Source organism: Siphateles boraxobius, unplaced genomic scaffold (assembly GCF_051911475.1).
Source record: "Siphateles boraxobius isolate OS27281-9 unplaced genomic scaffold, OSU_SipBor_1 16, whole genome shotgun sequence".
Classification (NCBI taxonomy): domain Eukaryota; kingdom Metazoa; phylum Chordata; class Actinopteri; order Cypriniformes; family Leuciscidae; genus Siphateles; species Siphateles boraxobius.
Window position 1 is genome coordinate 8825450 of NW_027508766.1, and position 144179 is coordinate 8969628.

General features: G+C 43.7%; 1 protein-coding gene across 1 annotated transcript; it reads left to right on the plus strand.

Moving 5' to 3' along the window:
- The first annotated feature begins 17828 nt into the window (after positions 1–17828).
- Positions 17829–79964, plus strand: LOC143739208 (nitric oxide synthase, inducible-like). Its single transcript, XM_077231519.1, has 26 exons — positions 17829–17954; positions 18151–18214; positions 18296–18397; positions 18635–18783; positions 19242–19404; positions 21967–22058; positions 47095–47236; positions 47887–48026; positions 48164–48338; positions 48431–48532; positions 48702–48896; positions 57727–57809; positions 57913–58057; positions 58183–58287; positions 60330–60379; positions 60473–60647; positions 60758–60878; positions 64733–64811; positions 66936–67126; positions 67233–67399; positions 67509–67719; positions 67831–67918; positions 73332–73453; positions 74080–74228; positions 79056–79250; positions 79339–79964. Exons 2-26 carry the CDS (start codon positions 18155–18157, stop codon positions 79375–79377), a joined length of 3240 nt encoding a protein of 1079 aa, XP_077087634.1. The 5' UTR covers positions 17829–17954; positions 18151–18154; the 3' UTR covers positions 79378–79964.
- Positions 79965–144179: the final 64215 nt, after the last annotated feature.

A 144179-nucleotide genomic window follows, 5' to 3' on the forward strand; every position in this document is an offset into this window, starting at 1 on the left:
TGAATGTAGAGACAACATAAAGACAGTATATTTTAAATACTTGTTTAATGGCATCTTTTTATGAATGAAGGTCAGTAGACCTATGAATGATACTAATACAGCTATTGATGTCTGGATAAAAAAACATTTTTCCCCCCTAATTTTAAACATTAATTATGGCCATCCAACATGACAGTGTAATTGAAAGCCGGTAATTGAAAACTACAAACAATCATCAAATAAACCCATAATAAATGTCATATTTACTTTTGCCCTTTCTGTAGGATGTAACGTTATAACTTATACATTATCCTCACCTTGCATCACTTCACATAACAGCTGCTGCTGTAGCGGCATGTATCCCTAACAGAAGGCGTAAAAAAGTTTGTCATTTTTGGCAGCGTTGCCAAATACATATAGGCGTCTTTTTTCTTTTATTTGAGCCGCTTGGGTAACTTCGTTTTATTTTCGCGTTTAGACTCGTCTTGCTTCGTTGTGTACTTCCAAGTCCTCCTGTCATTGTGTGTTTATCTTTCGCCGTTTCGCGCCTCAGTGCTCACCGTTACAGACTAGTCCATTCCATTGAGAAATTAAGGGGTGTTATGTGTAGGGACAGATAACCTTGAACTGGACATTTTAACTACTACAACATTTCAATGTATTTCTTAAGAACATTAATAACATTTACTATGCTTTTGAAGTGTTCACGATGCTTTTTCTTTTTTTTTTTTTTTAGGTTGGTTGGGGGCCCCCCTACTACGACCGCTGTAAGGGGGCCCCAAGCAGCCGCCTACCTATGCCTCTATGTTAAGACCGCCACTGGTCACCCTGACGATTTATGTATGACACCACTGCCATGTTGTCCGTCCGGTAGAGATGCACGGATGGGCTATTATTTCATCCGTAACCGCATCACAAAACTCATCATCCGTCCGCCATCCATCCGCACCAACGTTCCATCCGCAATCCGCTGATTGGGCGATACAAGGCGCTGCTGATAACAGCTGCGAGACTAGAAAGCTCTCAGAATATCAGCAGTGAACTCCGTCTCCGATCGGCGCAGGGACAAAGATAACAATATTTAAAAATGTATACATATATTTTTCATTTAATTGGTTCAACCGCCCACCACCCGCCCAAATTTAATTAAAATATTTTTTTTCGTCAAATCTCCTGCCCGATCTGCGGTTTATCTGCGGAGTCCGCGGCTGTAACCGCCAACCTTGCCTCTCTACCGTCCGGACCAAGATGTGGTGTCCCGCCAGGTGCGGGAGGAAGGTTTTCAGGGCTAGAAAGACTGCTCTCATTTCGAGGCAGTTGATATGTAGGCGCTTCTCCGGCCTGCCCTCGTACAGAGCTAGGTTAGCCCCAACCTAGGTCAGAGGCATCTGTTAAAATTACCTTCATCCTCGAGACTAGACCCATGCTGGTACTAGCTGGTGGTTTTCCAAGAGGCCAGGGCTTTGATACAGCTGGGGTCCACCCTGATGTGCAGGCGGAGTGCTGGGTCTATGCATTTCGTAAACGTACGAGGTGCCAGTGACAGCCCGTATGGTAGGACTGTGTACTGGTAAGTCTGCCTCTCGAAGGCGAATCTCAAGAATGGCCTGTGATGGGGAGTTATCTGGATATGAAAGTAAGCATCTTTCATATCCACTGACAAAAAAAAATCTCCTGGGCGAAATTGCGAGAGGATTTGTTTGGTTGTTAGCATCCTAAATGGCCATCTCATGAGGGCCTTGTTCAGGTGTCTGAGATATAGAATGGACCTGAGGCCATCACCCTTTTTCATGAGGAAGTAATGGCTGTAAAAGCCTGACTCGCTTAGTGATGGGGGAACTGTCTCGACAGCTCCCTCTGCTAGAAGATTTGATACTTCAGTGCGGAGAACGTGAGCCATGTTGCTCCTTACTGATGTCTCGACTACGACATGAAAGCACAGAGGTCTGTGAGCGAATTGGTGCGAGTAACCTCGTTTAATTACATTCAGCACCCATTTTGACTCATCGGGCACCATTGACTGCAGTTTGAACATTTTCAGCTGCCTGAGCTAAAGAGGGGGCTGGGGAAGGTGCACAAGCTCTTTTTGAAGGTGGTTTGGCCGTGGCGGGACTTAACCCTTCTCTTTTCCTTCCTGTCATCCGACAAGGAAGGCTTCCGATGCTCAGGTTCCAACACAATCTTGGGTCGGGGGGCCTGGCGTTCCGGGAACAGGTAGCGCCTGGCTGGCTTAGGGGGCCGATGGGTTTCAACGCTGGGCGGGGCTGAGAAACCTAGCTGGCTGAGAGGGCAGATTTTTCTTGGGGTGGCCCGAAGCCGAACTGGAACGTTTTGGCAAGAAGTGTTGCATGGTCAGCGAAGACTTCTGTGCTTCGGAGAAGCGCTCAGAGAAGACCGAAGAGGCCGGTGTTGGAGATTGGAGAGTCCAGGAAAGCAGTCCTGTCTGCATCCTTAATCTCAGTCAGGTTGAGCCAGAGGTGGAACTCTAACACAACTGGACTGGCCATACTCCTTCCAGTCGCCAGGCTGGTGGTCTTAGTGGTGCGCAGAGCTAGATCGGTGGCTCTGTGCAGGTCCCTAAAGGCATCAGGGTCCGGTTCAGACTCATCCATGGAGCGGAGGAATTTGGCCTGGAACACCTGGAGGACCGTCATGGTGTGCAGGGCCGATGCAGCTTGGCCAGCGGAGGTGTAAGCTCAGCCAGCGATAGCTGAGGTGGTTCTGCAGGGTTTTAGATGGGTGAGCCGCCTTGGATCTTCATCCAATAGCGGTGGGTGGGCAGAGGTGCGCGGCCAGATAGGGGGGGCAGGGTCAACGACTGAGCCCGACCACTCCTCGCCCTCGAATGCAGCCAAAGAAAGGCTCTCATCGCCTTCCTCCGATCCACCGAATGAGACGAGGCCGGCCGCTTGCAGAGAGGGGCACTGGTCCGTCTGTGTGAATAACACCGGTGAAGGGGTCTCTTGAGGAGAGAGCGAGGCACGTGGGGTGGGGGCCGGCGTGGACTTGCTTGTCTCAACTCGCTCAGGCATCCTCTGGCCCCCAATGAGGGCGGGAAACGGGAGGGTGCGAGAGGCGGGGCCGCCCTCTGATTTGAAGAAGGCCAGCCGCGAGCACAGGGTGGAGAGCGACATACTCTCGTAGTACAGGTTCCGCATCCCTGGATCCCAGGCATGAAACACATTCACTGTGTCCATCCGTGTCATGCAGAGGGGCTCTGCATGAAGCACAGTTTGGACGCGGCATTGCCGTTGAAATTTGTTCTTTTAACAGAGTGTCGCAGCGGCGAGCACACTGTGCATTTTAAAGGATATACAGGCTTTTCGCCGGATGCGAGCAGGAGAACGGCGAATCAGAAGAGGCGGCGTCAACTCGAGAAGCTTTGAACAGGAGGTCGCCATCCGCTGAACTGCTATGCAGAGTCGCTCATTCTGCTGCTCGGGCTCGTTGGCAAAGGCTTCAGCAGGAGAATCAGTGAAGAGAGTTCGCTGAAGGAGATTAAATATGATTCCTATGGCGAAATGGGCCACTTATATAGTCAGTTTTCACACCCATTCCGGCGCATGTGAGACGCGAAGCATCCTGATAGGATCGCGCTGCTTTGTTATAGGTTTGTGCAGTTCCTGCAGCCCAGCCAATTAGCGAGCTAGTCAGCTGTGTGCTGTACAGCTGCACTGTGTTTTAAAATAAAGGCTTCAATATTCTCGAGAAAAGGAGTTTTCCCATAGCGTATAGCTACGCAATACGAAGTGAACGTTCTCTGAGGCAGGTTCCCTTTCAGTCAGTCACGTTCTACGCTACGTAAGAATGACTGACACATTGGGATCTTGCCTGAGAGCCCAATCACCTTTCAGTGTAAACTAAACAAGCCAATTCACATTAGCGTGCGAGATTTGCATTGTGCACCCTGCCACCATAGAGGGTAGTGAGGATGGAAGAAGCACCAGCTCGGTTTCGGGCAGAAACAGGCTGCCTCTGCCCTGCACACAATGGCCCTACTGCAAGTATACCAGGCCAAGGCACTTAAAGACTTGCATAAGGTGTAGTTCTGACCCAGGTTTTATGCAGGAAGTGCACACAGTGACGGGCGTCGCCCTATGTGCGATGAAAGTCACTGCACGGTCCTTGGGCCAAGCGATGTCAACTATGGTGGTCCAAGAACTTAATCCATAGCTGAACTTGGCGTATATGAGGGAGATCGACAAATATAACTTTCTGGACTCCCCGATCTCCCAGGCTGGCCGCTTCGGCAACGAGGTAGAGAACTTTGTCCAACAGTTTTCGGCCGCACAGAAGCACATGCAGATGATCAGACACATCATGCCCAGGCGGCCTGCTGCTGTCATTCCCCATGCGTTTTCCACCTCCACTCCCGCACAGCATCAGCCTTCACCCAGGCCCCAGTGTGGAGCTGGCTGCCGGAAAGCGGCACAGCCCGTCCCTGCAATACCCATCAAGCGTTAGAGCAAGTGGCCCTGAGACAGGCGTCCCAGAGATGGAGGAATCAGCTCTTCGGGAGATGGTGACCCTAGAGGAGGGCCGGGTGGAGAATCTTTTGTTCAGTTCTGCCGCTGGCTTTACGCACAACTTAAAAAAAAGAGCAGTTTCCTTTATCACTGGATCCCAAGAGGGTGCAGATAGCAGTGTATGACGCAATGCCTTGCCACTCTCATACCCCTCTCCTATCGCCCAGCGGTCAGCGTGTGTGCTTGATGCAGAAGACGTGATGCCTTCTCACACACCCCCTGCCCAACCATGGAGCCAGGTAAGTGTTGCGCCGCACACTCAGACCCCACTCTGGGACGCTATGCCTTCTGGTTCGGGTTCCCTCCTCTCCACCTCGCTGCCCCACTTCGGGCACTTCTGTGGTCTCTCTGAACTTGCTTGTACGGTCTCTGGAGGCCTGGCTAGCCTGTCTAACCTTCAGCGGCATTCGGTTCACCTCAGTTCTGGGCAAAGATGCTCATGTCTTACGGTCAGCAATCGCAGTCCTACTAGCCAAGGACGCGATAGAGCCGGTCCCTCCAGCCGATATGAAGGCAAGATTTTACAGCCCTTACTTCATTGTACCCAAGAAAGGAGGGGGGTTAGGACCTATCTTGAATCTGCATGTTTTGAATCCGGCCCTTCACAAGCTCCCTTTTCTAAATGCTGACGCAGAGATGCATTTTTGAATGAATTAACCCTCTGGGGTCGGAAAACGCACCGGCGCTCGATTTTTGTTTTGTTTTGCCCTTGACATTTAGAATATTTAAGACAATACACAGACAAAAATAGTAACAAAAGCACATTTTATTTTTAATATATAATTAATGCAAAAAAGTACATCAAACATGAAAACATTTCTGTCAGGACCACTATCATCAAATACAATTGACAATTGGCGGTCTGATTCTGTTCTGGGCAGCCTAGCATGGATAAGAGCAGGGAGAGCAGCAGTAACCCCCTTAGGGTAAACAGAACAGAACCAACATGAATGTATAGCAGATATAATTCATTTAATATTTTAATGTACAACATAATTCGAGAATTTAGTCTTGATTCAAAGGGTAATCAGAATTACCCTCAGGTATATTTATAAGGGTAATCCATCCCCAGAGGGTCCAGCTGATTTGGAGAACCTCTGGGGCAATACAGGTAGACCTTTTTGCCGCTCCAGACACAACCCATTGCCAGTTGTTTTACTCCCTGACTGAGGGGACCCTCTGTACAGGTGCACTGTAACACAGCTGGCCTCAAGGCCTATGCAAGTATGCGTTTCCCACAGTGAGCCATCTCGCACAAACACTGTGTAATGTAAGGGAGGACGAGGAGCAGGCATTGATTGTTGTGCCCTACTGGCCCAACCGGACCTGGTTTCCAGAACTTCCTGAGGGGAGCGTGGAGGTTAAATCCACCCTGCCCTCACCTTGTACCCTCTTGGGAGCTCTGCTTGGTCCTCCATTTCCTCTTTCAGGGAACAGGGCTTACAATAGTAACCTAGACGTTCTGCAAGGTATTGGTGAAAAATCTGAGAAACAGCTTTGAGTAAGTATGGAGCTGTCACGGATTCTACCAAAATTCCTTCAGACCAAGGTCCTTCAAATTCACCCATCCACTCACAATCACCCGAATTCTAACCAGTCGCACGTCACCACATCTGTCACGACTACAAATACTCACCAGCCACACTCACCTGTTGTTGTCCGGTCTCGTTGATCTCCACATGAGAACGCTCATGGCTGACTCCTACTTACCTGCATTTTCACCTTCTTCCTGCTACATGCTTTCTTGGACCGAAGTTCCCCAACTCATCCATGTGCTTCATCATAACCTGTGAAAAGAGAGGAAGATCAGTGAACTGCATGTGACTGTCTGCAACCTGTCTCTAAATTACTAATTTACCTGATTTTATCATGACAACTCTCAGGAGATTGGTATGGTAATAGAGATTGGCATGGTAATGGATATGACAATGTTAATGTATTTGGTCTTGGCGGAATAGATCGGCTACGCTGCTGCTGCAGAGCAAGTACAGAGACTTGCTACTGCGAATACATTCACAGACATTGCTGTGAGCATGCAAGACATGCTTGTGCTGGTGCTGCACATGTAACATACATTAATTAACCCCGTAGCAGATCTATACAGGTGGTGCTGGGGAAGGAGGAAGACTCTAAAAGCGCATTGCAAACGGTTAACAGCAAACAATGCCAAGTTTGAGCAGCAAGCTCATTGGCCACAGATGCAACAGCAACCAATCAGCTGTGCTAAGTAGATAACAACATGATTGCTACCAATAAGCTTAAGACCCATCAACCTGCACCATTCAGAGTTTCATGCCAGAACTACTGTATGTAATTATCTGCTGTTCATTCATTCCTCAATCTGTTTAATAAAGCTCAAATCCTGCTCAATGATGCCTTTGTTCCTCCTCATGATTATCTGTGACTGGAGTATAATGAAAAGAATCATGTATATGTAACCCGTGTCGTGGCAAGTGTGTTACCCTCACTCTCCTCAGTAAAAGACACAGAGGGAAGTGAAAGAAGACACTGCTTCAATCTATGGACCAGCGATCAGAAGACCAGAATTCGCTCAAGAGACTGTGTTAGCAGCAAAGAAGCACAGGGACACACTGTTTGAGTTAGAAAAACAGGTACGATATATTTAAAAGGAATAACAAGCAATTAAGACAAAAAAAAAAAAGAAAATGTTCAAAAAGACAATAAAATTAAATTATTACCACATCACATAAAAGAAAATAAACCAGAAATAAATAAACTCTTATTTGAATCCTAATTGTAACCTTTTATTCTTTCTATTTATCTACTATAATTTATACTTTCTATTTAGTTTTAAATCTAATTTCACCTAATTAGCTTTTATTTTGGTATAAGTAAGATATAAGGTTTCTTTAGTTATTTGAATTATTCCTAATTTGACTTATTTATATTAAGAATACTTTTCTCCTCTGGTCTGATTTAAATGTACCTTTTCAATTTCAACCTTTCAAATTACCTTTCAGTTCACTCTTATTACCCAAAAATAGAAATTATGAACACTTAATAGACAAATCAAAAGAAATAAATCACAATAGAATTGAAACAAAATAACAATAAAGAAAATAAATCACCGTCCAATTATCTCAGTGTTCACAGAAATCTCAATGTGATATGAGATTTTATCTCAGTTCTCAGCTCCAGTTCAGTGTTCCTTCACGAGATCCTTCTTCCGCAACTCAAGTTAACTCACAGTTCAATAGCAACAGGAAGAGAAAACCTGTACTCAATCCTACCACAATATTCACAGTTCGATTCGCAGTTCGATCCTTATTTGGGCATGGCTCGCCAGTTCCTGCTTGCACCAACTCTCGAACTTTCGCTGTGAAGCAGGGACATCTCACGTGCAGCTTTCTCGATTCTCGTTCAGCATCCAAACTCAACAAATAGAAAATATCAGACAAACCAAAAGAAAATACAGAAAGGATATAAAAAGAAATGGAAAGCCCAAGGGGGGGGGGGGGGGGGGGAGAAAAAAAACCCAACCTTGAAAAAACAAGGCCAAAAGTACAATTAGGCACTTTTCTCAAAAATACACACATTACCACACTTAATATCAATATATTCAACTATTAACATTTCAAACTTCACTTTTCATATAATGTTATTGTTAACACATTAACTTCTCATTTATATTAAAAAAACAGGATTTCAAATGACGCGCTAGGCCACATCTGCTCAATTTTCACGTGCGTCACACTCATCCGTTAGCTCAAACTCAGTTATTCGACGAAAACTACAAATTTACATTTCACAAATCATCAAAAATAACTTCTCCCTTTATAATATCACTTTTTTAACACATTTATGAAGAAATCTTCTATTATTTTTCCCTTTTTTTACAGAAGGTTGACTCTTACATAAATTTAGCTAAATATAACACACATATTTGGCATTTGAACACATTTTATCGGATATTTATACATAAGAACCTTGGTAATAACAATAAAACGAAAACTTCACTTACCAAGAGTACTTCTAATATTAATTAGAAAAAGTTCGCGGCAGCTCTCTCAGCTTTAGGCCCGTACTTCAATGCACGTACAAAAGCTAGTTTCACTTTTACTCAAAATCAATCAATCACAGCATCAAGTTCTGTTTCTATTTCTCAAAATCTTTATGTTCTATATCTCTAGCAGTAAATCTCTCTAAACAAACTACTAGCTCGCTCAGTCTAATTCTTTCTCTTCTCAGATCGCGCTCAGTGCTTCTTTCTCGGTGCTTCTCTCGGGAAAAAAATGATCATTGCATCATCTCTCGACTCCGATGACTCCACCCACTAAGGCGGCCAACTCTGATTCGTCTATTAGGACCAATCATTGTCTCATTTAATCAAATCACTCTTCTCTAATTTATGTATTCTTGTTTTCTCTTTTCTTTACAGATATTTAATAAAATAACTGTTTATTCACATAAGTGTCAGTTTCTTTCTTTTCTATTTCAAAAAATAAAACATCTTTAGTAACCTGGGTTACATATATATTATGGTTAGATGCATGATTCACTTAATCTGAAGGTCTTACAATCTGACAACACAGCAAGCAGATTGTTTAAGTTTATGAACTGGTGGAGATCTAAGGCGTCACATGACAGTAGTGACCCACAGCTCAGTTCAATGAGTGAGCAACTTCGCCTCTTGAGCGACTGAAAAGGCAGCAGAGGCCACAGGTAAGCAAAATAAATTAAAATAGGATTATTTTAGGAATAACATTTCTTGTATTTCTTGTTACTTCATTTACTACAGTTAAAGACCTACAGTATAGTGTTATGCTTGAGCAATAAAAAATCCCAGGATGTCCTTTGAAAAAACAGTAACCATGCCATCCTGGCCAAATTTGCCCATTGACTTCTTTCCATCATGGCTTCCTAATCATCCCCATATACTGATTGGCTTCATCACTCTCTCTCCTCTCCACCAATAAGCTTGTGTGTGGTGGGTGTTGTGGCGCAATCTAGTTTTTAGTTTTCAAAGACACCCGACTCAGGCCAGGGAGCCATCCGGCCTGCAGCAGATTTAACAGCCTTTTTAGTTAAATCAGTCAGCGGGCTGGCAAGGTCCGAATAGTTAGGTACAAACCTTCTGTAATATCCCGCCAGCCCCAGGAACTGTCTAACCTCCTTTTTGGTGTTGGGTCTCGGACAGGTTGCAACTGCTGCCGTCTTGTCAATTTGGGGATCCACCTCTCCGTGAACCAAAAATGTGCTGCTTACATACAGGTAAAAAAAAAAAAAAAAAACTTAAATGATGGTTAAATTCCAATGTATTGCACCTAAAAGTGCAATAAAAACTGTACTGGACTTAAAATATTATGTAAAAAAAAGTACTGTACTTAATAAAAAAAAGTTAACTCAGGCTGTGTATTATTTAACCATTTTACACGTACATTTAAAATATTCTGGCTGACCCCCGTGAGTTTATCAAGGCGACCCTTACTTAACTTATCACTTTATTGTTTCCATGGTGACGCGCATTGCTTGTCACCTGACACGGCAGCGCTGAGTGACTATGATCTGCTTTTATTTTATTTTTTATTTAAAATAATCAGAAATGTGTTAGCTATGGCATGAAATATCTGATATTCCTATTGTCAAATATATGCAAGTAGAAGTGTTTAGTTGTTTAAACACCTTTATAATGATCGCGTTAGTTGAGCTATATGGGCGCCACCATGTTAGTTTGTGCCACTGTTCAGAGAATCGGATCTGTTGGATTTACAACACGCGAATTCATCCACTTCTCCTGAAATATATGAAAGTAAGTGGGCTGTGAACTGGTAGAAGAATAGATTAAACTTGAAAGTTACATACACAATGTGTATATCTGATATGAATAAAACATGTCGTTTAATTATAATTGAAATTATTATTATTGCCGCTTCCATAGACTTCTGTGTGTATTTTACAAATTCTAAATGTATTGTTTTTATAGTTCTTGTGTATTTAAATTTCTGAAATCTTAAATAAACATTATGTGGTTGAAAACACTGAATAGATGTGATATATGACTGCACTGAACGCGTCCGTCTCTGGCTCAGCGCCAGCCAACGCACAAAAGCACATTTGAATTTAGCAGTTGATTAGGTGATGCACTGACCGTTCCACTCACACCGGTTTGATTGTACATGTTCAGTGATTCCTCTGCGTACCACTAGAGGGAGCCTGCGTACCACTAGTGGTACGCGTACCACACTTTGATAATATCATCTATATAGGCAACGGCATACGCAGCAAGCAGCTAGAGAATTTTGTCCATGAAACGCTGAAAGGTGGCTGGAGCCCTGAACAACCCGAAAGGAAGTCCAGTCCAGAACATCCTGGTATAAGACGGAGGTGCATTAGGAGGCTGCATTTTTACCGCCTGAAGCCATTCTTCTGACTCCTCCACTTTCACTACCCTCGATGGGGAGCCATTATCCTGGCTCGCGGGTATGTCTGTTGTCCCTGCGGTGCCATTCGTAACGAGCTTGAGAGCCTGGCTGATTCTACCCAGTCCGTCCTGCAGGCTCATCTCATAAATGTAATAATTTTATTGGACTACTCTAAACCCTCCTACATATTCAATTAAAACATTGCACAGGGAAATGAGAAAAGGGTAAATGTCGAAAAAAGCCTAATCTGCTTTATAATTGTATTATTGTAGTTCCTTTAGTAATTAAACACAATATTATTCTATTTAAATATTTACTATATATCGGTTTTACAGAATGACCAAGGCTGGTTATGCCAAATGACTATGTCTGTTGCGCTTGACATTTAGAATATCTAAGACAATACACAGACAAAAATAGTAACAAAAGCACATTTTATTTTTAATATATAATTAATGCAAAAAAATTACATCAAACATGAAAACATTTCTGTCAGGACCACTATCATCAAATACGATTGACAATTGGCGGTCTGGTTCTGTTCTGGGCAGCCTAGCATGGATAAGAGCAGGGAGAGCAGCAGTAACCCCCTTAGGGTAAACAGAACAGAACCAACATGAATGTATAGCAGATATAATTCATTTAATATTTTAATGTACAACATAATTCGAGAATTTAGTCTTGATTCAAAGGGTAATCAGAATGTCAAATCCTGACTGGAGACAGGAGGAGCTGTGGATGGAGGTGGGTAATTAGTTCCTGAGAAACGTGATAGCTGTTGATAATACTGAAGGAGCTTATATGATGGCTGTGATAGGCGTCGTATTCCTATAGATAGATGTGGATCAGCTGAGAGTCAGTTGATGCGAGCTTGACTAACGCGACCTGCCAGGACGCTACGCTTGATTTCATTGTTATTGGAACGAACATATTTGCATACAACTCATATTGTTAATGATATTAAAGTAATTAAAACATTGAAGCAATTAATTGTTCAATTAAACAAATGTTTTAATATATTCATGAAAGTCATCCAGTCTTTGAAGCATAATCTTGAGGACCGTGAATTTAGAGGTTCTGGCTGCCTAATTGTTGTATGCACGTCATCTTTAAAGTAGAAGATTTCTTCTGATTCTGATGCCAAATGTGGTTCCTGTGGTACCTCATCCACTGGGATGTCAGGTGTCACATTTAAAGACTCTGGGTTCAGGTTCAGTATATTGTTTATGGTCCTCAACTTCTCTCTCTACCTCCGTTTTGGCTCCGATCCACAGAGACTGTCCCAGAGTTTGCTGCTGTCCCAGAGAATTGTCTGCCCTGTGTCCACTACCCTGGCCGTGCTTTCTTGGGAGCAGTCATCTTTGTGGGTTTACCCTTCCTCACCCTATGCCCTATCCTGCCAGAGCCTGACAAGTCTGGGAAGACTATCTGTGCTGGCTGCCCTGCCATGACTTGTCTGCCTCCCTTTCCCTGCCGGTTATCTTTCTGTCTAGGATCTCCCTCCTGGATCCATCGGTGCCTCCTTGGTCTGTCCTGTCCTGGTCCTCAGCTTGGACTCCAGTCATGCCAGAGCCTGCCTGGTCTGTCCCTCCTGCACCACCCTGGCCCTCTGCCAGGACTCCAGATCCGCCGGAGTTCACCTGGTTTGTCCCCCTGGCTCCGCCCTGGCCCTCAGCCAGGACTCCAGATATGCCAGAGCCTCCCTGGTCCATTCCTCCGGTCCCTCCCTGGACGTCTGCTGGGGTTCCTGATTGGCCGGAGCCCCCCTGGTCTGTCTCTCCAGTTCCACCCTGGTATTCTGCCAGGACTCCAGACCCACCCGAGTCTCCCTGGCTCAACCCTTTAGAGGAGGGGTAGTGTCAGGGTTCTGTCACTTTGGTCTAGTCTATTTCTTGGTTTTGTGACAGAGCCCCGACACTCCTGTTTTGTCGTGTACTGTATAGCACACAGCTTGTGTTTAACACTAGCTGTGTGCTTTCATGTTGTCATGCTTTGTGTGAACACGTGGCTTATGAGTGTTCTCATTGGCTGTGTGTTCATGTCTCGTTTTGTGTGAGAACATGGCTTGTGATTTGTTTTACTGGCCATGTGTTTGTGTTTTTGTCATGTTTGGTGTGAGCACGTCATGTGTTTCCATGTGCTCTCCTGTCGATTGTCTAGCCCCTCCCATCTTGTTACCTGATTATTGATTAATTTACCCCACCTTTCCTCCCTCGTTACCCTTTGTTTGCTCTCCCTATTTATTCTCCTTGTGTTTTCAGTCCTGTGCTGGTTCGTCGTCGTATCTACACTGTGTGTCTCCCTGCTGTCAAGTCAAGTCTGTATTGTTTTCCCCCTCGGGGTAGTTTTTGTTTGTATTTTGTTTTATTTTATTATCATTAAAAACCCATTGTCCTGCACTTGAGTCCTTGCTACTTCCACCTACCTGAAACCCTGACAGTAGCAAGCTCCTTTTTTCCATATTTGATAAAGGCATCTGCAAAAGTAAAATTCAGTCAAAATGATGTAATAATATACTCTGCACATTTCTCATTAATAAAATGTCGTATTTATTTATTCCAGATATGTACAAATCTGACCTACATACATTGCTGCAATTTGGTACAACCAGTAGGTCATTCAGTATAACAAAATTTTCGTTATTACCGAATGACAATATTTTCAAACAATGCAAACAGGCTGATATCTAGCTAGCTAGCAAGTTAGCTAGCTAGCAAAAAAGACAATCAGACATTTTATATTTAGTACAAGTTTTTAAAATATTACAACATTTTCCATGTTTTATGGCGGTTGCACCAAATTACATTATATTTCGGGACATGCGTATAAGCAAGTGAAAACATGAATTTTTCAAATAGTTACGAGTGAATTACTTACTTTGCTTCACGACCATGCGGTCCTTTGCAGATGTCTGAATGATATCACATCCTGTCACATGATATTGACCGCATTACTTTATCCAAAATTGTGCCTTTATATTGGTTACTCCGAATGACATCATTGAAATTAATTTTTCCGGACATTCTTTATCATAACAAAGCAATGACTACTTAGTTTTGTGACAGAGCCCTGACAATCCTGTTTTGTCGTGTACTGTATAGCACACAGCTTGTGTTTAACACTAGCTGTGGGCTTTCATGTTGTCATGTTTTGTGTGAACACGTGGCTTATGAGTGTCCTCATTGGCTGCGTGTTCATGTGTGTGAGCAGATGGCTTGTGAGTTTACCAAAAGGGCACACAGCAGCTTGCCAGCATCGGTGTCTCCAACACTCGTAACACAGTTCAGTGGCTATGGCGCTTTCCATAGGGACCCCATGACGTCAGTGGTACCCCTCTAGTGGAAAGGAGAGGAATCACTGAATTTCGCACGTACGATCAAACCGGTTTGATCAGCCTTGGCTGTCTGGTCCCTGGAGCGTACGATCACACCGATGTGAGTGGAACGGTTAGTGCATCACGTAATAAACTGCTAAAAACTAGTTACTAATTACTTCAGATCATATATAGGCATATATACAGTGTTCAATAACGTTATTATTAGATATTTAATTTTAATAGGCATTTAATTTAAATGATTATTACTATAAACTATGATTATAGTTACTACATAACTCGATAGGCTATCTTTGCAACAAACACAGAACAGACAAGCAATATTTCTGGCATCTGTAGCCCGAAAATCATTGCATGTCCTTTGGTTTGTATAATAATAACTTGTACTAGATTAGTAGACAATGTCAAAATAATTTGAATCTGCAGAGTTTTGCGTTCAAAAAAATGCATGTAAAGAGAACTACTGAAAAGGAGAAAAAAGAGTTAAAACTCTTCACATGTGCTCGTGCTTATTACCGCTACTGAACATCTGAACCCAAACAAAGCATCAAATGCACCTTGTCGGATCTTCTTCCATCTGTTCTCCAAAATGTAATCATATACTCTGCAGGTGAGTGTAAACTGATTAACTATATCTAAGCAAAGTGGTTTGTTTTCAAGACGAACAGTAGCGGCGACCTCTTCGTTTTTAAGATGAGCAGGTCGCCGCCACTGTGCAATACTCACAAATTACCGCAGGATGGCAGGTGTTCATTTCATACTCTGTGAACAATGGTAGCTTATTTAATGTATAAATTAAGGTATATGTCTGAAAAATGTATTACCTGTATGAAATGAAATTGAATGTAGCTCGTTTCACAGACAGCATGCAGATGTTCAACTAATACTAGGATTAGGAACTAGGATTTTCATCGCTGGCAAACAATAGGATGCTTTTGCAGATTTGCTTTTAATTGACTGTATAGGTCTACGGCCACATTTCTTTCAAAGCTTAAATTTCCTGTTATGACTCAGAGTGAGAAACCGCAGAATATTCAGTGCATGCAGGGAACTGAACGAATAATTCAAACTGATTTACGAACCAATTTAGACAGTTTTGCCAACTTGTTTGATGAAGTCTTTTAACAGAATTGACTCAAAAGAGTGATTTATTTTTGAACGAAGCATCGCTCATGCCCAAGAAAAAAAAAGAGACAGTGCGCTTGGAATTTAAACTGAATTTCTTTACATTGTAATACTATTGTCACGAATTGCTCCAAGACAAGAAGGTTGAGGATCCAAATGCAGTATTTATTGAACAGGGTAATCCACGGAACAGGCAAGAAATCCAAAACCAAGGAGAATGCTCGGAACTGCTGCGTAACACTAAACAAGACTTTGCAGATAATGAATGAGAAAACCATGAAGCTAAACAAGGTAATGACATACAGGTCGATGTGATGAGTGCTGATGAGTCCAGGCAGATAATTATGGGAGATGTAGTTTGTGAGGGAATGACAATAGTCTGATGTGGAGAGCCCTCTGATGGCTCTCAAGGGCACTCCAGCTGGTGACCGTTACAACTATGGAGCACCTAAGGGGATGTGGTGTTGGAAATAATTTGGGATGGGAGAAAAAAATATTTTTCAAAACTTTTGTCTTCCCTCGCACCTGTTGTGAGCTTGGACAAACACTTCATGTTTAATGTCCTGCTAGCAATGTTTCAGACAGCTCCCTACGTTAACAGTGGAGTGGTTCATAGAGTTTGAATTTGGACTCAAATATAAAGAAATGTGGTCTGTGAGTGCTTAGTTCAAGGAGTTCAGTAAAGTTGGCAATATATTCACAGATTTGAACATCCCCGTTCAATGACTCGTGAGATAAACGTTCTTAAAACACAAACGGCACCTATTTACAATCATAGTAACATAGACAACGAGCTACAACCAAATTTTTCCTCAAAACGTGCTTTATAATATACATGGATCTATATGAGCAGGGGGCTGAGAGACAAGCCAGAAGGGACTGTCTGCAAAGTGCAAATGACAAATGAAAAATACACACATGAAATACTGGACATGAGCCCATGGTTTTTAATTATATAGTTTTACTAAGACAAAAATTGCTTTCAGCAGTGACCTTCATGTTTTAGTTATCTTTAATGACTATTTGCAGTGACATATGATTGATTTCAGAGCTACATTACTTATTGGTTTATATGTCAAGCCATTTCAAAAGCTTTTGTTTAGGTTCGCAAGTTCACATTTACAAATAATCAGGTACATAGGAAAGACTATGCGTATTTGGTGCGCTGTCCGAATGGAGGGCTCCGAGCCCGGAATTTGCTGTGACCTCGCAGACACAAAATCGCCAATTCTGATCCTAGACAGAGGATGCAGGGTTAACCTTTAACCATAACAAAAAGTGTATAGTTTAGTCACGTTCATACAACTTGCTAAGTCAGTGATAGACAGTTATCAAAAGGTCCCAGATGATGTGCCCCATATTCCTTTCCTTTATGAGCTTTCAGTATTTCATGGACACAATGTTTGTGGTAACACCAGACTTCACTTTAATCTACTAGACATATAAACAACAAATCCAGAATTAACATTTATTTTGCCAGGCAGAATAAAGGAGAAAGATTACTTGTAAATAAGTTACATAATTGATCAGCATGAAATGGGGCATGTCTATTTAAAGAACTATTGTCTATCAGTCTGCGGGCGTGAATGGAACCAGGTGTTCCAATCTGAAGTTAGGGAGGGAGCTTCAAGATTGGTGATAAACAGATTAGATTGCGGAAACATCAGAAATCTTTGTCAGATGGTAGTTGACTAATGGACAAACGTCATCGGTTTTCTTTTGAAAACTGGGAATGGCACTGCGAAACTGAACATTGCATAACTACATATTACATACATTTCTATTATTCCACAATGTCCTGTAATTGTCACAGTCACATCATAATATTTTCATTTCTGCCTGTTTATATTCAATTTAATTTCTAATATGTTTATTTTCCAGTAAAAGGTTTTATGTTGCTGCAAACCTGGAAATCTGTAGAAAAATCCTATGATTCATATATATATATACATTTTTTTTTTACATAGTCACCAATTTTTGGGGTTTTAAAGCAGAGGTATAATTGGGCAACTTGGTTAGGAATAATGATCATGTACTATTTATATTACAGAGGAAAAAGTAAAGCAATCTTAATTAAAATATGGTGCTTTCCATCACGGAAGTTTTTTAACTTTGTGTGGTCCTTCCCTTTTCACATTAAGGAATGCAGTTACAGGTGATTTTGATTGTTACAGGTTCCAAGTAGGACAGGAACTACATTCCTGTCCAAAAATGTTGTCTTAAGCCTATCCCTAGTTCTAGACATAAAACTACCTATAACTCATAATCAGAGGTAAATAGTAGGTGAATAAAAAAAATAAAAAAACTCACCCTGGTTGTAGGCCTAAATTTGACATAAACTGTAAACTTGTCCTTAGGAATCTGATAGGTTGATTAAATGTTTTAAATGTTGTTGTAGGATCAACAAAGATGTTGATCCAGGAACATGTTGTACTTGGTGAAATTACGGTCACCTTTACAGCTCACACCCTACAGTCATGGGAGGCAAGGATCCGCCCAGAGTGACATCCTTAACTGGACTATATAATAGGATGTTAAAACAGAAGACCAGAATGTGAAACAGATTACTACTGCTGTTTAGGTACCCTAACCTTACACTTGAAAAAGGTAAATACTCCATTTGTGTTTCTTTCTTTCATTAATTTAATGACAACTTTCATTAACTTGTATTCACTGTGTCTTTCCTCCTTGACATAAGTATTCTGCATCTTTTTTGATGTCCGGTGATAGCAACACTGTAACTGAAAATTATTCAGTAAAACTCATAGACATTATTAAGATTTGGCTGCAATAATATTTTCAGCAGGATGGGAAAACAAGTCCAAACCACAACCATTGTAAAAGACAATCCGACTGTGCAGTCTAAGGTTAGTAACGCATCTCATATTTCACAAAATATTTATTGTGTCTTCTGTTTGAATAATATGTAAATTTTTTCACACTAACAGTTATCAGTCGATCGCCCAGTTCGATGCCCATTCGCTGTTCATTTGCGAAACTATAAGGATGGCTCAACCCACCAAGATAAACTGCATCACAGAGCAGCAAAGGTATCTTAAAATTGTAATCAAAATAACTTCATGTTTACAGCAGATTTGTGGTGTAGCTATGAAGGATTGATGAGGAGTTTGAACAATTTTCTTTAAATTAACACAATAATATTATGTGGATGTTATGCAGAAGTTAATACAAATCAAAATGGTAATGAGGTTTTGAGGTTGTGAATGAAATTATTTTGTAAAATTTCAAATTCAAATAATCCACCCCCCCCCCCTCCCCCTCCCCAGAATATACCCTGCAATTCAAAAACCTGCGAGGGCTCCATAATGAATCCCAAATCTCTGATACGCGGTCATTCCAAAATCACACCTTCCTCAGATGACATCCTCACACAGGCAGTGGATTTCATCAACCAGTACTACAAATCATTCAAAATGTAGGAGCAATGTATTATCTAATAAAAAATTATATATATATTATTTAACTTTTAATATAAGCATTACAGACAAGTATTCTAATACATTCATGAATAATATTGTGGGCCAGCCTTAAAATTCAACACTCAATTTATACCATAAGTAGGAGGACCCTCTATGCAACCAGCCTGAAATTGCTAAACAATTCTGATAGGCTAATGTAATCATGCATGTGTATTGAGATGTGATTGGTTGGAGAGGTCTGGAGATCCTGTCAACTGCCTTACTTTCATTTTTACTCTGAAAGACTTTCCTTATGTGAGAGGAGTGAGGTTTCAAAAGTAGAATAATAGATTTTTGTTTATTTTGTTATTAGGTTACGGAAAATAGTAATTCTTTCAACTTGACAAACAGCAATGGAAATGTAGCAGTCGGTTTACTATACAAGGTGAATAACTCATTCTTACCTTTTGTGCAGTCCCAATCCAACGGAGCACCAGGCTCGGATTGAAACTGTCACACTGGAGATCACCCTGACCGGGTCCTACTCGCTCACTACAGATGAACTCGCTTTTGGGGCCAAACAGGCATGGAGAAATGCGCCACGGTGCATTGGCAGGATCCAGTGGACTAATTTACAGGTTTGAGTTTTTTTTTTCTATTTTTTTTCTACATAGATCTAGTGTTGCTTTCGTCAACGAAAATTATGACTAAATATCGTCGTCAACGAACCTTTATCACGTGACGAAAACGAGACGAGACGCAACGTAAATGCTGGTCATGTGACGATGACTATAATTAAATAATGCAATATTGTTGACGAATAAAAATGAGAGTAAATGTGGTTTACAAAATAAAAACTATGCTAAAATGTCTCTTCATTTTCGTTGACCAAAACGAGACGAGACGAAATGTTATTTAACGTTATTTCGTCTCGTTTTCTTGCGTTATTATTATTATTATTATTATGCAGCATTTCTGTTGCCTGTGTCACTTCAGGGGCTGCATCAGATCGCTTTGCCTAGACGCAGGCGACTTCACATCCACAAGCCCCACTTGCGGCATTATTTAGATAGAAGATTCAGCTGCGTGAGTTACGCCTGTTTCACACATACTCTGTGTGTAGTCAAGTCAAGTCAAGTCACCTTTATTTATATAGCGCTTTTACATTACAAATTGTTTCAAAGCAGGTTTACAGAGATAACAGGAAATTAAAGTTGTAATAGTATTGTTAAATTCAAAATTAAATGTTAAAAGTCCCCAACTAAGCAAGCCAAAAGCCAATCGCGAATGAAGGCGAAAAAAATGCGACAGTGGCAAGGAACCAAAACTCCATCAGGTGACAGAATGGAGAAAAAAACCTTGGGAGAACCCAGGCTCAGTCAGGGGGCCAGTCCTCCCTTGGCCAACAAACAAACAGTGTATGATTATGATTTAGGCAGCATTATAGGTCAGAAGTCAGATGGGATCAGAACTTTCACAATATTTATCCAGTTCATCTGGTTAGTGGTCGGAGTCATCACGCCGGTATGGAGACAAGTTTGTTGAGGTGTCCATGAGGCCTTCACAGTGTTGATGAGGCTGGCACTTCAGGGATGCGTTGTCGTCGTGTCCATGTGCTGGTCCTTCATCAGATCCGGATACGGCCTGGATCCGGCGGACTGCGGCAAACCTCGGGATAAACAGAGAGACTAATATTAGCGTAGACGCCATCCTTCTTATGATGTAAAAAGTACATCAGGATTTATGGGAAGTGTTCCCGGTTCCGGCTGATCTAAACTATGCAGCCTAACATTGAATTATAGCAATCTATAATGTGTTATGTGTATGCTAAGCCAAAGAGATGTGTTTTTAGTCTAGATTTGAACTGACAGACTGTGTCTGCTTCCTGGACAATGTTAGGAAGATTGTTCCAAAGTTTTGGTGCTAAATAGGAAAAGGATCTAGCGCCAGCAGTTGATTTTGATATTCTAGGTATTATCAACTGGCCAGAATTTTGAGATCGCAATAGACGTGAAGGACTATAACGCGTTAAGAGCTCGCTCAAGTACTGTGGAGCTAAACCATTTAGTGCTTTGTAAGTAATCAGCAATATTTTAAAATTTATACGATTTTTAATAGGGAGCCAATGCAGTGTTGACAGAACCGGGCTAATATGGTCATACTTCCTGGTTCTGGAAGTATGACCATATTAGCCCGGTTCTGTCAACACTGCATTGGCTCCCTATTAAACATCGTATAAATTTTAAAATATTGCTGTAGTGTAGTGCGTATGCGGTGCGTGTTGCGGTGTGTATGCAGGAGCGGCACTCGCTATTGTGCTTCCACATGTGCTGCATTTGCAGTAAGCAACTGATCTACGACTGTACCACAATCACAAAATGTATTCTCTATTTTTATTTCAAATCAATATTTTTAGCCTACATCCATTATGTCGCGTTGTTGAGGTACTGTGTAGATCTCTGCTCTGCTGTTATGCACGCACACTCCTGGAGCGCAATGCCGGACCGCATCCGCGTGCGGTGTGAGCGCTCTAACCTATTAACATGGGTGCGGTGAAGAATACCCACCACATATGCACTGCAAACATGTGTGAAACAGGCGTTAGCATAAACGACAACAAACAAAGTTAAGTCTGACACAAAGAAAGGGATTCGTCTTTGGGAAAAAAAGAAATTACATCTGGAAAAACTTTCATTTCATGTGTAGGCTACTTCTAACATGTTTGGTTGGTAAAATAAATATGTTCTAAATTCAAATCAGAGCGTCTTCTGTGTCTGGAATGGATGTATTCTTGAGTCTATAAGGTAACAATAATATAATAAGATAACTATAATAAGATAATATTGTTTGAAATGGGTTTGGCTAAAATAAAATTTTGGTTTCGTCTAGGCTACTACTAGGTAGGCTATTTGTACTAAATTGACTGGGTTAAATAGAATTGCATTACTAAAAAGAGACTAAAATACAATTTTCATTGACTAGAACTAGACTATGTCTTTCATTAACTAAAACTAGACTAGACTAAAAAGAGTATGAACGTGACTAAAACTAATACAAACTAAAATGACAGCTTGACACAAAGACTAGACTAAAACTTACATTAAAACAGGCCGCTAAAAACAACACTTCATAGATCGTAGCTAGCAATTTCAAAGCTATGTTGTACTTTTATACTAATATAGCCTACATCTCTTCTGCAGCTTTTCGATGCACGTGAATGCAAGACCGCCGAGGACATGTTTCATGCCTTGTGTACTCATCTTAATTATGCCACCAATGGAGGAAACTTGAGGTGAGTTTAATGTATTTATTGCAATACGTCATTATCATCATATTTTCCAAGGCAGAAATCTTGCAATGCAAGTAAAACATCAGGACGGAATGAATGAATGAAGGAAGGAAGGAAGGAAGCAAGGAAGGAAGGAAAAATTAAAAAATGTTGCAAATCAATTTAAGGTTTTTAGAACATTGCATTGATGTTTTTGATACAATATAGGTAAAAATATAATAGGCTTAGCTGGGTAGTAACTCATTAGCTACATGTAATCTAGATTACTCAATTCGATTCCAAAAATTAAATACTTTTAAAATACTCACGATCAGAATACAAGTACTTTTTTATTAATTACATGTTATTCTAACAATGCGTAACATAGATATCCACAGAAGACAAGGATAACAAAGTTTATTTACAATATATAAAAGAAGCCAACAATGCGAAACAGTATGTGTGGCACCAACATGTGGGCTAAACACAAACAATAACAGACACCGAACATAGAACACAGAGGAACTTAAATACATAGACTGATGAACACAGATTAACAGAACCCTGGTGACACAGATGATAATTGGTTGCAGGTGTCGGTGATGGGGAATGGGGTGCAGGTGTGGACCGAGGAGGATGTTGGGAGTTGTAGTGCAGACAGGGATAGACGCTAGACAGTGATGATGACAGTGAATAAAGACAAATACGAAGACAACTAGGTGGGGAATGTGACACAATGGCAGTACATTTTGTCCATTCTAAAAAAAAAGCCTACCCCTTATATACATTCAGAGAGTCTTCCAGGTTTGTGAAATCGCACATACAGACCAGCCATTAATGTGCCTATCACTGAAAACTGAGACCCACATAGCATCTGATCACTTGATTAAGTCAATAATAATAATAATAATAATAATAATAATAATAATAATAATAATACAATTAAGTTCTCTGATGTTGGTTGATGATCAACATACAGCTAAACAAATACAATATATATATTTTTTATATCTTTTGTAGTAAGTGTTTTATTTTGATTGTTTTTATTTTTAAATTTGTAGCCTATGATTTAATTACTTAATAGCTTTTCATTAAACTCGCAAACCCCCAGTAGTTACATCGGAACCCAAGTCCAGGAAACGCTGATATAATGCACTTCACGTTGTCGATAACAAAAAAATGAAATGTATTTTCTTTCTCTTTGAGAAAAAAGTTCATGAAAATGTTAAGCCAGGGTTGTTGGTGTGAAAAGCTTATTGATAGAGCTATTGTATGCATCCGGTATTCTGTGCGCTCTCCAATCCTCAACAGAAATCTGTCCACTTGCACAGTTTACAGGTAAATGCAACTGTGCACAACTACACAGCTACACAGTAAAAAACACAACTACACAGTAATAAATACCTAAATAATTTTTTTCACTAAATATAGAGTAAAATTTAAAACAAAAAATCATGCCAGTATGCTCGCGTAAAACATAAATTCTTGAAAATACAAAAGCAAATAATGATTGCAATAAAGAAACCACAAAATATAAACAACCTAGGTAACATATTAATGGGGAAATTTTAGCATATTAATAGAAATGGAAATAAGTCTTTATTTAATCCTTCACATATAAATTAACTAAGTCGAAATGTTTTGTCAATCTAAAAATGCACTTAATGTGGGAACATCTGTTGTTTTTATCCAACTTAAACAGCTTGTACGACTTTATTGTATTACACAATGTCATTTTAAAAACGTCGGATGATGTGAAAACTCTGAAACTGGGTTTTGATTTAGACTCTGACTCTGACTCTGACTAGGAACTCTTCTTATCCTTAAGGTGCGTTCCCACCGCCGCCGACTTGAGCTTCCAAAGCGGCCGGAAGTCATTCATTTTCAATGGAAGCTGGCTTCTCTCAGCTGCAAGGAGCGTCAAATCCATCGCCGTCGCGTTTTGGGCGTTTTGAGCGTCAATCAGAAAGTTGAAAGAAGCTCAACTTTATGGTAATGAGCTATGACCCGGTTCAGCGGCAAGCAGCGGCAAAACGCCAGAAACCAATCAGAATAAAGACGTCCTTCACTCTGGCTGATTCCGGAAAAACATACGATGTGAACTTTCGTTCCTACCAAAACATTAGTTCCGAGAAAATGGAGGAGAAGCTGATAATCGCTGTTGCTGGGTTTCCTATCATATATGATATGACGTTGTTTGCTTACAGGGACCAGTTACAAAAGAACGAGGCATGGGAATGCAATTCATTTGCACACGGTGACAACGATTTGACCAATTGCACTAATGCAAATAATAGCCTAATGCAAATAATAATAATAATAATAGCTAATTATTATTTTTTTTCCCGACCAATGTGACCAAAACAGTTATAAAAATGCTGTCATTATAAAAGGTTTCTTCAATGTATTGCTTGTTTTTTCTGTTTATTACATTTGTTATAAATGTTATACATGTTGTGACACTTCTCTTCTCCCTGCTACGTCAGAGCGTCCAAAGCGTCAACGAGCTTCCCCGTGCTTTTTGACAAGCGTCCTTGACAGAGCGGCCAGAGCTTCTTTGACGCTCAAGTCGGCGGCGGTGTGAACGTACACTTAGGGTAAACAGAACAGAACCAACATGAATAGCCTATATTGCAGATATTCATTAATTCAAAATTTTAAAGTACAACATAATTTGAGAATTTATTCTGGATTCAGGGAAATCAGAATACCATACTGACTGGATGACAGGATGACTGGGGATGGAGGAGGGTTATTTAGCTGAGAAACGCGATAGCTGCGGCTGATAATACTGAAGGAGCTTATATATGATTGCTGTGATAGGCGTCGTATTCCTATAGGTGTATCAGCTAAGTCAGCTGATGCGAGCTTGATTAATGTTACCTTCCAGAACTGACGCTACACTTAATTTCTGTCAGGACCACTATCGTCAAATACGATTGACAATTAGCATACAGTTAGGATTGGCGGTATGGTTCTGTTCTGGGCAAGAACTCCCTGTGCATTCATGCAGCCTAGAATGGATAAGAGCAGGGAGAGCAGCAATAAACCAAAACAAAACCATATGCCAATATCCCCCAAACCCAAACTGACAGCGAAAATATGGATGCTTTTTTTTTTTACACACTACCCCCCAACACGACTGATGCTGATAGAATAGGTAATACGTCCTGATGTTAAGTTATTTTTTTTATTTTTTTATTTATTATTTTATTTATTAGTGTCTTGCACTTACATGCCCAGCCCAAATAGGTTTAAAAGACACTAATGACATAAAACAAACATAATACAAAAAGATGACCATCATATAAAACACATAGGAAGATGACCATCATAAAAGATACATTACCATCATTTTCACAATATAAACAAACAAAACAAGACAAGACACCATCAATTTAAGTCAGGATATAAATTCCTTTGCCTAAGTTTCCACGCCTTTTCCACATATCTAGCCAGATTATAGATTTCATTTTCAAAGAGCCAATTCAACATATCCCCATCCGTCATCCAAAAGAAATCAGGCTTTTTATATTGAATTCTCTCAAACATACCCATTCTGAATTCATGATATAAAGGACAAAAAAACAAAAAATGCCATTCATCCTCAACAACCATTAAATCACACAAAACTACTCGGTTACTCACGTAACGTCAGTTCCCTGAGTTAGGGAACGAGTATTGCGTAGCTATACGCAGTGGGGAAACTCCTTTTCCTCGATTTACTGAAGCCTTTATGTAAAGCGCATTTGCAGCTGCACAGCTAGAACATGAGCGCCTGGCTCGCTCATAGGCTGCGCTGCGGCAACTGCACATCCAATGGCGCGGGCGCCTCTGACGCGACCAATGAGATCACTCTGCGTCATACACGTCAGAGCCCGCCAAGGGGGCGTGACCTCAGTCTATAATAGTCCCCGAATTCGCCAGGTTTAATAGCAGGTTTAACGACTGAAGCAACAACTTGCGATGCTACTATAGTGCGGCTGGCTACGCAATACTCGTTCCCTAACTCAGGGAACTGAGGTTACGTGAGTAACCGAGTAGTTCCCTTTCGAACGGTCACTTCGTATTGCGTAGCTATACGCAGTGGGGACGTCATGCAAAACGCCGCACTGAGTAACTGGCTGCCACTGCAACTCAGGCCCCTGAGCATACAGAACAAGCCATAACCGCATAATTATGTATAAATAGACCAGACACCGTCAGGTCTAAAATAGTACACATCAGTTAGAAATAACCTAACATACTACACCAATGAACCCAGACACTGTCGGGGTTATTAGTATATGAACATATAGCCAGTCAAGTGGGTTTATATATGAAATTATAACCGGCCAAAGCGGGTTTTATATATGTATGGAATATAACCGGCAAAAGGGGGTTTTATATATGTCATATAACCGGCCAAAAGCGGGTTTTATATATATGTAATATAACCGGCAACAGCGGGTTTATGCATGAATACAACCGGCCAGCAGCGGTTTTATATATATATATGTGAATGTGATAGTGCACAGTAATATATGACAAGACCAGCCACCGACGGGTCTTAATCATACCGAAAGCACCTTCGCTTGCAGGGAAGGCACTTCCCTATTATAGAAACTCATAAATGTGTTTTAAATGTAAATAAATGTAAACCCTCAGCGAGAGGGTTTTTAGATCAACCGATTGGAGCGGTTCGAAAGGCGGACCTTTCAGAGCCCCCAGTACCGTGGAGAGGTCCCAAGGCGGCACAGACGGAGGTCTGGAGGGGTTCATTCTCCTCGCACTTTTCACTAATCTTACGACCAGGTCGTTTCTTCCCAGTGACTGGCCAGCCGTCAGAACATGATGTGCTGCTATGGCTGCCACATACACTTTGAGCGTGGACGGGGAACAACCCGCGTCAGGCAGCTCCTGTAAGAATGAGCGAACCACAGATATCACACATGACTCTGGGTCAGCCTGATTTTTTGAGCACCAGCTGGAAAAACCTGACCATTTTGAAGCATACAGGCATACATACGGGACCCTGGCTTCAGATATAGTGCTTAAAACCTTCTCAGGAAGGTCCTTGGGTACCCGTTGAGGGGCCAAACATGGAGGGCCCATAAATCGGGTCTCGGATGCCACAATGTTCTTAAACAACCGTGATTCACCATAACGCGCAAGCTGCCTGACTGCCATGCATGAGTTGGCACACGGCGTTTCAGCCAATGCTGCATCGGGCGCATGAGCAGTAATCCCATGCGGAGTACTGGCGATGCTGCTGCCATGAGACCAAGCAGTTTCTGAAATTTCTTCAGTGGCGCGCGCTCGCGCAATCTGAAAGTACCTGCATGCGCTCGCACAGAGAGCGCGCGCTCTGTGTGAGTCGCGCTGTCATAGCTCGAGTCTAAAACTGTGCCCAGAAAGATCATGCTCTGGCTGGGGGTTAGTTTGCTTTTTGAAACATTGATTGTGAAACCCAGGCATTTTAGATGGCCGAGAATCAAATCCCTGTGAGCTAATAGCTCGATTCTCGACTATGCCCGCACCAGCCAGTCGTCGAGATAATTTAACACGCGCACTCCCTGAAATCTCAGAGGAGAAAGCGCTGCATCCACACACTTCATGAATGTACGGGGTGCCAACGATAGACCGAACGGCAGAACGGTGTATTGATAAGCCCGGCCCTCGAAGGTGAATCTCAAGAATGGCCTGTGACGAGGATTTATTTGAATGTGAAAGTAAGCATCTTTCAGATCCATTGTGACAAACCAATCCCCCGGGCGCACTTGCGCGAGGATATGTTTTATAGTTAACAATTTGAATGGCCGTCTCATGAGAGCTTTGTTCAAATGTCTCAAATCTAGAATGGGTCTGAGACCGCCGTCTTTTTTCGGAATCAGAAAATAGCGGCTGTAAAAACCCATATTTTTTAGCACGGGGGGGACTAATTCTATCACCCCTTTTGCTAATAGATTTTGTACTTCGGTGCGAAGCACGTGACCCACGCTGCTTCTCACCGAAGTCTCGAGAACCGCCTGAAAATTTCGGGGGTCTGCGAGCGAATTGGAGCGAGTAACCTCGCTTTATAGTGTTTATGACCCAACTCGACACATCGGGGATAGCTTGCCAGGCTAGAAACCGTGTGGCTAGGGCTTGACACACTGATTGGCGCTGGTCGCCTAACGTAGGGGGACCTGATACCCTTATATTGTGATTTGTGCACACATTGAGTATTGGACTGACTGTACAAGCATTTGCGTGTGGGGAAGTCAGTGTTACAACGGGGGAGGGGCCGCCTAGTGAAGGGGGACCGTGAACCCATATATTGTGATTTGTGCACACATTGAATGTTGGACTGACTGCACAAGCATTTGCGTGTGGGGAAGTCAGTGTTACAACAGGGGAGGGGCCGCCTAGTGAAGGGGGCCAGTGAACCCATATATTGTGATTTGTGCACACTTTGAGTATTGGACTGACTGTACAAGCATTTGCGTGTGGGGAAGTCAGTGTTACAACGGGGGAGGGGCCGCCTGATAAAGGGGGACCGTGAACCCATGTGTTGTGCTTGTGAAACTGATAGCTAACATTTTGAACGGCCGTCTCATGAGAGCTTTGTTCAAATGACTCAGATAGAGTGGGTCTGAGGCCGCCGTCATTTTTCGGAATTAGAAAATAACGGCTGTAAAAACCCGTATGTTTTGGCACAGGGGGGACTAATTCTATCGCCCCTTTTGCTAATGAATTCTGTACATCGGTGCGAAGCATGTGACCCACGTTGCTTCTCACCGAAGTCTCGAGAAACGCCTGAAACTTTGGGGGTCCGCGAGCAAATCGGAGCGAGTAGCCTCGCTTTATAGTGTTCATAACCCAACTCGACACATCGGGGATAGCTTACTAGGCTATAACCCGTGTGGCTAGGGCTTGACCCCCTCGAACGGGACCGAAGATGACTGAGCTGGAGTGAGTGAAGCACGCGGGGACGTGGCCGGCGTGCATTCACAAACGTCCGTGCTCTCTGGATGCCGTTGGCTGCGGCACTTCTTCTTCCTCGGCTGAAGTAGGGCCGGAGAAGGAAGCGCGGGTGACGCGGCGCCGCCGTCTCGAGAGAGAGTTAACGTTAGCCGAGTTCGCAGCACGGAGATAGGCATGCACGCGCCGACAGAGAGTGCATTCTCTGCGTGGTAGAGTCCCAGGCATGAAATGCAGCTCGCGTGTTCGTAGGCCTCACTTAACACGAGGCATATGGAACAACGCTGATACAGATATAAACACATAATAAACAGATGTTGAAAAGGATATCGCCGGATAGCCACAGGAGACGGCATCAGGAGAGACACGGTTGAGATGTGTAGTCTGCTGAACTGTAGCTCGCTCAGGCTGAAGGCTTGTTCGACGGCGAAGGCTCAATAAATGGTCAGAGACGTGAAGTTTGTCGCTGAAGGAGTAAAATCTGCTATAATGGCGAATTCGGGCTTCCCCCTTGGCGGGCTCTGATGTGTATGACGCAGAGTGATCTCATTGGTCGCACGTCAGAGGCGCCCGCGCCATTGGATGTGCAGTTGCCGCAGCGCAGCCTATGAGCGAGCCAGACGCTCATGTTCTAGCTGTGCAGCTGCAAATGCGCTTTACATAAAGGCTTCAGTAAATCGAGGAAAAGGAGTTTCCCCACTGCGTATAGCTACGCAATACGAAGTGACCGTTCGAAAGGGAACAAATAATCTATCCTCTTCTGGGACACCTTTATAGCGCCCCACCTCGATCTGCAAGGACAACACCCCAGCTCTAAGCTGGGCACACAAAGACCTCTGTAATCTAGTTAACCAGCATTTGACATAAAGCTCTGTGAAGTATTCATTTTTAAAGTGAACATAACTTCTCAATTTGGGCTTATTTAACACCTGCCGTTGCCCAGAGGTGGAAAGTAACGAACTACATTTACTCACGTTACGTAATTGAGTCGTTTTTTGTGTAGCCTACTTCTACTTTTTTAAGTAGTTTTTAAAATCTGTAATTTTACTTTTACTTAAGTACGTTTTGTTTGAAGTATTGTACTTCGCTACATTTGAAATCATATCCGTTACTGAGTAAAAAATAATAATACAAGGGAGAGAAAAAAAAATCACACTCCGGAAACTTCTGCATTGATTGAAGGGCGGGAGAACAAACGCGCAAAAAAGGTGACGCAGACCCAGCAGAAGCTGGAAGCGAAGCACCCTCGAATTTTTATGAAGCGAATTATGGCCTCAGTATGGAAATACTTTGGATGTAAAAAAGTGTGGTTGTCCTCGAGGATAGATATCCAATTTGCAAAAAATGTGGACACAAAGTGGCTGCAAAATGAGGATACATAGGACACCATCCCTCCTGCAGATAAAGGTATGTCCCGATTATAACGTTACGGCCGAATGATTTCCCCCGATCGCTCGGCCTACATCATTATTTCTATGCTGACGATACGCAAATTTATATACACTCAAAACCAGATGAGCGCTCCAACGTTGATTTTCTTTCTAGTTGTATTACTGAAATAAAAACCTGGATGAGTAATAATTTCCTGTGTTTGAACAGTGATAAAACTGAAGTTATGCTCATTGGTTCTCGTCATTAAACCTCCAAAGTTGGTTCTCTGTCTTTTAATCTTGATGGCTCTGTTTTGGGTATCCAGAGCAAAAAGAGGAACCTTGGAGTTATTTTTGATGCTAATCTTTCATTTGATTCTTTCATTCATAGTACTGTTAAAACATATTTTTTCCATCTTAGAAACATCGCTAGATTGCGGCCTATGTTAACTTTTCCTGTAGCTGAAAAGCTGATAAATTCCTTCGTCGTCTCTCGTATTGACTATTGTAACGCTCTTTTAGCCGGAGTTTCTAAATCTACACTACACAAGCTTCAACGTGTACAAAATTCTGCTGCTAGGATCTTAACTGGGTCCAGAATATGCAACCATATCACTCCGGTTTTGGAATCCTTGCATTGGCTCCCAGTTAGTTTCCGAGTCGATTTTAGGATTATGATGCTTACATATAAGTCCTTGCACGGCCTGGCTCCAAATTATCTATCTGAACTGTTGCTCCCCTACACTCCGAATCGCAGATTGCGCTCCTCACAATCGAGCATGCTGGTGGTTCCTAAAACTCGCTTAAAATCTATGGGTGACAGGGCTTTTTCCTTCTATGCACCTGTCCTTTGGAATTCTCTGCCTCTTGAACTTAGAGAAGCCCAGACTTATGCCACTTTTAAAGGTCAACTTAAGACATACTTTTTTAAACTTGCATTTACCTGTTGATGTGTTTTGCTTTTAACAATTGTTTATTGTGTGTACAGCGCTTTGAGAAGCTGCTTTTAAAGGCGCTTTATAAAATAAAGGATATTATTATATTATTATTATCATACTGTAAAAATCTCATACCATTACAACCCTACACGGGAGAGTTCCCCACCCCACCCACTGTTCACCCACCCCCTACTTTTAAAAAAGTAACTCAGTAACTTTTACTTGAGTACATTTTAAATGAGCTACTTTTTACTTTTACTTGAGTAGATTTTTAGACCGGTAATTTTACTTGTACTTAAGTAAAATTTTATTGAAGTAGTAGTACTTTTACTTGAGTAGAATATTTTATTACTCTTTCCACCTCTGCCGTTGCCTATACAAGCATGTTGTATATCACAGAACTATTGCTAAAACTAGTGTCTTTTGGCAGGGGAAGCATACACCCTGTAGCTCTGAGTCATATGCAGTGCACAGCTAAGCTATGAATACAGTGTGCTTCCTCATTCATGAAAATGATTTCCCGTCATACTGATTTCCATTGGTTGTGGAGGTGAAGATGACGACTCCCTTGATTCCACACTCATTCACAGGATCATAAGCTATGATATTGTATGTGTTGAATGACAGACCTCTACGGTGAACATACCTAATGTTTATTTGCACAATATGTTACCAATAATCTAGATAAGCTTTAGCCACAAGCATGTGCTAACTTTAACACAGCATGTTACAGTATTGGATTGACAAAAAATTCATTCTTTATTCTATGTGTCATGATTGTGTCCTCTAGTCCTTGAGTTCTCTAGTTCTGAGACAGGATCTGAGACAGGATCATGGCAGACCCATGTTTGTGTACAACACATGGTCTTTGGTTTGGGCCATGTGCTTGTGTGTCTCGTTACTTTACCCCGCCTCCTTGTTATCCTCGTTTGTCATGATTGTCTAGTTAGCATCACCTGTTCCCTTTATTGGTTCTCCTATTGAGGCCCCGTTTACACGAGAACGATTCCGGGTGAAAACGTAAAAATATTTTATCGGATGTGCCTTTCGTTTACACTGCAACGGCGTTTTGGGGGCTTAAAAACGCAAAAAAGTGAAACCACCCTCCAGAGTGGAAATCTTAAAAACGATCCGCCGTCGCGTTCCCGTCTAAACGGTAAAAACGCAAATCTGCTCACGGCAGCTCTCGTCGCGTACGCGTTTACGTCACAGGCATGCACCAGTACAGGAAAATAACAACCAACATGTCAGATTACTTCCATACGTCGGACCTTCAAGTTGCCCTAGCAGCTCTGCTAAACATACAAGAGTCTTTTCTGCAGTTGTACGAAATACTCTCGGGTAGTATTACTGATCAGAGAAGGCGCATTAATTACCTCCATCAAATTGTTGATGCACCAATTCGGCGGAGGCAAACCAGACGGATTTGGACGAGACCTGGGAGAACCAGTAAATGGTGGGACAACTTTTTTGAAGGAGTAGTTGATGACCATGCATGGCGTGAAAACTTCTGTATGTCCAAAGATTCTCTTGTCGGCTTAAGTGAAGAACTTCGTCCTTACATCACGGGTGAAATAACGAACATGAGAGCACTGTTGGAGTCTTCAAAAAGGTAGCTTGCACGTTGTATTATTTAAGCGACGAGGGACGGCTAAGAAAAACCGCAAACGCCTTCAGCTTATCACGGTCCACTGTGTCGGTCATCATCAGACAAACATGCAGAGCCATAACTGCCCACCTCGGTCCGAAATACATACAGTTGCCATTTTCTGTGCCCGAGGCAGAGGAGCTCGTTTCCGGATTTCTGCAGGATCATGGAATGCCACAATGTTTGGGAGCGGTAGATGGGACTCACATTGAAATTATCAGCCAGCCGTCAACGCCATGGACTACATAAACAGGAAGGGCAAGTTTTCCCTGAATGTCCAAGCAGTGTGCGACCACAAATACAGGTAGGCCTAATCAAGGTGTTTAAGCACTTTTATATGCAATTTATATGTATGTTTCAATGTATTGTGATTGTATACAATGGCAAAGCACTTAGAATTAAAAAGTGCTATTTGCTTGCCTTACAGATTCATGGATGTGGTCATAAAATGGACTGGAAGTGTCCACGATGCACGTGTCTTTGCAAATTCCAAAGTGAACTCCTACTTCAAGACTGGTAAGATACCTTCACTGGAAAGGCAGATAGTGGATGGAGAGGAGCCCATACCTATCTTTCTCTTGGGGGACCCTGCATACCCCCTTCTCCCTTACCTTATGAAAGAGTACTCAAATGGAGGCTGTACCCCATCAGAACAGTACTTTGGACTTTGTTTGTGTAAGGTCCGTATGGTGATCGAATGTGCATTTGGTCGTCTAAAGGCCAGGTTTGCAGCCCTGAGGCGGCCCATGGACATAAATCTCCTTGACCTGCCAAGTGTTATTTATGCTTGCTTTGTCCTCCACAACTACTGTGAGGTCTGTAATGACACTGTGAATCAACATGTTGAGCAGGAAGCCATAGAGCGTGACAGGGATCTGCAGCCTCCCACCCAGTCCAACAGCTATCTGACCGACTGTAATGAGGGAAGTGGAAAGAGAGTGAGGAGAACCCTCACCAAATACCTTGACCCTTAACCCTCTGGGGACGGATTGGGTGGTACCGCCCAAAATGACATACTTTTACAAATGTGGAATTATCTTAAAAACTATTAATGATAGAGAGGTGCGGTCTTTTTTACTGTCTTCCACAGATTCCGCTGAAAACAGTGATAACAAACTTACCCGGCTTGTATACACCTTTCCTTGTTGCGCAATACCACTTCGTCAAAGGCCAATGAAATCGATGTTGTTTGGCAGATTCACAAGCAACAACCAATGGAAAAATTGCCGATGGAGGAATATTTTTCTTACCCAATCAGAGGAAGGTTACCATGACGTATTCTAGCAAATCGGAGGACTCTGTAGCCTTGCAAGAGGTGGTACTATATACTATTACGCAAACAGCATTGAGTGGCAGAGACGACAGAAAGCGAACGGACGCGTCGAGTATAAGCAAGGCTTTACGGAGCGAGAGCGCACAGAGATATTAGAGAGAGACAGAACAATTATAATATATATATATATACACACATACAATTATAGCATTATTTATTGTTTTAGCACTTTTATGATGGCACGCAGTAAACGATTTACGGTGGAACAAGCTCTGGAACAATTACTGGAGAGTGACGAGGAGAAAGCATTGCTTAGAAAATTCTAAGCATTCCTAAGAAAAACGCCCGGGACTATTTGTAAATAAAGTTAAATTTTTCATTGTTCTTTACACATTTTATTTAACAATTACACATGTCTGTCAAGCAAAGGCTTTGACAAATATATTTTTTGTTCAAAAACTGTTCACTATTGTTGTGTGATGAATGATTTACAGAAAAATAAATGCCACAAATCAATTTATGGTACATTTTCACTCATACTTCCTTTATAAACATATTACATGTGTGCTTATGTTAGCTTAGGGTCTTCTGAATCCATACATACCAAACACATAGTGTTCCATCTCCATTACATATAGTTTATAAGCCCAAATGTAAAAATAGAGAAAACGGACCAAAAAGAGCTTAGTCCCCAGAGGGTTAATGGACTAGACTCTGCACGTGTGGACAATGACTAGGGTAGCTGACCACTGGCTATTCATTCTCTACAGCAAGGTGAGCAATGGGTCCCATGAGGACTCTGTATTTTATACAGATCAGTATACCCATTGTGTATTTACAGAACAGCATTGTTAAAATGACTTTTTGATTCAACTAACAAGCCACTTGTATTCCTTCAGTTATTAGTCCACATGAACAGTGTTTAATCTCAGGTGTGTTTCAACATATGCTTGTTCAAGCTGCAAACTTGTTCTTTACTTTGTTTTTATTGCAATAGACAATAAAACAACAATGCAATTAATAATAAAGTACCATATTAACTAAAGTATGGGGGTCTCTTTTTTTTTTACTCCACACTTGCAACACAACAGAGCCTGGTAAATATTGTTAACAGAAGTAATGCCTCTGATACTGTAAACATGAATTGTTTTTTGTACAGTTATCCTGACATTTACAAAACTAACTTTGTGGCCCACTAGTGGGCCTCTGCCCAGTGGTTGAGAAATAATGAAGTTAAGTGCTTAAACAGTAGGCAGGTACTGCACAAAAAAACTGTGTAACAAAATGTAAACAAACTTAATATAACTTTGTCTATGAACTCAAAGTTTTCCTAAAAAGACACACAAGTTCAATTTCTTCTTCGTCGGAGTGTTCCCCCAGCAGTAATTGACTATAGGAGGATGGAGGAGCAGGGCCCATTGGTGGCGTTCTGTACAAATGTGCAGGGCCCTATGGGTGCTGGTGTGTGTGAATGTGCAGGGGCCATGGGTGCTGGTGTGTGTGAATGTGAGGGGGCCATGGGCTGTGTTGTGTATATATGTGCAGGGCCCATGGGTGGTGGTGTGTACGAATGTGCAGGGGCCAAGGGCTGTGCTGTGTATGAATGTGCAGGGCCCATGGGTGGTGGTGTGTACGAATGTGCGGGGGCCATGAGCTGTGCTGTGCTGTAGTGCATGAAATGAAATGAAATGAAATGTAGTGGTCAGGTGGGGCACGGTTTGCTTGTGGCTGGGATGTCAAGTGTCTCACAAGGACATCCAAACTATGGCTTATTCTAATTTGAGTCTCTGTAATTGTGTCCAGCCTATTGCTGTTGCTTATTTCAGCCTTCTCCAAGATATCTACAATCTTCCTCTTAATGTCGAGGTCAGTCTGCATTGGATCCACTCTAATTTTCTTCTGGAGCCTTTCACCTCTATGGCCATCGAGCCTCGCCTTGAAAAGAACAGAGGGACAGTATTAGCATTCATTAGCTAATCATATCTTTGATATTGACAATGATAAATCGTATGGCATGGCCAGTGGTGTAGTCCAATGTATTGTAGTGGGTATACTGTACATGTATGGGCCTATATATGGGGTGGGAAATATCATAGTGGGGGATTTTTCTGCATCAAAGACTTCATTTTCTGCATTCTGACACACTTATGTTTATTTATTTGTACAGAATTTTATCTTTATTTACTTAGGAAAAATCTTTTTATTTAACCTAAGCAATAATAATAAAATAAAAAAAAGACAAAATTATAATGGAAAGTATGATGTCACATGTCATTGGACATTTTTAAGCGAAATACTAGCGCTTAGTGGGTAACATGCGTATCACGTAGACTACACCACTGGGCATGGTGTATGTAGGATATATGAACAAAAACATACCTGAAGTAGATTTCTCTGTTTCTGGACTGAGGTAAGGGGGCTGACAATTGATTCTTCTATGTTCGACAGATCCGGCGATATGATGCTCGCGTTTGACTCACTACTAGTGTCCACGGTGTCGTTCACCTCTGATGTTTCAACACCAGCCTCTATTGTTGTGGTGGCTGGCGACCCACCCCATATTTCGTTACATAAATCAAAATATAGAGTGATATCTCGCCCATGGCCACTCCGCCGTTGGGTATCCACAGCCTGCCTATACTTGATCCGGATGGCTTTCAGCTTTGATGTTATCTGACTTTTACTGATATCATCTTTCTCGTGTGGATATGAAGTCCCTCCAGGTACAGGATACTGCTGAAGAAATTCAGTCCATATGTTTGTATATTTTGCCTGGCAGGACTCCCAGTCCACGCCCTGTTGTGCCTTTGTGGCTTTGAAATTTAAAGTAGTTTGGAGCAATAACTCCACCTCCTCGTCTGTCCAGACAAAATTGTCACCTTTTGCTGTTCGGTTCGCCATATCTTTGGACTTCGCGCTACTAGGGAGAGAAGTAGTAGGAAGGTTGTACGCAGGCGCGCGGACTTGGTGTTGTTGTGTGGCAGTGCTTGACATTGCCACCTAGCCGCCTGGAGTGCATACTACATCGAATTTCACACACTTTTGCGTCACCATATACACGCAGATTTCCCAACCATAACGCTCGTCTAAACGCAGAATAAAAAGTGAAAACGCAACTCCACTTTTGCGTTTTCTCTTCAGATCGTTTCCGTGTAAACATAGCCTTAGTCTCCTTGTGTTTACTGTCTTGTGTCGGTTCATTGTGATCCTTACCTCTGTGTGATCATTGTGAGTTTTGAGACCTTGTGATATCCTTTGAGTTTTCTGTTCCAGAGTAGTGTCTAGTTATTGTTAGTCATAATCTAGTTTAGTCTCTTTGTGTCTTGACAACGTTTTGCCCCCTTGTGGGTTTTGTTTTCCCTGTTTGTTAGTAAATAAACTATTTGTTACACATCCTGTTTCCATTTGGGTTCACCCGTATTTATCGTGATACTATGCAACCAGACACGGCTAAAACAATGCTTTGATTACCACAGCATGTCGCTTAGTACAGTATGCTCAATAATCCTAAGCAGGGGCGGTTTATTCATTAGGGCGATTGGGCGACGCACCACCAAAGTGTGAAAGGGAGTTTTTCAATCACATTCACAATATCATTCAACCACAGAGTTACGCTAGCCGTCACTGTACTTCTGGATATAGTCCAATCAGCGTCATGTCACGTTCTGTGGAGTACCGCCTCTTTTTGGGCGATTTCACTCTGGCTGAGAATCGCCCAGAGTGTTCCCATATACTTACATTCAAAGTTGTTTTTTTTCAAACTGCAGGCACTGCAATGCATTTTCTATGGGTTCCGGGAGGGCTCGCACTAACGTGCTTACGTCATCATACGTATCCTTAACTTGTGCAGCGATTGGTGAGAACAAACATACACTATTAAAAATCTTTAAGATTAAGTGACAAATAATATTTGAAAACAATTTTGAATTTGAACAACAAGAAAAAAATGAAACACTACTTTAATACCTTTATCAAATGTGATTAAAAAAAATAAAAATAAAAAAGAGAACTAGAGTGAGAGAGACTGTTGGGACATCTCGCGAGTTGAGGCCAGTTGAACTTGAACAACGTCATGGCGAACGCAGTTAATTCTATCGTGTCATTAAAATAAATGCCATTCAACCGTCGTAGTAATCAGGACCAGGGCTCATTTCAGGAGCAGGAGCAAGTAACAAGTTAGCAACAGGAAGAACAAGATCTAGGAGGGCCTTGGGAGAAGAAGACAAGCAGAGGCTGTCTAAGGAGGTATATATTGCTGACCATTTAAATACTCGAGTGTTGGAAAATCTAACTTTGTTTTTACAATCAGTTTAGGAAAGGATGGTAGCAGTCTTTTTTACTCCTAGCATTGTATTTTGAAATTTGTACATTCCATTCGAACACCAACACAATCTTTATCCTACACGTCAACGATTCAGTCAACAATATTATTTGTCGCCACCTAGTGGAATCTTTAATAAAATAAACTATTTGAGTGGATTGAAAATGCATGTACTGGTCAAAAACCCTTGTCAAACTCCATTTGAGCTTGAATTTTGGTAAAATGTTAATTAACGTAACAACACACACACACACACACACACACACACACACACACACACACACACACACACACACACACACACACACACACACACAGACACAGACACAGACACACACACACACACACACACACACACACACACACACACACACACACACACACAAATCATCGCTATCGGACAGAAGCCTTGTATGTCCAAAACTGTTACTTTTCAGGAAAGAAAGAAAGCCTGTTTTAAGTTTCCTGCACATCTCAAAACCTAAAGTTTCCTTTCAAGGGAACTCGAGCTGCGTTTAAGACGCGGTGGGAACGCTCTGCGTGATTACGTCGTGAAGCACGTGTAAAATCAGTCCAATGGAAGCCCGCTACGACATAGGTGACGTCATAGACCAGGAAACTATAAAGCAACCCTGAAATCAGACCGCGATAGCTTCTGTACCTTCAGCAAACGCTCTCTGTATATCTGTCCTTGTCTATTTATTGTTGTCTGTCAAGCCCCTTATATATATATATATATATATATACATATATATATATATATATATGTATATATATATATATATATATATATATATATATATATATATATATATATATATATATATATCACTATGGCGAGCAAGCAAAGTTATAAACCTTGTGTTGTGCCCTGCCCTCGTTATATCACGGGTGGGGACACACATCGTATGTGTATTGCTTGTTTGGGAGTGGAGCATGCCCAGTCAGTCCTCGAGGGGGCTGACTGTGAGCATTGCTTGAGTTTGTCTATGAAAACTCTCCGCTCTCGCCGGGCGTTCTTTGAGGAGGACAGTTCGGTTCGCGCTCCCCGAGGTGCGGGTCCCGCTGCTGCCGAGGCACAGCGTCGACTTTCATCTTGGGGTTCGCAGATGGATCTAGTAGCGGGGTTTGAGACGGGCCTCGCCCTTTCTCAGCCCTTACCTGCTGGATTCGGTGTCTTTGCCCAGGAAGGAGCCCGCTCTGCGGCTTCTCCTTCCCAGGCTGAGGCACCAATATTACGGCTATCCAGTTCTGAGGATCTGGATGTCGGTAGTATGGGGGATATTGAGTGTTCGCCAGCTCATACCCCTGCTGATCAGGAGCTCATGGAGGTTTTATCTCGTGCTGTTACTAAATTAAATATTGAGTGGCCAGCCGATGATTTCGATGTTGAATCTAGAAAGAGTCTTTTAGATGAACGTTATTTACCATCTAGATCACGACCTCCTCGTCGGGAACTCCCGTTTTTTCCCGATCTCCACACCGAGGTGTCGAGATCGTGGATTAAACCGGCGTCTTTCAGAGTGCATAACCCACAAACTAAGAATTATAGTAAAGTTCAAGGGATTGATCATTATGGTTATTTGACTATGCCTCGTGCTGAAGACACACTAGCGAGCTATCTCTCCCCTGAGTCTTCTTCTTCTCTGAAAGCCCCGACGTTACCCACCAAACCATTAAAAAATACATCTTTGTTGGTGGGTAAAGCGTATTCGGCAGCAGGTCAGGCCGCAGCATGTTTGCACACTATGTCGATTCTCCAAGCGTACCAGGCTGACCTGCTGAAGGACATAGACGATAGTGAGGAAGTTAGTGCTGACGCAATTCGAGAATTGCGTCGCACGACAGATTTATCTCTCCGAGCCACCAAGGAGACGGCCAAGTCTGTGGGCCGCTCTATGGCAGCCTTGGTGGCCACGGAACGCCATTTATGGTTAAATTTATCAGAAATAAAGGATAAAGATAGATCTGTTCTTCTGGACGCACCGCTGTCACCTACAAGTCTGTTCGGCGACGCTATAAATTGTGTCGTCGAAAGGTTTCAAGAAAATAAGAAACAAGCGGCTGCGTTTCAGAGGTTTCTTCCTCGCCGGTCTATTGTCCCCGAGGCTGCTCGTAGTATAAAGTCTGAGCAGCCTCGTCCGTCTACGAGCTCCGCTCACAGAGTTCAACCAAAACAGAGCGTCGCCGCTCGGGCACCTCCTCAATCTACGGTTCCTGAGTGGCGCTCGCAGCCCAGGCCTGTTAGGGGTAGACAAGATCTGAGGACTGTTATCTCTAAGAGAGCTTGGGCTAAGAAGAAGTCCTGACGCCAAGGCTATCAGGCTTCTGAGGGTGGTCCCCTCCAGGGAGGAACAGTTCCGAGGAACCGTCCCTCCTTGGCACCCTCCGGGGGGCGACTCTCCGAGGAGAGCCGCAGCGCTGCCACTTCGGTTGTTCCCTGCCGGTTCGCCGCTTCAGGGCGCCGAGGTGTCAGCGTCCCCATGCAATCCTCTGAGGAGGGTTGTAGAACGGTCAGTTCGGTTGTTCCCTGCCGGTTCGCCGCTTCAGGGCGCCGAAATGATTGTTCAATCAAATCCAGAGGCCAGTCTCGAGAGACTGGTTCCCTTATCGGAATTTCTGGCAGCGTGGAAACTTCTGCCAAATATTTCTCTATGGGTCCTGCACATAATAGAAAAGGGTTACAGAATTCAGTTCGGTTCTCGTCCGCCCAGATTTCAAGGAGTCCTCCCCACGGTGGTGGACTCACAGCAGGCTCTGATAATGGAGCAAGAAGTACTGACACTTCTTCGAAAGGGAGTTATAGAAAGGGTTTCTCCTCCCAGCAGAGAGTCAGGGTTTTACAGCCGTTACTTCAATGTTCCAAAGAAGGATGGAGGGCTGCGTCCTATTCTAGATCTGCGCCAGTTAAAAAGCAGGGTTCAGAAACTCAAGTTCAGAATGCTTACACTCAAACAGATTGTATCACAGATTCAGTCCGAGGACTGGTTTGTCACAATAGACTTGAAGGACGCGTACTTCCATGTATCTATTCATCCTCATCACAGGAGGTTCCTGAGGTTCGCTTTCGGGGGCGAAGCATACCAATATCGGGTTCTTCCATTTGGCCTAGGTTTATCTCCCCGCACTTTTACAAAATGTAAAAGACGATTTGGTTGATTTTAGCTCAGTCAGAGCAGGTGGCAGTTCAGCATTGAGATGCTGTTCTGTCCCACATAAAGAGTTTGGGGTTGCGGCTAAACACCAAAAAGAGTGTGCTCCTCCCTGCTCAGAGGACCACTTTTCTAGGTGTAATTTGGGATTCGACCACAATGCAGGCACGCCTGTCTCCTGCTCGTATTTCTGCGATTCTCACAGCCGCAAAGAATGTGAAACTAGGCCAGTCACTCACTGTGAAACAGTTTCAGAGACTGTTGGGTCTCATGGCAGCTGCGTCCAACATTATTACTTTTCGCCTTCTGTACATGAGACCCCTGCAGTGGTGGCTCAGGACCAAGGGGTTTTTTCCGAGGGAAAATCCGTTCCGCAAGATCAAGGTCACGCGGCTATGCCTTCGTGCCTTGGCCTAGTGGAAGAAACCTTGGTTCCTCGCCCAGGGCCCAGTGTCGGGGGCTCCTTGTCGACGCGTCACGCTTTCGACGGATGCTTCCCTCACGGGATGGGGGGCGGTCATGAGTGGCCGCTCGGCGCAAGGTCTGTGGCAGGACCATCAATGTTCCTGGCACATAAATCGTTTGGAGTTGATGGCGGTATTTCGAGCACTCAAATATTTCCTGCCAGACCTGAGAGGCCATCACGTGTTGGTCTGCACAGACAACACTTCGGTGGTCTCCTATATCAACCATCAGGGGGGTCTGAGGTCACGTCACCTTTGCAAATTGGCCCATCAGATCCTCCTATGGGCCCAGGGGAAGTTACTGTCGCTCAAGGCGGTATATATTCCGGGGCATCAGAATGTGGGAGCAGATATTCTGTCGAGACAGGGGCTGAGGCCCGGGGTGTGGAGACTTCACCCAGAAGTGGTGGAGTTCCTGTGGGAAAAGTTCGGTCGTGCTAAGGTAGACCTTTTTCGCATCATCAGATTCAACCCATTGTCCCATGTGGTTCTCTCTAACGCACCCAGCTCCTCTCGGTCTGGATGCTATGGTGCAGGTGTGGCCGAGGCTGCACCTGTACGCCTTTCCCCCGATATCTTTGCTTCCGGGGATTCTGGAGAGGGTTCGCCGAGAAGGGGCTCGTCTGCTACTAGTAGCCCCTTATTGGCCGACCCGAGTTTGGTTCTCGGACTTGGTGTCTCTTCTGGACGGCTCCCCCTTGGAGATCCCAATCAGGGTGGACCTCCTGTCCCAGGCCGGGGGCACGATATTTCACCCTCGGCCGAAGTTGTGGAAACTGTGGGGCTGGGCTCTGAGGGGGCCAGGCTGAGGAAGACCGGTCTTTCGACCGATGTTGTAGAAACCATTCTTCAATCCAGAGCTCCTTCCATGAGAAGGCTGTATGCGCTAAAATGGAAACTTTTCACCACGTGATGTGTTGAACGTCAGTTAGATCCTGTTAACTGCCCTGTTGGTTCAGTTCTTGATTTTCTGCAAGACCGTCTCTCGGCCAGGTTATCTCCTTCCACCCTAAAGGTTTACGTGGCGGCTATATCTGCCTACCACACCCCTCTGGGGGGTACTTCTATTGGGAGAAACCCTCTAATTACTCGCTTTCTCCGTGGTACATTGAGGTTGAGACCTGCACTGCACTCTAGAGCACCGGCTTGGGACTTGGCCATTGTACTCGAGGGTCTGGCTTTAGCTCCCTTTGAGCCCATCGAGGAGGTTTCAGAAAAGTTCCTCACTCTAAAGACTTTATTTCTCCTTGCTATCTCATCTATCAAGAGAATTGGTGATTTACATGCTTTGTCGGTTGCTCCTTCATGTCTGGAATTTGCACCTGGTATGGTGAAGGCATTTCTCTACCCCAGGCCGGGTTATATTCCTAAGGTCCCACTGAATGTTGGGGGCCCAATAGTGCTGCAGGCCTTTTATCCTCCACCCTTTAATACCCCTGACCAGGAACAGCTTAACCTGTTATGTCCAGTCCGGGCTTTAGATGCCTACGTTCACAGAGCTGCCCTGTGGCGTAAATCTTAGCAACTATTTGTTTGTTTTGGGTCACTCAAGAGAGGATGCCCTGCATCTAAGCAGGTTATGAGTAAATGGATAGCCGAGGCTATGAAGCGGCCGGACAGCCTTCACCTATGGCTGTGCGGGCCCATTCTACTCGGAGTATGGCGGCCTTTATGGCCTTAATTTCGGGAGTTTCCCTTCTTGACGTGTGTAATGCGGCAGGATGGTCCTCTCCGCATTCATTTGTCAGGTTTTATGACCTTGACCTCTCCACTCCTGGGGCGAGGTTGCTTGCTTCTTAGCGTGCGCAGGACCTCACATACTCCTTTTCCACCAAAAAAGAACTGGTTCGGAACTGGTGCTGGTTCAAAGTTAGTTCGGAGTTGGTTCAACTTGCGAACCTTCTCAGAACCGGTTTGTTTTCCCACTGACTTGAGCGCCCAGCGAACGACGTCGTTACGTCACTGTGTACGTCGCTATACAGAAACGCTAGCAAGTACATTAATTTGGGATTATCTCTAACTTGTGTACCATGAAGGCTTTAAAAACAATTGAAATAAGTAAGTCTTTTAATCTTTTCCTTTGATATGTAATAATTTCTGATTAGTTATGTACCTCTGTCTTGTGTCTTTTTTTCTTTCCGTTTATTTGTTCTATATTTTGACTGTTTTCTTCTTTGCTTACATAATGTTTTCAATAAAAAAATAAAATTAAAAAAAAGCTAGAAACGCTTGCGCCAACTTCAAGCATAATAATTACAATGGTGGACTACATCGTGTTTCTGCAAATGTTTCTCCTGGCTTTGCGGTCATAAAATATGTTTAGGACACATCTAAACCCGCCTCCAGCCCCGCCGTAAGCATGACACGGTGGTAAAAGAACGGTTCTCTGGTTCTAGTCCAGCAAAGAGTTGGTGCCGCTTTGGAACCAGTTTTCCTGGCCGAGAACCGGTTCTTTGGCTGTCGAAACACAAAGAACCGGTTCGCGAGTAGGCACCGGCTCCGAACCGGCTCTCAAAATGCTTTGGTGGAAAAGGGGTAACACAGAACGGGCATTTGTCACTATGGCGTAGTGGGTATAGGGTTCCCACCGCGTCTCAAACGCAGCTCGAGTTCCCTTGAAAGGGAACGTCTCAGGTTACGTATGTAACCCTGGTTCCCTGATAGGGAACGAGACGCTGCGTTTGCCTGTCATACTTCCTGCATGCCCTGATAGACTTGCTTCAGGTTTTTCAGAAGCTATCGCGGTCTGATTTCAGGGTTGCTTTATAGTTTCCTGGTCTATGACGTCACCTATGTCGTAGCGGGCTTCCATTGGACTGATTTTACACGTGCTTCACGACGTAATCACGCAGAGCGTTCCCACCGCGTCTCAAACGCAGCGTCTCGTTCCCTATCAGGGAACCAGGGTTACATACGTAACCTGAGACGTTAAATCTATTAAAAAGTCAGCATGCGATAAAGTTGATCTGAAAAATTTGCCCCCCCTGAGAGATTTTGCAGGAGCCGCCACTGATCCTAAGCCTAAGTAATGAGCATATATTCGATAACATTTGCATTAGCAACCAGTAAAGTACTGATAGCAATGTTGCTGAAACAACTACAAGCATTTTGCTGATGCCTGAATAAGCTTAGCACAGCATGTGACAATGACACCAGATATAAGCCTAAAACACAGCCATGTTCCAAATAATGACTGGGCTAAATAACATTAAAACAAGTAATTAACTGATAAATATCAAATCAATTATTTAATTGCAGGCCTAATCATCTAGTTTTTAGATTAATAAATAACATATATTGATCAAAATTTGAAACCAAATTTTCTGAATAAATATAATTTTTGTTTAGTTGCATCTTATGCCTGAATGAACAGACACAGACACATGCAAAGGTTAAGGTGAAAGGCAACAACAGCATCAAGAGTTTTAACATATAAACCAGCTTGTTTTTACTCTCGAGTGTGATATCCTTCCACATTTCCACTAACTAACTGGTGTGTGAAGGTAAAGGTAAAAGACATTAGAATGGATGTAATGAACTGATAAATATCAATTCATATGTAGTTTTCTGTCACAAATAAAAGTATGATAGCACTGTACAGTCCTGCATTTAATAATTTGCGTGCCCTGATTTTTTCAGAGTCAAACCTGCCGTGGCACACAAAAGGTTGAAAAACACAGTCCATGAAACACAATGAGTTTCGTTCCACTTTCATTACGTTTGCCATTTGATGTTGCGCAACGTTGTGGTGGTTTTTGGTCGACAGCAAAAATGCTCCAACTAATCGTTCGGTTTGTAATGCGGACCGAACCGAAAGCCTCGTACCGAACGTTCAATACGAATACATGTAACGTTACACCCCTACTAGTTAGATGTTGAATCACAACAGCTTCAGCTTAACATCAACAAGTCTAATGTTAGACAGAAAATATAATTATCCTCCTGGACAAAATTATTAACACACATTTCCTTTCTTCCTTTTCTTCCCCATGAGGAAGAAATCGCTTAAACTGAGCTGCTGCTGTCTTTTCATCTTAAACTCTAACATGTCGCCACTCGCCAGCTGCAGACTCCCGCTTCCCAAACAGTCTGAGCCGTTGAGGGGGCGAGCCGGTGAAAATACGTTTTGTTGCGATTTCAAATTTAAAAGCATGCGATTTTAAAGATTTCAAAATCAAATATTTTTTATCCGCGGTATAATTTTTGGGTGGGACAAATGCGACTGTCTCCAATATTGGAGGGGACACGTCCCCCCCTGTTCCTACGCCCTTGTTTCCTAACTATCACCACAAGCTGCTTGAATTTGTGCTGCATAGTACTAAAAGCACAGCATGTGCAAAGCGAGTAGTTGCCAATGAAAACAGATAAGTAACGCAACCAATATGATCGCATAAGCCTAGCAAGAACATTTTTAATGAAAACTAGATTAGCCCTAGCAACACGGATAGCATTAGCAACAAGCATGTTGCCAATACCCTGATAGCTTTCAGCAATGAGCATTAAAAAGGAACTTAGCTTAGCTCCGTGAAGACTTTCAGAGATGAATGGAGAGTGAATCACATGGAGTCCTGTGCCAATAATGCAGTGATGCGAGCAGCAATGCAGACTGAGGTCACTTTCAAATCAGGGAACTTAGGATCAATGCAGCGAATCTCGTGTTCAAGTTCACGAACTTGAATGAATCTGAGGTGAAATACTTTTGGGGAACAAATTCCTTTCGCTAAATCCCCAATTGCACGATTCCCTGTGAGATGATGTGGTTTGCCTGCTGAATTTCGCCATTTAATTAGCTCCTGGGAAATGCGATAGCTGCTAATAATACTGAAGGAGCTTATATAAGTGATATGTGTCATATTGCTGCTATAGGTAGACGTGCATCAGCTGAGAGTCAGCTGATGCAAGCTTGACTAACGTGACCAGACAGAACTGATGCTACACTTAATTTTTGACAGGTCTGTCATCACTGTGTTTCCTCAAAGAATGGATGGATATCATGATTTCCGTGTTTGGAACGGTCAGCTTATAAAGTATGCTGGCTATCAGATGGAAGATGGCAGTGTGATCGGGGACCCATCAGGTGTGGAGTTTACACAGGTAATTAAAATAGAAGCTTTGAGGAGGACAAATATATGTCCTCTGCTTTATATGATCTCATACTTTTTTTTTTTAAATGGCATCTGCCAACCATTTGCCTCTGTTAAAGGGGCATTCGGCAACTATTTCAACTTAATAAAACCGTTTAGAAATCATTTGGATGGTTTAATAACCTGTTCTGGTGAGAATGATGACTTTCCCCGCTCCCCCCAACGTTCCTAGGCGGAAAACCAACCTTGCAACATGGGGACTAACGTCCCGGTAAGTTGGAAATAGGAAGACTTGTGAGAAGCGAGAACGGGCGAGAAACACGGCAATTCGACATAAACCCACACAACGCTCTCAATGTGTATGATGTATTACCCACCTCGGTAGACATAGCTCCACACGATAAAGTTGGCCGGCTCCGATAATAACAAATGCACATGAGCAGCGGTAGAAAGGGGGAGGAGGGTGGAGCAAGTGAGTTTTTTTACGACATTGTTGTGAAATATACAGCTCACAGCTGTAGTTCGTTGAGAAAAGGTGCTCGTTGAGAAAACATGCGACAACAAAAGTGAAAATCAGCGAAGAAATAGCTAGAGTTGCCGAGTGCCCCTTTAAGGAATAATCACATGATAACTGCTGGATATTGTGCACTCTTTTTATAGGTGTGTATTCAGCTAGGATGGAAACCAAAGTATGGTAACTTTGATGTGCTTCCACTAGTCCTGCAGGCGAAAGGAGAGGATCCTGAAGTTTTTGATATTCCTTCAGAACTGATTCTGGAGGTCCCAATAGAGCATCCAGAGTAAGTGATTTGGGTCATTTCAGAGAAAAGGGGGAGAAATTGATTTCTAAATTTGAAGAATTGAAGATTTTTAGTTTGAAAAAAAGTATCTTCACAGCTTATTCTCTGATTAAACAGTGTGCTCGGCTTTTGTCCAGGTATGAATGGTTCAAAGATCTAAACCTCAAGTGGTATGCAGTTCCTGCAGTAGCCAACATGCTAATGGAAATCGGTGGTCTGGAATTCACAGCATGTCCTTTCAACGGCTGGTACATGGGCACAGAGATTGGAGTGAGGGATTTCTGTGACAACCAGCGCTACAACGTTTTGGAGGTAGTTCGTCCTCACTATCTCATGGCGGTAGCTTAGCACATCTTGATACTTTTGATACTTATGTTTTGCTTTTACTGCTTTATGTCCTGTAGTGTGTTGGACGGCTAATGGGCTTAGAAACACGCAAGCTGTCTTCACTGTGGAAAGACCAGGCACTCGTGGCTATTAATGTTGCAGTGATTCATAGTTACCAGGTAAAGTGTCTTTCCACTTTTGTACTGTTGAAATATTGATATGCAAATTGATTTAAGATCATCTCACCGTTTTTGTATCTGAAATAATACGTATTAAAAATAAAGTTAGGAAAGAAGAAAAAGCCATTTATATATTTAATGGTCTTTATGTTGATATATTGCTGTGCAGAAAAATAAGGTCACCATCACGGACCACCATTCAGCAAGCGAGTCCTTCATGCAGCACATGGAGACAGAAGTTCGTGTGCGTGGAGGCTGTCCAGCTGATTGGGTGTGGCTGGTCCCACCCATGTCTGGCTCCCTCACCCCTGTGTACCATCAGGAGATGCTCAACTACATCCTTTCTCCCTTTTTCTATTATCAGGTATCAAACTTTCTGATAAAAAATCAAACATTAGAACATTTAGACCCCACTAGACATGTAACGTATTAATGAGCACAACTGTTTTCATCATTGATAAAAATAAGAAATGTTTCCTGGTCACCAAATCAGCATATTATAATGATCTCTGAAGGATTATGTGACACTGAAGACATTAAAAAGTCTTACCAACTCCTAACTTTTGAAAAGCAGTGTTAATAAAGAAAACTTGAGGGGGCGCTAGTGAGCAGGCTATGGAATAGAACGTGTTTGGCTGACGTCCTACCTAATTTTTATCTCATTTTGTATTAAAAGCAACATATCTTCTGTAATTATCCCCAGCGCGATTGATAACGTATTCCTGAACACATAGTGTGCAATGAATGAGTCTTGGAAAAAGTGATGACCTCTAAGCTTCGAAAATATAAATACAGCGGACACAAGCCTTCTATCATCAGTCATAAAATGCGATTACGAAGCCATAATTATTTCAGACCCCGGTCCACTGGCTATGACAATATGTATTGCTACCAAAGAACCAAACTACTGTCTGTGGAGATTCAGTTCCCATTTCCTCTCAGACGAGACATTTGTGAGTTATATTGCCTCTGAAATAGACTCCTTTCTTAGTGTAAAAATGACTCCGGGAATGTCTGTGTCAACTGTATGGGAAGCGTAGAAGGCATATTTGAGAGGCCAAATTATCTCGTTCTGTTCTTGTTCCCATTATTACTATCTGTCTTTGAAGAATCTTTGACATCTCACTCTCTACCATGTACTATGCGTCAAGCAGTTATTTCTGTATTTCAAGCAGTTACATTATCTGTATTTTACAATAAAGATTGTTTCAAAGCAGCTTTACAGAGATAACAGGAAAATAATGTTGTAATAGTATTGTTGAATATAAAATTAAATGTCCCCAACTAAGCAAGCCAAAAGCCAATGGCGACAAAGGCGAAGAAAGGCGAAAAAGGCAACAGTGGTAAGGAACCAAAACTCCATCAGGTGACAGAATGGAGAAAAAAACCTTGGGAGAACCCAGGCTCAGTCGGGGGGCCAGTCCTCCTTTGGCCAACGAACGAACAGTGTATGATTATGATTTAGGCAGCATTATAGGTCAGAAGTCAGATGGGATCAGAACTTTCACAGTATATTTATCCAGTTCCATCTGGTTGGGGTCGGAGTCATCACGCCGGTATGGAGACAAGTTTGTTGAGGTGTCCATGAGGCCTTCACAGGGCTGATGAGTCTGGCACTTCAGGGATGCATTGTCGTCGTGTCCATGCGATGGTCCTTCATCAGATTTGGATATGGCCTGGATCCGGTGATTTGCGGTACACCTCGGGATAAACAGAGAGACTAATATTAGCTTAGACGCCATCCTTCTTATGATGTACAAAGTACATCAGGATTTATGGGAAGTGTTCCCGGTTCCGGCTGATCTAATCTATGCAGCCTAAAATTGAATTATAGAGATGAGATGTGTTTTTAGTCTAGATTTGAACTATCAGACTATGTCTGCTTCCCGGACAATGTTAGGAAGATTGTTCCAAAGTTTTGGTGCTAAATAGGAAAAGGATCTACCGGCAGCAGTCGATTTTGATATTTTTGGTATTATCAACTGGCCAGAATTTTGAGATCGCAATAGACGTGAAGGACTATAATGCGTTAAGAGCTCGCTCAAGTACAGGGGAGCTAAACCATTTAGTGCTTTGTAAGTAATCAGCAATATTTTAAATTGTATACAATGTTTAATAGGGAGCCAATGCAGTGTTGACAGAACCGGGCTAATATGGTCATACTTCCTGGTTCTGGTAAGAACTCTAGCGGCTGCATTTTGGACCAACTGCAGTTTATGAATTAATCGTGCAGGGCAACCACCCAGTAGAGCATTACAATAATCTAGCCTTGATGTCATGAATGCATGAACCAATTGTTCTGCATATTTCATAGAGAGCATGTGACGTAATTTAGATATATTTTTAAGATGAAAAAATGCAGTTTTACAGATATTAGACACGTGACTTTCTAATGAAAGATTGGTATCAAAGAGCACACCCAGGTTCCTAACCGACGACGAAGACTTGACAGAGCAGCTATTAAGTGTTAGAGAGTATTCTAGGTTATTACGAGAGGAAGTTTTTTGTCCAATAATTAGAATCTCTTTTTTTCAGAATTAAGTAGTAGGAAATTACTAAAAAATCCAGTTTTTTATATCAGCTATGCATTCCGTTAATTTTGTGGATTGGTAAGTTTCGTCAGGACATGGAGAAATATAGAGCTGAGTATCATCAGCATAACAGTGAAAAATAATGCCATGCTTCCTAATGATATCTCCTAAGGGTAGCATGTACTGAGTGAACAATAACAGTCCTAGTGCTGAGCCTTGTGGTACACCATACTGAACTTTTGACCGATAAGTTATCTCTTCATTTACTGCTACAAACTGATAACGGTTAGATTCATTAGTATGATTTAAACCATGCTAGTGCAATTCCAATAATACCAACATCATTTTCGAGTCTATTAAAAAGAATGTTGTGGTCGATAGTGTCAAAACGCAGCACTAAGATCGAGTAGCACTACTAGAGAGATATAACCACGATCGGATGATAAGAGTGACTTTATTATTTACAGCTCATGAAAACCCAAAATTCCTATCTCAAAAAATGAGCATATCATGAAAAGAGTCTCTAAACGAGCTTTTAACCTAATCATCTGAATCAACTAATTAACTCTAAACACCTGCAAAAGATTCCTGAGGCTTTTAAAAACTCCCAGCCTGTTTAATTACTCAAAACCGCAATCATGGGTAAGACTGCCGACCTCACTGCTGTCCAGAAGGCCATCATTGACACCCTCAAGCAAGAGGGTAAGACACAGAAAGAAATTTCTGAACAAATAGGCTGTTCCCAGAGTGCTGTATCAAGGCACCTCAGTGGGAAGTCTGTGGGAAGGAAAAAGTGTGGCAAAAAACGCTGCACAACGAGAAGAGGGGACTGGACCCTGAGGAAGATTGTGGAGAAGGACAGATTCCAGACCTTATATCTAGATTCCAGACCAGACCAGATTCCAGACCTGCTGAAGCAGTGGACTGAGTCTGGAGTAGAAACATCCAGAGCCACCGTGCACAGGCGTGTGCAGGAAATGGGCTACAGGTGCCGCATTCCCCAGGTCAAGCCACTTTTGAACCAGAAACAGCGGCAGAAACGCCTGACCTGGGCTACAGAGAAGCAGCACTGGACTGTTGCTCAGTGGTCCAAAGTAGTTTTTTCGGATGAAAGCAAATTTTGCATGTCATCGGAAATCAAGGTGCCAGAGTCTGGAGGAAAACTGGGGAGAAGAAAATGCCAAAATGCCTGAAGTCCAGTGTCAAGTACCCACAGTCAGTGATGTTCTGGGGTGCCATGTCAGCTGCGGGTGTTGGTCCACTGTGTTTCATCAAGGGCAGGGTCAATGCAGCTAGCTATCAGGAGATTTTGGAGCACTTCATGCTTCCATCTGCTGAAAAGCTTTATGGAGATGAAGATTTCATTTTTCAGCACGACCTGGCACCTGCTCACAGTGCCAAAACCACTGGTAAATGGTTTACTGACCATGGTATTACTGTGCTCAACTGGCCTGCCAACTCTCCTGACCTGAACCCCATAGAGAATCTGTGGGATATTGCGAAGAGAAAGTTGAGAGACGCAAGACCCAACACTCTGGATGAGCTTAAGGCCGCTATCGAAGCATCCTGGGCCTCCATAACACCTCACCAGTGCCACAGGCTGATTGCCTCCATGCCACGCCGCTTTGAAGCAGTAATTTCTGCAAAAGGATTCCCGACCAAGTATTGAGTGCATAACTGAACGCAATTATTTGAAGGTTGGATTTTTTTTTATTAAAAACACTTCTTTTATTGGTCGGATGTAATATGCTAATTTTTTTAAGATAGGAATTTTGGGTTGAGCTGTATGCCAAAATCATCAGTATTAAAACAATGAAAGACCTGAAATATTTCAGTTGGTGTGCAATGAATCTAAAATATATGAAAGTTTAATTTTTATCATTACATTATGGAAAATAATGAACTTTATCACAATATGCTATTTTTTTGAGAAGGACCTGTATATGCCATATTACTAGAGAGAAGAGCAGCACCATCCCAGTAGGGATGAATACCATCTCTTTTCAACAGGTCAGGTTTGCCCCAAAAACTTTTCCAATTGTCTATGAATTCTATATTATTTTGCGCGCACCACTTAGACAGCCAACCATTGAGTGAGGACAGTCTACTAACTATATCATCACTCCTTCTAACAGGAAGGGGGCCAGAGCAAATTACAGTGCCTGACATCGTACTTGCGAGTTCACACACCTCTTTAACATTAATTTTAGTGATCTCCGACTGGCGAAGTCGAACATCATTAATGCCGATGTGAATAATAATCTTAGAGAATTTACAATTAGCATTAGCCAGCACTTTTAAATTTCCTTTGATGTCAAGCAAACCGGCAAACATGTGTATAAGGTGGCTGGTGTCTCTATTTTCACGTTCCGTGTAATAGAATCGCCAATAACTAGGCCACATTCAACAGGATTCTGAGTGGGTGTTTCACTGAGAGGGGAGAATCTATTTGATGTTGTAATCAGAACGGAAGAGCAGTGTTTTTTCCCGCGTCTACACCGTCTCACCGTCACCCAATTGCCCTGTTGCACGGGCTCTACTACAGCCGGAACCGAACAATGTTCAGTGTTCTCTAAGCTATTTGCATCCAAAGTAGTATCTAAAGCCCTTGCACTCTTACAATTAACCTCAATTAAAGTTTGGATTGCGTGTCTTCTCCGTCAGCCTGACTATCTCCCTGCATTTATCACATGTAAATCCTGTGCTGACAGAGAAGGCTATGCTATACATGTTACATGAAGTGCAATTGACAATAATAGGAGAAGAAAACATGACCGTGTTTGTTTGACTGACTGATACTCACCTCAGATGTTTGATGGATTGTTAAAAAGCATGAGCGCGTGAGCAAAATAAATAAATAAATGAGGGCACTGATGGCACGTTAACAGGCTAGCGAATTACTAGCTAGTTGTGCTAGCAATGATTTAGATTGAAGCTAGCGATGTAAAGTTGATATGTGATATTGCAATTGAACCCCAGCCATAGCCTTGAGGATATCTACTAATATCAAGGGATGTGGAGGGGGAATTTAGAGCACAAAGTATCTTTATATGCGGACAATATGTTGTTGTACATTTCTGACTCATCCTTGAGTCTTCCAAATTTATTAAATTTACTTTAGGAATTTGGTCAGCTTTCTGGCTATAAAGTTAATTATCAAAAGAGTGAACTAATGTCAATTGGCTCCATGATTCCAGATGTGCTCCCTTCTTCAATCCCTTTTAAGATCACTATGACAAAGTTTAAATATCTGGGGGTCTGGTTTACACAGAACTTTAAGGAGCTTTATAAAGCCAACTATCAACCACTTTTAGCTAGTCTGAAGCAGGATTTTTAAAAGATGGGACTCCTTGTGCCTTTCTCTAGGAAGGATTAACATTAAGATGACTGCTTTGTCCAAGTTTTTATACATTTGTGACCAGTCACGGAAACTAGGGACACAAGTCGGTTCTGGGGCATTTTGAGTTATTCATAGATTCTGAGAGTGTAATATCCAAGCTTTCCAACGATGTGTAACATGTGGAAATCTGATAATATTTGGAGAAGTTGTGGCCATTTTAAAGTAGGCACTTAAAAAAGCTCAAAGAGGAGAAAACGAGCTAAAGATTGTGCAGTTCTCACCTGTCTCTGCTGCTGGGGGTGACAATAGGGCTCATTTACATCTCATTTAGATAAGCCATACCCCCTGTAAAGCTCCTCCATGTGCTTTACAGCTTTTTTTACACTTCGAATGAGTGCACTTCTGCCGCACTAGGCGAAAAACAATTGTGCTGCCCCTCTATTTGCAACGTACCAGCAACAACACACAAAGACCAATAATGCCATATAGCCTGCATATAACGCGAAACCAGCAACAACACATAAAGACCAATATGCCATATACATATAACGCAAAACCAGCAACAACACACAAAGACCAATATGCCATATAGCCTGCATATAACGCAAAACCAGCAACAACACACAAAGGCCAATATGCCATATACATACAGTATAACGCAAAACCAGCAACAACACACAAAGACCAATATGCCATATACATATAACGCAAAACCAACAACAACAAACAAAGACCAATAAGCCATAGGCCTACATATAGCGCAAATAGTACGCAACGCTCGTGTGCCCAAAATGTCAACAATATTAAAGTTTATGTAGGAGGCAAATGCCTGCTGGCATTTTTCTTTAAGCAGTCATTTCTGCAATTTTCCAAATAATCACATTTCACCTCCTCAAATTACTGTTGCAAATCTCTTTACACCACTTTCTTATGTGCGTATACACACACAAATGAAATGTCCGCAAGCACATTATATCATCAGCAGGTTCAGCATCTTAAATAACGACTAAAGAGCAAATGAAGCTTAACTTACATTTCAGAAACACGCACGGCAGGCCTTCATCGCAGCAGCAAAGGTCTTAACTGCATCCTCTATTTCGATTCTCCGTCACATATGAAACAGCCAGCCACCGCTGTCAGTGAGCCGAGCCGCCGTATTGAAGCACTGAGGGCGAGCGCGCTGCGCCCATACCTCCGGTTCAGTTTCCCGAGCCCACGAAGTGCGGCGAAAACATTTTCGGTGTAACTGCCAGACGGTTCATCTCGTCTGCGACAATCTTTGCGGCATCCATCTTCATTGAATTTTGATATCAGAGAGAGCTGGCCAGAGCACAGCATAATAAGTAGCCATGTGGTTGACTTGGAGGGCGGGGGCAAAAGCGCCGGGTTATTCAGTATGGAAATACACACAGACAATGACACGCCACGCCCCTACTGCATGCTAGAATCTCCGAAAACAAGCCGATTTCAACCTCAAAATGTAAGCTTTTAAATATACCAATACTGCTATCTCAAACATGGAGAGGCTTCTTCGTGATTTCAATTAACAGATTCTCCAAAAAATTGAAAATCACCAATTTTGAAAAAAAACTCTTCTTTCTCATTTTGCTCGAAAGTTGTGCTGCCGACTTGTGTCCCTGGTTTCTGTGACGGGTCACATTTTCCAATGTTTGCCCATCTTTCTCACAGAATCTATTTTTTGTAATTTAAATACTCAAATTATAAGTTTTATTTGGAATAAAAAACGTCCTAGGCAATGGATAAAATATTGCAAAGGCCCCGCAGCTTAGGGGGTCTTGCCACCTTGCCACCATTACTACTGGTCGGCGAATATCGGGGATATTCTATTCTTGTTGGGGGAAGATAAGAAAGCCAGCTGGGCACAGATAGAGAAATCATCCATTCGATATAACCCTCTGTCAGTATTATGTTCTAAGCTGCCACTGGCACAATCAGTATTTAACCTTACACTCTCCCTAGTTGTACTACAAGCAAGAAAAATTTGGTATCAGTTCAGACGTCATTTTACACTTAACAATCTTCCGCTTGCCTCACCTGTTGTACAGAACCACATATTTACTCCTTCTTTGTCAAAAAATGGCATTAGGTCATTACATGATTTGTATTTGAATAACACATTTGCCTCCTTCGAACAGTTAGTCAGAAAAAATTGCTATTCCGATCCGAACACACACTTTTTTTTAGGTATCTACAGCTTAGAAGCTTTGTGTCATTGAATTCAAACCGTTTCTCTAGTTGTCCCGCTCTATCTCTCATTGATTCTATTCTCGAGTACAGGTGTGGAGTAAAACAGTCCATAAGTAAAGTCTATGGACTACTCTATCAACACAATCTGCCTTAGAATCTTTAAAACAAAAAGGGGAAAAAGAAATGGAGGATCAAATATCAGATGATGTTTGGCAGGAAGTAATCCGGAGAGTACTTTCATGCTCTATAAGTCTCAGGCCCACAATTGTTCAGTTTAAAATTGTACATCATCTTCATTGGTCTAAGGACAGATTGGCTAAGTTTAAAAGTGATGGAGACCCTACTTTTGACCGATGTAACAAGATCCTGCTACTTTATATCATATGTTTTGGTCGTGTCCGAAATTGTTAGAATTCTGGGGCTCAATTTTTGAGACCTTTTCTAAAATGTTTGGTAAATTCATTGCTCCAGCCATGTCGACAGCAATATTTTGAGTTGTTATTCAAGATTATAATCCAAGCAGATCCTTGTTATATCCTTGCAATATCTGATGTTATTGCTTTCTGTTCACTTCTTGCCAGAAAGCTAATTTTCTACAAATGGAAAGACTCTTCACCTCCAACATATGGACATTGAATTAAACAGGCCTGGCTGCAGGATGAAATGACTGAGGGGCATGTGAAATTGTTAAGGGGGCTTAAATTTATACCATCAATGAACAATACACACTGAGAACTCGCTTTGGAACGACAGGTTTTTAAATGCAGTGCCCCCAACACTCCATATGAAACTGCACAGGTAGCCGTGTAATAAAAAGATAAACAAACGTCATTTATTATGCATATATGAACCCTTTCACGCTTACATTTAAAATATTCTAACTGAATGAATGAGTTTTTTCAAGGCAACCTTTATTTTAGAACGTTCCCCATTAATGTCCTTATCTGTTCTGTTAAATTCTTGGTTTCTTAAATGCTTTGATGTATAATGTATATTTTTCCTATTCTTTTAGTAAAAATAAATTAAAAAAAACATTGAGGAAAAAAAATAAAGAAGACTTTGACATTAGCAGTGTAAATATAGTGTATATGTGCTGTTTTTGTGTTTGTTTTAAGGCTGATGCATGGCTAACACACAAGTGGAAAGATGAGAAGAAAGGACTTCGGAGATGTAAGGTCAGCTTCAAAGGACTGATCAGGTACTAACAGACCAGCAGCTTCTCCAAACAAAGCAACACTGTACTTCATTAATGCCAACGACAAACGACATTTACATAAAATATTTGTGTTCTTTCTTTTTAGAGCAGTGTTTTTTTCTCAAATGCTCATCAAAACAGTCATGGCCAAGAGAGTGCACTGCACTGTTCTCTATGCCACTGAAACAGGGAAGTCACTGACCTTTGCCAAAAAACTGAAAACCATGCTCAACAGTGCCTTCGACACCAGGGTAAGAAATGCTGTCTTTGAAAAATGCTTTCAAATATTGTATTATTAACAGAGCAGTATATGAAAAAAAATTAAATAAAAAAATGTGATCCAAATCTAATATTCATTCTTGTTTTCTAATACAAGCTGGTATGCATGGAGGACTATGATTTCAGTGAGCTTGAGACCGAGAGCCTTCTGATGGTGGTCACCAGTACTTTCGGCAATGGAGAAAGTCCGGGTAATGGAGTGGTAAGGGCATAATTTTGTGAATAATTATATTAAAATGATAATATGTAGAAATATATAATATAAATTCAAATGTTTGGGGTCGTTAATATTTTGTTATGTTTTTGAAAGAAGTCTCTTATGGCTGCATTTGTTTGATCAAATAAAAAATCAAAATTGTGAAATATTATAATATTAACTGTTTTTTATTTGGATATATATATATGTATATATATATATATATATATATATATATATATATATATATATATATATATATATATATATATATATATATATATACAGGTCCTTCTCAAAAAATTAGCATATTGTGATAAAGTTAATTATTTTCCATAATGTAATGATAAAAATTAAACTTTCATATATTTTAGATTCATTGCACACCAACTGAAATATTTCAGGTCTTTTATTGTTTTAATAGTGATGATTTTGGCATACAGCTCGTGAAAACCCAAAATTCCTGTCTCAAAAAATTAGCATATCATGAAAAGGGTCTCTAAACAAGCTATTAACCTAATCATCTGAATCAACAAATTAATTATAAACACCTGGAAAAGATTCCTGAGGCTTTTAAAAACTCCCAGCCTGTTTCATTACTCAAAACCGCAATCATGGGTAAGACTTCGACCTGACTGCTGTCCAGAAGGCCTTCATTGACACCCTCAAGCAAGAGGGTAAGACAGAAAGAAATTTCTGAACAAATAGGCTGTTCCCAGAGTGCTGTATCAAGGCACCTCAGTGGGAAGTCTGTGGGAAGGAAAAAGTGTGGCAAAAAACGCTGCACAACGAGAAGAGGTGACCGGACCCTGAGGAAGATTGTGGAGAAGGACCGATTCCAGACCTTGGGGGACCTGTGGAAGCGGTGGACTGAGTCTGGAGTAGAAACATCCAGAGCCACCGTGCACAGGCGTGTGCAGGAAATGGGCTTCAGGTGCCGCATTCCCCAGGTCAAGCCACTTTTGAACCAGAAACAGCGGCAGAAGCGCCTGACCTGGGCTACAGAGAAGCAGCACTGGACTGTTGCTCAGTTTTGCATGTCATTCGGAAATCAAGGTGCCAGAGTCTGGAGGAAGACTGGGGAGAAGGAAATGCCAAAATGCCTGAAGTCCAGTGTCAAGTACCCACAGTCAGTGATGGTCTGGGGTGCCATGTCAGCTGCTGGTGTTGGTCCACTGTGTTTTATCAAGGGCAGGGTCAATGCAGCTAGCTATCAGGAGATTTTGGAGCACTTCATGCTTCCATCTGCTGAAAAGCTTTATGGAGATGAAGATTTCATTTTTCAGCACGACCTGGCACCTGCTCACAGTGCCAAAACCACTGGTAAATGGTTTACTGACCATGGTATTACTGTGCTCAATTGGCCTGCCAACTCTCCTGACCTGAACCCCATAGAGAATCTGTGGGATATTGTGAAGAGAAAGTTGAGAGACGCAAGACCCAACACTCTGGATGAGCTTAAGGCCGCTATCGAAGCATCCTGGGCCTCCATAACACCTCAGCAGTGCCACAGGCTGATTGCCTCCATGCCACGCCGCATTGAAGCAGTCATTTCTGCAAAAGGATTCCCGACCAAGTATTGACTATTGTGTGCATAACTGAACATAATTATTTGAAGGTTGACTTTTTTTTTTGTATTAAAAACACTTCTTTTATTGGTCGGATGAAATATGCTAATTTTTTTAGACAGGAATTTTGGGTTTTCATGAGCTGTATGCCAAAATCATCAGTATTAAAACAATAAAAGACCTGAAATATTTCAGTTGGTGTGCAATGAATCTAAAATATATGAAAGTTTAATTTTTATCATTACATTATGGAAAATAATGAACTTTATCACAATATGCTAATTTTTTGAGAAGGACCTGTATATATGATATTTAGCTGCTATTACTCTAGAAATCATTCCAATATGTTGATTTGCTGCTCAACAAACATTTCTTATTATTATTATCGGTGTTGAAAACAGTTCTGCTGCTTAATATTTTTTTGTGGAAACTGTGATTATTTGACTTAATAAATCAACATTAATATGTTCTCTCCCTCAGAGCTTCAGGAAGCAGCTTTTCAGCTTGCAAACCCTGAAAAACAATGTCAGGTTTGTATCCTAGCAATGCTAAGATCTTCACTTTTATCACCTGTCAATATGCTCTTGTAGAACAGGAGTCCTGATATTCTCTTCTTAATACAGGTACAGTGTGTTTGGCCTTGGCTCACGTGTGTACCCACAATTCTGTGCTTTTGCCCATGCTGTGGATGACAAGCTTGGTGAGCTGGGGGCCAAGCGTCTGACTGCCACAGGGGAGGGAGATGAACTTAATGGGCAGGACGAGGCCTTCTCTGCCTGGGCTTGCACTGCTTTTAAGGTTGGTGAGGTTTCTATAATTACCTCTGTGCTTGGATGATTCAATGATTCAAATAAATCTTATAATCTTAGCAATGAATAGCAAATGAATGGCATTTCTCTGTTTTTAAGGATGCGTGTGAGGAGTTCAACATTAAAAAACAGCTGAAGGGTGTTGAGCAACAGTTGGACTCCTGGGACCCACACAGATACAGAGTGCAGCATAACATTTGCACTCTGGACCAAATTACAGGTAAACCTCTACTTATCAAAACACTGACAAAAAAGTTTATTTCTGTAAGACTGGAAAAACTGGAAGAACTGGAAGAGAGGGCAAATTAACATTTTAATTTCATTCAAGACGCAAGTCTCACCTAAGCAATCCTAATCTACATCTTCTTCCCTTGAACCCCCATTCCCCGTTCACTCTTGCTATCATGCTGAGATCACCTGAAATTCACCCAAAAATCTATATAGTTTAATGTGAATAATTATCATACAGTATTACACATGTTTGATATCATTTGAAATGTCTCAGTGCGACTGTTACAAAGGTCTCATTCTCAAAGAAGTAAACCAAAAGGTTATAAGGTATTTAAGAGTTTAGAAATAATTCACATGCCGGTACATAGGAGGGTGTGTCTTCCAGGCAAATGGTCCCATGGTCTCAGAAGGTGTTCACTCAAATCATATTCCCATTGTTAGCAAATGGTTCTGTTATGGAGACTTTCTTACTACTGTGGTTCAATAGTGGTGTGATCGCGGAGTGTGCATCGGTTAGAATGCAAGGGAATAGGATGGATGGATCTTTATAGGTTTTTATTTTCAGATGAGAGAGTATAAATGACTGTAACAATGTTCAGGGAAGAAGGAGGCGGGAACCGGCGAACAATCAAAATAATCTTTATTTAAAATAAACCAAACAAACTAAAATACCGCCAGCAGCCCCTCGTGGACGATTGCTGGCTTACCCAAAATAAACATAACGGCCAGCAGCCCCTCGCGGATGACTGCTGGCTAAAATAATACACAAATACAAAAACCAAAACTCAACTAAAATACAGGCCTGTTCCTCTCTCGATCATCAACGTCGTCGCTCCTCCTTTATGCTTCCGCTCCTCCGTGAGAGATGCGAGACCGGTGTGCTTCACAGGTGTTGTTCATTATCAATCGCACCACCGGCCTCGCGCCGTTCTCTCAGTCCTCGGCCGTCCTGTTCGCCACATACCCCCATCGCCCCCACAGGACGGGGGGTACCGACGAGCCTGTTCCTACTCCCCCCCAGCGGCGGCGATCCCTGGGGGGTATGGACCGACAAGCCGAGGGAACCGGAGACGGAAGCATGAGGAGCGACAGATCGAGAGAGGGGAGAGAGGAAAAAAAAATAAAATAATTGGTCCGGTTCCCACAACGCGCTGCCATCTGGTCCCCCACCAGCTGGGCGATCTCCTACGCGGTGCCTGGTGGTGACGCTGGGTAGCCCTCGGTGGACGGCTCGACGCTCCTCCGCCGCCCGGTGGACGGCGATGGCTCCTCAGTGCCTTGGGCAGACGGCAGTAGTCCCCCGCTCCCTGCTCCTCCCCTTCGCTGGTGGACGGCAGCAGGCTCCGGCCCACGGCGAGCGGCTGCGACTCCTCCTATCCCTCCCGGATGGCAGCCGCCCCTCCAATACCCAGGCGGCCGGCAGCGAGCTCGACCGTCCCACCGGCAACTCACTCCAGCGCACCCCCCCTCCGGCCCACGGCGAGCGGCGGCGACTCGCGCACCATGCTCGATGGCACCGCGGATTCCCCACAGCGGCGAGGACTCTCTGACAGCGCGTTCCTCCCTCTTCGCGGGTTTCGGCACCAGTGTAACAATGTTCAGGGAAGAAGGAGGCGGGAACCGGCGAACAATCAAAATAATCTTTATTTAAAATAAACCTAACAAACTAAAATACAGCCAGCAGCCCCTCACGGACGACTGCTGGCTTACCCAAAATAAACATAACGGCCAACAGCCCCTCGCGGACGACTGCTGGCTAAAATAAAACACAAATACAAAAACCAAAATACAACTAAAATACAGGCCTGTTCCTCTCTCGATCATCAACGTCGTCGCTCCTCCTTTATGCTTCCGCTCCTCCGTGAGAGATGCGAGACCGTTGTGCTTCACAGGTGTTGCTCATTATCAATCGCACCACTGGCCTCACGCCGTTCTCTCACGTCCCTCGCCCGTCCTGTTCGCCACAATGAATAAAATGAATAAATGGCTGAAATACTTCCTGGCGGCGCAGGCTGCAAACTTGTAGAAGGCATGGTTGCAGTGCCACGATCCATCCGTCTCCACATATCTGTAAACATCATCTGAAGACGCCTGTTTTATTCCTGCAGCTGTTGCACAACGTTTATAAACTCGTGGGGAGCACTGGATAATGCTGGTTCAGTGATGGGAGTTCTAATATAAGCAGGAGATGTTGCACTTATCTGTTCTGGGGGTTGCTGGAGGGGCGTCATCCTGGCGTATCCCTCTCTGGCCCTGTACTGCTCCAGTGGGGCAGGTGGCAGTGCGTCATAATCGCTCATCCATCCTGGCGGTCGCACTGTTCTCCGTGGACGGGCACCACCTCTCTGCGGATCAAAATCCATCTTCACCCCGTAATCATCAATTCCCGGGTTTTGGCACCAAATTTGTTAAGGAGACTTTCTTACTATTGTGGTTCAATAGTGGTGTGATCGTGAAGTGTGCATCGGTTAGAATGCAAGGGAATAGGATGGATGGACATTTATAGGTTTTTATTTTCAGATGGGAGAGTATAAAATGACTAGTTACATATACGTGTGTGGTTCTGTAACAAAACAGACAATAAAAGGAATATTAATTACCATTTACATACAAATAACAAACAAATAGTAGTGTAATTATAACCTGGAGAAATTAGAATTTTACCAAAAGAAGATAATAGGTAGAATTCACCATATATTCACTGTAATAATGCAGTCACATGCTATCATCCAGGCCCGAAAGCCTTCACCACTACTCAGGACTACTGCTATTACACATAAATAGACACTACTACACTACTAATCAACAGAACTGACATACAGGTGACTGCAATAGCATAATAGGATGCTATCAACCAACTAAACGTAAAATAGAATGAGCATTAAGTGCGCAGGAAAAAACATGACTTGTCTTAACATCTTAGCTCAAGTGCTAACAACGACGAACATGAAAAAATAATGTCAAACATACTCTAGTAACACTCTTATACACTTTAACATTGCAGACATTGCACAGCTAAACACCCACCTGTCTCAAGGACGCACACAGTGAAGTAAGGAAAAAGAAAAACGAGGGAACATGCAACTATCACCGATGCTCTGGGCCGACTAAATAAACACAGAAGCTTTCCTTATTCACAAATGGCTGCGCCCCTAATGGTCGGCTTGGGAACTGCATGCAAACTAAAAATACTGTATATAAACAGTCTTGTCTTTTCAACAGGTTCCATGTAAATCAACTTCAGCCCCCAGTAAGTCTGGGACGGTGATTAATGTGAATCCCCACTGTGAACTCATGTTTACATTTGAAATGAGGTCTGTCTATATAATGAAATGCAAGAGCTCGGCACGTTTCTATAACCCAGACTAGCCCGTGATGCGAAGTGCACCAAAACACTTTGCATCATGTATCTTATAATGTCAAGGTATTGCATCTTCTCTCTTTATTTCAGAGCATTTGATGTTTGTATCTATTATCTTTGAACTGATTATGCAATTGGCGTGATACATTTACTTGTCATAATAAATTGTAAACATTTTATTTTATTCTAATCGGCTCGGATATTATTTTCAGTAAAGAGTTAAAAAGAAGTCAAACATTCGCTTACACTTAATGATGCACAGATATCATTAAAAACCTTTTTCATTTATGTAGTCAGATGAAATAACGAGTTAATACATATGAGAAAATGTATTTCATTTAATCAAATTACTTTGCCACGCGGAAAGACGGTAACGCACAGAGGGTAACCCGCTGATCGGAAAACCTTCTTTGGGCCGATCCAGCCGGGCCTTACATTTCCATAATACAGTGTTTACACATATGAATCTTCTGTTTCTACAGCATTGTCTGCTCTACACTCCAAAACTGTGTTTCCTATGCGGCTGAAAAGAAGGCAGAAACTGCAGAGCGCTCAGTCAAGGTATGAATCTACAATTTCATTACCTAACTCCCAGCAAACAAAAATATGTTCTAATAATATTTTGCTAACATTCCCATTTAGCTATAGCAGTAACGTTATAGTAAGGTTATTTCTGTTCTCTGAACGTTCAAAAAATTCCTTGGTTATGTTAAGGGAAAATTCCATTTAAAGGTATTGTAGGTAGAAATCCACAAAAATACTTTTTGTCAAAATTTGTTTAAACTGTCTTTATATATCAATGCATAATTAAAATGTAAGTACTCTGGAAAAGAAATTATAAAAATCGAGTGTCTGTAGTCCTCTTAGGACTACAATAAACACAGCTCATTATTCCATTAACTCCCACTCCCTCCCTACTCGGCTCCTTCCAAAGCCACGCCCCCAAAACAAATGAACGCGCGATCCCGGCCATTCGCTCAGCTGGAAGAGTCGGACGTGTTTACCAGCTTTACCAGGTGTAGTGACATCATGTCAGAATCACAAGTAATAAAATAACTAACTTTATCAGTATGAATATAAACAATTAACATGGCTGTTAGTACTCACTATCCAGCTCGCATAACGATACTTGTAAAGTTTAAAATATTTTACTAGCTCGTAACGGAATCAAACTCAATATAAGGCAAAGCTATAAATAGCTTCATTGATACACGTTTGCCGTTACTATCAGTTACACTGTGATGAAGGTGAATTTGTAAGATTCATAACATAAGATTGTTTACAGATAAACTGAATTACATACACTCAAACACCTTCTCACAACTGCATTGCAGACCCAAGATAATATAACACACACACACACAACATATATTGTATAGCACATACAGATACAACATAAAGACATATGTAAACATATGTAGAGCATATAACAACAAACCAAACGTGAAAAAACGGAGTAGGTAGAGTTCACGGTGAAAATAGGAACACAGTTTAGGCAGAGGGTAAAGCTAGGTATAAAAATAGATCCCCTAAACTTTTTAACCTAAAGTTAGATTCGGCGAAATTAAATAAAACAGCTTTCGACTGCAGATAGGCCTATTGCTTATTTATCGTCTCAACCCTGGCTCACTAACAGTAACGTTATACTAGTCGACACCAAAGTTACACTGTCATAGCTAAGCCAGTACCGTTAGTTATGCTACGTAACGTTAGGTAGCTAATATTAGGTAGTTAGGTGTGCTAGTGATGCATGCTTCATGAAAAAATAAATGCCATCAAAATGAAAACAGCAAGATTACCTGTCCAGCAGAAATAAAGCCATCATGGAGTCACTTTTCAGCCCCTTGAGATCACTCAGTAGTAGCCGACGCTGGAAAGCCACGCCAACTCTCTTATGATTTCTTTATTTATCCAAAGACTTTTTGTTCATAGCCTTTTCAAATACTGTCTTCCTTTTTTTAACTCGTTTGACTTCGCTGCCTCTATATGCAGGTAACGTTACTGAGAATTGTGACTGTTCTTTCTCTGCCATAATTGTTTGTTATTACTAGCTTCCGTTCCTTTTCAAACGGGTGCGCGCATTTGGGCTCCTCCTGTATCAGCAGAGGTGGTATCCATGGTAGCGAGGGAGAGTGACAGTCGCCCCAGCCAATCATTTCTTTCGTCCCGAATGGAATAATGAGCTGTGTTTATTACAGTCCTGAGAGAACTACAGACACTCGATTTTTATAATTTATTTTCCAGAGTACTTACATTTTAATTATGCATTGATATATAAAGACAGTTTGGAAAAAATTGGAAAAAAGTATTTTTGGGGATTTCTAACTACAATACCTTTAATCAGTTTGCGATTAATATGGGAATGTTACTTTTGAATATTTCCTGAACATTCTGAAACTAGTAACATTTTAAAAAAAGTTAGACGAACATCCAACTAAAATGTTTTAGAAAAATATTCAATGAGAAATGTATAAATAATGTTTTATGTTAATGTTTTGAGAACGTTATTAAAGACCAGACATTTTCGAACAAACATTCTATTAATGTTACTGGAAGAACATTTGTTTATAACATTGAGAGAACCTTGCCAGAACGTTAGCTAAAGTTATGAGAACATTCACTTTCAGCTGAGCTTGTACACATTACTGACAGTGCTGTTTTTCAACTTATATATTCTATTTTCAGTCGTTCTACTATCCTGGTTGAGATGGAGATGGATGGAAACACAGAGGTCTTGAACTTTGCCCCTGGAGATCATGTGGGGATTTTCCCAGAGAATTCTGCAGAGCTGGTGGATGGTATTGTGAAGCATCTCCCAGATTCCCCTCCTATTAACCAGAGCCTTCACCTGGAGTCCCTCTCTGACTCTAGCCCTGGTAACAACCACTAATGGCAGTTATAATAAACTATATACAAGTATATTTGATATGGGGCACAAAATCCAAGCTTATTGTTATGACTCTTTCCTGTGTTGTCTTTCAGTGGAAATGAGATGGCAGAAAGATGAATGTATCCCTCCTTGCACTCTGGTCCAGGCTCTTACATACTTCCTTGATGTCACAACTCCACCTTCACAAAGCCTCCTGCGCAAACTCTCTACAGTGGCTGGTCAGGAAGAGGATCGCAAACGTCTTGAGGCACTTGCATCGGTAATTGCGTTACATTCTTTCTTTATAAGAATTTAAAGAGACATTTGTTTATAATTTTATTCTAAATTACACATATTACCATTTACAGCATTCTACCATTTCTCCATAGGATTTCCAGGAATATTCTACATGGAAAGATTTCTACAGGCCCACCTTCTTGGAGGTGCTTGGAGAATTTCCCTCTCTAAAAGTCCCTACCGCCTTCCTTCTCAGCCAGCTTCCTCTGCTCAAGCCCCGCCTTTACTCTGTCAGCTCCTCATTGGACCGTCATCCAAACGAGCTGCACCTCACAGTGTCTGTGGTGGAGTACCAAACCCAGGGTATGATACTAAACATGTAGAAAACATACAAAACAAAGACATTGGATAATTATTTTATAATCAAACACCACGTGAGATGTAAGTATAACGTTGTGTTCTGTTGTATCGTAGATGGAGAAGGCCCAATGCGTTATGGCACCTGCAGCACATGGCTTAACACCATCAAACGGGGATACACAGTTCCATGCTTCATTCACCGGTACCGATGATAGATAGTTAAATGCCGAATATGAATATCTCATTTAAATACTTATAAAGGCATTTTAACATTCTGTTCTCCATATCTAAATAACATAGAAAACGTCTCAGGTTACGTATGTAACCCTGGTTCCCTGATAGGGAACGAGACGCTGCGTTTGAGACGCGGTGGGAACGCTCTGCGTGATTACGTCGTGAAGCACGTGTAAAATCAGTCCAATGGAAGCCCGCTACGACATAGGTGACGTCATAGACCAGGAAACTATAAAGCAACCCTGAAATCAGACCGCGATAGCTTCTGAAAAACCTGAAGCAAGTCGATCAGGGCATGCAGGAAGTATGGCAGGCAAACGCAGCGTCTCGTTCCCTATCAGGGAACCAGGGTTACATACGTAACCTGAGACGTTCCCTTTCAAGGGAACTCGAGCTGCGTTTGAGACGTGGTGGGAACCCTATACCCACTACGCCATAATGACAAATGCCCGTTCTGTGTGAGGTCCTGCGCACACTAAGAAGCAAGCAACCTCGCCCCAGGAGTGGAGAGGTCAAGGTCATAAAACCTGACAAATGTATGCGGAGAGGACCATCCTGCCGCATTACATACGTCAAGAAGGGAAACTCCCGAAATGAAGGCCATAGAGGCCGCCATACTCCGAGTAGAATGGGCCCGCACAGCCATAGGTGAAGGCTGTCCGGCCGCTTCATAAGCCAATGAAATAGCCTCGACTATCCATTTACTCATAACCTGCTTAGATGCAGGGCATCCTCTCTTGAGTGACCCAAAACAAACAAATAGTTGCTCAGATTTACGCCACAGGGCAGCTCTGTGAACGTAGGCATCTAAAGCCCGGACTGGACATAACAGGTTAAGCTGTTCCTGGTCAGGGGTATTAAAGGGTGGAGGATAAAAGGCCTGCAGCACTATTGGGCATCCAACATTCAGTGGGACCTTAGGAATATAACCCGGCCTGGGGTAGAGAAATGCCTTCACCATACCAGGTGCAAATTCCAGCCATGAAGGAGCAACCGACAAAGCATGTAAATCACCAATTCTCTTGATAGATGAGATAGCAAGGAGAAATAAAGTCTTTAGAGTGAGGAACTTTTCAGAAACCTCCTCGATGGGCTCAAAGGGAGCTAAAGCCAGACCCTCGAGTACAATGGCCAAGTCCCAACCCGGTGCTCTAGAGTGCAGTGCAGGTCTCAACCTCAATGTACCACGGAGAAAGCGAGTAATTAGAGGGTTTCTCCCAATAGAAGTACCCCCCAGAGGGGTGTGGTAGGCAGATATAGCCGCCACGTAAACCTTTAGGGTGGAAGGAGATAACCTGGCCGAGAAATGGTCTTGCAGAAAATCAAGAACTGAACCAACAGGGCAGTTAACAGGATCTAACTGACGTTCAACACACCATGTGGTGAAAAGTTTCCATTTTAGCGCATACAGCCTTCTCGTGGAAGGAGCTCTGGATTGAAGAATGGTTTCTACAACATCGGTCGAAAGACTGGTCTCCCTGAGCCTTGCCCCCTCAGAGGCCCGGCCCACAGTTTCCACAACTCCGGCCGAGGGTGAAATACCGTGCCCCCGGCCTGAGACAGGAGGTCCACCCTGATTGGGATCTCCAATGGGGAGCCGTCCAGAAGAGACACCAAGTCCGAGAACCAAACTCGGGTCGGCCAATAAGGGGCTACTAGTAGCAGACGAGCCCCTTCTCGGCGAACCCTCTCCAGAACCCCCGGAAGCAAAGATATCGGGGGAAAGGCGTACAGTTGCAGTCTCGGCCACACCTGCACCATAGCATCCAGACCGAGAGGAGCTGGGTGCGTTAGAGAGAACCACATGGGACAATGGGTTGAATCTGATGATGCGAAAAGGTCTACCTGAGCACGACCGAACTTTTCCCACAGGAACTCCACCACTTCTGGGTGAAGTCTCCACTCACCGGGCCTCAGCCCCTGTCTCGACAGAATATCTGCTCCCACATTCTGACGCCCCGGAATATATACCGCCTTGAGCGACAGTAACTTCCCCTGGGCCCATAGGAGGATCTGATGGGCCAATTTGCAAAGGTGACGTGACCTCAGACCCCCCTGATGGTTGATATAGGAGACCACCGAAGTGTTGTCTGTGCGGACCAACACGTGATGGCCTCTCAGGTCTGGCAGGAAATATTTGAGTGCTCGAAATACCGCCATCAACTCTAAACGATTTATGTGCCAGGAACATTGATGGTCCTGCCACAGACCTTGCGCCGAGCGGCCTATCATGACCGCCCCCCATCCCGTGAGGGAAGCATCCGTCGAAAGCGTGACGCGTCGACAAGGAGCCCCCAACACTGGGCCCTGGGCGAGGAACCAAGGTTTCTTCCACAAGGCCAATTCACGAAGGCATAGCCGCGTGACCTTGATCTTGCGGAACGGATTTCCCCTCGGAGAAAACCCCTTGGTCCTGAGCCACCACTGCAGGGGTCTCATGTACAGAAGGCCAAAAGTAATAACGTTGGACGCAGCTGCCATGAGACCCAACAGTCTCTGAAACTGTTTCACAGTGAGTGACTGGCCTAGTTTCACATTCTTTGCGGCTGTGAGAATCGCAGAAATACAAGCAGGAGACAGGCGTGCCTGCATTGTGGTCGAATCCCAAATTACACCTAGAAAAGTGGTCCTCTGAGCAGGGAGGAGCACACTCTTTTTGGTGTTTAGCCGCAACCCCAAACTCTTTATGTGGGACAGAACAGCATCTCGATGCTGAACCGCCACCTGCTCTGACTGAGCTAAAATCAACCAATCGTCGATGTAATTTAATACGTGGATGCCCTGGAGTCTCAACGGAGCCAGAGCTGCATCCACGCATTTTTTAAAAGTGCGGGGAGATAAACCTAGGCCAAATGGAAGAACCCGATATTGGTATGCTTCGCCCCCGAAAGCGAACCTCAGGAACCTCCTGTGATGAGGATGGATAGATACATGGAAGTACGCGTCCTTCAAGTCTATTGTGACAAACCAGTCCTCGGACTGAACTTGTGATACAATCTGTTTGAGTGTAAGCATTCTGAACTTGAGTTTCTGAACCCTGCTGTTTAACTGCCGCAGGTCTAGAATAGGACGCAGCCCTCCATCCTTCTTTGGAACAATGAAGTAACGGCTGCAAAACCCTGACTCTCTGCTGGGAGGAGAAACCCTTTCTATAGCTCCCTTTCGAAGAAGTGTCAGTACTTCTTGCTCCATTACCAGAGCCTGCTGTGAGTCCACCACCGTGGGGAGGACTCCTTGAAATCTGGGCGGACGAGAACCAAACTGAATTCTGTAACCCTTTTCTATTATGTGCAGGACCCATAGAGAAATATTTGGCAGAAGTTTCCACGCTGCCAGAAATTCCGATAAGGGAACCAGTCTCTCGAGACTGGCCTCTGGATTTGATTGAACAATCGTTTCGGCGCCCTGAAGCGGCGAACCGGCAGGGAACAACCGAACTGACCGTTCTACAACCCTCCTCAGAGGATTGCACGGGGACGCTGACACCTCGGTGCCCTGAAGCGGCGAACCGGCAGGGAACAACCGAAGTGGCAGCGCTGCGGCTCTCCTCGGAGAGTCGCCCCCCAGAGGGTGCCAAGGAGGGACGGTTCCTCGGAACCGTTCCTCCCTGGAGGGGACCACCCTCAGAAGCCTGATAGCCTTGGCGTCAGGACTTCTTCTTAGCCCAAGCTCTCCTAGAGATAACAGTCCTCAGATCTTGTCTACCCCTAACAGGTCTGGGCTGCGAGCGCCACTCAGGAACCGTAGATTGAGGAGGTGCCCGAGCGGCGACGCTCTGTTTTTGTTGAACTCTGTGAGCGGAGCTCGTAGACGGATGAGGCTGCTCAGACTTTATACTACGAGCAGCCTCGGGGACAATAGACTGGCGAGGAAGAAACCTCTGAAACGCAGCCGCTTGTTTCTTATTTTCTTGAAACCTATCGACGACACAATTTATAGCATCGCCGAACAGACTTGTAGGTGACAGCGGTGCGTCCAGAAGAACAGATCTATCTTTATCTTTTATTCCTGATAAATTTAACCATAAATGGCGTTCCGTGGCCGTCTCCTTGGTGGCTCGGAGAGATAAATCTGTCGTGCGACGCAATTCTCGAATTGCGTCAGCACTAACTTCCTCACTATCGTCTATGTCCTTCAGCAGGTCAGCCTGGTACGCTTGGAGAATCGACATAGTGTGCAAACATGCTGCGGCCTGACCTGCTGCCGAATACGCTTTACCCACCAACAAAGATGTATTTTTTAATGGTTTGGTGGGTAACGTCGGGGCTTTCAGAGAAGAAGAAGACTCAGGGGAGAGATAGCTCGCTAGTGTGTCTTCAGCACGAGGCATAGTCAAATAACCATAATGATCAATCCCTTGAACTTTACTATAATTCTTAGTTTGTGGGTTATGCACTCTGAAAGACGCCGGTTTAATACACGATCTCGAAACCTCGGCGTGGAGATCGGGAAAAAACGGGAGTTCCCGACGAGGAGGTCGTGATCTAGATGGTAAATAACGTTCATCTAAAAGACTCTTTCTAGATTCAACATCAAAATCATCGGCTGGCCACTCAATATTTAATTTAGTAACAGCACGAGATAAAACCTCCATAAGCTCCTCATCAGCAGGGGTATGAGCTGGCGAACACTCAATATCCCCCATACTACCGACATCCAGATCCTCAGAACTGGATAGCCGTAATATTGGTGCCTCAGCCTGGCAAGGAGAAGCCGCAGAGCGGGCTCCTTCCTGGGCAAAGACACCGAATCCAGTAGGTAAGGGCTGAGAAAGGGCGGGGCCCGTCTCAAACCCCGCTACTAGATCCATCTGCGAACCCCAAGATGAAATTCGACGCTGTGCCTCGGCAGCAGCGGGACCCGCACCTCGGGGAGCGCGAACCGAACCGTCCTCCTCAAAGAACGCTCGGCGAGAGCGGAGAGTTTTCATAGACAAACTCAAGCAATGCTCACAGTCAGCCCCCTCGAGGACTGACTGGGCATGCTCCACTCCCAAACAAGCAATACACATAGGATGTGTGTCCCCACCCGTGATATAACGAGGGCAGGGCACAACACAAGGTTTATAACTTTGCTTGCTCGCCATAGTGATATATATATATATATATATATATATAAGGGGCTTGACAGACAACAATAAATAGACAAGTACAGATATACAGAGAGCGCTTGCTGAAGGTGCAGAAGCTATCGCGGTCTGATTTCAGGGTTGCTTTATAGTTTCCTGGTATATGACGTCACCTATGTCGTAGCGGGCTTCCATTGGACTGATTTTACACGTGCTTCACGACGTAATCACGCAGAGCGTTCCCACCGCGTCTCAAACGCAGCTCGAGTTCCCTTGAAAGGGAACTTGACTTTTTTACTGCTCATTATTTCAGCTCAGGTGGGTTCCATCTCCCAGAAGACCCCATCACTCCAGTTATTCTGATAGGGGCTGGCAGTGGTATTGCTCCCTTCCGCAGCTTCTGGCAACAGCGCATTCACGACATGAAAAAGACAGGTAATGCATGCTCTGAATTTAAGGTCATGAAGTTTAGACACAAAATCATTTTATGACTCTTGCCTTGAGACACTAAGGTTATATCGATCCAAACCAGTTATCACAATATCCTGTATTTGATTTGACCAGTTATGCACTACTGTTCAAAGGTTAGGTGTCAGTAAGTAAAAAATGAATGAAAAAACTTCAGATTCACATTTATAAATATCATGTTTCCACAAAACTAATAAGCATCATAACTTTTTTTTAAATTGATAATATTAAATGTTTTTTTGAGCAGCAAATCAGCATATTTGAATGATTTCTGAAGGATTACGTGAAACTGAAGACTTTCAGCTCTGCCATCACAGCAATAAATTACATTTCAAACATATATTCAAAGACAAAACAGTCATTTTAAATTGTAATATTATTGTACAATATTATTGTTGTCACTGTATTTTTGATTAATAAATACAGCCTTGGTGAGCATAAGATTTCTCACTAACCCCAAACCTTTAAACAGTACTGTTGTATGTTGTAGGTATTTGAGTTAAAATTAGTCTGTAGTTATTTGTATTTTAAAAGTTCTATCCTCAAAGCTTTTATCCTAAATGTATTGCCTTTTTTAATTGACAAATTGTTAGGTCTGCAAATGACTCCTATGACACTGCTATTTGGATGTCGTGATTCACAAACAGACCATCTGTATAAAGTAGAAACTCTGAAGTTGAGACTTGATGGCATTCTGGACAATATCAATGCAGCTTATTCTCGCCAGCCTGGTAAACCAAAGGTACATCCCTAGTTCTGTTCATGCTGTACTATACTCAACATAATTATACATTTACTTTGTGTGTCAAAATTCAGTAAGGTTCCCTTTCAAGGGTACTCGAGCTGCGTTTGAGACGCGATGGGAACGCTCTGCGTGATTACGTCGTGAAGCACGTGTAAAATCAGTCCAATGGAAGCCCACTACGACATAGGTGACGTCATAGACCAGGAAACTATATAGCAGCCCTGAAATCAGACCGCGACAGCTTCTGTACCTTCAGCAAGCGCTCTCTGTATATCTGTCCTTGTCTATTTATTGTTGTCTGTCAAGCCCAATCTATCATTATTATGGCGAGCAAGCAAGATTATAGACGGTGTGTTGTTCCCTGCCCTCGTTATATTATGGGTGGGGACACACATCAGCTTTGTGTTGCTTGTTTGGGAGTGGAGCATGCCCAGTCAGTCCTCGAGGGGGCTGATTGTGTGCATTGTATGAGTCTATCTATGAAGACGCTCCGCTCTCGCCGATCGTTCTTTGAGGAGAATGGTTCGGTTCGCGCTACCCGCGCGGGTCCCGCTGTTGCCTAGACACGGCGGCGACTGGCATTTTGGGGTTCGCAAACGGATCTGACAGCGTGGGTTGGGACGGGCTCCGCCCTATCTTAGCTTTCACCTGCAGATCCAGTGTGCTGCGATTTCCAGTTCCGAGGAATTGGTATCGTTAGTGTTTTGTTAAGAAAAAGTGAACAAAACAAATAAAAGTATTAAGAAAAAGGCAGATGTTTGATTTTTCAATAAATGGGCAGCTCATAACTCTGTTGAGTAAAGATGAGCTTTTTAAAGGAGGTTTTTCTAATGCTGTTGCTAGTTAAATATTTACTGGACAGCTGAACATTATGAGAGTGAAAATAAAAAGAGTTTATTAGATGAAATGTATCTAAAAAAACAGGAAAACTCTGTATCTCAGCCTCCTCGTCGGGGACTACTGGTTTTTCCCTATCTCCACACTGAGGTGTCGAGATCGTGGAATAAACCGGTTTCTATTTTATGTGTTTAATACCCAAACGTCTTAACTAGAGTAATGTTATGGGTATTAAGTATCATGGTATGACAGTGCCTTGGATTATAGAGACGCTTGCGAGCTTTCTCTCTCCCGAGTCGGCGTGATCATTTTTAACCCCGACGTTACCCACCAGCCATCTTTAATAATAAATAATTTTTATGAGGCAGTACTGGTGGGTAAAGTATTTAAGGACATAGATGAATGTGAGGATGTCAGCATTGACTCTATTCGAGAATATATTCGAGAATATATATATATATATATATATATATATATATATATATATATATATATAGTAGTACTGTATATATATAGCAGTACTGGTGGGTAAAGTATTTAAGGACATAGATGAATGTGAGGATGTCAGCATTGACTCTATTCGAGAATATATTCGAGAATATATATATATATATATATACGATCCTCCTCAGAGGATCGTAGGAACCAAGCTGTTAGAGGTAGGCAAGATCTAAATAAAAAGAGGACTGTCGTCATCTCTAATAAAGCTTAGACAAGAAGTCCTTTCGGAAAAATAAAAGGAGGGACGGTTTTGAGAAATTGTTTCTCCTCGGCTCCCACTGGGGTGCGACTCTCTGAGGAGGGTCGCAGCGCTGCCAGTTCGGGTGTTCCCTGCCGGTTCGCCGCTTCAGGGCGCCGAGGTGTCAGCGTCCCCGTGCAATCCTCCGAGGAGGGTTGTAGAACGGTCGGTTCGGTTGTTCCCTGCGGGTTCGCCGCTTCAGGGCACCGAAATGATTGTTCAAGCAAATCCAGAGGCCAGTCTCGAGAGACTGGTTCCCCTTATCTGAATTTCTGGCAGCATGGAAACTTCTGCCAAATATTTCTCTATGGGTCCTGCACATAATAGAAAAGGGTTACAGCGGTTCTCGTCCGCCCAGATTTCAGGGGGTCCTCCCTACGGTAATGGACTCACAGCAGGCTCTGGTTATGGAGCAGGAAGTGCTTACACTCAAACAGATTGTATCACAGATTCAGTCCGAGGACTGGTTTGTCACAATAGACTTGAAGGACGCGTACTTCCAAGTATCTATTCATCACAGGAAGTTCCTGAGGTTCGCTTTAAAAATGGGGCGAAGCATACCAGTATCGGGTTCTTCCATTTGGCCTAGGTTTATCACCCGCACCTTTACAAAATGCGTGGATGCAGCTCTGGCTCCTTTGAGATTCCAGGGCATTCGCGTATTGTATTATATCGACGATTGGTTGATCCTAGCTCAATTTGAGCATATGGCAGTTCGGCATCGAGATGTCGTTCTGTCTCATTTAAAGATGTTGGGGTTGCCACTCAACGCCAGAAGAGTGTGATCCTCCCAGCTCAGAGGACCACTTTTCTAGGTGTAATATGGGTTTATCTAGGCCAGTCACTCACTGTGAAACAGTTTCAGACTGTGGGTCTCATGTCAGCTGCGTTCAACGTAATTACTTTTGGCCTTCTGTACATGAGACCCCTGCAGTGGTGGCTCAGGACCAAGGGGTTTTCTCTGAGGGGAAATCCGTTTTCACATGATCAAGGTCACGCGGCTATGCCTACGTGCCTCGGTCATGTGGAAGAACCTTGGTTCCTCGCCCAGGCCCAGTGTTGGGGGTTTCTTGTCGACGCATTATGCTATCGACGGATGCTTCCCTCACAAGTCGGAAGTGATCATGAGAGGCCGCTCGGCGGAGGGCCCGGACAACACACTGACAATCTCGTAAATCAGAGCAGATATCCTGTTGAGGCAGGGGCTGAGGCCCGGGGAATGGAGACTTCACCCCGTGGTTGTGGAGCTCCTATGGGAAATCTTTGGTCAAGCTCAGGTCGATCTTTTCGCTATGGTTTTCCCTCACATATCCAGCTCCTCTCGGACTGGACGCTATGGTGCAGGTGTGGCCGATGCTGCACCTGTACACATTCCCCCCGTTATCAATGCTCCCGGGAGTTCTGCTGGGGTGGGACTCTCTGAGGAGGGTCGCAGCGCTGCCACTCCGGTTGTTCCCTGCCGGTTCGCCGCTTCAGGGCGCCGAGGTGTCAGCGTCCACGTGCAATCCTCTGAGGAGGGTTGTAGAACGGTCAGTTCGGTTGTTCCCTGCCGGTTCGCCGCTTCAGGGCGCCGAAATGATTGTTCAATCAAATCCAGAGGCCAGTCTCGAGAGACTGGGCTCCTTATCGGAATTTCTGGCAGCGTGGAAACTTCTGCCAAATATTTCTCTATGGGTCCTGCACATAATAGAAAAGGGTTAAACGGAGTTGTGGAAACGGTGGGCTTGGCCTCTGAGGGGGCCCAGCTCATAGAATCCGGTCTCTCGACTGAGGTCGTTGAGACCGTCCTTCAATCCAGAGCTCCTTCCACGAGAAAACTATGTACATTGAAATGGAAACTGTTCTCTACATGGCGTGGAGAACGTTTTTTAAATCTTGTTAACTGCCCGGTTGGTACAGTTCTCGATTTCCTCAAAACCGTTTCTCTGCTGGATTATCTCCCTCCACCTTAAAGGTGTTCGTAGCGGCTATATCTGCTTATCACCCCTCTCGGGGCTTCTTCTCTTGGGAGAGATCTTCTTATTATTTGTTTTCTCCATGGTACATTGAGGCTCAGGACTGCACTGCAATCTAGAGCACCGGCTTGGGATTTAGCCATTGTACTTGAGGGTCTGGCCTTGGCTCCCTTCGAGCCCATCGAGGAGGTTTCAGAAAAATTCCTCACTCTAAAGTTTATATTTCTCCTTGCTATTTCGTCTATCAAGAGAATTGGTGATTTACATGCTCTGTCGGTTGCTCCTTCATGTCTGGAATTTGCACCTAGTATGGTGAAAGCATTCCTCTACCCTAGACCGGGTTATATTCCTAAGGTCCCACTAAATGTTGGGGCCCAATAGTGCGGCAGGCCTTTTATCCTCCTCCTTTTAATACCCCAGATCAGGAACAGCTTAAACTGTTATGTCCAGTCCGGGCTTTAGATGCCTACATTCACAGAGCTTCTCTGTGGCGTAAATCTGAGCAATTATTTGTTTGTTTTGGGTCACTCAAGAGAGGATGCCCTGCATCTAAACAGGTGATGAGTAAATGGATAGTCGAGGCTATTCATTGGCTTATGAAGCGGCGGGACAGCCTTCACCTATGGCTGTGCGGGCCCATTCTACTCGGAGTATGGTGGCCTCTATGGCCTTAATTTCGGGAGTTTCCCTTCTTGACGTGTGTAATGCGGCAGGATGGTCCTCTCCGCATACATTTGTCAGGTTTTATGACCTTGACCTCTCCACTCCTGGGGCGAGGTTGCTTGCTTCTTAGTGTGCGCAGGACTTCACGCAGAACGGGCATTTGTCACTATGGCGTAGTGGGTATGGGGTTCCCATCGCGTCTCAAACGCAGCTCGAGTTCCCTTTAAAGGGAACGTCTCAGGTTACGTATGTAACCCTGGTTCCCTGATAGGGAACGAGACGCTGCGTTTGCCTGCCATACTTCCTGCATGCCCTGATCGACTTGCTTCAGGTTTTTCAGAAGCTGTCGCGGCCTGATTTCAGGGCTGCTATATAGTTTCCTGGTCTATGACGTCACCTATGTCGTAGTGGGCTTCCATTGGACTGATTTTACACGTGCTTCACGACGTAATCACGCAGAGCGTTCCCATCGCGTCTCAAACGCAGCGTCTTGTTCCCTATCAGGGAACCAGGGTTACATATGTAACCTGAGGCGTTTTCTCAGTCTGTTTTCACTGTTCATCAGATGTGCTTACACTGGTATCAGTTTGTGTCTTCTGTCTGTAACCAAGCTTGTGTTGTTTGGAACAGATGTATGTGCAAGATGTCTTGAAGGAGCAGCTATCTGAAAAGGCCTTGGAGGTTCTACACAAGAATGCAGGTCATCTGTATGTCTGTGGTGGCATGAACATGGCCCGTGATGTTGCTAGCACTTTGCAAGATATCTTGGCGAATAAAACAGGCATGACCTTCACAGAAGCTAGAGAATTTCTAGAGAGGTTGAAGGTGTGATTCACTGTTTTAATCCTCATGTCCTTGTATGAACTGCTATGTGACCTGTGAACTCACGCCATCATGTTCTTTTTGTTGGCAGGTGGAGAAGAGATACCATGAAGACATTTTTGGAGCTTAATTGCAGAGATCTGCAGCATCATATAAAGTTAATTCACAGTTTTACCACAAGCTTGGGACCTGGGAACCAAATTTAACTAATGTGATTCTAATGTTTTTCCACTATTTATGTTCTTTAACAGTTTTAAACTGATGTAAATATAGTTCCATTTAGAGGGAACTCAAACTTCGTAGATACAACACTTTGGGTACACAGTGTCTCGTTCCCTTCTCAGGGAACAAGGGTTATAGTCGTAACCCAAGACGTTTTTCTTTATTTACATCAAACGGGATTGATTACTTGTGTATCTTTGTAGTAGGTGGGCTGCGATGTGATTTAATTTAATGCTCTATTTTAAGTAATTGTTCTAAGCAGCAATAAGTCACCAGCATTTGATAATTTATATATATTTTTGTATCAATGATCTTTTCTAAATAATTTACGGTTAAATGGTATGTTTCTTCATCCCTGAAGGGGGTGGGTCTGATGAAATTAGTAAGTAAGAAAGGGCAGTCAAATTAAGTGCAGTTAAATCTCAATGAAACTAATAAATTAAAACGTTATATAAATAATGAACACATTTAATAACATCTAAATAATTAATCAAACATTGAAATGTCTTTTATTTATTTAAATTCTTTTAAGACACACCATGTGTTCCAAAGGCAAACACCCATAGCAAAAGTAACCAAGAAAATGAAACAAATGGTTATGAACATTCTATATACTGTTGTGGCATCATGATAAGTGGAATTAGTAAGGAGATTCAACTGAAGTGGATCAGGATGAGGTAGAAGCAGACCAGCAGAAAGAGAGTCTAGAGAAGAATGATAATGAACGAGAATGAAAAGAAAACATAGAGAACCAGTATACTTTGAAAATTATTCCTGTCTGGTAAAACTTTGCAAGAGAAACTTATTCAATAAAAAAAAACAAATAGAGCCCAAAAAAGAAACCAAGACAATGGTGGGAATAGGTAAAGAAAAAAGAAAATAAAAAAACTGAAGACCTTGGTGGAGAAAGTGGATGTGGCAGCAGAAAGAGGAGGAACAGAACAAGAAAACGGAGGCTCTGTCAGGGCCACTATCGTCAAATACAATTGACAATTAGCAGACTGTTAGGATTGGTGGTTGGTGAAGTTATTGGTGAAAAGTAGGTGTTTGGATGGCCCATGATCAGGTATAAAGATATCACAGCTCTTCAAGATTATGCACTCTTTTTTTTTACGTGGGTGTTGCAATGCTATGGCAGATCGACAGTACATGCAAGAACTGAACATGCCAACAAACATGAGAGCAGTGATTCTAAAGCTTCGTTTTAAACTCAGCTGCATGTGATATCAGAGAAAGACAGAGACAAAGAGCCAAATTTAATTATGTTGTCAGCTTCATTGAATACCAAATTAAAATAATTTCATATCCAATATTTGGGTCCATTCAACATGTAGAGATGAGAACAACCGATAAACCAAAGGATGTCTACAGATGGAAGTCACAAAGTTGAAAGGGTATAGTTTTGCTACTAATGTAATCAACGTCAACAAACCCATTGTTGGTGAAATCCAAAAAGCAAAAGCTGAACATCCAATCAGTCAATTCAAGAGTAACTGCACCACCTTTTGTTCACAAATTCATTCTTTGGAGCAATGTAAAGAGTTTGAGAAGAAAAAGCATAGGAAAAGGTCAGCTTTATAAATGAATAGGCTGTCTGTTCCGATTGCTTACATGTTGGACACATGGGCAAAGAGTGTAAAAGGCACTTAACTTGCAAAGTGTGCAACCAGAAACATCACAGTGTTCTTCACATTCATTTCATATAGCTCAAAGTTGATAAAGCTGCCAACACAAATAATGAACAGTACATAGAAACAACTATCAACAACAGGCATGTATCAAAAATATGGTCATATAGGAGCCGGGAGTAGCAGTGGTATCTTACCTATCCTTCCAGTCTGTGTAAAGTCTGCAATGGGCAACATAATTGTTCAGACCTATGCATTTTTGGACACAGGCAGTACCTCTACGTTTTGATCTGAAAGTTTGATGAGGAAGCTGCATCTGAATGGACGAAAGACAAAAATATTTTTGCTAACCATTAATCCCAAAAATAATCATCTCAAGCTATGTGGTAAAAAACTTGGAGATTTCAAGTCTTGCTGGTAAGGATTTTTATGAATTACCAGAATTATACACACAGAAGCAAACGCCTGTAAACCAATCTACATGGCCATGCAGTGGCCATATCTTGATGGTATTCACATTCCACACATTCAAGCTGAAGTAGAGTTTTTGATAGGCACCAACGCCTCCAAATTATTTGAACTGTGGGAAGTAGTGAATAGTCGGGGAGATGGTCCCTATGCCATACGGACCCTATTGGGGTGGGTTATTAATGGCTCTCTAGGCAGTTATAAAAATGAACAACATACTGCTAGAGTAAATAGGATCTCTGTTGAAACCTTTGAGTTGCTATAGGAAAAGCAATACCAACATGATTTCAATGAGAAAATGTCAGAAGACAAAGAAGAAATGACCATGAAATGGGAGGATGCAAAGTTCATGAAAATCATGAAGAAATCTCTGAGCTTTAATTCAATTCAATTCAAATTTATTTGTATAGTGCTTTTCACAATACATATTTTTTCAAAGCAGCTTTACAGAAAGTGAAAACAAAGATGTTGTCATGTCTAACAATCTTAACATTGCCAAAAAGCATCTTAATGGGATAAAGAGAAAGTTTGAAAAGAATGTAAAGTTTCAACAAAAATATACAGACTTTCTCAATTATATGGTTTAGCTTATGGAAATTTTAAATATTGTTAAAGACAGTCAGTAGCCTAATCAAATTACAAGCAATAGCACAAATAAATACAACAAAACAAACATATACAAGTGAGTGAAATAAACAGTTCTTTTCAGGGTTTTTATGTAGGTCTAAACTAGATTTCCAGATGCAGAAATATAATCAAATATAAAATATCACTGCATAGTCTTCACTGTATAAATATAGATGAACCCTTATTTAAGTTATTCAGTCAAGAGCAGTGAGACATTTCTTTATTTCGGGCCAGCAGCAATATCACCCTGTAGCCCAAGACTGGTTGCCCACTGAAGCTAAGCAGGGCTGAGTCGGGGTTAGTACCAGGATGGGAGACCTTCCGGGTAGTGATGGGATTTATGGCTCTTCCCACATAGCAAACAGACTTGGCCCAAATGTGGCCTCATCATGACACTGTTGGTGTGTTGCCGGCACTGGCATGCATCATGTCAGCCAACTGTGGGCCATGTGTGGCAATGATGGCACTGCATGCATGACGGCAGACAACATTTTGGCCGATTGTGGATGGGAGGTGTGTGGCCCAGATCATGTCAGCCAACTGTGGGCCAAGTGTGGCAACGATGGCACTGCATGACGGCAGACAACATTTGGGCCAATTGTGCATGGGAGGTGTGTGGCCAGATCAGTGTAGCGATTATGGGCCATACTTTGTGTACTGGACAAATTAGAAGTATTTAGGCCGCTACTATATATTCAAGGATTGTCCCCCCACCACCACAATTTTTCACGGGAGAAATAAAACAGTTTAAAGTGTTGTCCATGGATGGTGCAGTTATCAAAACTACGAAAGAGATGTAATGATTTTAATAATTAATAACAATAATAATATGAATTGACTTATGAGCCAGTGAAAGAAGCTATGTCCAGAAAAAAATGATAAATAATTAATAAATATAACATTTAGTTTTCAGCAGTGTTCACAGAATTCAATAATCATTTAAATAATCCAAAATGACCTGAACAAAATATAAATTTTCCTAACATGACAATTGAGTTAATTTTTTTTTAATTTATTTTAATTTTTATGAATTTTTAATAAAAGAAACCCACATACCAAATAGTCTTAGTTCTCTTACGAGAGTATCTCTCGTACTGCGTAATATCTTACGCTATGGGGAAAACCTCTTTTCCACGAGATATTGAAGCCAAAAATTATCCTTTAATTTTGATTAATGTAAAACGCTGTGCGGCAGCGTGCAGACATAGGCAAGACGGCTCGCGCGCCTATTGGCTGCCCTGCGGCAACAGCAGCAAGCCTATCGAGAGAGGCCCTGCGTGACGTGACATCCAATGGGGGTGCTTCGCGCCCATTTCGTCGCGTCCCGCCAGAATAGGCGTGGCCTTGGCCTATAAATACGCTCGACAGGCTGATACAAACTGATTTTTCATCTCTTCAGCGAAGCACTACTGCATCGCTGGATCCGGAGTGAGAAGCCGCGCCGTCTGATAGTAAGCCTTCTGCGGGACGAGCCTTCGAGCCTGAAGCCGCTGGCCTTCACCTCGCCGCCTTCAGCCGCCGTACCTGCTACGCTTTCCGGCGTTAATATCCTTTTTCACTGCTAGAGTGTGTGTTCGCCGTCGCGACTCACACACTCTCTCTCTCTCTCTTTATCTAAAAGAGCAGCGTCTTTTTGAAGACGCTTCGTTCCTGTGGAACTATTGCCATGGTGACTCTGAGGACTTGCCTGGCATTTTTTCTCCGAGTCTGCACTCCGGCCCGCTGTAGTGCCGCGCCGCAAAGCGCCGTATTCAGCGGGTCCTCGAGCCTTCTCCAGCCCGTGAAAGCTCGCCGGTTCGCCCGCCAGCTTCACCAGCTTCAATCGAGTCGCTCACAGACGGACAGCAGCCGCTTCCGCCATTAGTGAAGACAAGATAGCTGCATCGGTAGAGGAGGTCAGCTATTGCCATGGTGAGTGAGACTCCCGCCCGCTGTAGTGCCGCGCCGCAAAGCGCCGTACTCAGCGGGTCCCCGATCCTTCTCCAGCCGTGAAAGCTCGCCGGTTCGCCCGCCAGCTTCACCAGCTTCAGTCGAGTCGCTCACTGACGGACAACGGCCGCCGCGCGCCGCCGCTTCCACCATTAATGACGACGAGATAGCTGCATCTGTAGAGGAGGCCAGCTGCTATATCCCCGCGTTGGACAGTGAGGATTGGGCGAGCTCTGTGGATCTCCCCCTTCTGCCCGCGAGTCGTCAGGGAAACGGGCCAGCATCAAAACCGCGGCTAGCTTTCTTTACGTTATAAGAAAGCTACCCCGCCCCCGCCCCCCGTGGGCATGCGTCACCGGCGAAATGAGGAAAGAGTGTATTTTTAGTCCCGACGAGGCCGGACCAATCTCCATTTCTCAAACATTTCTCAGCTCCTCTTAGTTTGAGCGGCTGAAAATGTCAATATTGCAGCAATGAGCCTGTTGTATAACACGCACGCCTGCAAACAAACGGCAACACACACAAAACTGTGATGACGCTCTATTATGTGCTCGAGCTATTTTAAGCTTTTGTCGTTTCCCCCTGTGGCTCAGTGGCGAAACCTACAGCCATCGCACGGGAGACCCGTGTTCGATCCCAGCTCTCGCACCAGATAAAATTTTGTCTCGCCGCGGCCAGACTTGCACTGATACTTTTCGCTCGTTCAGTTCCAAGAAAATGTGACTGTTCCAGTGTATTTTGCAGTAAACAGGCCGGTCCCATGGCCCGCTTGCCTGCACACAAATGCCGTTTCTACGGCGACCCAGAAAAATCATATAAGCAATGTATTTTCTGGTATTCCGGCCACAGCCGATGGTGTTATGAGTGTTATAAAAATGCCCACAGCCCAGTGTTCATTTCTACACACAAACACAGCCCGCCACAGTGCAGGGCTCGCACATATGAAATCGACTCATGTCAATTGTGCATTAAATGTAGTGAATGTGCCCACAACCCAATGCCCACAAACACTACACACTGCATGTGCCACGTTTTCTGTAAAACGAAACCAACACACATACAGTCAGCTAAGACGCACGGTGTTTAAGTCTCGCCGCGGCCAGACTCCACAGAAACCTCTCGCTCGTTCAGTTCCAAACAATGTGACTGTTCCAGTGTATTTCGCAGTAAACAAGCCGGTACCACAGCCCGCTTGCCTGCACATTAACGCCATTTTTACGGCGACCCAGATAAATTCAATAAAGACTGTATTTTCTGGTGTCCCGGCCATAGCCGATGGTGTTATGAGTGTTGTAAGAATGCCCACGTCACAGTGCCCATTCCCACACGCAGACACAGCCCGCCACAGTTCAGGGCTAGCACAAATAAAATCGATTGTGCAAACGTAGTGAATGTGCCCACGACACAGTACCCACAAACACTACACAGTGCGTGTCCCACGGTTTCTGTAAAAACGAAACCAACACATATTCAGTCAGCGCAAGCCGACGGTGTTTTCACTGTCCACATTCACTCACAGACACGCTGAACCCTACGGGGTTTGTCCCGCTCGTTCTCTCTCCACAATTTGTCATAGAGAAAGCGAGTGCGAACAGGCTGCCCGCCGTGATCGGCGCGCCCCCCGCCTCGCACACTTTAAACACAGTGTTCATGTCTCAGCACACCGAAGCTCTGCAGCCGCCGCTGTGCCGCGGCCAGAGCCCGGATATCATTCTGCCTCTAGCTATCCACGCGAATGCATGGGCAATGCTTCCCGGGGTATCAGAATGGGTGTTGAACACTATAAAGAGAGGCTATTCGCTACAGTTTGCTCGACGTCCCCGCCGTTGCACGGCGCGTGTCGAAACCACGGTGGACAACGAAGTATCTCATCTACTTCGAACCGAAATAGCGAAACTACTGAGCAAAGGGGCCATAGAACCTTTATCTCAGGCTCAGAGCGAAGGGGGTGTATACAGCAGATATTTTCTGGTACCGAAAAAAGACGGGGGTCTCAGACCCATTCTAGATCTGCGACAATTGAACAAAGCGCTTCTGAAACGCAAGTTCAAAATGCTGACAACCAGCAAAATCCTCGCGCACGTGCGCCAGGGAGACTGGTTCATGTCAATAGATCTGAAAGACGACTATTTCCAAATACAGATTGCGTCACGTCACAGGCGATTCTTGAGATTCGCCTTCGAGGGCCAGGCATATCAATACACAGTCCTACCGTTCGGCCTGTCCCCAGCACCCCGTATATTCACGAAGTGCATGAACGCGCCTCTCGCACCCCTGAGACTTCAGGGCATGCGAATTTTGAACTACTTGGACGACTGGTTGATTCTAGCTCGATCACGATCAGAGCTCATAGAACACAAGACCGCATTACTCGAGCATCTCGAGAATTTGGGTCTCACAGTCAATTGGGCGAAGAGTTCGCTGTCTTCTCTGTGTTCTTTAGCCAGCGGTCAGAATGGGAGAAGCTCCTACACATAAACTGTCTAGAGATGCTGGCAGTAGACAATGCGCTAAGGTGCTTTTGTCCCCAGATAAAAGGCCGCCACGTCTTAGTCCGGTCGGACAACATGTCAGTGGTGGCGTACATAAATCACCGGGGCGGCGTCAGGTCCCGAAGCCTTTACAGGCTGACGAAACGCCTCCTGGACTGGGCTCAGCACAACCTGCTTTCACTGAAAGCAGCGCATGTGCATGGTCACCTGAATCTGGGACCAGACTGTCCAGAAACAATGTCCCAGCAGGGGAATGGTCGCTGCACCCGCAGGCGATCCAACTGCTGTGGGAGACATTCGGCAGAGCGCAGGTGGACCTGTTCGCGTCCCAGGAAAACGCTCACTGTCCGAACTTTTTCTCCAAGAGCAGGGATGCGCTGGCCCACGTATGGCCCCGACGCCCACTCTATGCTTTTCCCCCCGTCTCGCTCCTGCCTCAAGTGCTGGAACAAATCAGGGAAATTGGATGCCCAGTGCTGCTCGTGGCTCCGCTATGGACGAACCAAACCTGGTTCCCAGTCCTGATGCAGCTGACCAGCACTGCCCTGTGGCTGATACAGGTGAGGAGAGACCTCCTCTCTCAGGCAAAGGGCTCGATTTGGCATCCTCGCCCGGAGTTATGGTCCCTACATGTGTGGGCCATCAACGGGTACCCGCTAACCTCCCGGAGGGAGTGTTAAACACGATCACGCAGGCTAGGGCCCCGTCTACTAGACGGCTCTACTCCTCGAAATGGTCAGTGTTCTCTACCTGGTGTCAAGCTTAGGGCTTTTCTCCCGTAGACTGCGGGGTTACGGAAGTGCTCTCCTTCCTTCAGGAGCTGCTGGATAAGGGTAGAACCCCGTCCACGCTCAAAGTATACGTGGCGGCCATAACGGCGTTTGCAAAACTGACGTCTGGCCAGTCACTGGGGAAAAACGACCTTGTCGTGCGATTCCTCAGGGGAGCTCGGAGGCTGAATCCTTCCAGACCTCCCTCAGTCCCTATGTGGGACCTTTCTACGGTTCTGGAAGCCCTGAAAGGTGCCCCATTTGAGCCAATCCATTTGTCAGACATGAAGCACCTGTCTTTCAAAACGGTATTTCTTGTGGCTCTTGCTTCAATGAAGCGCGTGAGGGACTTACAAGCGCTTTCAGTAAGCGCGTCCTGTATGGAGTTTGGGCCTAATGACTCAAAAGTCATACTCAAACCAAGGCACGGGTACGTGCCAAAATCCCTCAACACACCGTTCAGGGCCCAGGTTATTTCCCTGTGCGCCCTCCCGGTGAACAATGAGGAGGCGGATGCTAATCTTCTTTGCCCCGTCAGGGCGCTGAGAGCTTATGTGTCCCGCTTGTCTGTCTTCAGGCAGACCGAGCAGCTCTTTGTTTTGTTTGGCGGACACTCCAAGGGACTGGCCGCATCAAAACAGAGCCTATCCAGATGGATAGTCGATGCCATAGCGCTGGCTTACACTTCTAAGGGCCTCTTCGTGGGCGTGGTCTAGTGGGATTTCCTTGCATGATATCTGTATGGCGGCGGGCTGGGCCTCGCCGTCTACATTTATAAGGTTCTATAACTTAGAGGTTCCCGCCTTACAGGCCAAGCTGCTGTCGGTCTAGAATTCAGTACTATCTGTCCCGCTGCGCCGGCGCAGAATGCTGAGTTTTGATTGAGTATCGCTCACTGATCGATGGAACAGCTCCATGGGTGTTGAATAGCCCGTACTTTTGCCCAGTTCAGGCTGAACGCGTTCACCCTGTCTGCGGGATATACTGTTGACATAACTAGCTCCTATGGGATGCTATTTCATGGGGAATGATGCTGGTAGCCTCTCTTCTCCGACTCTCTGTGAGTCTACGGTGATTATGCACTATATGAGCCCCGGGCTACTGCCCTTGGGACTTTGGTGTCGGATCCCAGTACGCACGGCGTCTTACATTGTGTTCCCCATAGCGTAAGATATTACGCAGTACGAGAGATACTCTCGTAAGAGAACGTACTCGGTTACTAACGTAACCTCGGTTCTCTCTAGAGAGGGAACGAGTACTGCGTATCTTGCCGTGCATACAACAGCGCTGGTTCGCTTCAGCGATGAAAACCAGTTTGTATCAGCCTGTCGAGCGTATTTATAGGCCAAGGCCACGCCTATTCTGGCGGGACGCGACGAAATGGGTGCGAAGCACCCCCATTGGATGTCACGTAACGCAGGGCCCCTCTCGATAGGCTTGCTGCTGTTGCCGCAGGGCAGCCAATAGGCGCGCGAGCCGTCTTGCCTATGTCTGCACGCTGCCGCACAGCGTTTTACATTAATCAAAATTAAAGGATAATTTTTGGCTTCAATATCTCGTGGAAAAGAGGTTTTCCCCATAGCGTAAGATATTACGCAGTACTCGTTCCCTCTCTAGAGAGAACCAAGGTTACGTTAGTAACCGAGTACGTTTTCCATAGGCTACTCTTTAGTTTAAGCACCACTAAATCATGTTAAAACTTTTTTGTAACAAACAGAGACAGGGTTGTATCGTTTTATTTTATTATAAAATTGTTATAAAAAAATTGTATTAGATAGTTACCATGATTCGTACAGTAGTTCTCTGGGAAGCATTAAAAAAATAGTAGTTATTGATTAGTTAATAGTGAACTACCACTTTCATCTGTGTGCTATTACTTACTAATTCGTTAATCAGAATTTCTTGTTAGTTAATAGTAGTAACTAGATTATTAATATTGTGTTACTCATTTGTTCCTGTGTAGTTATTCATTAACGAAGGAACCGTATTCTAAAGTGTTACCAAAACATCTCTTCATTAGAACAACAATGAGCAAAGAAGAAAAAATTATTTTTGGCTCATCAATTCAAATTCTGAAAAAATACTTGAATGTGAGAGTGATTGTGGTGAGCAGGACGAGGCCGAGGGACGTGAGAGAACGGCACGAGGCCGGAGGGGTGATTAATGATAAAAGACACCTGCGTGATGCACCGGTCTCGTATCTCTCACGGAGGAGCGGAAGCATAAAAGCAGGAGCGACGACTGTGAAGAGCGAGAGAGGACAGACCTGAATTTTATTTGATGTTTTGTTTTATTGTGTGTGGCGGCAGTCGACCGTGAGGGACTGCCGTCTTTACTTTCGTTTTTGTATTTGTTTTATTTTGTTAATATAAAGGAATTTGATTGTTTGGCGGTTCCCCTCCTTCTTCCCATAACATCTGCACTGCGTTACACTGGTGCCGAAACCCGGGAAGAAGGAGATGCCTTTTGAAAAGACTACAATTATTCAACCCGCCAAAGTGGCTAGTTGGAGTGACTGTGTTACCCGCCACGAGCAGTATCCACCCGCATTTGGTGGGTTGGCGGGTGTTAATGTCAAGCCCTGTTTATAATATTTAATATTTTGTTTAACATAAAAACCATGATAAAAACAGACAGCAGCAAGAATATCAGGCTGCTGTCACTTTAAGAGCCGCACAGATCCAATATTCTTTTACACATGTTTTTATTTCTCATGTTTACGCTCACTTAAGATATAACCGATTATGTTTACGATGATACTCGACTCAACATGTAACTCTGCCATGGCCTGAGGAAAGAAACTGTGCCTGGCTGTTCTGGTGCTCAGTACTGTGTGACACTGACCAGATGGCTACAGTTCAAAGAGGAAGTGGCTTAGAGGGGTCCAGAGTGATTTTGCCATCCCATTTACTCACTCTGGATGCGTGACTGAGAGAGTGGAAAGGGGTGTACAGATGTTTCTCTTAGCAGTTCGGACTGTCTTCTGAGGCCTGATTTGGTAGCCAAGCCAAACCAGACATTTATGGAGGTGCAGAGTAGAACTGCAGAAGCAGCTTCTGTGGCAGGCTGAACTTCCTCAGCTGGTGAAGGAAATTAATCTCTGCTGGGCCTTCTTCACAATATAGCCTCACTCTATGGTAGTGTCCAGGAACCTGAATGACTCCACTTTTGCCACAGTGGTGTTATATTATGGTGACTGGGGGAGTGCTGTGGGGTTTCTCCTAAAGTCCACAATAGGGGTGGGCAATACAGTCTCAAAATTATATCACGATATTTCAAGAATATTTGCGATAATGATATTTATGATGATATTGAAAAAAAATATACAGATTTTTTTTTACTACATTTATCTCACCTAAATGTTTTACAATTGGGTAATTTTGTTGTTAAGAGTTTACACAACACAAGGAAGCTTGATTTCAATCTTTGAATTAAATTTAAAAAAGTAGCAAAATAATAAAGATACTGTCACGGAGACAGCATCAACAGCAGACCTCTACACTCCACCCACTCGTTCCCTGCCTTCTGAATACTAATCACCCACTTGTTCCCTGCCTCCTGAATACTAATCACCATCACCTGTCACCACCACCTGCCTGCACTCAGCACAGCTAATCACCAGCACTATTAGTCACCACATCCACAGCACTATGTTGTCTGGTCTTGTCATTCCTCACCGAAATACTTACCTGACTCTTCCTATGAATATAATAATAATAATAATAATAATAATAATAATAATAATAATAGTAATAATAATATTAATAATAATAATAATAATAATAATTAGTTACATTTATATTGCGCTTTTTCTGGGACCTCAAAGCGCTTTACATAGAAGGAGGGAATCTCCTCAACCACCACCAATGTGCGACGGCAGCCATATTGCGCCAGAACGCCCACCACACACCAGCTTACTGGTGGAGAGGAGACAGTGATGAAGCCAATCAGTATATATGGGGATGATTAGGAGGCCATGATGGACAGACGCCAAGGGGCAAATTTGGCCAGGATGCCGGGGCTACACCCCTACTCTTTATCGAAGGACATCCTGGGATTTTTTATGACCACAGAGAGTCAGGACCTCGGTTTAACGTCTCATCCGAAGGACGGAATATAGAGGGAATATATTTACCTCTTTGACGCCAGTCCTCAAGCGAAGCTCTATTCCAGTCCGCCTTCTATCTGTCTTTCATCCTGATCTTCATCATCCACAACTGAAACCAGATAAGAAATCAGTCAATATCTCAACTTTAATCGTCAACCATTCACCTGCTCATCCACTGGATAACATCTAGTGTTCAATAAATCCTGTTTTCAAACTTTACATGCTTGCATTCTTCTGTTCTGACAGATACAAATAAAGAGATTATATTCATTATACTGTCTGTTACACTGTCACATGCGTTTTATGCTCATTTAAGTCATAACCGACTGTGTTTATGAGTATGACCAAGACAATTTTGTGGGTTTTTTTCCCGTTAAAGCGATATAATCCGTTAAAAATAACTTTTGTTACTTGCAAGCTGTTTGTGAGGACACTTTACTGTATGTATGCAATAGTTTAGAATCGCTTAAATGCTTAAACTGATATGACTTGAAAATTATCAACTTTACTTACGATGCAATACAGGCCGGATTGTGCTAGTGACAATTGTGCGACTCCTAAACACGAGAGTGTATCGCACTTACCTTGTGCAACCAATTTTGAGAGAGAGAACGAGAGAGAACGAGAACGCACCACCACTGAACAATCATGCGGTTTGTGAAATTGCATCTCGGTGAAAGTTTTGAAATGATTGATTTGATTTTATAATCTGTGTGGACTCATTTAGGCTACTCATACAATCTACATGCTAAAGTGAGTCTATGTTTGCGGGGGAATTATAAGTGGTAGACCTGCGGGATTTATTAAAATACTATTTGCAGGGCTCAATATAAAAAAAAAAATCCTCACTGGCCCCCAGGGCCAGTAGATCAGAGTTTTGCTGGCCCCTTCTATATTTTTACTGGCCCTGAAAGAAATATAAGGAAAAGCACTTTTCCATTAAACTGCATTTATTGTATACATTAGGATTAACTTTTCTTGTCCCCTCACAATGACAGTAAACTAATTATTACATTACCTGAGTGATGAGTAACATTACATAGGCATATTTTCACTTCAAAATGGCGAAATTAGACAAAAGTATATTAGTTTGCCTGATTATTTTTGTCATTCGTTTAGCATTTATGACCTAAAAAAAAACTGTCAATGAAGAAAAAATGAAGAACGCGCTGAATCCTATTATAACAAGACTGAAGCGAACACGAATTTGTGTAGCTTACACTTAATCACACATTTTTAGGGGGGCTAGGCAGAAGTTTAGGGGGGAATTTGATTGCAATATTTTTAGACAGCCCGTCGGGCAGGTTGGTTAGGCATTTTGCAATTTCCGGCACAGCGAAATAGTACATGCCCTCATCGACACTAGGAATTAGGACTGGGCGATATGGCCAAAAAATCATATCTCTGTATTTTTTGGTTAAATGGCGATATATGATATATATCTCGGTACTTTCTACGTTTTTTTATTTGGATAAAGAAAATCTGTATTTATTTAAAAAAAAAATGTAATTTCACATCCTGCTCAATGATATCCAAACAATGTTGATATTGAAGGATATGGAACCAAATATAGGGAATGTAATGTAGGCTATGCAATATATTATGTGCAAAAAGGTGGTTAAAATTATATTACATTCTAACATTACAATCTAAAAACAAAAATAATGCTTTTGTTTTTAAAATGACTAAAGGCTAAACTAACACAAAACAAAAGCACAAACTAATTATATTAGCCTGCATTTGATTACCCCATTATAATGATCACTTTCATAAAAACATACTTGTTTAAAATTTCACATATGGCACATTTATTGTCTCCAACAACAAATATTTTAGCAATATGTATTATTGCGCTATTCTGCTCCGTCTATTTGGCGCGCATGCGCGCGGCCGCGCTCATTAACGGAAGCTTGAATTTTAGCGGATAATTACTTACAGAGGGCTTGTCCTCTCCTGACAGTGAGATGGTCATATTTGTTTGACTTTCTAATAGGAATGCACCGAAAATTTTCGTCCGAAAGACTTTTTTCACTGAAACAATATGGCCGAAATGTTGCGATGACGCAAACAAAAACCGCAACCTGCACGTGCTTGTCTGAAGCAACATGTCTGCGGTGTGGATGTATTTCAGTATATGTGAGAAAGACCCACGGACAGCGATTTGCAAAACATGTAATGCCGAAATTTCAGGAGGGGGTGCATCAGCAAAGACTTTCTCCACATTGGATTTAATTTATCACCTGAAATACAAACATTCCGATCGCTACACTGAATATGAGAGGAACGCGGCACAGAAAAGTAAAATGCCTCCGAGCACGCCCACTCTGTCTGTGGAAGGACGTTTCCCAGTGATGGTGTCAAGGCAAAGGGCATTACACAAAAGATTATGGAATGCATTGCCTTAAGGCCTTGTAAAGCCTCGTGATTAAACAAAGGGCGCCAATGTGAGTGTGCACACCGACGAGAAAAACGGCATGCGTAAAAACGTCATTTTTTAAAAAACGCCTCGGGATTGTTTTTTTTGCTTTGACGCGCCACGTCAAAAACTATCCGACTAATGAGATTGCCGCTTTTGCTCACTTATCTGGACCTTCTGAAAGTTACAGTAAAATACGACTTGGGTAATCCGAAGGGTATGGTGGACCCAAATACGGCGATGATGATCCCTACGGCACTGTTTTGCTCTCCAGAGCAAATACAGAGCGATGACTCTCTCGATAAATGACCCATCAACAACAAACATCTTGTAAAAAGATTGCCGCCAACGGGGTTCGAAACTTTTGAAACTTTCGCCTCTGACGCGCGTAAAAACAAAAGTTTGAAGCGAAATTTACGCGCGTCAGATCACTCTTGTCGCGCGAATTAACACAAAGTGGTCAAGCGTCAAACTAGACGCGGTTGACGCGAATTTGACGCGCTATTCGCGTCCGGTGTGAACGCACAGTAATAGAGAACTTTTTTCTCTTCTTGCCCCCTTTGAGCAGCTAACTAGATATCAGCTCCTCTAATGCAACTGTAGCGGACGTTATTCCTTTAATACCAGCACTAAAGCGTCTCCTAAGCAAAGGGGTTGAGACGGACCACGGAGTGAAAACAATGAAAAGTACACTCTGTCAGTGAAAGCACACGTTTCACTGAGATCTATTTATTTAACGTTATAAAGACCATTACTTGGATGCAGAAATAAAGCAGCGTGGACGAGAAATGATGCAGGCCGCGATGGATGCGGAGAACCAGTGTGGAGGAGACGGAGACGGAGCAGCGCACGGAGCAGCACCCAGCGCAGGAGCAGGAGATCAGAGCGCAAAAAAAAAGGACTCGTCTCTTTGCACCAGATGAGAGGCATGCACCCTCGTTGTCTGATATGTTCAGTGAAATCCTGCAAGAAAGTGCCTCAAATAATAATAATAATAATAGGTAGGCTATTCTGTTCTTAGGCTACTATATATGTGACTATCAGATTGTAGCCATATTTCTGCTAGATATTTTTTATTTTTGTTATATCTGCTAGATATTTTTATGCACTGGCCCTATACACTCTCTCAAATCTTTCTCAAATGTCAGGCAGATGATAAGCTCAACTGCTCAACAGCTAGATGGTTATCTGTTTTAAGTCCCCATCCCCAGAAGTGATAACCCTCTTGCCTGCTGGAGAAGTAATCACGGCCGCTTTCCTGACCTGGCAAGGATGGCACGCAAGTACTTGTCGTAGTCCTTCAGAGAAACTTTTAAAATGCACTTGACCTAAATGCACTTTGTTTTATGAGAGAACATTTAATTTTAAAACCTTTCTGCAGGCCAGTACATTATTATTTAATGTACACATGAGTGGGGTCAAGTTAAACATTTTAGTTTGAATTTTATTTTATACCATGCATTGTTGCAATGTGCTAAATAAATATTTGCATAATTTGTAATTGATTTATTCTTTGAAACTTTAATATTAATTTATGCAATTGCAATGCCTTGATTTTAGTAAAGTTAGTACACAGTCATAGCCATAAATGCAATAGTACTAATAATTGGCATAATTTCTTTGGGTGTTTCGGTTTTCGGCCTTGGTTTCCTCTTTTCCGGTTTTCGGTTTCGGCCGAGAATTTTCATTTCGGTGCATTCCTACTTTCTAACATTTACAAATGGAGAATATACCTGTGAAATGTAAGTTAAGCACTGAGGAAAGTACCACGTCTCAAACACATTAAACAGCGCAAGTATTTATCTGTCAGTCAGCGACAGTATCTGTCAGAGCATCTGACTGCTTTAAACTTGTTAACTACTGTATATCTTACCAGTTATTTTGAAGCGCTTAATATAAGCTTGTGTCATGTTTAGGACAAATTGTACTATGTTCTTTCACTGCAGGAGCTCACACTGCGTACTTGGCTATTTTTCAGATGTGCTCGTATCAAACTACTATATTGATATAAACGGTAACGTTATTGCCTCATTCCATATCGTTTAAAAAAAAAAATCAATATATTGTACAAACTCGATATACCGCCCAGCCCTACTAGGAATGTCCTCTTTCTCGTAGTTCAGCCTTTCTTCAGCCTCGTAGTTCTTTGACATTTTAACACGTTATAAATAACCTGAAGTAAAATTGACACTCTTTGCACCACTGTGTATGACGTTTGCTGTTTGTTTTGCTGATGGCCAGTACCGTCCTGGATGAGGCCAATGAGTGTAGTGTCGTCCGGAAACTTCAGGAGCTTGATAATAGGGGTCTTTTGCTCTGCAGTCATTGGTGTACTGTAGAGGGATAAGAGTAGCAGGGAGAGGCCTGCGGCTGCCATTGCTGATTGTTGGTGTTGGACGTTAATTTTCCCAGTCTCACTAGCTGTTGCCTAGATGTCAGAAAGCTGGTGATCCATTGACAGATGGAACTAGGAACAGAGAGCTGGGTTAATTTTGGTCTGGAGGAGTGTTGGGATGATAGTGTTGAAAGCCGAGCTGAAGTCCACAAACAGTTCCAAGGGGCCTCATTTATAACCGTTGTGTACGCACAAAACGATACTCGGTTACTAACGTAACCTCGGTTCTCTCTAGAGAGGGAACGAGTATTGCGTAAGTTTAGCTTACGCTACGGGAAAGATTCATCTTCTCGAGATACTGAAGCCAAAAAATTATCCTTAATTTTGTATAACTTGTCAACGCAGTGCAGCAGCTAGCAGACCTAGAGCAGGCCATCTCGCGTGCTCATTGGCTGCCCTGCGGGCAACTGCTGCAGCCTACCAGTGCGCCCGGCGTGACGTCACGCCCAATGAAGGGCGCCCGCGCCTTTATAGCGTCACAGCCCACCAGATAGGCGTGGCTTAGCGTATAAAATAGGGGCTGTAGGCTGAATTCTCTGGTTTTTTGACGACTGAAGCGAAGTCGCTCGTGGCGTGAGCACGGCCGGTTACGCAATACTCGTTCCCTCTCTAGAGAGAACCGAGGTTACGTTAGTAACCGAGTATCGTTCTCTTACGAGAGGTTCTCTCGTATTTCGTAAGTTTAGCTTACGCTACGGGAACACTTTGTCAACGCCGTGCGCGCCAAGCATCCACATGAGACCCCGAGCTTAAGGGGAACCCCATAAGTGGAAAAAATAAGGTGGCCAGCCACGCGGGCCATCACTTGTACATAAGCACACATAGGGAATACAGAGCAGCGCGCCGGTCTGTATAGTCATATGGCACATACCCTACTTAGTGCAGCTCAACCAGGAGAGCTGAGTCATGAACGTGATCTGAGCAGGAGATCTGGGCAGAATACACCTCTTTTCAGACTGACAACAGTTTAGCCTGCAAGGCAGGAACTTCTAGGTTATAAAACCTGACAAAGGTAGACGGGGAGCTCCAGCCCGCCGCTACACATATGTCATGGATAGAAATTCCACTGGACCATGCCCACGACGAGGCCACACCTCTCATGGAATGAGCCCTGATGCCCAGAGGGCATTGCAGGCCTTTTGACGCGTAAGCTGCCGCTATAGCGTCCACTATCCATCTGGACAGGCTCTGTTTCGAGGAGGCAAGCCCCTTGGCGCGCCCATCAAACGAAACGAAAAGCTGTTCCGAACGCCTGAAGGAGGCGGAGCGCGTTGTAAAACCTCAGCGCTCTGACAGGGCAGAGGAGATTCACATCACTTTCGCTGTCAGATGCTGGCAGAGCTGACAGCGAAATAACTTGCGCTCTGAATGGAGTGCCCATCACTTTAGGGACATAACCATGTCTAGGTCTGAGGATGACTTTAGAGTCATTTGGTCCGAACTCAAGACACGACGCGCTGACAGACAGCGCGTGCAGATCCCCTACACGTTTTACTGAAGACAGTGCAGTCAGAAAAACGGCTTTTAGTGATAGATATTTCAACTCCACGGAGTCTAGTGGTTCAAATGGAAAAGCTTTCAGGGCCTCGAGGACCAGTGAAAGATCCCACATGGGAACCGACGGGGGGCGCGGCGGATTCATCCTTCTAGCTCCTCTAAGGAAGCGGATGACCAACTCATGTCTTCCCAGTGACTGGCCGTGCGTCGATTCCGCGAATGCTGCTACGGCCGCCACGTAAACTTTGAGCGTGGATGGGGATCTTCCCTTATCCAACAGCTCTTGTAGGAAAGTGAGCAGATGCGCCACCCCACATGTCCGCGGGTCCAGACCTCTGTCGGTGCACCATCCAGAGAACACCCACCATTTAGACGCGTAGAGCCTTCTCGTGGAAGGGGCTCTAGACTGCGTGATCGTGTTCATCACTCCTTCTGGCAGGGCAACGAGTACCCGTTGATCAACCATGCATGCAGAGACCAGCGCTCTGGATGGGGATGCCAGATCGTGCCGCGAGCTTGAGAGAGGAGATCTGCCCTCACCGGAATCGGCCACGGAGCTGCCGTGCCAGTTCCGGGAACCAAGTCTGATTCTCCCAACGCGGGGCTATGAGGAGCACCGAGTGGCGCGTTTCCCTGATCCTCTTGATCACCTGTGGCAACAGAGAGACCGGAGGGAAAGCATATAGCGGGAGGCTGGGCCAAACCTGGGCCAGCGCGTCCTCGTCCTTCGAGAAGAACATCGGGCATTTAGCGTTGTCTTTTGACGCAAACAGGTCGACTTCCGCTCTGCCGAATAGGCGCCACAGTTTCTGGACCGTTTGGGGGTGCAGGGACCATTCCCCTGGGGGAACATTGTCCCTGGACAGTCTGTCTGGGCCGTCGTTCAAATGGCCAGGCACATGCGCCGCCCTCAGCGAGCGCAGGTTCGTCTGTGACCAAATAAGGAGGCGTTCCGTCAGATTGCAGAGATTTCTGGATCTGACACCGCCCTGACGGTTTACATAGGATACCACAGATGTGTTGTCCGAGTGGACAAGAACATGCTGGTCCTGTATAAACGGGAGGAAGCACTTCAGCGCGTTCTCGACCGCTATCATTTCCAGACAGTTTATGTGAAAACCCTTCTCCTGGTCTGACCACTGGCCAAAGGCCGGTCTGCCCTCGAACAGCGCGCCCCAACCCGAGTTGGACGCGTCTGTCGAGATGACCTTCCGATAAGAGATGGTTCCCATCATTACTCCATGCTGGTACCAATCGGCCACTAACCAGGGCTGCAGAGCTGTTATGCAGGTCTGAGTCACTCTGATTTTCTGGCCGCCAGACACCCAGGCTCGGCGAGGCGCGCGAGCGTTCAACCAGCGTTGGAGCGGGCGCATGCGCAGTAGGCCCAGCTGGAGCACCGCTGCAGCTGATGCCATACAGCCCAACATCCTTTGAAATGTTTTCAAAGGGAGAAAGCTGCCCTTCTGGAGAGATGCGGCTAGGTGGCGAACACGGCGCGCGCGCTGTGTCGATAAACGAGCCGTCATGGTCACCGAGTCCAGTTCTATTCCTAAAAAGGAAATTGACTGGCTGGGCAGTAATGAGCTCTTGGTCCAGTTGACCGTGAGACCCAAGCTTTCCAGATGACTGAGAAGCACTGTTCTGTGAGATAGTAGTTCTGTCTCTGACTGTGCCAATATCAGCCAATCGTCCAGATAGTTCATTATGCGCAGCCCCTGACTTCTCAGGGGGGCGAGCGCCGCGTCCATGCACTTTGTAAATGTACGGGGTGCTAGGGACAGGCCGAACGGCAGGACGGTGTATTGATATGCCTGACCGTCGAAGGCGAATCTCAAAAATTGCCTGTGACGGGGTACTATCTGAATCTGAAAATAGGCATCCTTCAGATCTAGAGAAATAAACCAGTCCCTCGGGCGAACGTGCGCGAGGATTTTTCTGGTCGTAAGCATTTTGAACGGTCTTTTTACAAGCACTTTGTTCAAATATCTAAGATCTAGGATAGGTCTGAAGGCTCCGTCCTTCTTGGGTACGAGAAAATATCGGCTGTAAAAGCCTGACTCGCTCAGAGAAGGCGGCACCTTTTCTATAGCCCCTTTGCACAGCAGCTTTGCTATTTCTGCGTGAAGTAGGTGTGCTACTTCCGCATTCACTATCGTCGCGGTCCGGGCTTGAAAGCGCGGAGGACGGCGAACGAATTGAAGTGCATAGCCCTGCTTTATTGTGCTCAACACCCATTCTGAAATCCCTGGGATAGTTTCCCACGCAGCTATGTGAGCCGCCAGGGGGCGAATGGCCTCTGGGTTCAGACCGCCGCCATTTGCGGGCTTGTGAAACTGAACCGGAGCCGCGCTCTCGGTTCTGGGCAATGGCCGCTCGCTGACAGCCGAGACCGGCTGACTTATGTGAGATGTCCCGATCATAAGGGATGGGGAACATACTTTTGCCACACTTTGACGCGCGAGCAGCGCTCTGGGCGGGAGAGCTCTCTGTAAGCGTGAGCGCGCGCACGCGGGCACGAGACTTACAACTGTATCTGACGCCCCGATCATAGTAGATGGGGAGCGTTTTATTAACGCCCTGTGTTTCGTGATAACACTTAAACGCACAGGCGGGACCCGGGGGAAGGTTTGTGTTAGCAAGCGTGAGCGCTCTCTGGCGGGCACGAGACTTACGTTCATAAGCTTCTTTGATCGTGTAACAGAGCGGGCAGATAGTGGGCACAGACCTGTGGACACATTTCTTACATTCAACACTCGAGCGGCTTTTCTGCGCTTTATGAGAGTGTGCTCTGTGAGTGACACGGGATTTTGAGTGCTTATGTGTAGGGGTGAACACTGGGGCGTGGGCACATTCACTACACTTAAAACACTGACGGCGTGAGCCGGACCAGACATTATACTCTTTTTGAGATTTCTCTGGGTCGCCGTGAAAACGGCGTTTGTGTGCAGGCGAGAGGGTGAATAAACCGGCTCGTTGGCTGCTAGTTGAACCACTGCAGTAGCCTGTTCGAAGGGGACTGACAGGGAAATGAACTTTGACGGCGGTCCGGCCGCAGCGGGACACGCGCATCTTTTCTCTCCCGCTGTTAGGAGGGCTTCGCGTGCTCAGACTTCAGCGTGAGCCTTTGCCGAGGCCCTCTGGGGGGCGGCGGTCTGCGACGGCTGTCTGAGCGCGATCTAGGGCGGCCGCCCTGACGTCGCTGCGAAGGCTGATGCTGAGGCTGTGCTGGACGCTGGGTGCTGGTTCGCACAGGAGGCTGGCTTTGTCTCTCGCGAGAGCGGCCTGTGGCGGAACTCGAGCGTCGCGGCAGGAAGAGGTTCATGGCCTGCGTGGTCTTTTGCACCATAGAGAAGCGGTCAACAATCCCGTTCACCGCTGGGCCGAAGAGACCAGTGGGGGAAAGCGGCGCGTTCAGAAAGGTGGCTCGCTCAGTTTCCCTCATATCCGCGAGCGTTAACCAGAGGTGCCTCTCCGTCACGGTTAACGCGTCCATGGCTCGTCCGATGGCCTGGGCTGCAGCTTTGGTGGCGCGGAGAGAAAGATCCGTCGCGCTTCTCAAATCCGTAACCGCAGCTGGGTCCCGGCCCTTCTCATCCCATTCACGGAGGAGGTCGGCTTGCAGGATCTGAAGCACAGCCATCGAGTGTAGAGCAGACGCGGCCTGGCCGGAGGCGGCATAAGCGCGGCCGACCAAGGCGGAAGTGGCTCTGCAGGCTTTAGACGGGAGGGCTGACCGTGACCGCCATCTCGCGGAGGGCGGGCAAAGGTGCGCTGCGACCGCCTCTTCCACAGGGGGAATCGCTGTGTACCCTTCCTCGGCGGCGCCGTCCACTCGGGAGAGCGACGCGGAGGCCTGTGACTGAAGTCTAGCAGAAAAAGGTGAATTCCACGACTTCGTCAGCTCCGCATGAAGTTCCGGCAGGAATGGAGCGGGCCTGGTTTCTGAAACTGCGCGGCGGCGACTTTGAAGGAAGCAGCCGTCGAGCCTGTTCGGCGCGGGTTCCTTCGGCAGCGACCACTCGAGCCCGAGACGGTCGACAGCTTGCGTCAGCAGGCGCATAAGTTCCGCGTCAGCTCCAGCGCGGGTACGGGCGGATTCCTGGATTGACGAGGAGGTGGAGTGAAGCGACCATTCCTCGCTGTCTGATGCCAGGATAGAGCAGCAGTCTTTTGTGGCGTGTCCCACGGACTCATCCTCCGAAGTGACGGCAGTGAGGCTCGCAAGCGGCAGCTGCGCGTCAGTGAGGAGAGGTGGGGAAGGCGAGAGCGAGGCTCGAGGGAGGTTCTCCGGCGAGCGCGTCGCTGTGGCCACAGGTTCCGGCTGTCTCAGGGAACGGCGCTTCTTTCTGCGCGGTCCCACAGGGGGCGGAGTGACTGCTGTGGTGTTGAATGCTTCGAGTCGAGCCAGGCAGGGTCGACAGCGGAAGCTCCTCACAGAGCTCGCAGCCCCCGGACGCGAGGGCGAGCTCTGCGTGTTCCAGGCCCAGGCAGAGAGCGCAGATCAGGTGGCGGTCTCCGGCGCTGAGCGGGGCTTTACACGAGCCGCAGGAAGTGCGAGGCATCTTTAAAAAGACGCTCGCTGCTCTTTTAGAATGATTTGCAAAAAGGATACGTCGCCGGATAGCGTAGCTCGCACGGATGGCTGAAGGTGGCGAAGACGGCCGGCTTCCTCAGCGCTGTCCTAAGCTGCCTGTTCGCTGTTCGACGGCGACGGTGGCTTCTCTCAAATCCAGCGATGCGAAGAGCTCGCTGAAGAGTCGAAAAATCAGAGAATTCAGCCTACAGCCCCTATTTTATACGCTAAGCCACGCCTATCTGGTGGGCTGTGACGCTATAAAGGCGCGGGCGCCCTTCATTGGGCGTGACGTCACGCCGGGCGCAATGGTAGGCTGCAGCAGTTGCCCGCAGGGCAGCCAATGAGCATGCGAGATGGCCTGCTCTAGGTCTGCTAGCTGCTGCACTGCGTTGACAAGTTATACAAAATTAAGGATAATTTTTTGGCTTCAGTATCTCGAGAAGATGAATCTTTCCCGTAGCGTAAGCTAAACTTACGCAATACGAGAGAACCTCTCGTAAGAGAACAGCCCCTGATAGAGGCGTACGCCACTTCCGATGTGATTTATAAAAACACACTTGATGGGAAAATTTGCACACCTGCATGCAAACTCTGACCCATGTGTACGAATATTTTGGAAACGGAGCAGTTTGGCAACACACATGGTCAGCTGAGGGACTGACAGCAGATGAAGGAAAACCACTTTAAATCTTCATTATGAGTCCTAATCACAAATACGATGCATATTCCCAATAACAGTCTAAATAAATATAATAATGATTTAAACTATGTTTTACATCTGATATACACATTTTAATTAAAATATACCATTCTCATTAACAGAGTTAAGCACTTAAATGACATGAAATCATTAACGAGAAGTTACAAAAAAATTAAATTCTAATAAATATAATAGATGCAATGCTTTTGAACACTTTTCCTGTGGCATGCTGTGTTTTTGTCAGGGTGTGTGCAGGCAGAAGATGACAAAGAAGGCTGAAGGTTCAAATCCAAACTATTTTACTATCATTAAGTTCAGTGATACAACAGGTAGGTCACACAACAACGTTACATAGACAAATACACTGGTAACATTGACGAGAATGGACCCAGACTGACTGAACAAAGGGGACTAAATACAGACACTGATGAACATAAACCAGGTGACACAGATGAAGATGATTAACTAGACACAGATGATGAAGATGAACTAATGAAGGTTGACATGGCAACTGATGAGTGGCGGGAAAACAAACGACACGTGACTAAGACAGAAAACAAACAGAAGATCTAAACAGAACAGAATCAAACAGACACAAACGTGACAGTTTTAATGTTTTAACTAATAGCAGATAATTACTAATAGCAGATAATTAGCAGATGATGATCCATAATGCATAATAAGGCCAATCTGTTTCCATTAAAAATATAAAGCAATTAAATATACTATTTGGCCAGTGGACAAGATTGAAAAAAACTTTCTCTTTAATATATTTTATACTATTTGATTTGTTTATTCAAAAACAAAGCAAGGATAGTCTCGTGAAATGATTTTTAGCAATGTAACGGCACATCCGTATCTTATATTTTCCTAATTTCTTGTACCGTTAAACATGGTATCATGTGGATAAATATACATATGTAATTGAGATGAGAATATGCTTAGTAAAACTAGGCGTTGTAAGCTCCATATATGGTTATTTCAGGGAGGAGATGGGGTGGAGATGCATTTGCGCACAATCTTCCGCTGACTGGGATTTATAAAGGGAATGTTGCACAGGTTCTGGCGTACGCATGATTTTATAAGTCTGAAATTTTTTGCCGTACACCATTTTTGGCTTTCGGGCACACGTACACTTTTAGTTAGCCTTAGCCTTTAGTTTAATAAATGGGACCCCAGGTCTGTCGAGATGTTGCAGAATGTTGTGCAGTCCCATGTTGACTGCATCATACAAAGACCTGTTTGTTCATTTTGTTGCTTATTTATTAAAAAAACTTACCCATATTGAATTGTCGCCCAGCTAGAATAAAACAGGTCTTTTTGGTTTAAATGCAGAGGGTCTGTTCCTTCTTTTTATATTTTGCAAGTTCAGATAATCCTACAACACAATATTCTGTGGGCCATGAAATTATTGTGAAAATGATCAAAAATGCTGGCGGTGGCTGCGACTTAAAAAAAAAAAAAACGCTGGCGGGGAAAGAGTTAAATGTCTGTAGTCATTCAGTCCTGTGATTTTGGATTATGTCTGGATGGGAATGATGATTGAGCATTTGAAGTAGGAAGGGGCCACTTCACATAACTCCAGTGATCTGTTGAAAATGGAGATAGGGATCAGCTGGTCAGCACATGATTTCAGACAGGCTGGTGAAATGCCTTCTGGGGCTGGTGCTTTCCTTGTCTTTTGTTTCTGGCAAAGACCCAGCACACATTCTCTTCACATGCCTTGTACCTTGGGTGCTTCTCAATTCTTATTTGTGCATCCTCGTTCCCTTTCAGTCGATAAGGTCAGACGTAGTCGACGGTCGACTGAATGGGGATCTCGCTAGAGAGCCTACCCTCTTAGAGTACTATTGAACGAGCCAATGTAATTGGCGTGCGTGATTCGCATCACACACTCCGCCCCCGTGGCGCGGGTATAAATACGGAAGTGGATGCACGCACTAGTTGCCTTTCGCTTCGGAGCCGATCGTTTGATGTCTCTGAGAGTGCTGTTGTCTACAACGAGCGAGTGTGTCGGTGTTTTTCAGGAAGACTCTCCCAGTGCTGGTGTTCTACAGCGCGAGTGCAGCGGTGATCGCGAGCTTTGAGCTCTCAACTGCTGTTTTAACAGCAACAAATTTCTAAATGTTTGTGTGTGTTGATGGCTGGTTAGAGGGCGGAAAAGTGAGTGCTTCACTGTTTCAGTTCTCTGTTCAGTGTTGCCGCGGTCATTCCCCTGTGTGCTCCGGCACTGGTGATGGTCCTATTTTCTGAAAGAGCAACACTGGTGCGTTTGCGTCTTTTTCAAGATGTCATTCCGCCCGTGCGTTTCTGGGTGCGGTCGTTCCATGTCTCTCTCTGATGGTCACAACTGTTGTGTCACGTGTTTGGGCTTACAGCACGCTGAGACAGCTTTTGTGGACAGCTCATGTTTTCACTGTGGGAACATGACTGTCGCAGTGTTGAGGGCGAGACTCGCCTTCGTTAAACGCGGAGAGCGAGTCCCCATTACCATGGCCCACCCTGCACGGGTGCTGTGTGGGATGGGTGACCGGAGGATAGTGTTGGATGTCCCGCCCGGTAACCATTCCCTGTGAGCTCCTCACTCCTCCCTTCCACTGCAACCACCGGAGCCTCCTGTGTCGTCTGCTTGTCCATCTGTAATGGGTGGGCCAGCGGTTTCACTCGGGGCTCCCCTGGAGGACAGGACGTCGATTGCAGCATCGGAGGGTGAGCTGACTTCTAGAGATGATGACTCGGCTGCATTGTCTCCCTCCGGGAGTTCAATGTTGCCCGAGCCGGATCCAGAATTATCAGCTATGCTGAAACGGGCCACCGAGGCTGCCGGGCTCGAGTGGAACCTCCACCGTGTCCCGTTCAGTCTCGGTTGGAATCTGGAGTTTGGTGTCTCGGGGCGGGCCGCGCTGGTTCTCAGCTCGCCGCCCCAGTGCCTTTCTTTCCCGAAATGCATGGAGAGCTTATCAGGTGGTGAACAGCATCTTTCTCTGCCAGAAACTGCCTGAATAGCTTTTCCCCCTCATAACCCTTGATGGAGGAACGGTGAAGGGTTGCGAAGGGTCCCTCCATTGGAGCGGTCTGTCGACACAGGTGCACCTGTGTCCGGCGGCCGCTGCCTTTTGGGGGGATCCTCGTCTTAAAGAGCTTATAAAAGCCTGTGGGCAGAGCTTATAAAAGCCTGTGGGCAAGCCGCTTCCTCTTGCATGCCATGGCGTTGCTGCAGGCTAGGGCACCCATGGCATGCACGAGGGTAATCCAGACCGTGCGCTCATAGGTGAGCACCGCACTGCATCCGACCTCACCCTCCGGGGCACGAGTGTCGTAGCGTGCGTGATCTGTCTGGCGATGTCCAACGTGGTGGTCCAGTAGAGCCTTCGTTGGCTCAGCCTGGTTGGTATGGTGGATGCGGACAAGGTTCGGTTCCTGGTCTCCCAAATTTCCCAGGTTGGGCTGGTCGGCGACGCAGTGGAGAACTGCATCCAACAGTTCTCTGCCGCTCAAGCGCACACGGAGGTCATCCGGCACATCCTGCCCTGGTGGCCAGTTGCTGCGTCCACCCGCCGCCGGTGGCAGCTCCTCCGCCTGCTCGTCGCCGTGGGCGTTCCCCGGCCGCCGCTCCTGCTGGGCCTCCGCAGCAGCCTCCACCCAGGCCTCAGCATGGAGCCGGCCGCAGTAGAGACGCCCAGCCCGCTCCAGGCGCTGCCAAGCCAGGTGGCAAGCGACAGCGAAAGCATTCCGGAGCGGGCCGCCCAGGAATGGATGAGATGCTCTTGGAGTGGCACGATCACTCCCTCCCCCCGGGTGAGGGCCGGGTGGAGCCTTTTGTTTGTGTGTGTGTCTGTTCTGCCGCTGGCTCCCAAAAAAAAAAAAAAAGCGGGGCAAGCGGTACCTACACTTCAAAGAGAGAGCAATTTCATCTGTTCCTGGGTCCCAAGAGGGCCAGTCTGGCGGGTGTGACCCTGTATAGCCTTACACCCCTCAGCTCCCCCTTGGTCGCCAGCAGGCAGCTTGGTGCGTTCGAGGACCTGGTCATCCGCCTTCTCACGCGCCCCCTGCCACTAGTGGAGACAGGTAAATGTTGCACAGCACACTAACACCCCTCTCTCTACTTTGCTGCCCCACCTCAGGCTCGGCTACCCCGCTCAAGTCAGTGATATTCATCACATTAGGTGTTGAGCAGACCTGCTCCTGAAAATTCAGTGATATTCATCACACCGAGTGTTGAGCAGTGCTCCTGACTTGTGCGTGCTTATCTTATCCTGCTGGCGAAGGATTTGATATAGCCGCTCCTCCAGCCGGTACGAAGGCCAGTTGTAAACTCGTTCTTCGTGCTACTAGGTGGTGGGTCGTGACCATCTTGGCCCAAGATCGGTCTGCAGCTCCGACCTGAAAGACATGTGCTTCAGATCTCTACCTTCCGCACCGCAGGCCATCCTGTGTGTTGCGTGTAAGGGTGGAGTATCAGTACAGTGTCCTTCCCTTCGAGTGCTCCAGAGCCCGTTGGGTCTTCAGGTCAACTGGAAGAGAGTAATCTCGCCCACGGGCTGAGTATCTCTTTTTCAGTTTTGGAGATGGACTCGGTCTAACACGTCTCTCCAATGAGAATGTGTTCAGCTGGTGTTTGAAGTGAGAAAGGGTCCCACTGAAAGAACTTTCAGAGGCCCCTGGGGTATATGGTAGTTGCAGCCTTTGGCTTCCTCCATATGTGACCGCTTCAGCGCTAGCTTCATGATCGAGTCCCGAGGTGATCGTGGCAGAGCAGCTCACCCTGTGTGACTACAGTTCATCGCGGTCTGCTGCCAAACCCCCTTCAACAGAGGGGCAATGTACAAAGGGCGTGTTTTAACGGGGGCCGGGGTGACCCTCGACTACACAGGCATTCATGCCTCGAGTTGTTAGACATTGCGACCGTTGCGCAAGCTTCCCTTGCATGTCACAACTCACCCGTCACCTCCTCCTTGGAGTCAGAAGCTTTTGAGGACGCTTTGTTCCACTCTTCCCGCTCTACTCAATCGTGCCGCCATCGAGCCTCACGACAGTTATAGCCAGGGCAAGTGGAGACTCCATCCCCTGGGTCCAGCTGGGTCATGACCATTCCGGGGCCGCTCAGTTGCCCCTCCGGTTTCGTCTTCCTGCCAGTGTTTGTATAAACCGAGCGGACTACCCATGGACAAACACTGGCTCTCAGCTGCCCCAGGGGCCCACAGAAATGTGTTTAACCCCAGTGAGCCTTCTAAAAGCGACTGCGACTCATGGTCGCCTTGCGCCTGCTCAAGTCAGTGAATTCATCACACTTCATGTTGAGCAGAAATGCTCCTGAAAGTCAGTGAAGTTCATCGCACTCAGGTGTTGAGCAGCAATGCTCCTGTAGCTCAGTGAGTTCATCACACTCAGGTGTTGAGCAGAAATGCTCCTGTAGCTCAGTGAATTCATCACAAACAGTGCTGAGCAGAAATGCTCCTGTTGCTCAGTGAGTTTATCACACTCAGGTGTTGAGCAGGAATACTCCTGAAGCTCAGTGAACTTATCACACTCAAGTGCTGAGCAGAAAATGCTCCTGAAGCCCAGTGATCTTTACATGTTGTGTTGAGCAATGCTCTTGTCTTTTTGCGCCCGTCGCTTGCACCTACGTGCCAAGACAGGAGAGGGACAGGTCTTCCTAGTTGCCCCTTATTGGCCCAACTAGACCTGGTTCCCATCGACAGCCTTCCTGACTTCCCCTTAAAACTCTTTCAGGGACGGGGCACGATGGCACACGCGTTCTTCCCCTGGAGATTCCGGTCGGTCTTACATCTTAACGCGGAGGTTCAGGTGGCTATCGCAGGCATGTGATAGTTACCATCACTTCTGCGAGCACCCCCTAGAAATGGGTAGCGTGCTTACGCTTTTAGAAGTGGAACCTAGTCGTTGAGTGCGTCTTCTCTCCAGAGGAGATCCTGAAAGCTTTTCCGATCACTTCAGTGCTCTCTTTCCTGCAAAATGGGTTGGAGTAGGCTGTTTTCCTTCACCCTCAAAATGATGTTGCCTCGGTGTTTAAACAAGGCTCATCGTGTTGCAGAAGTGTGCAGAAGCTCGTTCTGATCGTCAGGTTCCTGAGGAGCAAGGTCTTGTAAATAATTGCGTCCCTCTTTATCCTCTTGGGCCTTGTCCCTGGTGCGATGCACTGCAGAGACCGCCCCTGAGCCACTGCAGGCAGTGAGTTAAAAATTCTGTTATATCAGTTCTCCTGCTTGCGTGGTCTCTACTAGAGGGTAGGGACTTGCTCGCTTTCGGTCAAAGTATTGTGCCTGGAGTCTGGGCCGGCTAACTCTCACAAGCTGAGACCCAGGCTCGGATTGTGCCCAAGGTTCCTACCTCTCCCGTTATAGGAGCAGGTGGTGAGCCTGCAAGCGCTGCCCTGGAGGAGGCAGATCCAGCCCTGGCTTCTCTGTCCGTTCGCTTGGACGCATGGGCGTAGATTACGCGGGGGACGGGGGGGGAGGTGTCCCCCCCACTTTTAATAAAATGTAAATTCGTCCCCCGCACTTTTTATTAGGGCAAATGTGTCTATGACAAACTGAGGTTTCCGCGGGTGTGTACAGCCTGCCCTACATCGAGATTTAAAATCCAAAGAGTCAAGGATAGTCTATCTACATACGTGACTTTCACGCTTCCATGGTAATTAGTCACTCGTGCATTAGCTTACGACACGCCCATGCTCGCACCCGCGCCGAATCCATAAGTTTCATAGAGTTCAAAACGGCAAAAAAACTCTTCACTCCTTTTTCAAGAAAAAGTCAAGCACTGTAAGTTGTCATGTGGTATCCGAATTGTGTTGCACAGTGATGAATACCTCTGTCTATTTCTCTTATTGAATAATTAACAAGTTTTGTTGTAAATTGAAAATATTCACTATACCCGCACAAACGTGCACTATTTTCAATCTTTTTTTATTCGTAATGTCTTTTATTTTCACAGATATGTTATCAAAGCCCTTCAAATTAGAATAAACATGGTGATTGTTAATGCTGAATTTGTATGTTCATGCATTAACAGCCACGATCTGCTTGAATCAGGCAATAACATGTGTAGACTATGATGTTTACCATAATTCGGTAACACTTTACAATTAGATAAAAAAGTTTGTTGACAAACTTTAAGTTCTCTTGAAAAAGCCTAACTAGAAAGTTTGAAGTATTTTTAAAAGCTTGACGTTTGAAGGTTTTCAATTGGAAAGTTTTAGTTTAGTAAGACAAACTTTAGGCTATTAAGGAAATGTTATTTTGCCAAAAGAAGAACTTTTATTTTAAGTAAATGTTATTTTTAAATCAGCCTACTTCAGTTTGATATTTAACCATATTATCATGCTTGTCAGTAACACTTATAATTTGAATAATTGTAATGCGATGATCAGATATCTAAATCAGAGTATATCATATGTTTGGGCGGTTGACGGGTGGATTATTTATTTTTAACAGTGTATTCGGGGGACTCTAAGTGCACCAGATTAATGAATTTATCTTTAAAATGTACAAAATCCCCCCCCCCCCCCCCCCCCCGGACCCCCCTAGAAGTACCGAGATCCACCTACAAAAATACTGTGGGAAACACAGTAGGCTAAATGATGGTCTACGAAAAATTTAAATGTTATTATCTAATTAAAATACATGATCAGGATTTTACCCCCTACGCCTCGTTTTAAGCCAGGAAAATATAAAGTACTGAACATCTGCATTTCTTTCTTTCTGTTTTTTTTGCTTTAAAAATAAATAGCATATTAAGCCAATTAACCTGTCAACAAAAGTCTGAAATTTTTTTGTTGTTGAAATTTTCACTTTTTTCATTTCACTTTTGAAATGATGGCTACGCCCCTGCTTGGACGTGTACAGAACGCAAGCCATAGATCTCAGACCAGCTCTACAAATATCTGTTGGAATTCAGCAGAGAGGGAAGGCTGTTTCCATGCAAAGTCGCACTAGTGCTTGCCTTCATTTCGGTAAAAATCCGAGATGCAACATGTCCACTTAGGTGTTGAGCTCCTCTATGATCAGAATCAGAATCAGAATCAGAAAGAGCTTTATTGCCAAGTGTGCTTGCACACACAAGGAATTTGTTTTGGTACTGAGGCTTCCAGTGGACATATACAAATACAACATGAAACATAATACTACAAATTATAAGAATAAAAAATAAAAATATAAATATATGAGAATAAAACTATCACAGTTGGGTTTAGTCAGAATAGACATTTTCAGATTTACAGATTATGAACCTATTTACAGTGTTTTGAATATTATAAATAAATAAATCTACATATAAGTATCACCTGAGTTGTGGGATATTGCACTAAACAGTGGGAGTATTGCACTTACAGGCATATGCCTTGGGAGGAGTGTTAACTGTTCAGGAGGGAAATGGCCTGTGGGAAGAAACTGTTCCTGTGCCGAGATGTTCTTGTGGCCAGTGATCTGAGTCTCCGTCTTGACGGTAACAGTTCAAACAGGTGGTGTCCAGGGTGAGTGGAGTCTGTGATGATTTTACCTGCACTCTTCCTCACTCTGGAAGAGTACAGGTCCTGGAGGTTTGGCAGGGGGGCACCAATAATCCTCTCCGCAGTCCGGACTGTCCGTTGTAGTCTCCTGATGTCTGATTTGGTAGCTGAACCAAACCAGACAGTGATGGAAGCGCACAAGACAGACTCAATGACGGCTGAGTAGAACTGAATCAGCAGATCCTGTGGCAGGTTGAACTTCCTCAGCTGGCGAAGGAAGTACAGTCTCTGCTGGGCCTTTTTCACAGTGGAGTCAATGTGATTGTCCCACTTCAGGTCCTGAGAGATGATAGTGCCCAGGAACCTGAATGACTCCACTGCTTCCAAAGTGCTGTTCATGATGGTGAGTGGGAGGAGTGCTGAGCTGTTCCTCCTGAAGTCCACGATCATCTCCACTGTTTTGAGCGTGTTCAGCTCAAGGTTGTTATAACTGCACCAGGCAGCCAGCTGTTCAACCTCCAGTCTGTAAGCAGACTCGTCACCGTTTCGGATGAGACCGATGACAGTGGTGTCGTCTGCAAATTTCAGGAGCTTGACAGTGGGGTCTTTAGAAGTGCAGTCATTAGTGTACAGGGAGAAGAGCAGTGGGGAGAGAACGCACCCTTGGGGAGCACCAGTGCTGATTGTGAGTGTCTTGGATGTGTGTTTCCCCAGTCTCACTCGCTGCTGCCGGTCCGTCAGGAAGCTGGTGATCCACTGACAGATCGAGGATGGTATGGAGAGCTGCGTCAGTTTGGCTGTGAGAAGACCAGGCATGATGGTATTGAAGGCCGAACTGAAGTCCACAAAGAGGATCCTTGAAAAAGTCCCTGGTCTGTCGAGATGTTGCAGGATATAATGCAGTCCCATGTTGACTGCATCATCCACAGACCTGTTTGCTCTGTAAGCAAACTGAAAGGGATCCAGCAGGGGTCCAGTGATGTCCTTCAGGTGGGCCAGCACCAGTCTTTCAAACGACTTCATGACCACAGACGTGAGAACGACAGGTCTGTAATCATTAAGTCCAGTGATTTTGGGTTTTTTGGGGACAGGAATGATAGTGGAGCGTTTGAAGCAGCAGGGAACTTCACACTGCTCCAATGATCTGTTGAAGATCTGCGTGAAGACCGGGGCCAGTTGGTCAGCGCAGGCTTTTAAACAAGCAGATGAGATGCCGTCTGGGCCTGAGGCTTTCCTAGTCTTCTGTTTTTTGAAGACTCGGCTCACGTCCTCCACACAGACCTTAAGCTCAGGTTGGATGGCAGGAGGGGGGAGTGATAATTGGAGAACAGGAGGTGATGCTGAATGTGTGAAGTGCAGATCAGACCGGGTGTGTGGTGTGAATGAGGGCTTTTCAAACCGGCAGTAAAATGAATTTAAATCGTCAGCCAGGTGTTGATTGTCCACAGATCGAGGGGATGGTGACTTGTAGTTGGTAATGTTCCTCAGGCCATTCCAGACTGATGATGGGTCGTTGGATGAAAACTGGTTTTTCAGTTTATCAGAGTAGTTCCTTTTAGCAACTCTGATCTCCTTTGTCAATCTGTTTCTGGCCTGGTTATACAAGATTTTATCCCCACTTCTGTAAGCATCCTCTTTGGCATGACGAAGGTGTTTGAGTTTCCCAGTAAACCATGGTTTATCATTAGTGAATGATAAGAATGTCCTGGTAGGAATGCATGTATCCTCACAGAAACTTATATATGATGTTACAGTATCTGTGAGCTCATCCAGATCATTGGTAGCAGCTTCAAAAACAGTCCAATCAGTGCAATCAAAGCAGGCCTGTAGATTCTGCTCTGCTTCATTAGTCCATCTTTTTACAGTCCTTATTCCAGGTTTAGCTGATTTCAGTTTCTGCCTGTAGGTCGGTATGAGATGAACCAAACAGTGATCAGAGAGCCCCAAAGCTGCCCGTGGGACGGAGTGATATGCATTTCTTATTGTGGTGTAACAGTGGTCCAGTATATTACTGTCTCTGGTGGGACATGTAACGTGCTGTCTGTATTTTGGTAGTTCACGGGAAAGATTTGCTTTGTTAAAATCCCCAAGAATGATTAAAAGAGAGTCTGGGTACCTTTGTTCCGTTTCAGATATTTGTTCAGCCAGCTGTTGTAGCGCCGCGCTCGCGCACGCGTCTGGAGGGATGTAAACATTCACGAGAATGAAAGAGGAAAATTCCCGAGGCGAGTAGAAGGGTTTACAGTTTATGAAATGTGCCTCTAAATTAGGAGAGCACATCTTCTTCAGTGTTGTTACATCTGAACACCAACTTTCGTTAATGTAGAAACACAATCCACCACCTCTCGTTTTCCCCGTTAGCTCCGCGATGCGATCCGCTCGGAACAGCTGGAAGCCCGGCAGATGTATTGCGTTGTCCGGTATGGCTTCACTCAGCAAGGTTTCAGTGAAGCACAAAGCAGCAGAGTTTAAAAAATCCTTGTTAGTGTGGGTGAGGAGAAGAAGTTCATCCGTTTTGTTAGGAAGGGATCGGAGATTCGCGAGATGAATGCTGGGGAGTGCAGTGCGCAGGCCGCGCTCGCGGAGTTTAACCAGCGCGCCGGCTCGCTTCCCGCGTTTGCGTCTGAACGCGCGTTTGAACAACAACGCTGCCCCTCCGACGAGAATGTCCAGCAAAACGTCCGAATAATCAAAAACTGTAGAAAAGGTTTCTGGTGTGTGTTTCCTAATGTCCAGTAGTTCGTCTTTGGTGAAACTGATAGGAAAAGAATGACTAAACGCAGAACAAACGAACAAAAACAACACAATAGCTGGAGAGCTCCACACCGAGGCAGCCATCCGCGGCGCCATCTTGGATCTAAGAAGGAACAGCAGTGACTTCCCTGGCCTAAGCCCTGTCCTTCCCCACCTTAAATTTGCGGGGGCATCAGGAGGCTTTGGATGAGTGTCAAGTGCTCCGCCTGGGCGTTGACGATATGCTTTGCTAAAACAGATTCTAGAGTTGGGGGCTGGACGACACCTAGTTGAACCGCTGCTTCCCGTGGGCTCTCTTCTCATGAAGCCAGTTTCACCGTGAGCCCGGTTCAAGTGTCGGCTTGCTGCGCCATTCCCCTCCTATGGACTGGATACGTGCGCCTTTCTACTCCAGTTGAGTTCCCTTAAAATTAAACCCTGTTGAGTTCCTCCACACCCCTCCGACGTCGGACGTGCGGAACGTCTGGTGTTAGGCCTACCACTCGTAAGCAGTGTGGAACCTGTGTTAGGCTGGGTCCATATGTTGCGGTCCCTACGGCGACCCCATATGTGTATTCTTCCACGATACGGCTCCCTGCGGTGAGCCCGTGTCTTCCCTCGGCAGAGTCTCTCTGCCATCACTGTCCGGTGTGTCTCCTCCCGTCTAAGGCTGGAGCCACCCCAGTGACATTCCATATGTTAGACTGCCCGGTTTCCGCCCAGTTCATATGTGTATTTTCCACGTTACCTCCCTCTGGGTTGGATATGGCTTCCGCAGCCTCCCTTCCTTCCAATGTACGGGGAACGCTTTCCCAGTGGTCCTGTAGGAACAGCAGTGACTTCCCTGGCCTAAGCCCTGTCCTTCCCCACCTTAAATTTGCGGGGGCATCAGGAGGCTTTGGTTTAGGCACTGGAAGGTGGCAGCGTTAGTGGCGTTATCCCCATTCAGTCGACCATCGACTACGTCTGACGTTATCGACTGAAAGGGAACGTCCTGGTTGCGTATGCAACCCACCGTTCCCTGAAGGAGGGAACAGAGGACGTAGTCCCCTTGCCACTACCTGCTGGACCACCGCTGACCCCGGGTTACTCTCGGCTCCTCAGCAAAAAGCAACTAGTGCGTGCATCCACTTCCGTATTTATACCCGCGCCGCGGGGGCGGAGTGTGTGATGTGAATCACGCACGCCAATTACATTGGCTCGTTCAATAGTACTCGAAGAGGATAGGCTCTCTAGCGAGATCCCCATTCAGTCGACCGTCGACTACGTCCTCCGTTACCTCCTTCAGGGAACGGTGGGTTGCATACGCAACCAGGACGTTTCCTTTCCTCGCTTCCTTTCTTCGCGTCTCAGCTCCACCCCCTGTAGGTTGTGAGGGAAGGACACAAGGAAAGAAAAGGAGGACGGAGGAATCGAATGAAAGCTTTTTTTATACATTGGAATACTTGATCACTCGAGCGTCACAACGTCATCAGCAGCGCTCAAAGGATCTGCCCTTATGTTGTTGAAGTTTGTTTATTTAAGAAATTCATAATACATAATAATAAAGCAAGATATCCTGTTGAAATATGTGAGATGTGTGGTTTATTTAAACTGCAAGGGTAAAGTATAAAATACAATTATTGTGACCAATGTGAAGGGGGAGGAGAATTTATACGTGCGTCACGTTTAGTCAATAAAACACTTCCGCATAGGATCCACCTGTGTATCCTTGCTCATGACTCCTCTGAAAGCCTCCTCACTCCTCGATCCTCGACTCCTCACGGTGAAATTAGAGAATTGAGATGTCCTTCAAGATGGCTGCGTTTGATTGGTTTCCGGGTCATAGGATGGAGGACAGAGGAGCGAGGAGACGAGGAGGGATATTGAGAATACTCGCATACTCAATGAGTAGGTACTTAATTTCAATGAGTACTTAACGAGCGCTAAAAGAGTAGGTTCTTTATAGCCAAATCTGGTTGAGTATGAATGCGATCCGGACATCATACGCCATGTTGACGTTATCATGTGACCTACGACGCGTTATCACACTTAAAGGGTTAGTTCACCCAAAAATGAAAATGATGTCATTAATGACTCACCCTCATGTCGCTCCAAACCCGTAAGACCTCCGTTCATTTTCAGAACACAGTTGAAGAAATTTTAGATTTAGTCCGAGAGCTTTCTGTCCCTCCATTGAAAATGTATGAACTGTATACTGTCCTTTTACAGAAAGGAAATAAAGACATCATCAAAGTAGTCCATGTGACATCAGTGGGTTAGTTAGAATGTTTTGGAAGCATCAGAAATACATTTTGGTCCAAAAATAAAAAAAAACTACGACTTTATTCAGCATTGTATTGTCTTCCGGTTCTGTTGTGGACCCACAGTTTTATCCTTATAGGGTCTAACGATATAACTTTTTATTAAGAAACCCCAACATCGTCATCTCTTGAATATGTTGTTAATTTCTTTATTTTATACCCAAAAAGTTTCTCCTGTAAGTTTTCCTCTTTTTCTTGATGAATTTACCTCTTGTTTGATCCCTCAGAATTTTTTTATGTATTATGAAAAACTATTTAAAGATATTTAGCCTTGTTATTGTTATTTTTTCATGTGTAGCCTATAAATATCATATTAGGATGTACACAAACCAATGCTCTTTATGTTTTCTGTATTGTCATTATGATTGTTCAATGTTAGATACAACTATGGTATCTTTCCATGATCTTGTATGTAATAAGTTTAAATGACATGAGCGACAGGTGCACTAACACTTCATAACATCAGTAACTCGACAGCACAACCTAGAACAGTTTTCCTTTGCGTTTGTAATGTCTGCACAAAGGAGACGGGCAGCTGCTCGAAGATCTCTCCTTTGGAGAAAACTGTTGATTTTAAAAATCAACTCCTTAAAAATTAATATTACCTCAGAATGAATTGCATTGTTAGCCCACCCCAAAACTTAAACAAAATAATAATATTAAATTATGACCAATACTTAATTATATTACTTTTTTGTATACTAAAAATGATATAATTTAATAAAACATGCAAAATATAAATTGTTTTGTCATATGACATAGTTATGCATGAATACACAGATAAATGCAGTGAAACATCTCATTTGTCAGTCAAGCAATGAATTAATGCATACATTAATTAAATAATTATATTTTATATACTGACAACAATAAGAAACATGAATAAATGAGTAAAAGAACAAATAAAAGTAACCATCACAATAAACAAATGCATATACAAGTCAACAACACATGAAACAAAGCTTTATTCAAACTACAAGAATGTAATTACAGGCGCTGAACCCCACATACTGCCATCTCAACACAGCAGTTCACATTCTGCGGAGAATTTTTTGGATAATTTTTTGTCATTGGTTGTTGCGTTAAAGGAGCCGTATGTAAGACTGTGGCCAAACCTGCTACTGTAATCACTTTCAAATTACTGTAGAGCAGTGTATCCCCTCTCCCTCCTACCTGACTCGAGGTTGCCAGATAGGCTGCAGGATCCAGCAGGAACGTAGGCTGCTACAAGAAGCTTTTTCTGTTAATTATGTTTATGCTTCAAATGAGAGATGTTTTGCAAAGTAATTATATATCGCAGAAATTTACTAATGGCGATTAGCCAAATATAATCATAAAGATGTACGCTCGTATTTGACAGTACATTAGAACAGTAGCTGTTAGTCTAAGGGCCCTTTCACACCTACCTTGTTTGGTCCGGACTTTCGGACTTTTCAGTTTGGTCCGAATCAAAATTACAGGTGTGAAACCTCCCCCGGACCACGGTCCGGACCAAACAGATGAAATTTGGTCCGACGAAAAGAGGTAGTCTCGGTCCGGATCAAACTGAACAAAGGTTTGGTTCGTTTCTAGTGTGAAAGCATTTCTGTATGGTTCGGATTTTCAGACCTTTTACAGGAAGTTCCGGTGGTTCCCGCATAGCCGAAAAAACAGAAGGTGGCAGGAAAAATGAGCCGTACGCACATGGGGAGAGGAGGAGACGAGGTTTTTAATTGAAGTATGGTCTGATGACATAATTAGAAGTCAACTGGAAAACATGCACAAAAAAAAGAGCTTGCATGATTGCTTGCAGTCTACTCCTCCTTTCCTGCCGGCGACGATAAAATGTTCAAACGACGAGGACGTTCATTTGGCGAATTTGAACTAGCCTTGTGTATAGTTGGTGCTGCAGGTAATTGTGCCATAAAAATAACAATACAGTTGCAACGATATGCGTCTGTTCATTCATGTTGTCAAAGTTACCCGCCGCATTGACAACACGCTGACGTCAGACGCACGTCCATTTACAAACCAATCAATGTCGAGATGCAGCCCACATAGATGATGACGACAGGATGAAAGTATGTCACGTAAAGTTCTTTAGTGCACTCGGATAATTGCAGTGTGAAACCAAACCAAAACTTTCTGAAAGTATAAAATGTATCAAAATGTGAACTTTGGTTCGGACCTTGGTGCGGACTTTCAGGTGTGAAAACGAGATAACTTGTAACGGTAGGTATCTGTTATTAACGTAAGTACAAGCACAAGCCTCTGTTCACTGTGTGTAACCTATATCAAAGATACAGCTATCCATTTAGCTGACGCTATAAGTGAAAGCGCCCAGCTGTATTTTTTAACTTACCCTGCAGTACACGTCCATAACCCTAAAATATGTGATGTGAAAGATTACATGTCATTCTATTATTTTTGGCTGTAGAACTTGCATGATAAACAATAATGGGCATGCTAATATTGTTTTCTTCAGCGTCTCAGCATAATGACAGAGAAACGGGCTCTGATAATGCATTGCTAATGTTAGCAATGACGACTCGCCGTTTTTATTACACAAACAATTCCTTACCTTTTCAATTCGATGACCCACCTCCTCCATCTGAGCTAACGTAACGTTACTTTGCACGAACATGCAAAACTTTGTTCGACTGTCATGAATATTTGAAATGTCCATTTACATGAAGTACAAGTTAGCCAAACATAGATGAATTTTAGTTACCTGTCCAGAAATTCTTCTCCGTTTTCAGCCATCTCCATCTTTCAAAGGCATCTCCTATACAGATCCTTGTTTTATTTCGGATACATTTTTGGATAAATTTTTGTCATTGGCTGTTGCGTTAAATCTTACCCAGATACAATAGTGCTATTTTCTGATTGGTTATTGTGCAGCTCGACGAACAACACTAGAGGAGACGCGCTTGATTCCTTCCACAGTGAGAGCGGCGCGGCCAGAGTTTTGGGGCGCTGCGGCATATTAAATATATTACAAATAGTTTTTCAACGTGAGAAATGGAGAGGCTGGAGGCTGGAGAGCGTGACAAAAGACCGAAATGAGTGACTGTCACGGTCAATGCGTGACACTTGAGAGCCCTGAGGTGTTGAAAATTAGCACATGTGCTACACTTTAAAGGGGACCTATTATGCCCCTTTTCACAAGATGTAAAATAAGTCTCTGCATGTCCCCAGAGTGTGTATGTGAAGTTTTAGTTAAAAATACCCAACAGATAATTTTTTACAGCATGTTTAAGGCCCTGTTTACACGAGAACGATTCCGGGTGAAAACGTAAAAATATTTTATCGGATGTGCCTTTCGTTTACACGGCGACGGCGTTTTGGGGGCTTAAAAACGCAAAAAAGTGAAACCACCCTCCAGAGTGGAAATCTTAAAAACGCTCCACCGTCGCGTTCCCGTCTAAATGGCAAAAACGCAAATCTGCTCACCGTGGCTCGCGTCGCGTACGCGTTTACGTCGCAGGCATGCGCCAGTACAGGAAAATAACAACCAACATGTCGGATTATTTCCATACGTCGGACCTCCAAGTTGCCCTAGCAGCTCTGATAAACGTTCAAGAGTCTTTTCAGCAGTTGTACAAAATATTCTCAGATATTGGTGTTGTTGTGTGGCAGTGCTTCACATTGCCACCTAGCCGCCTGGAGTGCATACTACATCGAATTTCACACACTTTTTCGTCACCATATGCACGCGGATTTTATCCACTATTAGTACAAACCTGTTGTAGCGGACCGCGTCCGAATGTTGTAAAAATATACTGATGAGTTTATTGTACATCACACAAAAGATGAAGCGTCAATTTTACTCCAGAAAATCACTGTAAGCGCTGAATAAATATTGTATAAGAAGTCCGCATTACAGTATTATCCATAAACTCAATCCCTCTCCCTTTCATTATCATCATCATACACAGCGAAGTACAAAAAACACTCGTTACAACTAACAGTAAACAAATATTATACACACCTTTTAAGGGGGTGCTTAATAAACTGGTAAACTGTATACCCGTAAAACAACCAGTGGTGGAAAGAGTACTGAAAAAACATACTCAAGTAAAAGTACCATTACATTCCAAAAAATGTAGTGTGAGTAGAGTAAAAAGTACTTGTCCAAAAAACTACTTGAGTAAGAGTAAAAAAGTAGCTTATTTAAAAGTACTCATGAGTAGTGAGTACTGAGCTGCGGATTCTACCCCTTATAATAAACACTGTGCACTACAATTTATTAATTAAAAAATATTGCACATACTGTAATTCACATTATATTTTCTTCTTTGTCAGAAGGATTGAAGAATATATATCATCCATCTTTTTAAAATGCATCAAATCAGTACTCTCATCACCATTTAAATCATATTATTTGGGGGGGAAAAGCATTTAAAATTAGGCGAAAAGAAACTGGGCCTCAGCATGCTATTGTTGCACATAAAGTATCAATATTCATAACTGTGCAAAGAATTCAAAAACCTTTAGAAACTCATATGATAGTTCAGCATCACACACCATGAGATGGGTTAAATAGAGAGATTAAAAAATACCCAATTTCTCTCCAAAACGGTACCAATGTTAGTGTTTTGATAAAGGAGAATCACTAATATTATCAGATTATCTCACCGAATGCCCTGAAAAAGGCTAAGGTGGTGAGCTAACACTAATTACACACTTTAATTCCATGATATTAAATATGTTAGAATTTAAACGTAAATACACATTGTTCTAGAAGGGTGGCATCATCCCTTACATTTTACATGGCTACATTTACTCGCATTGTAATGCTGCTGATAATATAATTTGTAAGGAAAATTGTGCATTAAATAGGGAAGTTATATCCAGGAAACTTTTACAAAAGAAACAAACAAACACACACACACACACACACGCATGTCTCTTTGTAGTCTCGGCGAAGCTGTTTTATCAGCAGCATCCACACACAAAAAAACAAAAGTTCAACATGAAAAATGTTTTTGCGCAAGTGCACTTGCCAAATGAAGACGGATTGTATAATGGATCAATCAAAAAACTTTGTTTATTAACGAGCTGTAACGTTAGTCACAGACTGACAGAATAAATGCAGTTCAAGTTAACGCCATGGTTCATAGAGTGCACTGATTCTGAATCTGGCGGCATGGCGAGCGCGAGACGCGGCAGTGCACAGATCGTGACGTGCGTCTCTATAATGTGATTGTGAAGTAAATGAGAGCGGGAATTCACAGCATTATGAACTCGTCACGCAATACCCCCAACCTCAGACCAAATGTTAGGCCATTTAGACAGGCCAGCCTATATAAATATCATATTAAGCAGAAATGTGAAATGTACCTTAGCATATTAGAGGAAGACGCTGATATCTGGATTGAATTGATGCGTGAAGAATGCACTTCCACAACAGTCACAAGTAACAGCAGGAATAGGCGGTTAAAGTTTTCTATGCTTAATTTGATTTGATAACAGTCACGAGACCGATTACTCAATCCAATCACGTTGATGGATAAAAATAAAATGAAATTAGGCTAAAACAAGCATATGTAACGAGTAACGACCACAAACAGAAGGAAAATAGCGGAGAAAAAGTACCGATACATCACTTAAAATGTACTCAAGTAAAAGTAAAATTACACCATTTTTAAACTACTCAAAAAAGTACAATTTCTGAAAAAAACTACTTTATTACAGTAACGTGAGTATTTGTAATTCGTTACGTCACACCCCTGAAAACAACTCCTATGAACTGTAATAAAGTGCGCACTCTCACTTTCATTACTGCCATGATCAATAACGTTAGGCCTACCACTCCAGTAAATAAATAGAGCTATGTGGATTAATACATCCAGCTACACAACACCATAGGCGCCGATACCGTGGGTGCTCCGGGGCTCGGAGCACCCACGGAAAATAGCGAGCACCCACGTGTGTGCCAGACTGCCAGTAGGCTAAGTTACATTCATTTAAAATTCAACATTGCAGTTGGTGCTATGTGAAGCGTCTGTCACACTGTGAGATTGGTTATGTCGCTGTCAGTCGCCTGCTCCATATCCTATCCACCAATCACAGCGTTTCTCTGATGAAAACGCCTCTGATCGCGGTTACGTGTCAGTTAAACTTTTGATCTCCAATCCTGTCTGTATTTGAGAGAAGTGGCGCTGTTCTGAGCTATGGTCCTGAGTTGAAAGATAGCCTACTTTACGGCTTTACAGGTATTATCAGGTAAATGGGTGTGTGCGTTCGTGTCGGCGGCTGCCTATTTCCTAAAAGGGGTCGCACACCGGACGAGAAGCGCAGCGCCGCGTAGTGCCATGTCTTTTAAAATTCGAAAACATTATTCTCTATGAGTGTAATTTACACACACCGGCTGCGCCCAGCTACGGCTATAGGACCTTGTTCAAAATCCTGCCGTGCCACAGAGCGCGATTTACATTGTTTTATATTAAATTTAAATTTATTTGTCTCAAATCGTCGTTAATGTACTGACTTCAACCTGTGCTGCAATATACATTTATTTTACATTCATTTACAGAAATCAGCTGCGTGAATGAAAATTGCTGATGTTATCGGATTTTCAGGTGATATTCTCAATTCATTCAGTTAACGGATCGCCGGTTGTATTTAATTGTACAGTACAATCGTAACATAGTAGCCTATATACATTATCTTAATTCCATAATATCCTTAGACATAACATTACAATATTGCTGGCCATAAACTGACAAAGTGCGCGTCCGGTGTGCGATAGGCTACCTCGAGTTTTCATAGACGCAGCGCTGCGCTTCTCGTTCCGTTCGGAAATGCAAACATTTTTTGACTAGGCCTAACGTTACTTTTTTTTTTTTTTTAAAGGGCGTGCGCCCATGAGTACCCACGAAGGAAAACATAAATCGGCGCCTATGCACAACACCGACAACGCTTGGGAGACATTCTCGTCAGTGCAGCAATGGCGGATGTGTACAACTCTCAACCAAGGGGGTAATCAGCCGGAAACTGAAGCCTCGCGGGAGCCGCCATTGTAGCAGACCATCACCTGCTGTTAGCATTCCATTGATTCCCATTCATTTTGACGTCACTTTGACAGCGAACAACTTTACATCTGAGGCGTCCAAAGACTTCATTTGTCCATTATTTATTTCTAAAGAAACACGACAATGTATAAAAGGCTTCATTACTTTGTATCTTACGTTATGGCCCCGTAGAAGCCGTTTTTGTAAAAATAGGCTAACGATTGCGTTATAACCATAGACATCATATACATAGACGCCCTATCGACCGCTACTGCCTATTGGCGTGGACGAGCCGTGGGGCCGACATCTTAAACTGGTCACCCGCTCCGCTCAGTGTAATCTGTTTGGCAGGTGCAATGAGCTGCCAGCGCATTTAATTAATCATATCTCACTGAATACCAAACTGATTTTCACACTGGGTTTTTTTGCTGCAAAGGTCATACACGTAGCTACGATACAGGACACATTGAATATTTTGTTCACAAAATGCAACCAATAGTACGGTAATGTTAAATGTTAAATCTTACTTGTGGAAAGTAATCCCCAAGTGATGGTCCGCCGATTTGAGCAGGAATATGCTGCACAGTGCTCTGGCATCTACTGCTGCTATGCAACGCAAATAGGAGTATGACCGGTTTAAGATGGTGGCCTTCATTTTCCTTCATTTTCCAGCAGGATTTGCACCTGCCCACACTGCCAAAAGAACCAAAACCCGGTTCAATGACCATGGTATTCCTGTGTAATTACTGTGTGATTTCATGTAATATTCTAATTTTCTGGGATTTTGATTTGCGGGTTTCATAAGATGTAAGCCATACTATCAAAATTATAACAAATATAGGCTTGAAATATCTCACTTTGCATGTAATGAGTCTATATGATATATTAGTTTCACCTGTTAAGTTGAATTCTTGAAATAAATTAACTTTTTGATGATATTCTAATTATATGACCAGCACCTATATGCTCTCAACTCGCTGTGAACTCGATCAGGGCGGTTCTATGTTAGAACGGCAGTGTCTGTCAACACTTGTTGGCGGGGCCTGTGGCTTTAGTGACGTCACTAAAGCCGCATTCTGAAAACAGGTTGTTGGGAGACACTGCTTATGATTTATGGGGATGATTTATGGGGAGTGTGTGGATTTTTTTCACTGCTGGGTGGTTGTGTACAAACACTGCCATCACACATTTATGTCCAAACTGAATTTTGCATAATAGGTCCCCTTTAAACAGTGCATCTGGTTTGTCCAATGGTATTGCTATGTCCATATTAAATAAATAAAACAATATTTAAAAAAAAACATATCGTGGGAGGGGGGTTGCTGGAGCGGTTGATGAATGCATGGAGAGAAGGCCAGAAGGGTTGTGGGGTTTGTGACCAGGTTTATCAAACCTGCAATAAAACTTATTCAGGTCATCAGCCAGTTGTTGATTTGACAGAGTTCTGGGGGATGGTGTCTTGTTATTGGTTATGTCTTTCAGACCTTTCCACACTGATGCAGAAGCTACTTTTTCAGCGTAGTTTCTCTTAGCCACTCTGGTCTGATTTGTCAGTGTGTTTTGGCCTGATTATACAAAACTTTGTCCCCACCTCTGAAGGCATCTTCTTTGGCCTGACGAAGCTGTCTGAGTTTTGCTGTAAACCATGGTTTGGCATTGTTATCAGTCCTGGTAGGTATGCACAAATCCTCACAGAAACTAATGATTAATGAATACATTATCAGAGAGCTTGTCCAGATCCGTGGCAGCAGCTGCAAAAAACACTCCAATCAGTGCACACAAAACAAGCTTGTAATGACAGCTCTGTTTTGTTTTTCCATGTCTTTACAGTCTTTACTACAGGTTTAGATCATTTAAGTTTCTGCCTGTAGGTCGGTATAAGTGGTCCCGTATATTACAGTTTTTGGAAGGACATGTAACCTGCTGTCTGTATTTTGGCAGTTCACGGGAGAGATTTGCTTTATTGAAGTCCCAGAGAATAATTATAACAGACTCTGGGTGTTGTTGTTCAGTGTCTGTCATCTGATCATCCAGCTGTTGCCGCGCTCACACACTTGCGGAGGAATGTACACTTACGAGAATGAACGAGGAAAATTTCAGCGGCGAGTAGAAACTGTACTGTTGATGAAGAGCACTTCAGATCTGGACAGCAAACCTTCTTCAATGCTGTTACATCTGTACAGCACCTTTCATTTATGTATGTCCCACGCCTTGCGATTTCCCTCATGATCCACTCTGAAATGAGAATTCTTCTGAATTCTGATTCTGAAAATGAAGAAATTTGAGAATGTGATGATTAAACTGGAGAAGCCAATGACTGTAATTTGTTTTTTAAAGAGATATCCAGTTTCAAAATGTCTTATTGTTTAAGAAATATGACTACTGTGATCATTTTAAATTTGCTTTAAATTTGGTGTTCTCTTGTAGTTTAACCAATAGGCCTACATGACTAAACAAATTTAATTTGTTACCTTTACCTAATGTTACCTTTTATTTTTAGGTGAATAGGTGACATATTGTAATAGAGAGAAAGCAAGAGAGATAGATCATCAGGTAAATGAGATTCATTGTGAAAAGAGAAGGAAGTTCAATGACAAAGACCAAACATCACTCAAGAAAATATTATAGAGCAGACACCAATAACTAAGTACATTCCTTTACGAAAGTGAAAATGTTTTTACGTAACTGATTTAAAAAAAGCTATGAACAGTCTTAAAGAAAAAAATTTGATGCCTATGCAACTTGTTAGACTTGTCTTATAGCTTTATCCAACCGGCCCCTGGCAGAGGTGTGTGCGATTAATTATCCTGCTTGTCTATGTATTTAAGTTACCTTGTTTCTGTTCATTGTTGTCATATCTCATCTATATGGTTGTGTTAGTTGACCATTCTCCTTGTATGGATTTACCTCTGGATTTATTAAAAGACTATGTAGCCAAGTCAATAGTGCGCACTGCTGAGGTTATCAGTAGAGGGTGCAATTTCCCTTTAAATATGCCACTTCCTATGAGTGGAATGGTTGCAGTGCCTGAAATGTTTGGCATGGTCACTGGAAGAACAAGCTCTGTTGGTTTGTTTTAGACATGTGGTCTAAATGCCCTAATGCTGATAAGGTTTGGCTGGATGAGTAGTGGACACTGAATGACCATTGCAGCACATTGCACTTTGCTTTAAAGGCCCTCAAGTAGCAAAAGGCAAATAAGAGTTTGATTCGTCCTGTGCAACTGACCACTGGTTTCCCTACCTTTATTTTTGTTTCTCAAATAGTTTATGGTTTTATGAGTTATCATTAGAATTTTGTTTTTGTGTTTGTTGGCCCATGACTAATCAGTTGTACTTGTTTTTACATGGTTTATTTTGTGACCTATAGTTAGGCCATTATCTACAGCTTTGAGTATTGTAACTATTCACTCTGATTCGTATAAGTGTGGTGTGGAAAGAGTTTTTTTTGTGTGTGTGTGTATTAGTGCATTTAGTGTGGTGTGTAGGAAATAGGTAATTTCTTTTGGGGTTTATTGTAATTATTGATTTGTTGTGTGCATTTTCTTTTGAAGTGTTACGTTACCCTCCCTAGTTACTTGTACTGCAATCTTTCATGAGTAAGTTTGGCCAGCTTTTGAGTGAAATCAAATGAGACCAGAATCCATGTATTTAATAAAAGTGATGCTTTGATTTGTAGTGATTTTGCCCTAAGTTTATTCATTTTATTGGATAGCCGAGTGGGAAACCCTCTAGTGATCCTCCTACCCAAACAACATTGGAGTGGCATAGTCAAAAGCAATTAAAAAGCACCCCAATTGCCCAGTCACAACTGCCTACTACCTTCATCTTCTTGTGTGTTTACATAACACAATCCAGCAGAACAGCCTTGAAAGCTGAAACCCCTAAAATAAAAATGATAAACATTTTTGTGTAACATACACTGTGTTGACACATGATAAAGGAATGCCTTTGAAAAGCATAACCAATGATTTGATTCCATTAACCAATCAGCTTTCATTTTCTCTTTTCTATTTAACTAGAAGGCTAAACGGAAATAAGCATGTTCTGGTTTATGATTTCCTTATGAGAAATGAGGCCATTGAGTTTAAAGCATTAACAAGTTCTACCTCTTTGCCTGCAACTGTTTAGGCTTCAGTTTGCATTAAGAGGTGCTGTGTGACACTTGTTTAATCTTTTTTTAAATGCATGTATTTATGCTTTATTTCAACCTTTGTTAAATATAGCCTATCTCTACATATAAAGTTGCAACATAAGGGGGTTTTGCACCGGGTAGTTATAGGAACTTACAGTGGTGGAAAGAGTACTGAAAAAACATACTCAAGTAAAAGTACCATTACATTCCAAAAAATGTAGTGTGAGTAGAGTAAAAAGTACTTGTCCAAAAAACTACTTGAGTAAGAGTAAAAAAGTAGCTTATTTAAAAGTACTCATGAGTAGTGAGTACTGAGCTGCGGATTCTACCCCTTATAATAAACACTGTGCACTACAATTTATAAATTAAAAAAAAATTGCACATACTGTAATTCACATTATATTTTCTTCTTTGTCAGAAGGATTGAAGAATATATATCATCCATCTTTTTAAAATGCATCAAATCAGTACTCTCATCACCATTTAAATCATATTATTTGGGGGGGAAAAGCATTTAAAATTAGGCGAAAAGAAACTGGGCCTCAGCATGCTATTGTTGCACATAAAGTATCAATATTCATAACTGTGCAAAGAATTCAAAAACCTTTAGAAACTCATATGATAGTTCAGCATCACACACCATGAGATGGGTTAAATAGAGAGATTAAAAAATACCCAATTTCTCTCCAAAACGGTACCAATGTTAGTGTTTTGATAAATGAGAATCACTAATATTATCAGATTATCTCACCTAATGCCCTGAAAAAGGCTAAGATGGTGAGCTAACACTAATTACACACTTTAATTCCATGATATTAAATATGTTAGAATTTAAACGTAAATGCACATTGTTCTAGAAGGGTGGCATCATCCCTTACATTTTACACGGCTACATTTATTCGCATTGTAATGCTGCTGATAATATAATTTGTAAGGAAAATTGTGCATTAAATAGGGAAGTTATATCCAGGAAACTTTTACAAAAGAAACAAACACACACACACGCATGTCTCTATGTAGTCACGGCGAAGCTGTTTTATCAGCAGCATCCACACACAAAAAAACAAAAGTTCAACATGAAAAATGTTTTTGCGCAAGTGCACTTGCCAAATGAAGACGGATTGTATAATGGATCAATCAAAAAACGTTGTTTATTAACGAGCTGTAACGTTAGTCACAGACTGACAGAATAAATGCAGTTCAAGTTAACGCCATGGTTCATAGAGTGCACTGATTCTGAATCTGGCGGCATGGCGAGCGCGAGACGGGGCAGTGCACAGATCGTGACATGCGTCTCTATAATGTGATTGTGAAGTAAATGAGAGCGGGAATTCACAGCATTATGAACTCGTCACGCAATACCCCCAACCTCAGACCAAATGTTAGGCCATTTAGACAGGCCAGCCTATATAAATATCATATTAAGCAGAAATGTGAAATGTACCTTAGCATATTAGAGGAAGACGCTGATATCTGGATTGAATTGATGCGTGAAGAATGCACTTCCACAGCAGTCACGAGTAACAGCAGGAATAGGCGGTTAAAGTTTTCTATGCTTAATTTGATTTGATAACAGTCACGAGACCGATTACTCAATCCAATCACGTTGATGGATAAAAATAAAATGAAATTAGGCTAAAACAAGCATATGTAACGAGTAACGACCACAAACAGAAGGAAAATAGCGGTGAAAAAGTACCGATACATCACTTAAAATGTACTCAAGTAAAAGTAAAATTACACAATTTTTAAACTACAAAAAAAAGTACAATTTCTGAAAAAAACTACTTAATTACAGTAACGTGAGTATTTGTAATTCGTTACTTCACACCCCTGGGAACTTAGTTCTAGCAGCATACTTGTAGTAAATTAATAATATAACAACAACAGGTAGCATGCTACCCATCATGATGTGCTACTCATTCGCATGTTCAGACTCATTTTTCTTCTGCTTACCACGCCCATAAATCTATGCATCATTGCTGTGGAGACTTGTAGGAAACTTTGACAGGTCAAAGATGAATATTTGATGATAATTTTTACTTTTGACACCGTTTTAAAAATAAAAACAGTAAAAACAGTAGAGTATACTGTACTCTTAACTTCGAATTTTATTATAATTGTATTTCATAAAATAATGTCATTTTTAGGGCTGAAACGATTCCTCGAGTTACTCAATTACAATAATTCCTTGAGGCAAAAACTCTGCCTCAAAGCCTCGTTAAAGCAGAACTAAGTAACTTTTTTACCTTAACCGAACAGCTTTGTAATCATTGTAATGTTTATATTACTGATTTCGTGTTGAATGGTGGTCGTCTCGCACCCCCCTGGTGTCTGTGAGCCGCAAAACCACCCTTGCAACTTTTGGCCGGCGGGCAGCCGGCCTCAGTGTTAGGAAGTATCGTGTGATATCAGGTCTTGCGAGGTAACAAATTGCTTTACGGCACTGCACGCGTACACGCCCCCATCCAGGATACGGCTATAAGAACAACTATCGTCCCATGGCAAAGCTGGCATATAAGAAGCAGAAAGCTAGAAAAGCATTGTCGGAAGAACAGAGAAAGAGGAAATGGCAGACTGACCGAGCGAGGAGTCAGACACGAGTAAACATCGGACCTGCGTTTTCAGAATGGTGAAAAAACCAAGAAAGCGCGTTCGGAAGAGTCTAGAAAAAGGTAATGAGAATCTGACAGCACGAGGAACCGGACAAGAGCCCCACCTGCTCAGTCTTTCACTGTTAAAGTTGATTCCTGCGATTATCATGAGAACAATTGTCAACATCTCACAAAATTATCAGGACATAAATAAGCCTACATGTTGTAAATAGTGTAAATGAGCGCAATTTGCAAACTATTATGATAAATTGCAATAATCATGTCTAACAACATCATAACGGACATTGTTACGAAATCAGGGCTCTCAAGTGTCACGCATTGAGCGTGACAGTCACTCATTTCGGTCTTTTGTCCAGCTCTCCCGCTACACATTGTATTTCTCACGCTGAAAAACTATTTGTAATATATTTAATATACCAAAACTCTGGCCATGCCGCTCTCACTGTGGAACCGGCAGGAATCAAGCGCGTCTCCTCTGGTGTTGTTCGTCGAGCTACACAATTGCCAATCAGAAAATAGCACTATTGTATGTAAGATTTAACGCAACAACCAATGACAAAAATGTATCGGTCGGCTGGATGTCACTCTTGCCTGTCTTCAAAACTTGAGAGCCCTGCGAAATAATGCGACGTACAAGATACACTTTATTGGTGTCATCTGGCTCAGGTAAGCCTAACGCGGTAGGCTACTTTATTATTATGAAGTGCAGAGGCCGTGAGTGCAGATCATAGACAGTAAAAGAAAGGTGCAGATACGCTCTGCGTGAGTGGTGTTTATGACAGTAACGTTAACCCTCTGGGGACGGATTGGGCGGTACCGCCCAAAATGACATACTTCTACAAATGTGTAATTATCTTAAAAACTATTAATGATAGAGAGGTGCGGTCTTTTTTGCCGTCTTCCTCAGATTGCGCTGAAAACAGTGATAACAAACTTACCCGGCTTGTATACACACTTCCTTGTTGGGCAATACCACTTCGTCAAAGACCAATGAAATCGATGTTTTTGGCAGATTCACGAGCAACAACCAATGGAAAAATTGCCGATGGAGGAATATTTTTCTTACCCAATCAGAGGAAGGTTACCATGACGTATTCTAGCAAATCGCAGGACTCTGTAGCCTTGCAAGGGGTGGTACTATATACTATTACGCAAACAGCATTGAGTGGCAGAAACGACAGAAAGCGAACGGACACCTCCAATATAAACAAGGCCTTACGAAGCGAGAGCGCACAGAGATATGAGAGAGAGACCGAACAATTATAATATATATATATACACATACAATTATTGTCACGGTTGGTAAATCCTATGTCTGCTCCTTGTCTCGTGGTTCTGTTATTGTATTTGTGTGTGCTGATTAGAGGGGCGTGCCGCTCATCAGCGCTCGTCAGCAATCACCCATCACCAGCTGCAGTCTATCATTCATGTGTATATATTCTCATCAACTTCTCATCTCCTTTGTCAGATCGTTGTTTGTGGTTCCCGGTGTGTGTATTCCCAGTCTCGTTCAGTCGTGTGCTTCTCTTGTTCCGGTTCTTGTTCATTGGATGTTGGATTACTGTTCGTCGTTGGATTTTCACCACCACTACCACTGCACCCTGCACTGTCATCTGACCATCAGAGTCCCTGCGCTACTAACTTGTTTGCCTGGACTTTGGACTGCCTTAATATTTCATCATTTAAATAAAAAGAGTTAACTGCAATTGCTTCCGTTTGATCACTCATGACAGAACGATCTGACCAAAGCATGGAAGCAGCGGGAAACTCCTCGAGCTCACTGGATGATTTTGTGAGTAGCAGTATTCAACGAATGGACACTCAAGAAAATAATCTCCACGATACTACTCGCGTTGTCCAGGCGTTAGTGGCGCAGGTGTCCGGGCTCACCCAACAGCTCCAACATCTTCGTGTTCCCACCGCGCCACCCCCGCCGCTGATTCCCCCATCACCACCAGCGGACCCATCCCAGTCAGAGCCTCGTCTTCCGGTCCCCGAGCCTTACTCAGGTGAAGCAAAATTCTGTTGAGCATTTTTAACCAGATATGCTATGCATTTCTCCCTGCAACCCAGGAAGTTTCACGAGGAACAGACCAAGGTGGCATTCGTGCTGACGCTTCTGACTGGGAAAGCAGCGCTATGGGGAACAGCGGTGTGGGAGAACCAAGACGAATGCTGTTCCTCGTTCCAGAGGCTCTCCAAAGAGATGCGGCGAGTCTTTGACCGGGCCGCGTCAGGAAGAGAGGCTGCCAGGGTACTGGCGGAACTTCGCCAAGGAGAGAGGTCTGTATCTGACTTTTCCATTGAATTCCGAACCCTGGCAGCCGAGAGCCGATGGAACGAGGAGGCGCAGTGTTCCTGCATGGGCTGGCTGACCGCTTCCAGAAGGAGATCTACGCCCTGGACCTGCCCACCGGACTTAACGATCTCATCGCGCTGGCTCTGAGAGTGTATGCACGGCTGTCTCGAGTCAGCAAACGTTTTCACCCTGATCGTTTTCCTGGAGGAATCGAGGGGCAGCGTCCAGGAGACGAGGGCGCGGTCAGCCCCATCCACGATCACGAGCCCATGCAGGTGGCTCGAGCCCGGCTTTCCCGGGAGGAGAAGGAGAGGCGGAGATCCCTGGGCCTTTGTCTATACTGTGGTGGAGCGGGACATTTCGCTTTCAATTGTCCTTTAAAAGGGCCCAGCCCGGCAGTAAATATGAGGCTACTGTCGGGTGGGATCTCTGCCGAGAAGACCTCATCGACATCTACCTTCCTCCCGGTAAGGCTCCGATGGTCAACTCACCTCCACGATTGTCGGGCACTACTGGACTCAGGGGCGGAGGGTAATTTCATGGACCATTCATTTGCACTAAGATTTCAAATTCCCCTCAAACCCCTTTCACACCCGATCGACGTTCACGCCCTCAATGGACAAAGACTCCCCACGATTTCACTGATCACCGAAGACATCACACTCATCACTTCCGGCAATCATTCTGAGACTATTTCCTTTTACATTCTGGACACTCCACTAGCACCCATCGTTCTTGGTCACCCATGGCTCACCCGTCACAACCCCAAAATAGACTGGCAAATCAAAACGGTGGCATCATGGAGCAGTTTTTGTCATAAGTCTTGTCTTGTGTCTGCCTGTCCGTCTGTTCCTGTTCATGTGTTACAGGAGGAGACAGTGGATTTATCAAACGTGCCCACGGAGTATCGGGATCTGAAGGAGGTGTTCAGTAAGTCTCTGGCTGATTCTCTTCCTCCGCATCGTCCCTATGACTGTGCTATAGACTTACTGCCAGGTATGTCTCCGCCTAAGGGCAAGTTATATTCACTCTCTGTCCCAGAGAGAGAGGTCATGGAGAAATACATTTCTGATTCTCTAGCAACGGGATTCATCCGCCCTTCCTCTTCTCCAGCGGGGGCGGGGTTCTTTTTTGTGGGGAAGAAAGATGGATCGTTGCGACCTTGTATTGATTACCAGGGGTTGAACAACATCACGGTAAAGAATACTTATCCTTTGCCGTTGATGTCTTCAGCTTTCGAGAGGTTGCAAGGAGCATCTATCTTCACAAAACTGGACTTAAGGAATGCTTATCATTTGGTCCGCATCAGGGAGGGGGATGAATGGAAGACCGCTTTTAACACCCCTAGGGGGCACTTTGAATATTTGGTTATGCCGTTCGGTTATGCCTTTCCAACTCCCCAGCGGTCTTCCAAGCACTTGTCAATGACGTGTTGCGAGACATGATCGATCAGTTCATTTATGTTTATCTGGATGATATATTGATTTTTTCTTCGTCTCTCCAGGAACACGTGCAACACGTTCGACAAGTGCTTCAGAGGTTGCTAGAGAATGGGCTTTTTGTCAAGGCGGAGAAATGAGTTTTTCATGCACAGTCTGTTCCTTTTCTAGGTCACATCATCTCGGTTGAGGGAATGCGCATGGATCCTGACAAGGTTAAGGCTGTGGTGAATTGGCCAAGTCCAGATTCCCGTAAGGCCCTACTGAGGTTTCTGGGGTTCGCCAATTTTTACCGGCGTTTTATTTGCAATTTCAGCCGACTAGCCGCGCCTCTGACCGCCTTGACCTCCCCCAGAACGACGTTCAGGTGGTCAGACGCAGCAGAAGCTGCATTTGCCAAACTGAAGGGTTGCTTCGTTTCAGCCCCCATCCTGATAACCCCTGATCCATCACGTCAGTTCATGGTGGAGGTCGACGCGTCAGAGGTGGGGGTAGGTGCAGTGTTATCCCAGCGCTCTCCTTCAGACGACAAGATGCACACTTGCGCGTTTTTTTCGCATCGTTTATCCCCTGCCGAAAGCAATTATGACATTGGCAACAGAGAGTTGGTGGCGGTCAAGTTAGCTTTGGAGGAGTGGCGCCACTGGTTAGAAGGGTCAGGGGTACCTTTTATCGTCTGGACCGACCACAAGAATCTGGAATACATTCGTACTGCTAAAAGACTTAATTCCAGGCAGGCTCGGTGGGCTCTTTTTTTCGGACGTTTTGACTTTACTCTCTCGTACCGCCCGGGTTCCAAAAACATCAAACCCGATTCTTTATCGCGCATTTTTGACCGTTCCATTTTATCACCGCCCTCCCACCCTCCCAGGGTCACACGGTAGTTTTGACTGTGGTGGACCGGTTCTCGAAGGCAGCCCATTTCATTCCCTTGCCCAAATTACCTTCAGCCAAGGAGACAGCGTTGGTTGTCGTTGACCACGTCTTTCAGCTTCATGGCCTCCCGACAGACGTGGTTTCTGACAGAGGACCCCAATTTGTGTCCAAATTTTGGCGAGAGTTTTGTAAACTTCTGGGTGCGACTGTCAGTCTGTCCTCTGGGTTACATCCCCAGAGCAATGGTCAAACTGAGCGAGCCAACCAAGATTTGGAGAGAACGTTGCGATGTTTAGTGTCCAAGAATCCTTCCTCCTGGAGTCAGCAATTGTCTATGGTGGAGTACGCCCACAACACGTTGCCAGTGTCATCCACGGGCCTATCACCATTTGAGTGTAGTGTAGGTTACCAGCCACCAATTTTTCCTAGTCTGGAATCCGAAGTCGCGGTCCCCTCCGCCCACGCCTTCGTCCAGAGGTGTCACCGCAATTGGACTAGAGCCCGTGAGACTCTACTCCAAGTGGTGGCACGCACCAAGGCCAAAGCCGATGGAGGCCACCGGCGGAGGCCTCCCGCATACGTCGTAGTTTCTAAAGTGTGGCTTTCTACCAAGGACATTCCTCTCCGCTCCGTTTCAAATAAGCTCGCACCTAAATTTATTGGCCCGTTCTCTGTCACCAAAATCATTAGTCCGGTGACAGTCCGCCTTAATCTTCCTCCAGTGTACAGGAGGATTCATCCCGTCTTTCACGTTTCCAAAATTAAGCCCGTATTTTTTGCTCGTATTAATCCGCCTGTCCCGGTTCCCCCCCCCCCCCCCCCCCCCGCCGCGTCTCGTAGATGGGGAACCTACTTATTCGGTCAATCGTGTTCTGGACTCGAGACGGAGGGGGCGCGGTTTCCAGTACTTGGTGGACTGGGAAGGTTACGGTCCGGAGGAGAGAAGTTGGGTACCGGCTAGAGACATCCTGGATCACTCCCTTATCGATGATTACAATCGGCAGGTAAGGGAGTCTGGGAACGCCAGGAGGCGTTCCTAGGGAAGGGGGTACTGTCACGGTTGGTAAATCCTATGTCTGCTCCTTGTCTCGTGGTTCTGTTATTGTATGTGTGTGTGCTGATTAGAGGGGCGTGCCGCTCATCAGCACTCGTCAGCAATCACCCATCACCAGCTGCAGTCTATCATTCATGTGTATATATTCTCATCAACTTCTCATCTCCTTTGTCAGATCGTTGTTTGTGGTTCCCGGTGTGTGTGTTCCCAGTCTCGTTCTGTCGTGTATTTCTCTTGTTCCGGTTCTTGTTCGTTGGATGTTGGATTACTGTTCGTCGTTGGATTTTCACCACCACTACCACTGCACCCTGCACTGTCATCTGACCATCGGAGTCCCTGCGCTACTAACTTGTTTGCCTGGACTTTGGACTGCCTTACTATTTCATCATTTAAATAAAAAGAGTTAACTGCAATTGCTTCCGTTTGATCACTCATGACAATTATAGCATTATTTATTGTTTTAGCACTTTTATGATGGCAAGCAGTAAACGATTTACGGTGGAACAAGCTCTGGAACAATTACTGGAGAGTGACGAGGAGAAAGCATTGCTTAGAAAATTCTAAGCATTCCTAAGAAAAACGCCTGGGACTATTTGTAAATAAAGTTAAATTTTTCATTGTTCTTTACACATTTTATTTAACAATTACACATGTCTGTCAAGCAAAGGCTTTGACAAATATATTTTTTGTTCAAAAACTGTTCACTATTGTTGTGTGATGTGTGATTTACAGAAAAATAAATGCCAAAAATCAAATTTCCGTTTTTGAAATTCTCTAGTTTATGGTACATTTTCACTCATACTTCCTTTATAAACATATTACATGTGTGCTTATGTTAGCTTAGGGTCTTCTGAATCCATAGATACCAAACACATAGTGTTCCATCTCCATTACATATAGTTTATAAGCCCAAATGTAAAAATAGAGAAAACGGACCAAAAAGAGCTTAGTCCCCAGAGGGTTAAATACAAGTACTCTACAGCGACTCTAGGGATCGCTGTTTGACAAAAACAGAAATCCTGCATAGTGCCGCTTTAAATTCCTATGACGCGCACTATACGCGCGGCGCAGGGATTTGATTGTTTCACACGGACCGTTTATTCACACGGACCTGTTCAGGAACCATAGTGCTGAGTCCCAATTCGCATACTATCCGTTCTAAATAGTATTCGAAATTAGAATTAGTACGTCCCAAATCGTAGTATGATGAAATGAGTGTTCCAAAGATACCCGGATGGTCTACTTTTTCCGGTCAGAATCCGAAGTGCAGATCGATGCGCACTCTAACGGCTGATATTGCCCACAATCCATCGCGCGTTGGACGAGGATTCGATTAGAACTACAAACACGAGTGAAAAGTGTTAAAAAACTACAGACATGGAGGACGCGCGAGTCCGGTGGTTATGTAGAAAGGTTTAGATAAAGGGGTTTGAGTGGGTAATTATCAGTATCTAACATGACGAAAAATTATTTATTCAATGTTGTCTACATTATATTGCATCTGCAGCAGCATTGTGAACTTTTGTAAAGATACGTTTAGCCATTAACTTTTAAATGCATCATTACATTCAAATTGCAAACACATGAGGAGAGTCACCGCATTAATGACCCACGGCTGCAGACCAAGGTGCCACAACATTTCTCTCCGAAACGGTAAATTAAATAAGATTGAATGGAGGATTTTAACTGTGACAAGATGATTGACAGGGCAGTTTACGGTGGCTGGACGCATGCGACAGAGCCGTCCATTAAAGATGACGAAGTAGTATGTCCCAAAGTTTGCCTACTCTTTTGCTACACACTCAAAAGTATGTACTTTTTCTTCACAAAAAGAGTACATACTTTTAGGTCGTAGTATAAGTAGGCGAATTGGGACGCAGCCTTTGTGTTTCTCAATATCAAGGAAGGACCCTCGGAAGCCGTTATTTCGAGGATGCTACGTCATCGACATCTGTCGAAGGACTGTTCCAATGTCGAGGATCCTCAGAATTTCAACCAAGGACTGAGTCCTTCGTTCGAAAAATATCCCATACACAGGAAAGGATGCATATGTGTAGCCTTCGCGGTCTCAAATCACCCACAATCTTATGCGCCAGCTTTGCTATCTTGTCCAAAAAATAAAAATTGTTAGACGTTAGCGGAGTCGGAGCAATAACGGGGCAATATGCTTTTAAATGTAAGTATTCACGTTACCATACATTTGTTATAACCGTAGTACATACAAGTAAAGTTTAACGTTTAAATGCCAGTACAAATTACTACCGTATTGATATTACAAATTATACAAGTTACGTTATTGATGGCTAACTGAACCAGACCTGTCATTTAAAAATTGTTAGCTTGGTTGCCGTCACCGGCATTTCTTTTATAAATAACTAGTCAAGTTGTACAAAATAGTTTAACATGGTTAGCAGAAGAGAATTCTTCTAAAAGCATTTAAAATCGCACTGACCCCAAACTTTTGAACATAGTGTACATCACAACTTTTTGAATTTTTGCAGCGCCAAAAGCGGACCTTTTCAGTGACGTAATGACGTGCACTTGCTAGCCTGTTCCATTTACGTGTTCTCCGAATGCTAAAGAGGAGCCTCGTCTAGCCTCTGAAGGAAATGACTTGGAAGGATCAATCCTGCTAAGGAAGTATCCTTGACATTGAGAAACGGCTCATATATTTTGAACTTAGTTGGCGCGATGGCGGAGAATAAATATGTAAATAAACGGCAGAAATTGTCTAAAGTGTGGGATCATTACACACTTAATTCACTTAATACACTTAACTCGCTGAAACAAGGCAACGTAGTCTAAGCCTATTGATGTTCGCTGATTTTAATCCCATACTGTATTTGTAGCGATGTCGTGATGCGGTTTGACTAGATATGATTTTTAGCTTTGATGACATTTTTAAGTAGTACACGTAACTATCACGTTCAATTGCAAGAGTATAGCCTAAAAAAAGAACCCCTTCACACACACACACACACACACACACACACACACACACACACACACACACACACACACACACACACACACACACACACACACACACACACCAGTCAGACCAATTGCAGCAATACATCACATATGCTTAAACTTTTATGTAGCCACGCAACAATAATTTCAGCATGCATTCACTGTACACACCGGGACGTGATGGAGGAACAAATATTGTATTGCAGTCTGTGTGAGACCTTGTTTGTATTTCACGTCTGCCAAATACAGACAACAACAAAAAATTAAAGTCCCCAGCCTGTTGGTTTTTAATAAAGATTCGGAGTACTCATTTTTCAGTTAAAACGCACGGAACAAAAAGTGCGTCAGCTTTTACTGCGTGTTCAACAACAAGTCACGTTACAGCTCTTCTTCAGCGTTAAACTACCAGAATACACAAATATGCTTAGATGCTTAGAGTGGTTATATTATAACATCTTAAAGGAAAATTCACATATGAGATAGCTTTGTAACGTGCACACTATATAACTTATATAGTATATAACTTATAACAGCTTTAACTGAAATAGACACACGTTTAATATAACTATTCTGTTAATAAAACACACACAAAAAAATCCGATTAATCGATCGATTAAGTGCTAGATTAATCGATTACAAAAAGAATCGATAGCTGCAGTCATTTTTACTTGTTATATCAAATGTGACCGGTACAGCCGAGTGTTTTTCCTCCTCTGGGTGGAGACGTGTCATATGGCTTCTCATATTTGTCGTCTTGCCGAAATATTTTAGTTTTATTCTACAAAGCTTACAACTAGTGTGGCTCTTGTCCAGCTCCTTTCCCCCTTCAACTTCATAGAAGCCAAAATATTTCCACACGTCAGCTTTTAACGAGGAGGGTGTTTGGATTTCTCGCTTAGCCATCGCGTCTCCGTTATGTGCACACGCCACGTCCGGGCACTGCACTTTTGCGCTTCAGAGTTCCGTCTTTTGCGTTCCGTCAATATTACAATATTACAAATTTATATCTAAAAACAATTTTTTTTTTTTTTGAAAATCTTTTTTTTTACATTTGTGAATCGATTCAGAATCGTCCACGTCCGCATCGCGATGCAACTAAGAATCGATTTTCCCCCCACCCCTAGTGGTTCCTAAGAACTGGTTCCCAATGAACATTTTGCTGGTTGTATTCGCACCGGCTGTCACATGCCTGTCCTGTCTTGTGTTGCACATGGGTGTTTTGTTATTGTGGGCCATGTGCTCTTGTCCTTGTCTGATCCCTCCCCCTTGTTACCTGATTATTGTTTGAGTTCTTCCACCTGTCCCCTCTTGATTTGTTCCCTTCTTAAGTCTCCTCTTGTTTGCAGTCTTTGTCGGGGAAATGGACTGAGAGGACGAATCAAGCGCAAACTGAGTGTTTAGTCTGAGAGAAACAACAGCAAACCTCAGTGCTGTAGATGCACTTCAGCTTGTTTAAGCTACAATAATTAAGATATTGTTCCTGCAATGCAGGACAAGGATGAAGGTGGGGAAGAAGGGGAACAAAATAATAGGAAGAAAAACAGGAAAAAGAGAAATAAAATTAGTGATTCACAAGAGTCAGATGGAGGGAGAGATCAGCAGGTAAAGGTAATGAGAAGAAACAGTATCCAGTCAGAAGAGTATAAAGTGATGTTTAAGTTGAAGGAAGGAGAGGCTGGATTTAGTTCTTTCAACCCAATTAGGCTTGCTGGGGCATTGGAGGAAGAGTTGGGTGATATCCTGAGTGCAAGAATTTTGGGTGATGGGAAACTGCTTGTATTTTGCAGGTCTGTGGCTCAGATGAACAAAGCTGTTTCACTGGATGCGATAGGGAAAAGGCGAGTGGAAGGATTTATTCCAGGGAGCAAGATGGGCTTGAAAGGGGTGATTTATGGGGTTTCTCTGGAGATTTCCATGGTTGAGTTGGTGAGAGGTATAGAGGGGGCGAGGATTGATGATGCTACACGAATGAAAGTTTTTCGTGATTGAGCTAAGTGGGAAACATTAACTGTGGTGGTATCTTTTCAGGAAAGATCCCTGCCAGAACGAGTGTTCCTAGGGTGTTTGTCATTTAAAGTGCATCCATATAGAAGGCCACCTTTGAGGTGCTTTAAGTGTCAGAGGTATGGACATATTGCGGCTGCTTGTAGAGGGGATAGAAGATGTGGAAAGTGTGGAGGTGAGCATGAGTTCTCTGAGTGTAAGGAGAAGGTGGTAAAGTGTGGTACATGTGGTGGAGGGCACATAGCTGGAAATCGTGAATGTGAACAATATAAGCAGGCTATGAGGGTACAGCAGTTTAGGGAGATTAACAAAGGGGTATCTTATGCTGAGGCTGTTAAAAAGGTTGTAACATGTAGTAAGGTGGTTGACTCAAAGAAGGAGAGAAGCGGAAAATCCTCCACCGGTAGCTTATGTAACAGAAGAATCAGTGGTGGTGAGTAAGATGAAATTCCTGGCTTTCATTGTGGATGTGATGTGAGACATGAAGCAGACTAAGAATAATTCAGACGTTGTTAGAAGTGTGGTGAAGGCTGCTGAGAGGAGTCTTGGGGTTGTAGAGGTTGAGCCAGCTGCCCTATATAGAAATGTGTTTTCAAGAGACCGAAGGGGAAAGAATAATGGAGGTCAAATGGAAGATGATGATGATGATGTTGATGAAATTGATAGTTAATCTAGTAATGTTTTGTATCCTGCAGTGGAATGCCAGGAGTTTGGTAGCAAATGGACAGGAATTAAAGTTTGTGGATGGTTGCAAAAATAAACCACAGTTAATATGTATTCAGGAGACATGGTTAAAACCGTCTTTAGATTTTGTGATACCAGGTTTTATTTGTTTACGTAAAGACAGAAATTTGACTGGAGGGGGTTGTGCAATATTTGTTAAAATAGGTGTTCAATATAAACAAGTAAATATAACATCAGGACTGGAATGTATAGCAATTGAAGTATGGAGCACAGTAGGTAGGTTTACATTGGTGAATTTTTATAATCCTTGTCTTCGGTTGGAAATGGATAAATTGGATGATATAATGAATCAGGTGAGACTTCCAGTAGTGTGGACAGGAGATTTTAATGCTCACAATCCTCTTTGGGGTAGTAGAATTAGAGATGTAAATGGGGTTTTAATAGAAGATTTTATAGACAAAAATAATTTGGTGTTGTTAAATGATGGAAGACCGACTAGGTTTCAGGTAAATAGTGGGAGTCTTTCATGTATTGATTTAACCTTTGCGTCAGGAGAACTTGCTAGGTGTGGGAGTTGGTACCCTATGGGTCTTAACACTTTAGGGAGTGACCATTTCCCTATTTTTAGTGAATTTGGCAGAGTTTTGCAGGTGGAGAAGGAGAGAGTGGAGAGACGGTTTAATTTTCAAAAAGCAGATTGGGAAAAATTCAGAGAGCAGTTGGTAGGAAGTTTAGGAGATGTAAATAGTCAAGGTAGCACTGATGAGTGGAGTAATTCTCTATGTGGCGTAGTGAGGAAAGTCGCAGAAAAAGCCATTAAAATGAAAGGTGAGAGGAAAAAGAATAAAATAGTGCCTTGGTGGAATCAGGCTTGTGATGAGGCTGTGTGGATTAGAAATAGAGCTTATAGGCAGCTTCGTAGATGTCCTGTTGAGAGTCTTGTTATTGAATATAAGCAACGGAGAGCTGAGGCAAGGAAGGTTATAAAGTGTGCGAAGAGAGAGAGTTGGCAGAAGTTCTCTGGCACTCTTGGCTCTGAGACTAATATTACAGTTTTTTTCAGTCGCTAACAAGCATTTGTCCAACCAGTTGTCACATTTTCAAAACTCTAAACACAATTAGCACAGCATCAGTCTTTTGTGGCCATACCATTCACACATTTCATGTCGTTTTCACACAATATGCAGTCATTGAACACATTTCCACAATGCTTACATTTTCTTAACAGACAAGCTATACCTCCCAACAAAATTATGGATTGTTTTTGAGGTATTTACAAATGTTAACATACACCATCCCACAATAGCAAAAACAATATTCCAAACCTTAGATACAGTATAAAAACATCTGCTTCTGCAATTATATCAGTTCAAAAACAATATATCTCAGCTGATTATAAACAAACAATTGAATAATTGACACACCGTAGCTGATTTATGTTGGGTAAATTGGGCCAACCATAGCTGATTCAAGTCTGGCTTAGACTCAGTGGCAGGGGTTATTTTTTTCTATTACATTGACACTTATACAGTAAACGGAGGACTTTGAGGAGTTATGTTTTTGGACACAGAAACAGAAAAAGACAAACTCTGTAATGTCTGGACGAGAAAGAGTAAGAGCAAGGGGCCCAGGGAGAAGAGCAGCCCCAGTGAGAGATGCAGTGAGAGGTGCAGGGCCAGGGAGAAGAACAGGCCCAGTGAGATATGCAGTGAGAGATGCAGTGAGAGGTGCAGGTGCAGTGAGAGGTCCAGTGAGAGATGCAGTGAGAGATGCAGTGAGAGGTGCAGTGAGAGATGCAGTGAGAGGTGCAGTGAGAGGTGCAGTGAGAGGTGCAGTGAGAGGTGCAGGGCCAGGGAGAAGAGCAGGCCCAAGGAGTGGGCAAGGTAGAGGTGTAAGAATGAGTGGTGGTGGCATTCCAAGGGCTGCAAGAACAGTAGTCAGTGATGAAATTGCCACTATCATTGACCATGTAATCAACCATGGTCTTTCACTACTGTAAGAGAGGCTGGTAAACAGTAAAGGGAAAAAAAATGATTTGCTTTTTACTGGAATGCTTTTGAATGTGAACATCACAGTACTTGTGGACATACAGTTCCCAACCAAGACATTTAGTGTAAAAACGGTGGATTGCATATTTTGCATGCAAATACCTGTAAAACTGAAACACAAAAGTCTATGAAGTTTTTGTAATGTCAACAATAGCCAGTATTTTGAAACCTGGTGTACTTTGATTGACTGCATGTACCTTGTGAAGTGAAAACAAGTGTTATTCTTTGACAGAATAATTTCATTTTGAGTCAGATTTCCAGTGTTTTGGTAAAGTTAGTGTGTGCAGAGAAAGATGTGTTCTATTTTGAAATGAAGAGTTAGTATATATTTAACAAAATGTGTTTTTGAGAAGAAAACTATCCATTTGGCCAATTGTGTTTTGTAGGTGTGAGTCTATGTTAAGACTTTAGAAAAAGTATCTGAAGTATGGGTAAACGCTTGTTAGCGATTGAAAAAAACTGTAAACAGGTTTGGAA

Coding starts and splice junctions, on each gene's coding strand:
- LOC143739208 (XM_077231519.1), top strand. CDS start 18,155: ATGGGAAAACAAGTCCAAACCACAACCATTGTAAAAGACAATCCGACT. Junction 73,454..74,079: donor TCACGACATGAAAAAGACAG/GTAATGCATGCT, acceptor ACAAATTGTTAG/GTCTGCAAATGACTCCTATG. Junction 79,251..79,338: donor AATTTCTAGAGAGGTTGAAG/GTGTGATTCACT, acceptor TTTTGTTGGCAG/GTGGAGAAGAGATACCATGA.